The 119,520-nt window shown below is 41.3% G+C and overlaps 1 protein-coding gene, 1 non-coding gene and 2 pseudogenes across 2 annotated transcripts; 2 read left to right on the top strand and 2 right to left on the bottom strand.

Moving 5' to 3' along the window:
* Positions 1 to 6,316: 6,316 nt before the first annotated feature.
* On the bottom strand, positions 6,317 to 11,994 carry LOC101053882 (small ribosomal subunit protein eS24 pseudogene; annotated as a pseudogene).
* Positions 11,995 to 12,729: 735 nt separating this feature from the next.
* Positions 12,730 to 102,496, top strand: RAB10 (RAB10, member RAS oncogene family). Its single transcript, XM_003935270.4, has 6 exons — positions 12,730 to 13,383; positions 68,319 to 68,379; positions 80,198 to 80,336; positions 95,225 to 95,314; positions 95,922 to 96,023; positions 102,204 to 102,496. The coding sequence occupies exons 1-6, from the start codon at positions 13,257 to 13,259 to the stop codon at positions 102,285 to 102,287; spliced, it is 603 nt and encodes a 200-aa protein (XP_003935319.1). The 5' UTR covers positions 12,730 to 13,256; the 3' UTR covers positions 102,288 to 102,496.
* On the top strand, positions 20,399 to 20,505 carry LOC120362052 (U6 spliceosomal RNA). Its single transcript, XR_005578058.1, has one exon. It is a non-coding gene; the product is annotated as a U6 spliceosomal RNA (small nuclear RNA).
* A 7,013-nt stretch (positions 102,497 to 109,509) lies between the features above and the next one.
* On the bottom strand, positions 109,510 to 110,184 carry LOC101046445 (epithelial membrane protein 2 pseudogene; annotated as a pseudogene).
* Positions 110,185 to 119,520: the final 9,336 nt, after the last annotated feature.

The following is a 119,520-nucleotide window of genomic DNA, read 5'->3' as shown; positions in this document are numbered from 1 at the left end:
CTTCTGATTGGTAGAACTCAGGTCATGTTTCCACAGCCTAGAATGAGTTTGGGGTTGGGATGAGGTTGGGAAGTGGTGCCAGGGAAGGGGCTCTGCATACTGAAGGTCATGGTGGAGTGTTTCCCAGTCAAAGACAAGGAGTTTGTTGCTGAACACCCAAAGACCTGACAACTGTCCATTAAAAAAGGAAGTGGGGGTGAATATTGGTAAGGGTAGAGGAATGGCACAGGTAGCAACACAATGACAACAACAACAACAAAAATAGCATCCCTGGCCAGGCTCGGCGGCTCACACTGTAATCCCAGCACTTTGAGAAGCCAAGAAGCGCAGATCACTTGAGGCCAGGAGTTTGAGACCAGCCTGGCCAACATGGTGAAACCCCCTCTCTACTAAAAAATGCAAAAATTAGACAGGCATTGTGGTGTATGCCTGTAATCCCAGCTACTTGGGAGGCTGAGGTAGGAGAATGACTTGAACCTGGGAGGCAGTGGTTGCAGTGAGCTGAGATAGTGTCACTACACTCCAGCCGGGGCTACAGAGCGAGACTCCATCTCAAGGGGGAAAAAAAGAAAAAGAAATGGCATCCCTATTTGGCCTTCAAGGATGCAGGGCATGTTTGCCTTGTGGATACTAGTGCCCTGAGGCAGGGCAAAAGGTAGTGGAACCCTGAATGCATAAGCTACATGGGCAAAAGCCTGCCTTCCTCTTGGGGGTATTTTGCCTTTATTTTTATTTTTAATGATTGTGGCTACCTAGTAGTTGTATATATTTATCAGGTACATGAGATGTTTTGATACAGACATGTGATATGAAAGAAGCACATTGTGGAAAATGGGGTATCCACTCCCCTAACTTTATCCTTTGAGTTACAAACAGTAAAATTATACTCTTTTAAGTTATTGTTTATTTATTTATTTATTTTTTGATACAGAGTCTCACTCTGTCACCCAGGCTGAAGTGCAGTGGTGCGATCTCAGCTCACTGAAACCTCCTCCTCCTGGATTCAGGTGATTCTCTTGCCTCAGCCTCCAGAGTAGCTGGGACTACAGGTACACGCCACCACATCTGGCTAATTTTTTGTATTTTTAGTAGAGACAGGGTTTCACCATGCTGACCATGCTGGTCTCGAACTTCTGACCTCATGATCTGCCTGCCTCAGACTCCTCCCAAAGTGCTAGGATTACAGGCATGAGCCACTGAGCCCAGCCTATTTTTCCTCCTTCTTCCCTCTCATTGCCTTCTTCTTCCATAGGTTCCATGTGTAATATGTTTGATGTGTTATTAAACATGTGTGACACCTCATAAAAGAAAGTATAGTTTTGGTTTTTGTAATTTACTTGAATGGCATTGTTTTATAAATCATTTTCTTTTTCCTTCATTTCAGTTCACCATGTTGCTGAAGGTGCAGTTAGAAGCTTAATAGAGCCTGTGAGATAGTCCATGGGAAGCCTGCTATCCATGCAATAATACAAGAAACTTTCTTTATGGTATGTGGTAGGCCCTTGAATGCTGACCTGACCTCCTCCTGAGCCTAATCCTACCAAAAAAGCTAGTCCCAACTCTGATCTCATTAGACCAGTTTTCTCTCTCTGAGTGTGGGATAGGCCATGGGTAAGGCCTGCACTGATCATCAGAACTTGGGGATGTTTCTGTGAGGAAATAGGAAAGCATTGTTCTTTGCTTAGCTTGTTTGCCAGTTTATAACTTACTTATTTATTTTTGAGAGGGAATTTCCCTCTCTCACCCAGGCTGGAGTGCAGTGGCACTATCTTGGCTCACTGCAACCTCCGCCTTCTGGGTTCAAGCAATTCTCCTGCCTCAGCCTCCCGAGTAGCTGGGATTTACAGGCCTGTGCCACCACACCTAGCTAATTTTCTTTTTCTTTCTTTTTTTTTTTTTTTGTATTTTTAGTAGAGATGGAATTTCACCATGTTGTCCAGGCTGGTCTCGAACCCCTGACCTCAAGTGATCTACCTACTGTGGCCTCCCAATGTGCTGGGATTACAGGTGTGAGCCACCATGACTGGCTGCCAGTTTATTAATAAGCAGAAGTGGCCGGGCGCGGTGGCTCAAGCCTGTAATCCCAGCACTTTGGGAGGCCGAGGTGGGTGGATCACGAGGTCGAGAGATCGAGACCATCCTGGTCAACAAGGTGAAACCCCGTCTCTACTAAAAATACAAAAAGTTAGCTGGGCATGGTGGTGCATGCCTGTAATCCCAGCTACTTAGGAGGCTGAGGCAGGAGAATTGCCTGAGCCCAGGAGGCGGAGGTTGCGGTGAGCCGAGATCGCGCCATTGCACTCCAGCCTGGGTAACAAGAGCGAAACTCCGTCTCAAAAAAAAAAAAAAAAAAAAAAAAAAGCAGAAGTGCTAACTTAGGTCTGAATTGTCATAATAGCCAATTTTCTTTTTTTTTTTTTTTTTTTTTTTTTTTTTTGAGACGGAGTTTCGCTCTTGTTACCCAGGCTGGAGTGCAATGGCGCGATCTCGGCTCACCGCAACCTCCGCCTCCTGGGCTCAGGCAATTCTCCTGCCTCAGCCTCCTAAGTAGCTGGGATTACAGGCACGTGCCACCATGCCCAGCTAATTTTTTGTATTTTTAGTAGAGACGGGGTTTCACCATGTTGACCAGGATGGTCTCGATCTCTCGACCTCGTGATCCACCCGCCTCGGCCTCCCAAAGTGCTGGGATTACAGGCTTGAGCCACCGCGCCCGGCTGTAATAGCCAATTTTCAAACTCAAGACAACCCTTTGTGATCTGGTCTAACTCAGTGAGCATCCATTGTATTTTATTTAGTTATTCTCCTAGTAACAGATGCTTAGATTGTTTCCAATCCAACATCTAACTACCACAAACAAAGCCATGATGAACTTATGGGGGAATTTCTCTTGGACACCCCCAGGAATGGTGCTGTTGAGTCACAGGTATGTACATTTTTTACTAAACATTGCCTGGTTGCTTCCCAGAATGGCTGGACCAGACTGAATTCCCATCAGCTATGCATGAGAGTTCTCACCTCTTCACATCTTTACCAGCACTTGGTATTATTCATCTTTCTAATTTTTGCCATGCTGACAGATGGAAAATATTGTCTTATTAATTTTTAATTTCTCCAGTTACAAATTTGAATGTTTTGTATTAGAATGTTTTTTCATATAGTGATACACTTCTGTGAATTACCTGTTCTTCTGTTAGTTTTATTTTATTTTTTGAAACAAGATCTCCCTTTTTCTCTCAGGTTTGAGTGCAGGGACACTGCCACAGCTCACTGCAACCTTGAACTTGTGAGCTCAAGTGATCCTCCTACCTCAGCCTCCTGAGCAGCTAGGACTACAGGCGTGAGCCACCACGCCCAGCTAATTTTATTTTTTGTAGAGAGAGGGTCTTGCCATGTTGCCTATGCTGATTGTGAATTCCTGGAATCAAGTGATCTTCCTTCCTCGGCCTCCCAAAGTGTTGGGATTACAGGCACAGCCATTGTGCCTAGCCTTCTTGGTCTATTTTAAATTTCTAAATGTGAAATGTAATGTTAATCATAATTTATTTATTTATTTATTTATTTATTTATTTATTTATTTTTTTGAGACGGAGTTTTGCTCTTGTTACCCAGGCTGGAGTGCAATGGCGCGATCTCAGCTCACCGCAACCTCCGCCTCCTGGGTTCAGGCAATTCTCCTGCCTCAGCCTCCCGAGTAGCTGGGATTACAGGCAAGCGCCACCATGCCGAGCTTATTTTTTGTATTTTTAGTAGAGACGGGGTTTCACCATGTTGACCAGGATGGTCTCGATCTCTTGACCTTGTGATCCACCCGCCTCGGCCTCCCAAAGTGCTGGGATTACAGGCTTGAGCCACCGCGCCCGGCAATCATAATTTATTGTATAGCTCTTTAGTTACAATGCAGTTAACCCGCAAGGTGGTTTTCAAACCATCTTAGTCTTAGGCATTTCTATTACCTGCCAGTGGTAGCTTAATCTGGGTATTTCTATGGAATTATGCCGTCAACTCAAGCACAATGTTCAATTATGGGTGTCACACTTTAAGAGACACATAAGCAAAGCAGAATGATGGTGATGGTAGTTTTCTGAGAATCATCTTGTATGAAAAGATTTTCAACACCTCAGAAGAGGAAAAAGAGAGAGAGGGTTAACTTGAAGCAGCCTAGAGGAAAACACCAATACTATCTTCAGATAGTTAAAGTGCTGTCATGTGAAATTGGGGTTTTCTGTGTTGCTCTGGAGCAGGCGTCCCCAAACTATGGCCCCGCATGTGGCCCCCTGAGGCCATTTATCTGGCCCCCTGCCGCACTTCAGGAAGGGGCACCTCTTTCATTGGTGGTCAGTGAGAGGAGCACAGTATGTGGTGGCCCTCCAACGGTCTGAGGGACAGTGAACCGGCCCCCTGTGTAAAAAGTTTGGGGACGCCTGCTCTAGAGGATGGAATTAAAACAAATGGATGATGTTAAAGAAAGCCAGTTACTCTCATTCTATAGAACGCTTTTTTTGTCAGAAATACCCAGCCCTGCAATCGGCTGTCTGCAAGGCAAGCTCACTGGCCATGCTGACATTGAGGCTGGTTGCAGCATTTCTGCATGGAGCAGGAAATTAGTTATGACTTCCAACATCTGTCCCAATACAGATACAATTTTTTTTTTTTTTTTTTGAGACGGAGTTTCGCTCTTGTTACCCAGGCTGGAGCGCAATGGCGTGATCTCGGCTCACCGCAACCTCTGCCTCCTGGGTTCAGGCAATTCTCCTGCCTCAGCTCCTGAGTAGCTGGGATTACAGGCACGAGCCACCATGCCCAGCTAATTTATTGTATTTTTAGTAGAGACGAGGTTTCACCATGTCGACCAGGATGGTCTCGAACTCTCGACCTCGTGATCCACCCGCCTTGGCCTCCCAAAGTGCTGGGATTACAGGCTTGAGCCACCGCGCCCGGCCCAGATACAATTTAATTGTTTATTGAGCCCCTACTATGTGTAAGACACTGGGCTGAGATAGGAGGACTGCTTGAGGCCAGGAGTTCAAGAACAGCCCAGGCAACATAGTGAGAACTTATCTCTACAAAAAAATAAAATACATTAGTCAGGCATTGTGGCACATTCCTGCAGTTCTAGCTACTTGGGAGACTGAGGAAGGAGACTCGATTGAACACAGAAGTTTACTGTGGGAACAGAGAAGATACTGTGGGAAAGAAGACTCATCCACCTTCTCTGGTGGTTAGCATGTAGAAACTAGGGTAGAAAATAAGACTCATTGGCTAGGGCCTGGAGCCCCTCAAATGCCAACTGAGATTAGCATTTCAGAATTAAGGCATCCTTGGCAGTGGACTAGAACGAACACATCCAATGGGCTGGGGAAGACTCCCGGGGCAATCATTTTCTTTTATTCTCTTTTTTTGAGACAGGGTCTTGCTCTGTTGCCCAGTATGGAGTACAGTGGCAGGATCTTGGCTCACTGCAACCTTTACTTCCCAGGCTCAAGCAGTCCTCCTGCATCAGCCCCCTAAGAAGCTGGGACCATAGGCATCTGGCACCATGCCCGGTAGACCAATCATTTTCTAACAAGAGGAGGCCTGAGTCAAGACATGCAGGCAGAGCAGAATACTGACAGGCTGCAAGCCGCTAGGCTATCAGTATTTAGCATCAGGAAAGTCCAACCAAGATCTGTTCTCATGAAGTCCCTGCAGGAAGACTGTGGGTGTGAACACAGGAAACAAGCAGTAATAAATACACAAAGTCCTGGAGACTGGAGGGGACGGTTTTACAACAAGATGATGACGTAGCAGTGGGCTGGTCCTTCCAGGGAAGACTCCATTCTTAGGAAGAACACTGAGAGTAAGTTGGGGAGGGATAAAAGATTAAAAAATCAGGTATAGGGGCTGGGCGCGGTGGCTCATGCCTGTAATCCTAGCACTTTGGGAGGCCGAGGCAGGTGGATCATGAGGTCAGGAGATCAAGACCATCCTGGCTAACACGGTGAAACCCAGTCTCTACTCAAAATACAAAAAACTAGCAAAGTGTGGTGGTGGGTGCCTACAGTCCCAGCTACTTGGAAGGCTAAGGCAGGAGAATCATTTGAACCAGGGAAGCAGAGGTTGTAGTGGGCCGAGATCGCGCCACTGCACTCCAGCCTGGGTGACAGAGCGAGACTCTATCTAAAAAAAAAAAAACAAAAGAAATCATGTATAGAGACTGAACATGAGTGGGAACAGTGGTAAAGATGATCCTGCCTCAATATCTTTGGAGGCAGGCTTTTTTTTTTTTTCACACGAAAGTTTTTAGTTTATTAAGCTTCTCGTGAAAAATCCACAACGGCCATAGATAACATCATTGAGCACCTTTACTCCTTCGGCTGTGATCCAATCTCCAGCTCACTTTTTGCCAGCACCAACATTGGTCTTTGCAGTCCCCCTGACTTTCTTCATTCTGTTCTTGCGTTCCTTTCGTTGCTTTCTTGAGGTCTTTTTCTTCTCATACAGGCCATGTCTTGCAAGTCTATGTTCGGGTTCATTTTTCTTTGCATAATCCAGGGAATCATAAATCATGCCAAAGCCAGTTGTCTTGCCACCACCAAAATGAGTTCTGAATACAAATACAAAGATGACATCCGGTGTGGTCTTGAACATTTTGGCTAGTTTTTCCCGAATTTCTGTCTCAGGCACTGTTGCCTTCCCGGGGTGAAGGACATCCATGACCATTTGTTTCCTCTGAAGCAGTCGGTTGGTCATGAACTTTCTAGTGCAGATAGTTAGTGTGTCATTCGTGATGGCGGCCTATCCCGAGGCAGGCATTTTTTTATAAGGTAGAGGCAGATCTTAAATGCTTAAGTTGAAGACTAGAACCACAAGCTGGTCGGCTGTGCTTTTTCTAGAAAAATATAGAGATAATACCTTAATTAATAGTATAAACATACAAATCTGACTATTTTTTTTTTCTTGGCTTTGCAAATATTTGTACTACTACTTTCTTTCTCTCTTTTTTTTTTTTTTTTTTTTTTGAGACACTGTCTCACTGTTGCCCAGGCTGGAGTGCAGTGGCAGAATCATGGCTCACTGCAACCTCTGCCTCCAGGGCTCTAGCAATCCTCTTACCTCAGCCTTCTAAGCAGCTAGGATCACAGGAGCGCACAGCCATGTCCGGCTAATTTTTTTTCTTAATTTTTAAGAGATGGGGCTTCACTATGTTGCCTAGACTGGTCTGGAACTACTAGACTTAAGCTATTTGCCTACGTTGGCCTCCCAAAGTTCTGGGATTACAGGCATGAGCCTGTGCGCCCAGCCTGGATTACATTTTCTGTTATTGTTGTTGAGACAGAGTCTTGCTCTGTCACCTAGGCAGGAGTGCAGTGATGCAATCTCAACTCACTGTAACCTCAGCTTCCCAGGCTCAAGCGAGTCTTCTGCCTCAGCCTCCCAAGTTGCTGGAATTACAGGCACCTGCCACCATGCCTGGCTAATTTTTGTATTTTTAGTACAGATGAGGTTTCACCAAGTTGGCCAGGCTGGTCTTGAACTCCTGAGCTCAAGTGATCTGCCCGCCTTGGCCTCCCAAAGAACTGGGATTACAGGTATGAGCCATCACACCTGGCCTCTGGACTACATTCTGTATAGAGCAATTTTGAAAAAAAGCATAAGCCCTAAACTAGAACTAGATTGGCATTTTCTTTCACTGTTTCCACTTTTGTGAAAGATTTCTTCATAACTCCAAGTTTATCCTTTAGGCCTATGTAGATCCCCATTTTATTCTTTTTTCTAGAGTCAGAGATCTTCCATCCCTTGATCACTTCTGCTTGCTTCACTGGCATAGATACAGCTTGATGCTTAGGCCTCACTCCAGCAAAACCTTTAATTAACTTTAGAGAATCCAAATGCTAAGTACTGGCTGAGCCTCTCAATCCTCCCAATTCTCACCTTGACATAATATGATGTCTTGTGGAGGTTTTCTTCTCTTTTCCCTTACCCATATAGTCTAAATTCTGCATTAACAGTGTGACCTCTGGGAAGGCTCTGACTTCTCTGAGCCTCAGACTCCTCATCAGTAGGTTGCATTCAGGGCTCGAATTATGGCCTCTGGAAAGGCCCTAATTTCTCTGAGCCTCAGACTGCTCATCAGTGGGTTATGTGCAGGGGTTGAATTATGCCTGGGCACAGTGGTTCACGCCTGTAATTCCAGCACTTTGGGAGGCCAAAGTGCATGGATTGTTTGAGCCCAAGAGTGCAAGACCAGCCTGGGCAACATGGCAAATCCCTATCTCTACAAAAAATATAAAAATTAGCCAGGCGTAATGGTGCGCATCTGTAGACTCAGATGCGGGGGAGGCTAAAGAGGGAGAATTGCTTGAGCCCGAGAGGTTGAGGCTGCAGTGAGCAGTGATTGCTCCACTGCATTGCAGCCTGGGTGACAGAGACCCTATCTCCAAAAAAAAAAAAAAAAAAAAGGTATGTTTCTGGCTGGGTGCAGTGGCTCATGCCTATAATCCCAGCACTTTGGGAGGCTGAGGAGGGCAGATCGCCTGAGGTCAGGAATTTGAGACCATCCTGGTCAGGCATGGTGGCTCGTTTCCTAGTTTAGGGTTTGTGCTTTTTTCAAAATTGCTTTATAAGGAATGTAGTCCAGGGGCCGGGCGCAGTGGCTCATGCCTGTAATTCCAGAACTTTGGGAGGCTGAAGAGAACGGATCACTTGAGGTCAGGGGTTCAAGACCAGCCTTGCCAACATGGTTAAACGCTGTCTCTGCTAAAAATACAAAAATTAGATGGGTGTGGTGGTGCCTGTAATCCCAGCTACTTGGAAGTCTGAGGAAGGAGATTCACTTGAACCCAGGAGGCAAAAGTTGCAGTGAGCTGAGATTGTGCCACTGCACTCCAGCCTGGGTAAAAGAGTCAGACTTCATGTAAGAAAAAAAAAAAATCTGGGGCCGGGTGCGGTGGCTCAAGCCTGTAATCCCAGCACTTTGGGAGGCCGAGGCGGGTGGATCATGAGGTCGAGAGATCGAGACCATCCTGGTCAACATGGTGAAACCCCGTCTCTACTAAAAATGCAAAAAACTAGCTGGGCTTGGTGGCGGGTGCCTGTAATCCCAGCTACTCAGGAGGCTCAGGCAGCAGAATTGCCTGAGCCCAGGAGGTGGAGGTTGCAGTGAGCTGAGATCACGCCATTGCACTCCAGCCTAGGTAACAAGAGTGAAACTCCGTCTCAAAAAAAAAAAAGAAAAGAAAAGAAAAAAAAAATTCTATGATTAATAATTTGTTAATAAATGTAATTACTTCCTAAAGTTTCAGAATATGAGTTCATGGGGAAAAGTTTCTAAGTGATAAAATTGTTGGTTACAGGATAAAAAATAAAGTCAAAAAATCTTTTCTACTGATATATATTTGTACATATTTATGGAAGGACGTGTGATATTTGATACATGCATACAGTGTATAATGATCAAAGCAGGGTAATGGGGGTATCCATCACCTCAAATATTTATCATTTGCATTGGATTTTTCAAATTTTTAAACTGTCCATTATCCCCAAAATTTATGTAGTGGTATTATTCTCCAAATTAGGCTTCTTTGTTTGTTTCTTTGTTTTTTGAGATGGAGTTTTGCTCTTGTTGCCAGGTTGGAGTGCAGTGGCGTGATCTTGGCTCACTGCAACCTCCCAGGTTCAGGTGATTCTCCTGCCACAGTCTCCCATGTAGCTGGGACTACAGGTGCACACCACCACACCCAGCTAATTTTCATATTTTTAGTAGAGACAGCGTTTTACCATTTTGGCCAGGATGGTCTCCATCTCTTGACTTTGTGATCTGCCCGACTCGGCCTCCCAAAGTGCTGCGATTACAGGCATGATCTACCATGCCCAGACCGAATTAGGCTTTCTACACAAAAAAATCTTGGCTGGGTGTGTTGGCTCATGCCTGTAATCCCAGCACCTTGGGGAGCCAAGGTGGATTGCTTGAGGCCAGGAGGTTGAGGTTGCATTGAGGCCTCTGCACTCCAGCCTGTGCAACAAGCAAGACCCTTAAAACCCTCAAAACAAACAAGACCCTCAAAACAAGCACACAAGATCTTTAACACTTCATTTTTTCACAGATGGAGTCCACTCTATTACCCAGCCTGGTGTCAAACTCCTGGGTTCAAGCAATCCTCCCACTTCAGCCTCCTGAATAGCTGGGACTACAGGTTCAGTCATTGTATCCAGCTTAAAAACACTTAAGACTTTTTTTTGAGACCAAGTCTCACTTTGGTCCCCAGGCTGGAGTGTAATGGTACTGTCTCAGCTCACTGCAACCTCCGCCTCCCGGGTTCAAGCGATTCTCCTGCCTCAGCCTCCAAGTAGCTGGGACCATGCCCAGCTAATTTTTGTATTTTTAGTAGAGACGGGGTTTCACCATGTTGACCAGGCTGGCCTCGAACTCCTGACCTCATGATCCGCCTACCTTGGCCTCCCAAAGTGCTGGGATTACAGGCATGAGCCACTGCGCCCAGCAAGACTTTTAAGATACTTTGTAACATTGGGGCTTGAGTTAATCTAACTTATTTTGAAAGGAATAATCAAGGTAAAAAGATTTTCCTTCTGACTCTGAATTGATAACACACCTGTGCTGCACTCAACATCGCTCACTTTGTGATTTGCATAGCTAGTCTATTTTAGAATTATTATCTTAAGGTATTCCCAGCTGAAGTCGGAATGATTCAGAGAGGACAAGAAGGTTTAAGTGAGGCCCGGTGCGGTGGCTCACTCCTGTAATCCCAGCACTTTGGGAGGCTGAGGCGGGTGAATCACCTGAGGTCAGGAGTTTCAGACCAGCCTGGCCAACGTGGTGAAACCCCACGTCTACTAAAAATACAAAAAATTAGCCAGGTGTGTTGGCGCACGCCTGTAATCCCAGCTACAGAGAAGGCTGAGGCAGGAGAGTAACTTGAACCTGGGAGGCGGAGGCTGCAGTGAGCTGAGATCTGCCATTATACTCCAGCCTGGGTGAGAGTGAAACCCTGTCTCACATAAAAAAAAAAAAAAAAAAGGTTTAAGTGACATGACTAGGAGCAATTAGAGAAAATGACTGAAGAGAGATGGATTAGTGAAAACGAGTATCCTTGGCAAGCATGCCTTAGGGGTGGTTGGGAAGAAAGGAAACATGTAAGACTGAAATGTAAGACAGAAATGTAAGACAGAATTGCCTGAAAGTCTATCTTTAATTACACGTCAAATACACATTTTGGTGACTTGGCGATTGTGGGGAGGTGTGTGTAAAAATGTAGTTTTTACTTTTCTATTCCTGTTTCTTACTTTCCACGTCTCAGCGTTTTCCACTTTATCAGGCTGAACCAGCTCACCAGATTCGACTCCTGTGCCAGCACACCTAGGCGTGCTTAAGGGATGGATGACCCTGAGAATGGAAGGTCAGCAGCATACATATTGTAACTACAGAAGGGAAGAAGAGAAAAAGAGCGGTGTAAATAGGACTGATGGGGAGAGAGGTCGGAAGTGGGTAAAACAAATGAAGAGAGGATGTGAGGATGGAGGCTGTGTCGGATTGGGGGTAGGCTTGACCACTTTTCAATTACTTATTTATTTATTTAAATGAGACAAAGTCTCGCTCTGTCGCCAGGCTGGAGTGCAGTGGCAAGATCTCGGCTCACTGCAACCTCTGCCTCCCAGGTTCATGCGATTCTCCTGCCTCAGCCTCCAGAGCAACTGGGACTACAGGCGCGTGCCACCACGCTCGGCTATTTTTTTGTATTTTTTTAAAGCAGATATGGGGTTTCACCGTGTTAGCCAGGATGGTCTCGATCTCCTGAACTCGTGATCCACCCGCCTCGGCCTCCCAAAGTGCTGGGATTACAGGCAAGAGCCACCTCGCCCGGCCCACCTTTCAATTTGCAACCCAGTAGTACGACTCTGGCGGCAGGTAGAGGCTCCGCCTCCTCTGCGGAGAGCTCTCGGGTTCTCCCGGATTCCTAAAGGCCGGCAGAGGCGTAGCGCAGGTTCTCTAAGCATCAGCACATAACCTTCCACTTCGCGGGGTGGTTGTTCCTGCGCCCAGGTGTTCCTCAGCCTTCCTCTCCTCGCCCAGGAAGAGGCTGAGAGGATTACATCATCCCAACAGGAGCAGCATGGCCAGGTTTTCCATCTCAAACTCTTGCTCTAGAAGTGAACCGGGATGGAGCGCTCAAGTTTCCCAGTCAGGGTTGGCCCTGGCGGGGGGGAGGGAAGCGGGTGGCAAGCCGGAAGGAGTCTCGTTCTAGCAGAGAAGCTATTAAATGACCCAGGGCACGACTTTTTCTCGCGTTTACGAGCTCCACCTACACGGGAACACATGGCCACCCAAGCCCGTCGCTGAGCCCAGACCTCCAGCTCCACACACCCGACAAACGCTGTGCGAGAAACCGCAGCGCGGGCCGGAGAGCGACCCCGGGAAGGGATGGCGGTGCGCGGTGCGTAAAGCGTGTCCCCGGGGGCGCTGCGCCTGCGTGGTGGCTAGGCAGCGACTCCCGAGGGGTGTGCTCGTAACGCCGCGCACCCTATCAGGCGGCCGCAGGGAGCGCGCCCGCGGCCTCACCCTCTCTCGCCCCTCCCTTCTCCCCTCTGGGTCCAGCTTCAGACTGAGGCTTGGAGGCCGGAGGGAGCGCTCCACTCTCCACCCAGGCGCGCCCCCACGCTCTCTTGTGCGCGTGCGCAGAGGCGGACCGCAAGGCGAGGGCGCGAGGGAAGGGCGGGCGTACGTCCTTGCGTGCGTCTCAGGCAGCGCGCACGCTGGCGTGAGAGGGCACGGGGGAAAGGTGGCTCTGGCCGGGGTGGCTCGCCTTCCTGAGGCTATGTAGCTGAGCTCGTCGACTTGGAGATCCTTCGCTGTCCTCGCGGCGTGCTAGCGCAGAGGTTCTGCTCCGGGGAGACACTGTACACACGCCCGCCGCGCCTCCTCGACGGCAGAGCAGGCTTGCTCGTCCGTGGGAGCGTCCCGGCCGAGAAGCCCTGAGGGGGGAGGGGAGGCCATTTTGTCCCGACCGACTCCCCGGAACCGGGCGGAGCGGCTGGGAGAGGCTGCGGAGCTGCGGTTGCCGCCTTCGGAGGCACTGGACGCCGCCACTGTCGGGCCTTCCTCGAAGCTGTTCGTAGGTCGCCCGCACCCTCTCGAGCCTTCCTTTTTCCCACGCTTCCCAGTCCTCCGGCCTGAGAACGCCCGAGTGAGGAGTTGGCCGTAGTGAGAGGGACCGATCCCTTGGGGCCGCCGGCGGCGAGAGCCCGAGCCGCTCCTCCCAATGGCGAAGAAGACGTACGACCTGCTTTTCAAGCTGCTCCTGATCGGGGACTCGGGAGTGGGGAAGACCTGCGTCCTTTTCCGTTTTTCGGATGATGCCTTCAATACCACCTTTATTTCCACCATAGGTAAGACCTGTGGGAGGACGGTGTACGGTCTCGGTAGCTGTAAACCGTTTATTTTACTCCAGACATCTTGCTTCCCGTAATATACGCCTTTGTTTCAGTGATTCCGATTCCAAACGACAGACCCAAGTTACGATTTGAATCGGCATCGAGCTTACTGGGGCGGGGTCTTCCATGCTTTCCATCCGGTGTTTTGCTTTCGAGTCTCCCACTATGCTCAGTGCCTTCGGTTACAAAATATGCATCATTTAACCCCGTTCCAGAACCTTATTTCTTCAGGCGACTGGACTGGCTTTTTCCACATTTGCTTGGAATTACTAGATGTGTGGTATATTTAAGGTATTTATTTCAGTGGTTGCGATTGCAACAGTACTAGCTATTTGGGAAAGGCCTGAATTTGTACTCTGGGGCAAAGAGAAGATTCCATATGGTCATAACTTAGAGTAAACTTGAGGGTTTGTGTGGAGAATAATTAAGGCTCATTAGAAGGGAGAAGTGAGTCGCCCTCATTGACATCCGTTGATGTGTCAAACAATCGGAGGCTCTTCGCGCTTGTGGTGGGACTCTGGCATATTTGCCTCGGTGCTTTTCGAGACATCAACAGAAACAGTAATCTGGGGGAGATGATCAGTTTCTGTCCTCAAACCCAACAGAATGAAGTCAAGTTCTCTCTTCTGTTTCGACTGTAGTATTTACAGGAAATTATTTTGCCAGTCATAGCCCTAAGGACTTCTAATGTACTTTCACCACGTTTCAGAATTACTTAGTGTGGAAGTAAGAGCTAAAGAGTGACCTTTTAAATCGAATTTCCCGTCTAGGAAAGGAAAGGGGAAGGCTCTAGGAAAGTCCCTTTTGAATCTGTTTAGAAAATTTAGTGGCGCTGATGCTAATTGTGCTAAATTAATTGTGAAACTCACCCGATCCCCAATAAATTTCTTGAAGACCCATGGCTGCCTCTGTCACTTGGAGCCCAGCACTCAGCATTGTGGCGGTGTAGTTTAACCCATTTTTAATGTCGTTTTCTATTGAGACGATTTAAAAAAGCAACTACAGTTGTCTTTGAACTCTGGGAATTGTTAAAATTAAGCTGATTTGAAACAATTTATAGCGTTACTGAAATAATTTGGTTTGGATTTTTTTGTGTGTGACAAATACTGCTTCATTCTTACAAAAGTAATTATACTGAAATTAAATTGGACAAGTGATTTTTTAAAAACAGATTTTTATTTCGCTCACCCTTTTTGGGTGGAAATTACAGTTCTTATTTCCAGAGTATCTTACTGTTCTCTTGGTCTTTTACAAATTTCATGAAACTTAGAACTTGTTCTCTGACTTCTGGGTTAGAGAACAGTAGCACTTAGCGCTAGCACTTCCCTAGCACTAAGTTTGCTGTTAACACTCCACTTTTGCTGTAGCTGGGTGGGGTTAGGTGATCAGATGGGTCAGCAAATATTTACTGAGCACCTAATGCTGGGCATTGTTCTTAGGCACTGGGAATAAATGGTGAACACAACAGACCCCTTGAGGAGCATTCCAGTGAGATCAGTCATAACTGTGGAAGGTGCTACAGTAGTAACCATAGGGAGGAGCATTGTCTAGCCTAAATCGTGAGGAGTCTGAGTAGGCTTACATAGAGATGATATCTAAAATGATGAAGTCTGAAGGACTAATAGGAATTGGGTCAGAGGGCTGGGATAAGGCCTTTCTGGAAAAGGGAGCATAGAACAAACATATAGTAAGGTTGATGATTTAATTCATGTGGTCAACTTTATTTTGAGACAAAGTTTCGCACTGTCACCTAGGCTGGAGTGCAGTGGCATGAACTCAGCTCACTGCAGCCTCCGCCTCAGGGGTTAAGCAATTCTCCTACTTAAGCCTCCTGAGTAGCTGAGATTAAAGGTGCCCACCACCGTGCCTGTCTAATTTATGTATTTTTAGTAGAGACTGGGTTTCACCATGTTGGTCAGGCTGGTCTTGAACTCCTGACCTCAAGCAGCCCACCTCCTCAGCCTACCAAAGTGCTGGGATTACAGGCGTGAGCCACCATGCCCAGCCATGTGGTCAGCTTTAACCTGTCATTAGGAACAGTGGTGGATGGAGAGAATTGGAAGCAAAACATTAACTTTGTCTACTCCAATCTTTTTGTAAAGGGTACGTGCCCCCATCTAAAACTCAGTCCTCTAAGATAATGGTATAATCTTTTTGTCATCCTTTTACTTGGGAAGATGTGTGATGATTTTGGATCAAGTCTGCTGGGTTGAAATCCTGGTTCCACAGTATTACCTGTGCAACTTTGGTTTCAGGTTCTTTAGAAGTGTTAATAATGGTATCTACCACATAGGATAATTGTGAAGATGTTATGAGTTAGCTAGAGTAAAGCACTTCACACGGTGCTAGGCACTTTGTAGGAGCACAGTCCACATTAACTATATATAGAATATGTGACTCTTCTGCTGTGGAAGTGTGGCAGAACATGTTATTCTGTGGATTGAACGTCCTGCGCATAGTGGTATCCAAGTATTTGTTGGTGCTCCACTAAACGATTACTTTTTTTTTTTTTGAGATGGAGTTTCATTGTTTTTGCCCACGCTGGAGTGCAATGGTCTGATCTTGGCTCACTGCAACCTCCGCCTCCCAGGCTTAAGCAATTCTCCTGCCTCAGTCTCCGGAGTAGCTGGAATTACAGGTGCCCACCAGCACACTCAGCTGATTTTTTGTATTTTTAGTAGAAACAGAGTTTCACCATGTTTGCCTGGCTGATCTTGAACTCCTGACCTCAGGTGATCCACTCGCTTTGGCTCCCAAAGTATTGAGATCACAGACATGAGCCACTGTGTTCACCCTCCCTCTTTTTTTTTTTTTTTTTTGAGATGGAGTTTCTCTCCCGTTGCTCAGCTTGGAGTACAGTGGTGCAATCTTGGATCACTGTAGCCTCTGCCTCCCAGGTTCAAGCGATTCTCCTGCCTCAGTCTCCCGGGTAGCCGGGATTACAGGTGTGCACCACCATGCCCAGCCAATTTAGTGTTTTTAGTAGAGACAGTTTCATCATGTTGGTCAGGCTGCTCTCCAATTCCTGACCTCAGGTGATCCACCCACCTCAGCCTCCCAAAGGTGCTGGGATTACAGGTATGAGCCACTGCATCTAGCCCTACTAAACAATTTTACTTTAGATTTTGCATTTTGATACTTTCATATAAAAATATTTTCATATTTAACATGTTGAATAGTGTAAATTGAGAAAATGAGTGTGATTCTAAGTACAGTTTGAACACATTCATGTATTAGCTCTTTGTGCACAGGTTTAGAAGTCTATCCAAGTGAAATAATGTGAGCCACAAATACTACTTTTAATAGCCTTTTTTTTTTTTTTTTTTTTTTGAGGTGGAGTCTTGTTTTGTTGCCCAGGCTGGAGTTCCGTGGTGCAATCTTGGCTTACTGACTCCCGGGTTCAAGCAATACTCCTGCCTCAGCCTCCCAAATAGCTGGGATTACAGGCATCTGCAACCATGCCCAGCTAATTTTTGAATTTTTTTTAGTAGAGACAGGGTTTCACCATGTTGGTCAGGTTGGTCTTGAATGCCTTACTCAGGTGATCTGCCCACCTGGACCTCCCAAAATTCTGGGATTACAGGTGTGAGCCACCGAGCCCTGCCAAATAGCCACATTTTAAAAAGCAAATTTTAATATTATATTTTAACTCATATCTAAAATGTTACTTTATTGTGTAATCAAGACTTAAAAATTGTTGAGGGCAGCCTCAGTGGCTCACACCTCTAATCCTAGCACTTTGTCAGGCCAAGGTAGGATGATTGCTTGGACTTAAGAGTTTGAGAGCAGACTGGGCAACATAGTGAGACCCTGCCTGTATGAAAAAATAAAATAAAATTGTTGAGATGTTTTGCATTCTTTTTCTCTGGTTTGTAAGCTGTGCTTACAACTCATCTCAATTTAGATTTGGTGTATTTCTACATAGATACATATTTTGGTTTTTTTTTGTTTTGTTTTTTTTTTTTGAGACGGAGTTTCACTCTTGTTACCCAGGGTGGAGTGCAGTGGCACCATCTCGGCTCACTGCAACCTCCGCCTCCTGGGTTCAGGCAATTCTCCTGCCTCAACCTCCTGAGTAGCTGGGATTACAGGCACGCGCCACCATGCCCAACTAATGTTTTGTATTTTTAGTAGAGATGGGGTTTCACCATGTTGACCAGGATGGTCTTGATCTCGACCTTGTGATCCACCCGCCTCGGCCTCCCAAAGTGCTAGGATTACAGGCTTGAGCCACTGCGCCCAGCCTGGATATATATTTTGTAATGAAAAAATAAATTTTAAAAAGGTACATTTCAAGTGATTAATAGCCACATGTGGCTAGTGGCTACCATACTGGGTGGTACTTGTCTAAACAATCTAAAGTAGCCAGATGGCCAATATGCAGATGACTAGAAATGCTTTGAATGCAGACTACTTTTCAGGAATGTGTTAAATTTTATCAAATGACTTGGGTTTGTTGTCTAAAAAATTAAATCTCACTCTCACCCAGGTTGGAGTGCAGTGGTGCAATCGTAGCTCACTGTAGCCTCGAACTCCTGGGCTCAAGCAATCCTTCTTCCTGAGCCTCCAAGTAGCTGGGACTGTAAACGAGCACCATTGCATCTGGCTGGGTTGTTTCTAAAATCTAGAGCATTCTTTAAGTATAAGTGATAATTAAATTTGTGAGTGGTCACTTGGTTGTTAAAGCATCCTGAGGGCTGGTCATGGTGGCTCAAACCTGTAATCCAAGCACTTTGGGAGGCTGAGGTGGAAGGATCATTTGAGGTCAGGAGTTTGAGACCATGTGGGCAATGTAGTGAGACCCCCCCCATCTCTACATAAACAAAAAATTAGAGGGACATGGTAGCATGTTTTCGGTAGTTTTAGCTACAGGGGAGGCTGAGGTTGGAGGATCACTTGAGCCCTGGAGTTCAAGGGTGCAGTGAGTTCTGATCACGCCACTGCACTCCAGCGTGGGTGACAGAGCAAGACTGTGTGAAAAAAACAAAACAAAAAACATCTCAAGGTTTGTATAGTAATGTCTTGCAGGTGTTCAGAAGGACCAGATAGCCAAAATAAGGCAGTCCCTTATTATTTCAGGTACAGTCATTTTAGTTTCTTATTGACTATTGGTTTTTTGAAGAAATAATTTTTATAGATTTATAGGATGGCGTTCACAAAGACTACTGTATTTGAAATTTTTTATGTATTTTTAGCTCTCATACATCGTGTTAGGAATTATGCATTATATTTATGATCAGACTTGTTGCAGACTGCTGCAAAAACAAGTTACTGGTATGTTACACTCAGCCAATCTCAAAACGAATCTGAGGGCACCAGAATATAAGTGCACAAAGGCAGAAATCTTTTGTCTTTCGTTTTTTTCTCATGTGCTAAACACCTGGAAGAGTACCTACACTTAATGGGTGCACCATAAATAATGAATGAAGGCAGACAGGTGGTACAATCAGGATCCTCTTAATGCAAATTGGGACTAGTTCATTTAAAATTTTTCCTTTTTTACCTACTTTCTGATCATTATATGAAGTAGGTTGGGATCGAGCTTAAGAATATTAGCTGTGGTCAGGCCCTGTGGCACATGCCTATAAAATTTCAGCACTTGGGGAGGCTCTGAGGCAGGCAGATTCCCAGAGGCCAGGAAGTCGAGACCAACCTGGCCAATAAGGCAAAACTCTGTCTCTACTAAAAATACCAAAATTAGCTGGGCATGGTGGTGCTCACCTGTCATCCTAGCTGCTCGGGAGGCTGAGGCAGGAGAATTGCTTGAACCCAGGAGGTGGAGGTTGCAGTGAGCCGACATTGTGCCACTGCATTCCAGCCTGGGCGACAAGAGTGAGATTCTGACTCAGAAAAACAAACAAAAAAGATTAATAGCTGTTTGGCTAATAGGGCAAGACTGCTCTTAGAAATTGAAAGGTTGTTTTGAAAGATAGTCTTGAGAGAGTTACTACTTTTGGATGAGCAGATTTCAGTGGTTGATTTGACCATAACCATCTTGGTAGTATGAGCTCAGGAACGCATTTCTCATCAGTTATGTGGGAATTACATAGACTAGTCCCCAAAGCACAAGTTTTTTTTTTTTTTCCTTTTCTGAGACGGAGTTTCGCTCTTGTTACCCAGGCTGGAGTGCAATGGCACGATCTTGGCTCACTGCAACCTCCGCCTCCTGGGTTCAGGCAATTCTCCTGCCTCAGCCTCCTAAGTAGTTGGGATTACAGGCACGCACCACCATGCCCAGCTAATTTTTTGTATTTTTAGTAGAGACGGGGTTTCACCATGTTGACTAGGATGGTCTTGATCTCTTGACCTTGTGATCCACCCGCCTCTGCCTCCCAAAGTGCTGGGATTACAGGCTTGAACCACCGCGCCCGGCCAAAGCACAAGTTTTTAGTGGGCTGCTTCTGTACTGGATATGCTACCTTTTGGTGTCATTAATTCTTTCACCACCATAAGACTTAACTCCTTTTTTTCACAGGGAATATTTTCTGTTGGGAATTGGAGTCTCTGGGCTCCATGTCAGTAATCAAGTTGGTAAAGGCTGTTGTCCTTGAGAGAGGTATAATACATATATTTTGTTGTCAGGATGTTTTTGCTAAGTTTTGGAAGAGTAGGTTGGTTCCACTAACCAGAGTTTAAGAAATGATTGATTAGGCTGGGTGCTATGGTTCACACTTGTATTTCCAACACTTTGGAAGGCTGAGGCAGGAGGATAGCTTGAGCTCAGGAGTTCGAGACCAGCCTGGGCAACTTAGTCAGACCACATCTCTACAAAAAGATCTTTTAAATAAAAAATTAGCTGGGTGTGGTGGTGCATACTGGTAGTTCCAGCTACTCAGGAGGCTGAGATGGGAGGATCACTTGAGCCCAGGATTTTGAAGCTGCAGTGAGCTATGATTGCATCATCACACTCCATTCTGGGTGACAGAGTGAAATTCTATCTTAAACCAAAAACCCCAAAAAACTATCCAGAGTGCTTGCTTTGGCAGCATATATACTAAAATTGGAATGATGTGGAGAAGATTAGCATGGCCCCTGTGCAAAGATGACCTGCAAATTTGTGAAGTGTTTCATAATTATTATTATTTTTTAAAAATCTATCCAGATACACTTCAAAGAAGATAAACAGTTGGCCAATAAGCACATAGAAAGATGTTCAGCATCACTAATAATTAAGGAAATGCAAATCAAAACCACAATGAGATGTTATTTTGCCACTGTTAGAATAGTTATAACAACAACAACAAAAGACAAAAACAAATTGAGGTTGTAGAGAAATTGGAACCTTGGTACATTGCTGGTAGGAATGTGAAATGGTGCAGCCACAGTGGGAAACAATATAATGGTTTCTCAAAAACTTTAAAATGAAATTACCATATGACCTAGTAATCGCACTTCAAGTTATATCTAGAATAATTTAAATCAAAGATTCCAACAGGAGCAGGTGAGGTGGCTCATGCCTGTAAATCCCAGGACTTTGGGAGGCTAGATCACTTGGGCTCAGGCGCTCAAGACTAGCCTGGGCAACATGTTGAGATCCTGTCTCTACCAAGAAACCCCCAAATATTAGCTGGATGTGGTGGCGCATGCCTGTTGTACCAACTGTTTGGAAGTCCGAGGTAAGAAAATCACTTGAACCCGGGAAGCGGAGGTTGAAATGAGCTAAGATCACGCCACTGCGCTCCAGCCTGGGCAACAGAGTAAGACCCTGTCTCAAAACAAAAGACAACAGTAAAAAACTCAAACAGATATTTTTTTCACCAGTGTTCATAACAGCTTTATTCACAATAGCTGAAAGGTAGAAACAACTCAAGGGTTCCTCAGTGGATGAATGGATAAAAAAATGTGGTATATACATAAAATGGAATGTTACTTAGCCTTAAAAGGGAGGGAAATTCTAAAATATGTTACCACATGGAGGAGCCTTGAAAATAGTTTACTAACTAAAATGAATTGGATACAAAAGGACAGATAATGTGTGAAGTACCTGTAATAGACAAATTAGTGGAATGGTGGTTACCAGGGCCTGGGGGATGCGGTAATGGGGAATTAACTGCTTTCTGAGCAGAGTTTTAGTTTGGGGGGATGAAAAAGTTAAAGAGAGGGATAGTGGTGGTAGTTGCATAACAGTATGAATTAATAATGCCACTGAATTGTACACTTGAAAATGTTTGAAATGCATGAAAAGACAAATAGTATGTGATTTCATTTATACGAGGATATCTGAAGTCAAATTCATAAAAAGAGAAAAAATGATGATTACCAGGGGCTGGGGAAGAGGGAAATAGGAAGTTGTTTAATGAGTATAAAATAACGCATTACAGTTTTGCAAAAATGAAAAGGCTCTGGAGAGCTGTTGCACAATGGTGTGATACACTTAACACCTATTGGACTGTACACATTAAAAATGGTTAAGATGGCAAATTTAATGTTATGTTTTATGCCATGTTTTAAAAAATGGTTTAGATGGTGAATGTTTTAGATATATTTTCCCCACCACCTAACAAACCCAAAAAACTGACACTTGACCCAGCTCTCTAAAAGAACATTTGGTTACAGATGGCCCCTCCTGTTCCAGGTGTTAGCTACTGTTAACCAGTGGTTGCGAATCAAGAGGATCCTTTATGGTACTTTCCCATGCTTTAATATCACTGGTCTATACTCTTAGATATTGAAGGCAGATTTGTCTTTTTGTTGTCTGTATCTACATAGACCTTCTTGGAATGTTAGAATCATAAAATATCAGTGCAGGAATAAACCCTAAAATGAATTTTCAAAGTGGGAAAACAGACTGGTGAGGTGAAGTAACTTCCAGAAAGCCACATGGTTAATTAGTGAAGGAGTTTTTTGTTTTTCTTGAGATGGAGTTTTATTCTTGTTGCACAGGCAGCGGCACGATCTTGGCTTATTGCAACCTCCACCTCCCGGATTCAAACGATCCTCCTGCCTCAGCTTCCCCAGTAGCTGGGATTACAGGCACAAGCCACTGCACCCGGCTGATTTTTGTATTTTTAGTAGAAATGAGATTTCACCATGTTGACCAGGCTGGTCTCAAACTCCTGACCTCAGGTGATCCTTCCGCCTCGGCCTCTCAAAATGCTGGGATTACATGCGTGAGCCACTGTGCCCAGCCAGGAGTTTTTATTAGAATCCACAGCCAATCTTGTTCATAACCATATTGCTCACTCTGAGAATTTCATTGTTGTGTTTTTAAAAATCAATGATAGTTGTACTACTCATCAATTTCAGTTTGAAAGGTAGAGTCGCTATGTTTTTTTGTTTTTTTGGGAGAGGCAAGAATAGGGAAATAACAAGTCTTAGCACAAAATATCAAGGATTTTGTTCAGTTTACTTGTCCTTTGCTAACTTAGAGCATAATAGAGAAGAAAGAATTGTATATCATGATGCACAAGCACAGCAAAGGAAATACTGGTATTCTTACTTTGTTTGCAAAAGGGAGGGAACAGTAGGAGAAATTTTGGCAATCTCTTTCAACTATTAACAGTAGAAGGTTGCCCAGGCAGAGCTGTGGTAGCAGTTGTGAAGAACAGAGGAGTAGGAGCTTGTTGAGTGTTTATTTACAAATGAGAGACCATCATTTAGCACAGAATATAAATTGTATAATTGGCTGAAGAGATTTGTGTGAGAAAACTGTTTATTGAGATGGTTAAGTCATAAAGGAAGAGTTTAGTTTTTATTTTATTTGACTTTTGTAGAGACTGGGTCTTGCTATGTTGCCTAGACTGGATTCGAATTCCTGGGCTCAAGTGATCCTCCTGCCTCAGCCTCCCAAAGTGCTGGGATTATAGGTATGAGCCACTGTGCCTGGCCTAGAATGCTGTGTTTCAAATATGACCCAGAAAACAGAGCTTCCAAGGTTGTAAAACATTAGAAAATGGAAAAACTGTTATTCTGGAGACCCAAAAAGTACATCACATCAAAATTAGAACAGAAGACAGTGTTGATTGGTTTCTTTCATATCATTAGTAATGCTTATATACAGTCTTTTTTTTTTGGAGACGGAGTTTTGCTCTTGTTACCCAGGCTGGAGTGCAATGGCGTGATCTCGGCTCACCGCAACCTCCGTCTCCTGGGTTCAAGCAATTCTCCTGCCTCAGCCTCCCGAGTAGCTGGGATTACAGGCATGCGCCACCATGCCCAGCTCGTTTTTGTATTTTTAGTAGAGACAGGGTTTCACCATGTTGACCAGAATGGTCTCGATCTCTTGACCTCGTGATCCACCCGTCTCGGCCTCCCAAAGTGCTAGGATTATAAGCGTGAGCCACCACGCCCGGCCTGTGCAGTCTTTTTAAAATTGAAGTGTTTTTTTTTTTTTTTTTGGAGACAGCATCTTGCTCTGTCGCCAGGCTAGAGTGCAGTGGCGAGATCTCGGCTCACTACAACCTCCGCCTCCGACTCCTGAGTAGCTGGGACTACAGGTGCCTGCCACCATGCTCAGCTAGTTTTTGTATTTTTAGTAGAGACAGGGTTTTACCATGTTGGCTAGGATGGTCTTGACCTCTTGATCTTGTGATCTGCCCGCCTCAGCCTCCCAAAGTGCTGCTGGGATTACAGACGTGAGCCACCACGCCCGGCCTAAATTGAAATCTTTATTAAGATAATTGTAATTTATCATGCAGTTGTGAAAGATAATACAAAATACTTGTACACTTTGCCCAGTTTTTCCCAATGGTAACAGTTTTGGGAAACTGTAGTATAACATCACAACCAGAATATTTACATCCGTTGTAAGACATCAGTCTTACTAAAATTTCCCCAGTTTTATTTTTATTCATTTTTATTTATATATATATATATATATATATATTTTTTTTTTTTTTTTTTTTTTGAGACGGAGTTTCGCACTTGTTACCCAGGCTGGAGTGCAATGGCGCGACCTCGGCTCACCGCAACCTCCGCCTCCTGGGCTCAGGCAATTCTCCTGCCTCAGCCTCCTGAGTAGCTGGGATTACAGGCACGTGCCACCATGCCCAGCTAATTTTTTGCACTTTTAGTAGAGACGGGGTTTCACCATGTTTACCAGGATGGTCTCGATCTCTTGACCTCGTGATCCACCCGCCTCGGCCTCCCAAAGTGCTGGGATTACAGGCTTGAGCCACCGCGCCCGGCTCATTTTTATTTATATTAAATTTGGTACAATTTTATCACTTATGTAGGTTCATGTATCCCCCACCATAGTCAGTACACAACAGTTCCAAGGAGCAAGGATCCTTCATGTTCTTTTATAATCATAGTCCCTGATATTTCTTTTTTTTTTTTTGAGACAGAGTTTCGCTCTTGTTACCGAGGTTGGAGGGCAATGGCACGATCTCGGCTCACCGCAACCTCCACCTCCTGGGTTCAGGCAATTCTCCTGCCTCAGCCTCCTGAGTAGCTGGGATTACAGGCACGTGCCACCATGCCCCGCTAATTTTTTATATTTTTAGTAGAGACGGGGTTTCACCATGTTGACCAGCATGGTCTCGATCTCTTGACCTCGTGATCCACCCGCCTCAGCCTCCCAAAGTGCTGGGATTACAGGCTTGAGCCACCGTGCCGGGCCCGTCCCTGGTATTTCTACAGTCCAAACCTTGGTAACTATGAAACTGTCCTCCATTTCTAAAATTTTGTCACTTTACAAATGTTATATAAATTGAATCATACAGAATGTGCCTTTTGGGATTGGCTCCCCCCCACACACACACTCAGTATAATTTCTTGGAGAGTAATGGAAGTTGTGTGTATCATTAGTTGTTTTTCCTTTTTCTTTCTTTCTTTTTTCTTTTTTTTGAGACAGAGTCTCACTGTTGCTTAGGCTGGAGTGCAGTGGTGCAATCTTGGCTGACTGCAACCTCTGCCTCTGGGGTTCAAGCTATTCTCCTGCCGCAGCCTCCCAAGTAGCTGGGACTACAGGCATGTGCCACCACACTTGGCTAGTTTTTTTGTATTTAGTAGAGACAGGGTTTCACTGTGTTGACCAGACTGGTCTCGAACTCCTGACCTTAGGTGATCTGCCTGCCTTGGCCTCCCAAAGTGCTGGGATTACAGGTATGAGCCACTGTGCTCGGCCCATTAGTTTGTTTTTTTAATTGTTGAGTAGTACTTTATAGTATGTGCCATAGTTTGTTTAACCTTCACCCATTGAGGAACAAACATCTGGGCTGATTCCAGTTTTTAGCTAATAGGAATAAAGCTGCTACGAATATTTGTGTATAGGTTTTTGTGTGATCATAAATTTTCATTTCTCTGGAATAAACACCCAAAACTGCAGTTGTTGGGTCACATAGTAATTGCATGTTTAATTTTTTTTTTTGAGACGGAGTTTCGCTCTTGTTACCCAGGCTGGAGTGCAATGGCGCGATCTCGGCTCACCGCAACCTCCGCCTCCTGGGTTCAGGCAATTCTCCTGCTTCAACCTCCTGAGTAGCTAGGATTACAGGCATGCGCCACCATGCCCAGCTAATTTTTTGTATTTTTAGTAGAGACGGGGTTTCACCATGTTGACCAGGATGGTCTCGATCTCTTGACCTTGTGATCCGCCCGCCTCGACCTCCCAAAGTGTTGGGATTACAGGCTTGAGCCACCGCGCCCGGCCACATGTTTAGTTTTATAAGAAACTACCAGACTGTTTTCAGAATGGCTATAACATTTTACACCCCCATCCTCAACAGTGTATGAGTGCACTTTATCTGCATCCTCACCAGCATTTCATAATGTTAGACTGTTTTGTACTTTAGTCGTTCTGATAAGTGTGTAGTGATAATCTCATTATGGTTTTTAATTTCCATTTCCCTGATTGCCAAAGGTGTTGAAAAGTCTTTTTATGTGCTTATTTGCCATCTTTTGGAAAATGTCTGTTCATATGATTGCCCATTTTCTAATTGGATTGTTTTGAAAGTTCTTTGTGCATTTAAAATTCTAGTCCTGACCAGATTAGTAGCTCATGCCTGTAATTCCAGCACCTTGGGAGGCTGAGGTGGGTGGATCATTTGAGACTAGCTTGGGCAACATGGGGAAACCCTTTCTCTACAAAAAAGAAAAAAAAATTAACTGGATGTGGTGGTGTGCACCTGTAGTCCCAGGTACCTTGGAGACTTAGACAGGAGGATCAGCTGAGGACAGGGAGGTTGAGGCTGCAGTGAGCTGTGATCACTCCAGTCTGGGCGACAGTGAGACTCTTATCTCAAAAGAACAGAAAAATAAATAAAATTCTAGTCCTTTGTTGGATATGTGGTTTGCAAATATTTTCTTCCAGTGGGTAGCTTGTCTTTTCATTCTCTTCATAGTGTGGGGTTCAGGTTGAGGTTAACTTATTTTTTGCTTGTGGAAGAGATGTCTGTTTGCTCCAGTACCATTTATTGAATATGAAGGCCTTTCTCCCCCACCTAATTTCATGTAGTTAATCAGATGATATAGATGTTCTCAAGGTCTCAGAGATTGTGTATGACCTGACAGGAATGAAAATTGACTTAGTGGTTTGCTCTTACCATAATATACAGTGTGCTTTCTGAAATTTTTTCTTTCTTTTCTTTTTTTGCGATGGAGTTTTGCTTTTGTTGCCCAGGCTGGAGTGCAGTGGTGCAATCTCAGCTCGCTGTAACCTCCGCCTCCCAGGTTCAAGCGATTTTCCTGCCTCAGCCTCCCAAGTAGCTGGGATTACAGGCTCCTACCACCACGCCCAGCTAGTTTTTTGTATTTTTAGTAGAGACGGGGTTTAACCATGTTGGCCAGGCTGGTGTTGAATTTCTGACCTCAGGTGATCCTCCTGTCTTAGCCTCCCAGAGTGCTGGGATTACAGACATGAGCCACTGCACCTGGCCTAGATGAGAGTTTTAACTTTTTATATTCTCATTCCACTCTCTGTTTCAATTCTTTCTTAAATTGTTATGCAGCGGTTACATTAATGTGGCTGTGTAAATATTCCGTTTAGTCAAGTAGTCTAGTATATTTCTTCTGAAGTTAAAAATTATCTTGTATGATTAATTTCGATCTTCCTGTGTATTCCAGCAACCTCTCAAAATGAATTTCCACATAGTCAAACCATCAGAGAAATGATCTTTTGGTTTTTATTGTTTTCCTGGACACCCCTCTACTAGGTATTTTCCTCTGTCCTGCTTCAGTAATGGACTGATTATTAATTATGCCTATTTCTCAATTAATTGCCTTGGGAATTTTGTAAGTTTCTCTCCTGTATGTTATACCTTATTATTATTTTTTTTTTTTTGCAGTACCTTTCTTTGTTGGTTTACTGCTTTTGAGTGTATCATTCTGTTGTAGTTTCTTGCTAAAAGGGTATATAGTAAAGGAAATTTTTTGAGGCTTTCTATGTTTAACAATGTTTTAATTCTTTCCTTTACACTCAGTTGAGTGTTTGACAGGGCATAGAGTTCTAGGTTGAAAACAGTTTTCCCTTAGGACTTTGAAAGCATTACTCCATTGTCTTCCAGTTGCTGATAGGTCTGATACTATTCTGATTCTTTATCCTTTATCAGTAGGATAATTATTTGTTTATAGTAGCTTAGTTTGTCTCTGGAAGATTGCTAATTTTTTTTTTTTTTTTTTTTTTTTTTTTTTTTTTTTGAGACGGAGTTTCGCTCTTGTTACCCAGGCTGGAGTGCAATGGCGCGATCTCGGCTCACCGCAACCTCCGCCTCCTGGGTTCAGGCAATTCTCCTGCCTCAGCCTCCTGAGTAGCTGGGATTACAGGCACGTGCCACCATGCCCAGCTAATTTTTTTGTATTTTTAGTAGAGACGGGGTTTCACCATGTTGACCAGGATGGTCTCGATCTCTTGACCTCGTGATCCACCCGCCTCGGCCTCCCAAAGTGCTGGGATTACAGGCTTGAGCCACCGCGCCCGGCCAATTGCTAATTTTTTAAATTCTTAGTTTAAAAAATTCATAATCATGTACCTTGGTGGGTGGGGCTTTTTCTGTTGGTCTGGGTACTTGGTGGGCCTTTCCACTTCCCACTTTGTTAATTATTTTACTGCCTGGGAGATTTCTTTGACTTTATGTTTTTACCTTTATATTGAAAGTTTTCTTTCAGCTGTCTTATTTTTTAATTTCTAGTAGTTTTTTCTTGTCTATTCCTTACTTTTTTTTTTTGAGACAGGATTTCACTCTGTCACCCAGGTTTGTGACAGCCTTACCCTAGTCTCAACCTCCTAGGCCCAAGCAGTCCTCCCACTTCAGCCTCCTGAGTGGTTGGGACCACAGGTGCACACCACCACGCCTGGCTAATTTTTTCTGTTTTGTTTGTTTGTTTGTTTTTGTATACATGGGTCTCATTTTGTCTCCTGGGCTCAAGCAATTGTCCCACATCAGCTTCCCAAAGTGCTGAGATTACAGGTATAGTCCTTGTGCCTGGTCCTTAAATTTTTTTTTTTTTTTGATTTTTGTTTTTAGAGGCAGAATCTTGCTCTGTTGCCCAGGCTAGCGTGCAGTGGCGTGATCATCACTCTCTGCATCCTCAACCTCCTGGACTAAAGTGCTCTTCCTGCCTTGGCCTCCCAAGTAGCTAGGACTATAGGCATGTGCCGCTGCATCTGATTAATTTTCAAATTTTCTGTAGAGACTGAGCCTCACTATGTTGTCCTGCCTGATCTTAACTTCTGGGCTCAGTTGATCTTCCTAACTTGGCTTCCTGAAGTGCTGGGATTTTAAGTGTGAGCCACCATGCCTAGCATAAGGTTGTTTTTTAAAATTCTTGATTTTTGGATATAGTATTTTATCTTCTCGGAGGATAGCTTGTTTGATGTTTTCTTCCCTTTCTTGCTTTATCTTCCCTTCAAGTTTTCCCTTTTTGCCCCCTCCCCCTTGTTTTATTGTATATTTTATTTTGGAACCCTTCTTCAAATGATTGTTGATTTCAGGCTGCACATTCATAATTGAGTCATTAAAAAGATGTTTACAGCAGGACTTGGTGGGTTATGCCTGTAATCCTAGCACTTCGGGAGGCTGAGACAAGAGAATTGCTTGAGCCTAGGAGTTTGAGACCAGCCTGGGCAACACAGGGAAAGCCCCATCTCTACAAAAAAAAATTAAAAAAAAATTAGCTAGTCATGGTACCTGTAGTCCCAGCTACTTGGGAGGCAGACATGGGCCGATTTCTTGAGCCTGGGAGGTTGAGGCTGTAGTAACCCATGATCACACCACTGTACTCAAGGCTGGGCAACAAAGGGAGACCCAGTCTCAAAAAAAAGTAAAGACGTTTTCAAGGTCTATAAACATGGGCAGGACTTTTCACCAGTGGGCTCTACTACAAGATCATGAAATAGTGAGTCTACTTTCTTTTTCACTGAGAGATTCCAAGCATTAATGTCTGTTGGTCTTGTTTCTGGAGCCATTCTGTTTCTCATTTTTTAATATATTTTTAAATTTTTATTTAATTTTTATTTACTTATTTTATTTTGCACAACACACAACAGGAACCATTCTGTTTCTCTAGAGAAAGACTCAGATCACCTGCTTCGGGTGCGGGGAGGAGAATGTCAGTTTGCCTGCCTGCTTTCTTGAATCTGAGCAGCTAAAGGAACTTGGGTGGGCAGGTGTAGGGTTAACTTTAGTTTCATTATACACATTTGTATTTAATCTCCTTATTTTTTCAAATCTCTCTGTTTCTAATCTCATTCCCATACTCCATTTAGACTGGTGTTCCTGAGTGTATCTGTTGCAGATTTTCTAGAGAATGAACCTTTAGATGCCTACTTGACCTTGAGGGATGATAATATCTGGGTATGTGAGATGGAAGCTATGTGTTGGGTGTCCTTAATAAAGAGCCCTCACTTTCTGCCTTGGTGTGTGATATCTCTTATTGCCAAACCCTCCCAAATGAATTGACTTTTCCTCTTTGGTAACTTCTTCAGTAGGTCTTAAAGTCATAAGCTGCTTTGTCTTCATTTACTGTGGTTGCAGTTGAAATGTCTATTCACTGAAATGGAGGAAAAGTTTATATTTCTTGTTTTCTCTATGTTGGTGTGACTTTGGAGAGAAGGGGGCAGAAAGATCTTTCTCTACTCTCTTAACTGGAAGTTGAGATAATTTTTTGACTTCAAATGATTTTTGACTCGATTTTTTTTTTTAAAATTCATAGCATGTAGTAGAGTTAGGGGTGAATGATATTTTGCTACTGTTTTTGTAAACATCCAGCCCTTCAAAATAATGAGATTTTTGTAACATAGTGGAATGTAGTGTTGATTCCAGTGGTTCCACTGCTATCCAGATCACTGACGTTTAAAGGAGACAGCTTTAATTTAGATGGGTAATTCTTAGCTGATTTGCTTTGGGGGAAATGGAGTATTTTTACTTTTTGAACAGAGTAGAACTGTAGGCTTAAATGTCAATCTTATGCTCTTGATGGATACTATTTCATGGAATACTGAACAGCAGGTGATTCAGCAAATTTGTAATCTACTAAAGCATTTCAGTGGGTCCCATATATGATAGCACTTAGCATTGAATAATAAGGTATCATTTTGATTTTTTTGCTCATTTCAAACGTGCTGGTAAATATTTGTGCTTACAAAGTGGGAGTATTGTTAGTCTACCTCTTTATATATTCTTAGTCTTACATAAATACTTTTGCTGTCCTTAAATTAGATATTAATGGATACATTTATTTTTTTAATCCAAGCAAATATTTTTTAAAATAATTTTTTATTTTTCTACTTCAGTTTTCTGTGGAATATATATATATAGAGAGAGAGAGACTATGTCTCACTCTGTCAGCCAGGCTGGAGTGCAGTGGTGTGATCTCAGCTCACTGCAACCTCCACCACCCAGGTTCAAGCAATTCTCCTGTCTCAGCTTCCCGAGTAGCTGGGGATTATAGGCATCTGCCCCAATATTTATTTATTTATTATAAATAGAGTTCATACCCAGATCTTGGTTTCTTTTTTTTTTTTCTTTTTCTTCTTTTTTTGAGAAGTTGTTTCACTCTTGTTGCCCAGGCTGAAGTTCGGTGGTGTGTTCTTGGCTCACTGCAACTTCCGCCTCCTGGGTTCAAGCAATTCTCCTGCCTCAGCTTCCTGAGTTGCTGGGACTACAGGCGTACGCCACCCACACCCGACTAATTTTCGTATTTTTGGTAGAGACGGCGTTTCACCATGTTGGCCAGGATGATCTCGATCTCCTGACCTTGTGATCTGCCCGCCTCAGCCTCCCAAAGTACTGGGATTACAGGCATGAGCCACCATGCCCGGCCCTTTTTTTTTAAGATGTAGAATTTTAAACACCCAGTTTAGTAAGACTACATTTATCTTGAGATAAGTTTTATCAATTTCTGACTACAGTCCAGACTCAAACAAGATGTATTTTCACGTATTCCCTAAATTATTTGTTGTTTTTCTTGAGACAGAGTCTTGGTCTGTCATCCTGGCTAGAGTATGGTGGTGTGATCATATAGCTCACTGTAATCTTGAACTCTTGGGCTCAACTAGTCCTCCCCATCAGCCTCCTGAGTAGCTAGGACTACAGGTTAATGCCACTACACACAGCTACTTTTTTTTATTTTTTGTAGAGGTAAGTTTTGCAGTGTTGCCCAAGTTGGTCTCGAACTCCTGGCCTCAAGCGATCCTCATGTCTCCTAAATTCCTGGCATTACAGGTGTGAGCCACTGAGCCTGGCCCTAAAAACTGTGTGGTACCAACTATGAAGGACTTTGTATGATCTGACAATAAGCTAGTACTTTGGTGTATAGAGGTGTCATGCGTGGTAGCGTTAGGTCTATGCCACATATTTCTGGTACTACCACTGGCTGGGCCAACTGGTAACATTAACTTAGGGAATGAATATGCAAGAAGGAGCAGATCTCAGAGGCATGTTATTCCATGTTGTGACTTGCTTGTAAGATATTTAGGTTGATGTGTCCAGTAGACGTTTGTATGCTATGTCTGGGAGGTAAGGATTCCAGTAAGGACGTCTACTATCCTTACTAGTCTTGAGAAATAAAAGTACTTGAAGTCATAGTGGCTTCAATGAGCATGGAGCGAGAAGACCTCCAAAAACTAGGGAAGCTGGGAGTGCCTGTAGTCCCAGCTACCGGGAGACTGAGGCAGGATTGTTTGAGTCCAGGAGTTTGAGCTAGCATCACACACAGTTGTGCCTATGAATAGCTGTTGGACTCCAGCCTGGGCAACAACAGTCAGACAGTCTCTAAAAAAATAAATAAATAAAAATAAAAAATTAAAAAAAAAAAAAAAAACAACTGTAAGCAATGCCAACATTTAAGGTATAGACAGGATGGAAATCCAGCAAGGAAATTAAGAAGCAGTGGCTAGAGTGGTTGGGGTGATGGTGTAGAGAAAAAGGCCATGGATTAATTGAAATTTGTTTTGTCCCTTGTTTGATTAAAAGCAAGTTTTATTTATTTTTTTTGAGGTGGAGTCTTGCTCTGTCGCCAAGCCTGGAGTGCAGTGGCACAATCTTGGCTCACTGCAACCTCTGCCTCCTGAGTTCAAGCAGCTCCCTCACTTCTGCCTTAGCTTGAATTACAGGCATGCACCACCATGCCCAGCTAATTTTGTGTATTTTTAGTGGAGACGGGGTTTCACCATGTTGACCAGGATGGTTTCTATCTCTTGACCTCATGATCCACCCGCCTCGACCTCCCAAAGTTCTGGGATTACAGGCGTGAGCCACCGTGCCTGGAGTTTTTTTTTTTTTTTTTTTCTGAGGTGAAGTCTCGCTCTGTCGCCAGGCACATTTTTGGCCCACTGCAACCTCTGCCTCCCGGGTTCAGGTGATTCTCCTGTCTCAGCCTCCCGAGTAGCTGGGATTACAGGCATGCACCACCACACCCAGCTAATTTTTTTGTATTTTTATTAGAGAAAGGTTTCACCATGTTGGCCAGGCTGGTCTCGAACTCCTGATCTCAGGTGATCCACTGGCTTCAGCCTTCCAAAGTGCTGGGATTACAGGCGTGAGCCACCACACCCAGCTAAGAACAAAAATTATTTAATACCTGTTTCCAGTGATCTCTAAATCATAGATCACATTTAACAGTTCTGTGTATCTTAAATACAGTTCTTTGTATATAGTAGGTGCTATATAAAGTTCGTGTGTTAGCGTGAAGTATTGTACTAATTGCTTGTTTGCTTTACCATTTTGGAAATCTGTACTTGATCATTAACAATGTTCTTTTTGTTTAGGTGCTCCAACAAACTTAAAGTTCGAGATGCAGTATATTTTCGTTTTACTAATGCCTTCATTCATTTGAATATTTGAATAGCTCAGTATGTGCTAGATATTGGAGATACGACAGCGAAGTTCTCCTATGAAATTTTTTTTTTTTTTTTTTTTTAAGATGGAGTCTTGCTCTGTTGCTCAGGCTAGAGTGCAGTAGCCCGATCTTGGCTTACTGCAATCTCCACCTCCTAGGCTCAAGCGATTCTCCTGCCTCAGCATCCCGGGTAACTGGGATTGCAGGCACCCACCACCACGCCTGGCTAATTTTTGCATTTTTAGTAGAGATGGGGTTTCACAATTTTGGCCAGGCTGGTCTCAAACTCCTGACCTTGTGATCCACCCACTTTGGCCTCGCAAAGTATTCAGATCATAGGCATGAGCCACTGTGCCAGGCCATGAAATTTTGTTCTAGTGGGAGAGACAGGTGTTTCAAATAAACACAAACAACATACTAGAATAGAATTCTAGCATTTAGTAGCATAAGCAAGCATACATTAGAATAAACCCTTAGTTTAGGGATTTTGCTTTTTAACCCAAAATGCAAAATTTGAGGATATAGTAAGTAAGTGTTTCAGAAATTTGTTGGGGTAAAAACTGTGAGTACTTTGATATTAAAATTATCATAAGTACTCAACAAATTAAAAATAGAATTACCTTATGATCCAGCAGTCCCACTGGCAGGTATATATCCCAGAGAACTGAAAGCAAGGTTTTGAGATATTTGCATACCGATGTTTATAACAGCACTATTTATAATAGCCAAGAGGTGGAAACAACTTAGCTGTCCACTGATGGTTATCAGGATCTGGGGGAGGGAAGGGATGAAGGGGTGTTATTAACGCGTATGGAGTTTCAGTTCTGCAAGATGAAAAGTTCTGGAGTTATATTTCAGAAAACTGAAAATTAAACAACACTACTGAAGTGTACAGCTAAAAATTGTTAATGTGGTAAATTTTAACAATTTTGATGTGTTAAAAACAATTTTGATGTGTTTTAAATTATGTGTTTTTTGATTAAATATAAAATAAAATCACAATAAAAATATTGAAAGATTATCATAACTAGGTTGGGATTGCATAGCATAGTTCAGGCCATACCATCATGGTCATGTTCTAAGTATACATAATAATAGCTAGAAGTGGGAGTAGAGGCAGATTACTTATAATGACAGTCTTTTCTAAATCCTCCTTAATTGGCAAGTTTGAAGAAGCTTGTTTGGATTTAGAATTTGAATTCATGTGAATGCTGTGAATTCATATGAAAGAGAAAGATATTATAGAACAACTGCTGTATGCCTGGCACTGTGTGAAGTAACTTTTATATGGATTACTCTTTTTTATTTTGTTCTCACAGTAGTTCTCTGAGGAAAATTGTGTATCCTTATTTTGCCAATGAGAAAATTTTGGATTAGAAACATTAGGTAATTTGTCAAAGAAGGTTATGTAGCTAATACTAAGTGGTAGAACTGTGCACTTGAACATATATACCCTTCATGTGGATTTTCTCATTATTACCATTTTATTGCATTTGCTCACTCACATTCTTTGTGTGTGTGATTTTTCTTTTGCTCAACCATTTGAAAATTTGAAAAGCTACAGATGTCATGACACTTCGTCTCTAAATACTTCAGCATGTACCTCTTCAAAACAAGAATATTTTCTTACATAAGAACAGTATCATTACATGCAAAAAGTTTAATATTAGGAAGTAATATTACATACTTTATAATCTTTATTCAAGCTTCCTCAACTTTTTTGCATTTTGGGAAATGGTGGTGGTAGTGGTAAGGTGTCTAGAGTCCAATTCAGGATCATGCATTGAATTTAATTGCGTTGTCTCTTCATATTCCTTAATCTAGAACAAATCCAATCATGACATTGACATTTTTGGATGAGTCTTAATAGAACATTTCACAATTTTTCACCATTAGATTCAAATTCAACATTTTGGCAAAAATAACTGCATAGGTTTTTTTGTTTGTTTTTTTGAGAGGCAGAGTCTCACTCTGTCGCCCAGGCTGGAGTGCAGTAGGGGCGATCTCAGCTTGCTGCAACCTCTGTTTTCCAGGTTGAAGCGATTCTCCTGCTTTAGCTTCCGAAGTAGCCAGGACTACAGGCATGAGCCACTATGCCCAGCTAATTTTTGTATTTTTTAGTAGACACGGGATTTCACTATGTGTTGGCCAGGCTAGTCTCGAGCTCCTGACCTTAGCTGATCCGCCCTCCTTGGCGGTAATGTCTTTCTCAGTTAATCCCAGTAGTAGGTGCTTAATGTCATTTTGTTCAATTTTTGGAGATAGTAAATTTGAGCCTTCTGGTAGGATATGGTCTGCCGTATTTCTTCATTGAAGATACTCTTCCCCTTTGTAATTAATAAATAATAAGGAGGGCCAAATCCTATGATAAAGCCAAGGATGTAGGCCAGCCATGGTGGCTCACGCCTGTAATACCAGCACTTTGGGAGGCCGAGGCAGGTGGATCATGAGGTCAGGAGTTCAAGACCAGCCTGGCCAAGATGGTGAAACCCTGTCTGTACTAAAACTACGAAAATTAGCCAGGCGTGGTGACAGGCACCTGTAATCCCAGCTACTCAGGAGGCTGAGGCAGGAAAATCACTTGAACCTGGTGGCAGAGGTTGCAGTGAGCTGAGATTGTGCTGCTGCACTCCAGCCTGGGTGATAGAGGGAGTCTCTGTCTCAAAAAAAAAAAAAAAAAAAAAAAAGCTTGTAGGACACTTTGTAGGACAACTTAAGTTGATTTATGAAGTAGTTCTGCAAAGGCTCAAACATTTCCAAAAATACTGATACATGTAACAAAAATCACATGCTGCTATTCATATGTATTTAATATGTAAATCATCTTGATCACAGATTTTATAGTTCAGTTACTATTTATATCTATACGTTTCCACATCTACAGCATATCTTTCAGTTGGTAAAATATTATAGTCATTTTGCATGTAGTTATGAGTAATGTACTCCGTAATCATTTCAAGTTTTTTTTTTTTTAATCATTTTTTTTTGGCTTAGTGGGAATATTGTTTTTACCATGACAGTGTACTTAACTAATATTTGTATTCTCATTGTCACTGAAACAAAATTTTATCTTCATTGTTACATATTTTTAAACAGAATTCACAACATACACAGTAATATGTTTTACTTTTAATGGAGTTAACTTTCAAAAGCTTTATTTTGATCCCATGAATTGGATGAAGGAAATCAAGCAGTTAATGTAATGATGTTTTCGTGATGGTGATAAACTTACATCGGCTCTCTCTGGGAATTTCTGCTAGTGAAGCCAACATGAACAGTTACTGATTTTTTTTTTCCAGTGGACAAGAAAACTTGGACTTGAAAAAAAAATTAATTTAGAAGAACAGCCATCGGATCTAATTACAAGTTCTGTTTCACAGAATGTTTTTTAAAAGCATCTGCATGTATTTTCATTTTCAGACACAGTCTTAACAATAACTGCTTATTGCCTTTGAATTAAATGTTGATCGTGTTAATCTTTTCTCATGCTGCTATAAAGAAATACCAGAGAATGGGTAATTTATAAAAGAATTTTAATTGACTCAAATCCACATGGTGGGGAGGCCTCAGGAAACTTACAGTCATGGTGGAAGGCACCTCTTCACAGGCTGGCAGGAGAGAGAGTGAGAGATGAGTAAAGGGGGAATCCCCTTATAAAACCCGTCAGATCTTGTGAGAACTCCCTATCACGAGAACAGCATGGAGGTAACCGCCCCTATGCTTCAATTACCTCCCTTCGGGTTCCTCCCATGACACGTGGGGTTTATGGGAACTACAATTCAAGATAAGATTTGGGTGGAGACACAGCCAAACCATATCATCAATTTTTTTTTTTTTTTTTGAGACAGGGTCTTGCTCTCTTGCTCAGGCTGGAGTACAGGGGCATGATCATGGCTCACTGCTGCCTCAACTTCCCAGGCCCAAAGGATCATCCCAGCTCAGCCTCCCAAATAGCTGGGACTACAGGTGCATGCCACCACACCTGTCTAGTTTTTGTATTTTTAGTAGAGAAGGGGTTTCTCCATGTTGATCAGGCTGGTCTCAAACTCCTGACCTCAGGTGATTCGCCTGCCTTGGCCTCCCAAACTGCTGGGATTATAGGTGTGAGCCACCTCTTGGGGCTAATTTTTGTATTTTTTGTAGAGATGGGGGTCTTCCTGTGTTGCCCAAGCTCGTCTTAAACTCCTGGGTTCAAGTGATCTTCCTGTCTCAGCCTTCCAGAGTGCCGGGTTTACAAGTGTGGACCACTTCACCTGGACAAATGTTGATGCGAAGTCATTGTTACCACTTTATGCTTGAGTGCATTGCTATCTAAAGAGCTTATTTCAAAATACATAGATTAGTTTTAGATATATACTGTGTAACAATGAAAAGGTCATTGTAGCAAAAGGTTTTTAAACCAGATCTGTATTCTCTATGAAAGGACCACTCATACACATTTCCCATGTATATATTTTTTCCATGTTTTCTAGTTAATCTCACTGAAAGTGTTCTGATGCTTCTTGTTGGTTGAGGAATTGGCCATTGCACAGATGATGGGTGAGGCAGCAGCATCAAACATTCTCCTCCTAGCAACTCTCAAGACCAGAGGGAGGGAGTTAGCTGCCTGTTACCATACTTGATACTGACTTGCTGTCCTAAAAAGGAAAATGTTAGTTTTTTCAAATTTGTAAAGAGTTGAGAAAAGAGGCAGACTACCACTACTCATCTTTTTAGATTTAATCATGTTAAAAAATGATAGCTGTTTACAGTGTACATCTCACATGACTACTGTTTAAGACCTTGTCAGAAGTTAGGAATACCACTTCAGTGTCTGTGAAACCATCAGTACTTATTTTAATGCAACTCTCTCGAAAATGTAAAGTCTAAGACAGTAGATTTATACATGATGTTGGGAAACACCAATCAAATGAAGACTTGTAGTCAAATAGACTTATAAGCACCATACCTGCAGCAGAGTTTGATGGGGGGTGATATGTTCATCAAATAAAAAGAACCACCAAACCAGAGTAGTTCTCTACTTAGTGAAATCAGAACAAACAGGTTATTAATCTATTTCAGGGGATGGTCAGGTGGCTTAGAGAATGCTGTCCTGGGGAAATGACATTTGTACTGCTATATGAGATATGATTAGAAGTTAGGTAGAAGAACAACATTCCAGGCAGAGGAAGTGGGCATGAAAAGGTCCTTAGTAAAGGAGCTTATTGAGTTCAAAGAACTGAAAAATGATCTGTGTTGCAAATGTGACTTGTGAGGCTACCAGGTGAGCCAGATCCTGCAGAGCCTGGTGGTCCATGCTAAGGATTTGAATTCCATGGAAGGTTTGAGGAGGGATGTGACAGGGTAGGATTCAATTTTTAAAAGATGATTGGCCCAGAAAATGTGGAAAATGGATTGGAGTTGGAATTTTCTAATTAAAGACTTAACAAAGATATATTTGAACTCTTATTGTCCATTATTTAATGTTTAAGGATTATGAGTGATTAAATGTGAAAATACTCGTCAGTGACTGTGACAATGAGCCTTTAATTTTTTTTTTAGGTGATCATTTTAGTGCTAATTACATCAGACAGAATTTTGAGCTAGGAGACAGAGTTCTAACCATAGTTATTTGGTTTGTGAGCTTGAGCAAGTCATAAACTCTGAGCCTTTTTCTTTATCTATAAATTGAGCATGTTTGAGAAATGTTTGCTTAACTTTAATTGTGTTAATCGCTCAACTTTAGTTAACATATGGGCTGAGTGTTGCTGAGTCATTTTCCCTGACGTTGTGGGCAAGGCTTAATTAAAACCAACTAAGCAAACTTAGTGACACCTTGTGCCTCTTCTGTAGAAGTCAGAGGAAAGAGTTGTTTCAAAAATGTTTCATTTATTGTTTTCATGCAGATGATCTCTTCATGGAGGAGAGAATACAGTACATGATAGCTCACGCATGAGCTCAGTGCATTCTAGCTGATGCACTGCCTTCCATTTTAGTGGCAGTTTGAATTTAAGAATTTCTAATTTTCCTTAAGCCTCTTTGTAATCTCTCACATATAAATGTGTTTTTAATTTCAACCAATAATTACTTTTTAAATATCTAATATAGCCTCTTTGCCTTCTGAACAGCACTGAGATGCTTTAAAATTTTTATGCCCAAAAGGTTGGCTTTAGTAAGGTGGTATTATTCATTTCTGCAGTAGAACCATTGTTGAGGCTAATGGTCTCATCAGCATTAGCAGGCCCTTGGCTAGTTGCACAATAAAACTACCTGTTTACCTCTAGTAAAAGAGATAACCCCAACTGTTTTAGGATTAATGTTGAATCGTTGAGTTCTTTGGGATTTACAGATTTCTGTTTTTCTATAGTTTATACTTTTTGAGGCATATCTTGAGGATAATAGAAGGGCATTTAAAAAACTTCAACTGCTCAGATACTTTTTTTTTTGAGACAGAGTCTCACTCTGTTGCCCAGGCTGGAGTGCAGTAGCACGATCTCGGCTCACTGCAACCTCTGCCGCCCAGGTTTAAGTGATTCTTCTGCCTCAGCCTCCCGAGTAGCTGGTACTACAGGCATGTGCCACCATACCTGGCTAATTTTTGTATTTTTAGTAGAGATGAGGTTTCACAATGTTGGGCAAGCTGGTCTCAAACTCTTGACCTCAAGTGATCTGCCCTGCTTGGCTTCCCAAAGTTCTGGGATTACAGGCGTGAGCCACCATACCTGGCCTCAGATACTTTTGATAATAATCTTGGTTTTGGCAGAGCTGTGTGTGTGTCAGTCTTAGGTTTATATTCACTCTGCATTGTGTATTGTATTGATGTAAATGGATGTACAGCTACACAGATGCTTCTAGAGGTCCTTGGACTCGAAGTTATGCATCCTTGGCTTTATCACAGGATTTGGCTTTCTTGGCCTCAGTTTTTCAAAGTAGAGAATTTGCTTTTGGCTCTTCTAGGAAGTGCACAAATCAGAATTTGCTGAAGGAGGATAGGCTTGGGAGCTCAAAAGGAAATGGTGGGAAAAGACTAAAGTAAATCAAGTAATTGTGTGATTTTAGTGAAGTAGTGAGCCGAGATCGCGCCATTGCACTCCAGCCTGGGCAACAAGAGCAAAACTTCATTTCAAAAAAAGGAAAAGAAAAGAAATGAGAAGAGTGAGTACAGTGCTAAGAGAATCAGGTAGTAGATAGTTAATAGTTGGCTATGAACACTGCATAAATAAGAAGGGACTCCACAGTTACCTTCCAATTCCTAGTCTGGTTGCCATATTACATAGTAAAGGGAGGGGAACGTTCGGAAGGGAATGAGTCGAACTAAAGTGTTATGAAAGCTAAAAATGGATGTAGGTAAGATTTGATCAAATAGAAAGAATTGGAGGGTTTCTAGGCAGTTGATAAATATGAATAAAGGGAGATTACAGTGGGTAAATTGATTACAGTTTAGAGGAGGTTATATATTTTAGAGCAATGAGAAATCAGGTTGAATATGCAGACCAGGGGCAGTTTATGTTGAGTGCTGTGAAAAACTGGCAAAGGAATTCGGAATTTGTCTAGTAGAAGCTTCAGCAAGATTGACGTGATGAAAGGTGTCTTATATTAGGAAGATCAGCATGGTGAGAAAATGTAGGATGATACAGAAGAGGCGACAGTATCAGGAAGATTGCCTCGGGAGGTCACTGGTAATCTAAGCATGAGATGATGGTTTGGTAGTGGAGAAAAGACCCTTAAAGGAGTATTTTGAATGAAACAGATTCGAAGGACTGTCTAGATTATAAATGGTGGACTGAAGGCAAATTAGAGATGACTTAAAAGATTTTAAACTGCTTATCTCTAATCAAAGTGTGTAGTTAGGATTGGAAGCAAGTGATTGTGAAATTAAGGGCCTAGAAACGGTCAGAAGTATACTTTTTATTTATTTGTTTATTTTTAGAGATGGAGTTTCACTCTTGTCACCTCAGGCTGTGTGCAATGGCGTGATCTTGGCTCACTGCAACTTCCACCTCCTGGGTTCAAGCAATTATCCTTCCTCAGCCTCCTGAGTAGCTGGGATTACAGACACCCACCACCACGCCCAGCTAATTTTTGTATATTTAGTGGAGACGGGGTTTCACCCTTGGCCAGGGTGGTCTCTGACTCCAACCTCAGGTGATCCACCCGCCTCAGCTTCCCAAAGTACTGGGATCACATGCATGAGCCACTGTGCCCAGCCTTTAGATGTTGAAAAAAGTGAGAAGGAGCATTCATAGTTAAAATTTTGAGCATGGGATCTGGAGTCAAACTCGAGTACTAGCCTCGTGTGCTTGAGTAAGTTACTTAACTTCCTTCTGCCTTAGTTTTTCTCATCCATAACACTCTAAGAGCTGTTAGGAGCATCAGATGAGTAAATGTTTGTAAAATGCTTGGAACATGTCTGGCCTGTAGTAAGCTCTATAAATGTTAATAAAACAAAAACAGTAATAAGAACCAAGGACTTTTGGGAGGGACAAAAATTTGGGAAAAGGTCGAAGTTCTTCTCTCATATCTCTTGAGAGTAGAGAATGAGATTAATTGGTAGCTCTTGGAGAGACTGGACTGATTCTAATTTTGAAGCAGCTGGATGGACGATTATGAAAGTACAGGCTTCCTGGAGAGCAAACTACAAAAGATGGCAAGATGAGATAAATTGAAGGTAGAACATTGGTAAGGGATTAGAGAACATTGTGCTCAATTTTTACCAAGATGAGATGAATTGAAGGTAGAATATTGGTAAGGAATTAGAGAACATTGTGTTCAGTTTTTACTAGTACCTTTCTGTCTCTTTTGTCGCAGTCATACTTTTTTAGCAAATCATTGTGCACTAAATTATTTAGTACCAAAAGTAGAGCTATTCTTTATTTCTTCAACAGGGAGAACAGTCCTGATCTCCTCCATTAAGTCATTTATTGCCTGATACTATTTGAAGATACTTCCCACCACCTCCTGCCTCTTTGTTGCAATGAACTGTTTTTGTGCTTTGACTGCAGGGGTCCTGAATGGATAAGCACAGGTTTAATTTGTTTAAGCAGATGTTTTGTTTCTCTGATACAAAAGCTCAAGAACAGATTGCTTGAAAGATTTTACAGAATTTTTTAAAAGGAAAACATAAACCCTGAACTGAAAGCTAGAAGGGGAGAAGGGAGGTAAACAGATAAGCAAGAATTTAAAGTGGTTATGTTTATTCTAATACAGAATAATCATGACCAAGGGACAAGTTGTCATGACATTATGTGGGGAGTAAGCATTATGCACTAATACATATGAAACAGTTAATCAACAAGTCTTGGAATCTTTTGGTGGCCTTTAGAGATAATATCTGAATTCATTTTTCAGTGACGTAGAAAAATAGGAAAACTTGTAAATGTCCTTAAAAGGTGGGGGATTGGGTGTCGAAGACAAGTAGGGGGTTAGGAGATCAGTAAGCAAGTTCTAAGAAAATTAAGAATAGAGTTGCCAACCTGAAAGTCATGCTGTTTGGGATATAGTTTGAGCTAGATCAGGGAGTTATATCAGGAGAAAATGATAAGGGTAGGCCAAAAAGAAGATAGACATTTGGTTCACTGGTGGCAAAGGATTGGATTGGGAGAAGGTTGAAATTCAGTAGCTAGAGTAGTAGTACCCAGAAGCAAGAGAACTTAATAGCTTAATTGAGGGCTGTTTATCTACCCAGGCCTTGACCTAGGCTTTCTACACATGATCTCATTTAATCCTCATAGCATTGGAGACTGTAGGTGGGGAAACAGGCCTGGAGAAGTTAAAATTTTACCTGATACCACAAAGCTAGAATGTTGCAGAGCCCAAGACCATGCTTGTCTGAATTCTCTTAATTACTATGCTATACACTGCTTCCCCCACCCCCAAACAAGAGTCTCACTCTGTCACCCAGGCTGGAGTGCAGTGGTGCGGTCTCGGCTCACTACAACCTCTGCCTCCTAGGCTCAAGCGATTTTCCTGCCTCAGCCTCCTGAGTAGCTGGGACTACAGGCACGTACCACCACGCCTGGCTAATTTTTTTGTATTTTTAGTAGAGACGGGGTTTCACCATGTTAGCCAGGATGGTCTCGATTTCCTGACTTCATGATTTGCCCACCTCGGTCTCCCAAATTGCTGGGATTACAGGTGTGAGCCACCGTGCCTGGCCTGTATTGCTTTTCTTAATTCTGAACGTGAATCTACTGTCAACATTATACTTGTATTTTCTTATTAGCCTGTAGTTTATAACCTGACATCATCAAAATTTGTTGGGAGTAGCTTTGTAGGAATCAAGGTAGTTATTTGAGGCAGGATTACTCTTGATGCTCTTCAACTGAAAAGGACATAAGATACTGCCATGTTCTGGAGAACACCTTCTTTTGGAAGGTGTCCCCAAAGTTTTAGATAGTAGAGGTGACAGTAAAAGCAGCAAAATGGGATTTCATCACAGATTCTACTTTCTCAGTTCTTTTACACAAAAAATTTCTCCTCTTTATAGAAAAGTGTCAAAAGAACGCTGTAAAGAGAACTCCGAAATTAAAGAAATGAAGGAATTCATTAGGAACTCATTAACTGCACATGCCAAATTTAAAACTACCTCTGAGGCCGGGCACGGTGGCTCAAGCCTGTAATCCCAGCACTTTGGGAGGCCGGGGCGGGTGGATCACGAGGTCAAGAGATCGAGACCAACCTGGTAAACATGGTGAAACCCCGTCTCTACTAAAAACACAAAAAATTAGCTGGGCATGGTGGCGCATGCCTGTAATCTCAGCTACTCAGGAGGCTGAGGCAGGAGAATTGCCTGAACCCAGGAGGCGGAGGTTGTGGTGAGCCAAGATCGCGCCATTGCACTCCAGCCTGGGTAACAAGAGTGAAACTCCGTCTCAAAAAAAAAAAAAAAAACTACCTCTGGATATAAATCTTAGGACTTTTGTGAAATAAATCTGCATTAATTTCACTGTACTAATTTTGAATTCAAAGTAATTCAGACATGATTGTGTTTTACTTTTTCAGAGCTTTTGATTTTTTAAAAATCTTGTGAAATCAAATGCAAATTATTTTTTAAGTAGTACATGTATATTACAAATACAGATATTAAAGGAAATTTTAAATTGTCAAATGAGAAAATTTCTTATTCTGATGGCACATCTTTTGCCTGTAGAGAAACATATTAATTTTGTGGTGGTGTTTCTCTTGCTTTTATATTATTGTCCATTAGCTGATACTATGGAATTCATCAGATTTCTGAGAATCTTAATGACTTTATGAATTGTTCTAAAATTAGTGCATAAAAAACAAGACTTTTGTTATTCTAACTTAGATCTATGGATTCAGCAGTTCTTGGGCATTAAGAATTTGATACATTACTGTGTAATGTCATCTTCTTTTGTTTACTCGAGTGACTTTTTTATTAGAATGACTTTTGTTTTAATTTGTAATATAATTTTAATGTCATATAATGTGCAGGAACTTCAGAGCAGAATTGCTACCTTGCTTTTTAAAAGTCTGTAGATAGGATATAAAAAAATCAGTTGTGTTTCTGTACACTAGCAATGAATCATCCAAAAATTAAATTAAGACAATTCCATTTACAGTAGCATCAAAAAGAATACCTAGGAGTAGATTTAACAAAAGAAGTGTAAAACTTGCACAATGAAAACTAGAAAACATTGTTGAAATGAATTTTAAAAGATCTAAATAAATGGAAGGGCATCCAATGTCTGTAGACCAGAAGACTTAATATCGTGAAGATGGCCATACTACCCAAAGTGCTCTATAGAGTCAGTGCAGTTCCTCTCAAAATTTTAGCTAGGTTGATTGCAGAAATTGACATATGGCTCCTAAAATTCATATGGAAAGCGGCGGGAGGGAAGAAAAATTCGTATGGAAATACAGAGGACTCTGAATAATGAAAACAGTCTTGAAAAAGAAGTAAAAAGTTGGAAGCCTCACATTTCCTGATTTCAGTACTTAAAAGAAAGCTGTGGTAATTAAGGCAATGTGGTGCTAGCCTAAGAGCAGATGTACAGTTCAATGGAATAGAATTGAGAATCCAGAAATAAAACTTTAGATATCTGATCAGTTGATTTTTTTTTTTTAATAATAAATATCCAAGCACCCTAAAATGCTGTCCTCTCCTATTTACTATTTGTCTCTATCCTCTTTCTTCCTTTACTTAAATTGACAAGTATTTGCTGGTTAGTAGGTAGGATTAGGTTGATTTCTGAGGTGATACATGTAATTGGCGTGTAGGAAAAGAGGGGAGGGGTTGTGGAAAAAGCATTTGAAGAAATAATGGCTAGAGTTTCCACCTATGATGAAGGCTGTAGGCCTGATGGACCTAGGTAGGATAGATACAAAGAAAATCACTGAGGCACATCCTAATCAAGTTACTAAAAGCCAGAGTAAAAAAATAACATATTATATATAGGAACAAAGATAGGAACAGTTGACTTTTTTTCTCAGAAACCTTGCAAGTCAACAAATGAAAATAACTGTATTACAAGTGAATGGTATAATCACACCAAGGAAGAGTAAAAGAAACTTTGGAAAATATTTTGACTTGGCCAGGAGTGGTGGCTTACACCTGCAATCCCAGCACTCTGGGAGGCCGAGGTGGGTGGATCACTTGAGGTCAGGAATTAGAGACCAGTCTGGTGACACGGTGAAATCCAATTATAAATACAAAAATTAGCTTGGTATGGTGATGCATGCCTGTAGTCCCAGCTACTCTGGAGGCTGAGGCATGAGAATCACTTGAACCTAGGAGGCAGAGGTTGTAGTGAGCTGAGATTGTGCCATTGCACTTCAGCCTGGGCAACAGAGCAAGACTCTGTCAAAAGAAGAATTTTTTATGGACTAGATAATATATGGCTAAAGATAAAAAGAACCATATACACATATTTTATTCTACTTAGTAAATCTTGTTCCTTATGGGGTGGGAATAGGAGCTAGCAACTTTGAAACATATATACACACTGGAATTAAATACATAAGTAAAAATTTATAGATAATGACAGCTGAGTTTCTTATTGTTGAAGAAAGAAGTTATGAGTAAGGAAAGGAAGAAGGCTAGAATGAACTGTGGTATTGGATTGGAATTGGAGGTATCAGTTTGAACTCATGGTTCCATATACCATATAGATATGTAAATGTAAATATGTATGTATGCGTGGGTTAGTGTATAAAAATCATTTCCTCATTCTATTCACTGGGAAGTCATAGAAGAAATGATGCTGAAGTAGCAGTAAAGATGCCCAGCTTTTGGACTATAAATACAGTCCCTCCCTCCCTCCCTTCCTCTCTCCCTTTTCTCCCTTTCTGTCTCCCTTTCTTTTCTCCTTCCCTTTTTCTCCCCTTTCTTTCCTTTTTTTTTTGACAGAGTCTCTGTCACCCAGACTGGAGTGCAGTGGTGCAATCACAGCTTACTAAAGCCTCAACTTCTGGGCTCAAGTGATCCTCCTGCCTCAGCCTCCCTAGTAGCTGTGACTACAGGCATGTGCCACCATGCTTGGCTAATTTTCATATTTTTTGTAGAGATGAGGTCTCACTATCTTGTCCAGGCTGGTCTTGAATTCCTGGGCTCAAGTGAACCATCTGCCTCAGCCTCCCAAAGTGCTAAGATACAGATGTGAGCCACTTATCTTGGCTTAAATATAATTTCTTTTTTTTTTTTTTTTTTTTGAGACGGAGTTTCACTCTTGTTATCCAGGCTGGAGTGCAATGGCGCGATCTCGGCTCACCGCAACCTCCGTCTCCTGGGTTCAAGCAATTCTCCTGCCTCAGCCTCCCGAGTAGCTGGGACTACAGGCGTGCACCACCATGCCCAGCTAATTTTTGTATTTTTAGTAGAGACGGGGTTTCACCATGTTGACCAGGATGGTCTCGATCTCTCGACCTCGTGATCCACCCGCCTCGGCCTCCCAAAGTGCTGGGATTACAGGCTTGAGCCACCGCGCCCGGCTTAAATATAATTTCTTAATAAAAAGAACTCGTTTATTTTTTAGCTGGGATAGGAGAAATACAGAATGATCCTGGAACATCTTGTGATTCTAGAAAACAACGAAGTGCTCAGAAAAGGATGGGACATGTTAGAAGTACACAGGAACTGGCCTGAAGGAGCTTATTGGCCAGAGCTGGAATGAAATAATGGTAGTGTTGAATTATAACCAATAGAATAAAATATCTATTAGTCCATACTAGCAAAAATAAATAATTGAATAAATAGAATGGAAGAAACAACTCTCAAAAGCAGAATTTCACCTAACGACTGTAAAAAGAATGCGAGAAACACAGAATCACTGTTAGGGAAATACTACACTAACAATTGCTGCAGGCAAGTGCCAGTAATGGAATGTAAAAATCACTGGGCAAAAATATGATGAGAAACATGATATTTATATAGTCTGAAAGTATCTTCTCCAATAAATTTTTTTATCAAAATACAGTCCTGACTTCACCCCCAAATGCAAACCTAAATTGAGGGAAATTTTATGGAATACCTGACCATTGTTTGTCAATAATGTATGCAGGAGTACAGTGACACAATCATGGTTTACTATAACCTAGAACTCAGGCTCAAGTGATCTTCCTGCTCATCCCGAATAGTTGTGACCTCAGGCACACACTACCACACTTGGCTAAGGTTGGGTTTGGTCTGGTTTTGTGTTGTGTTGTTTGTAGAGATGGGATCTTACAATGTGTTGCCCAGGCTGGTCTCTCTCCTGCCTTGGCCACCCAAAACAATGAGATTACAGGTGCTTGGCTCCCAAGAAATTTATTAATTACCAAGTGGAAAACAGTAAGTTTACAACAGAGAGAAGCTGTGTAGCTGTTACCTTTTAACCAAGTATCGGAAGTGTATTCAGGGTTAATATTGCTAGTAATAAGACCTGTTGATATGGTTTGGCTGTATCCCCACACAAATCTAGAATTGTAACTGCCACAATTCCCACGTGTTGTGGGAGGAACCTGGTGGGAAGTAATTGAATCATGGGGACACATCTTTCCTGTGATAGTGAATAAGCCTCACAAGATTTGATGGTTTTGAAAACGGAAGTTTTCCTGCACAAGCTCTCTCTTTGCTTACTGCCATCCATGTAAGATGTGACTTGCTCCTCCTTGCCTTCCACCGTGATTGTGAGGCCTCCCCACCCATGTGAACTGTAAGTCCATTAAACCTCTTTCAACAATAAATTGCCCAGTCTTGGGTATGTCTTTATTAACAGTGTGAAAACAGAGTAATACACCTGTTCATAATTTGTACTCCTGGATTTGATGAAGTGAGAAAGGTAAAACATCCTATCTGTGATATTCTGTGACATTTCTCTACCCCGAAATGGAAACAGACCTAAATTGAAGGAAATTCTGTGGATTATCTGACCATTATTTGTTAAAAGAATAAAGGTTATGAAAGGGAAAGACTGAGGGACTGTCTTAAGTTAGAGGAGACTAAGGAGACATACAGCTAAATGCAATGTGGGAACCTGAATTGGATCCTGAAACAGAAAAAAAAAAAGTTAAAAAAAAATCTGGGGAATTAGATTTGTAGTTTAGTTCATTTCAGTGTACCAGTGTTATTTTCCTGCTTCTGATGTACTTTGGTTATATAAGTTGTTAATATCAGGAGAAGCTGAATGAAAGGTATTTGTGAACTGTGTACTATTTTTGCGGGTTCTCTGGAAAGTTATTTCAAAATAAAAAGTTTCTTAAATTTTTCTTCCTAAAAAGGAAAAAAAAAATGCAAGCCACAAGACAGTGGAATAATATTTAAATTCAGAAAGGAAAAACAATTTAGAATTCAGCCCTGACAAACTTATCATTAATAAAGGCAAAACAAAGATACTTTTCAGACAGACAAAAGTTGAGATAATTTTTTACCTGTGCTTTTAAGAAATGTTAAAGGAAGATTTTCAGCCTGAAAAGAAATTATTCTAGATGGAAATTGAAACTTAACACAAAAGGAATGAAAAGGACAGGAAATGGTAAAAATGTGGGGAAATAGAAAGTATTTCTTCTCAAATTTTAATTTATTTATAAGATAATCAGTTACAGTAAAATATTTTGATGTTTTATAGGATTTATAGTACTTAGCAGTAAAATGTCGAAGTGTAACAAAGAAATTTTTAAAAACAATAATAGCCCAGTGATGAGAAGGGGGAAGAATGGAAGAGGTTCTTATGTTAAAAGTGGTATAATACCATTTGGAGGTAGACTGTACTAGTTAGGATGTATATTATGAACCTTAGAGAAACCACTAAGAAATATATTGGGCATATCTAATCAGCTACTAAATCTTAAAGCTGGAGTGCTATGTTAATATTAGACAAGGTAGATTTTAGAGCAAGGAGTATATTTCCAGAAATAAAGAGGATCTTTTTATAACGATAAAGGGGTCAGTTTATCATATATACCTAATAACAGAATATCAAAATACTTGAAGCAAAAACTGACAGAATTGGAAGAAGTAGAAATGCACAATTATGAGTTGGATATTTCAACAGTTCTCTCTTAGTAATTGATAGAGTAAGTAGATACATACTTAAGAAATGGAATCTTAATTGAAAAATCTTTCTGAAAGAGACCTTGGGGCCAAAATGGCTTCATTGATGAATTATATCAAATGTTTAAAGAAGAAATAATATGAATCTTAAGCTCTTTCAATAAATGCAAGAGGGTATGCTTTCGAAGTCATTTTATGGGATCAGCCTTGTCTTTGATACTAAAACCAAAGATATGACCTATCCCTAATGAACACAGAGATTTTTTTCAAGAACATAAGAATTATTAACTAAACAATTACAAATCAAATCCAGGAATTTATAAAAAGAATGATAATACATCGTGACTCACATGAACTTTATTCCAGGAATGCAGGATTGGTTTCACATTCAAAATCAAAGTAATTAGCTGCCTTAATGGAGTAAAGAAGAAAAATCATGTCATCGTGATAGACACAGAAGAAATATTTGATGAAACACACCTCATGATAACTCAGGAATCTAGGAACAGAGGGATGTTTCTTCGGTGTGCTAAATTTTGTACAGATAACATACTTTAATGGCAAAGCTTTTAGTCTAAAGCTTTCTAAGATCAAGTACAGAACAACAGAATATTAGAGGTTGTAGATAATAAAATAAAGCAAGAGAAATAAGTTGGAAGATGTAAAAGTGACTTTATTTAGACTGTGTTGTTACATGCATGGAAAATCCTAACTAATCTACCTTCCCTACAAAAAAAGAGCAACTAGAATTAATAAGCAAATGTAACAGGTTGCAAATACAAGGACAGTATACAAAAAACAATTGTATTGTTTTTCTTTTTTCTCTCGCCTCCTCTACCTCTCCTCTTCTCCCCTTCCTTTCTTTCCCTCCCCTCCCTTTCCTCCCCTCCCCTTTCTCTGCTCCTCCCCTCCTCTTCCTCCCCTCCCCTCCCTCTCCTCCCCTCCCTCTCTTCCCCTCCTCTCCCTCTCCTCCTCTCGCTCTCCTCTACCTCCCTTCTCCTTCCTTCCCTCCCCTCCTTCTTCTCCCCTCCTCTCCCTTCCCCTTCCTTCCATCCCCTCCTTCTTCTCCCCTCCTCTCCCTCCCCTTCCTTCCCCTTTCCTCCCCTTCCCTCTTCTCCCTCCCCTTCTCTCCCCTCCCCTTCTTTCCCTCTCCTCTCCCCTCCCCTTCTTTCCCTCTCCTCTCCTTCCTCTTCTCCCCTCCTCTCCCCTCCCCTTCCTTCCTTCCCTCCCCTTCCTCTCCTCTCCTTCCTCTCGTCCCCTCCCCTCCCCTTCCTTCCCTTTCCTCCTCTTCCTCTCCTCCCCTCCCTCTCCTTCCCTCCACTCCCCTGCTTCTCCCCCCCTTCTCTCCCCTTCCTACCCTCTCTTTCCCTCTGCCTCCTTTCCTTCCTTCCCCTCCACCTCCCTCCCCTACTTTAGCAGCCGGAGATACAGGTGTGCATCACCAAACACACCTAATTTTTTGTACCTTTAGTACAGATTGACTTTACTATGTTGGCCAGGCTGGTCTCAAACTCCTGGTCTCAAGTGATCTGCCTGTGCTGGCCCCACAAAGTGCTGGGATTATAGGCGTGAACCACTGCACCCAGCCTAATCAATTGTACTTCTGTGTTGAACAGTGAACAATCAGAAAATGTAAAAAAAAAAATTATTTACAATAACATCCAACAAATGAAAATGAAATGGGTGTACATTTTAAAAATATACACAAGGCTTAGACATGGAAAACTACAAAATATTGCTTAAAGAACTAAAGACAACCCAAATAGAGCTATACCATATTCATGGATTAGAAGGCTCATCCCTCTGCTCAAAATGCTTCTTGTGTTTCTTGAACATTCCAAGCATATATCACGTCAAACCCTTCGTACTTGCTATTTTCTCTGCCTGGAACACTCTCCCTAAATAGTCACATGGCCTGTTCTCTTATCTTAAGATCTTTGCTCAAATGTCTCATTGAGTCATTCTTTGACCACCTCATATAAGGTAGCTCTTATTTCTGTTCTGTTCATAGGATTTATTGTTACTAACATTAGAGATTTGAAATTGGGAATGGGTAAATTGGGAACTTCCCTTTCCTGAGTTCCCTCAGCAGAAGGACTTTGTCTGTCTTACTTATTGCCAAGTGTGTATAAATGTCGTTTACCCTGCTGAAACTTGTTACTATAATGTGAATTAGCTTATACCCAATTATTAAAAAGTGAGTATCAGAATAATAAGGAAGTCATGTTGGCTTGGCTCATATGTGCTTTCCACTAGTGTGTGATGTTTTTGGTACATGGTACACCATATTTTGGTACATGGTGCATGTTTTTAGTACTTAGTACACTAAGTACATTATTATTTTTTTTTTTTTGGAGACGGAGTTTCGCTCTTGTTACCCAGGCTGGAGTGCAATGGCACGATCTCGGCTCACCGCAACCTCCACCTCCTGGGTTCAGGCAATTCTCCTGCCTCAGCCTCCTGAGTAGCTGGGATTACAGGCACACGCCACCATGCCCAGCTAATTTTTTGTATTTTTAGTAGAGATGGGGTTTCACCATGTTGACCAGGATGGTCTCGATCTCTTTTTTTTTTTTTTTTTTTTTTTTTTTTGAGACGGAGTTTCGCTCTTGTTACCCAGGCTGGAGTGCAATGGCGCGATCTCGGCTCACGGCAACCTCCGCCTCCTGGCTTCAGGCAATTCTCCTGCCTCAGCCTCCTGAGTAGCTCAGATTATAGGCACGTGCCACCATGCCCAGCTACTTTTTTTGTGTGTGTTTTTAGTAGAGACGGGGTTTCACCATGTTGACCAGGACGGTCTCGATCTCTTGACCTCGTGATCCACCCGCCTCGGCCTCCCAAAGTGCTGGGATTACAGGCTTGAGCCACCGCGCCTGGCCGGTCTCGATCTCTTGACCTCGTGATCCACCTTCCTCGGCCTCCCAAAGTGCTGGGATTACAGGCTTGAGCCACCGTGCCCGGCGCTAAGTACATTATTACAGTTGATTGCAGCAGTGTGTCCCAGAGGAATACAGAAGTGTGCATATACCAACTCATCCCTCAGCCTTGCTATTGGCACAGTTTGGCCAAGGGAAGTTTATAAGGTTCTGTGTAATTTTTATACATTTTACCCCTTCTTTCATAATTCTGCAGTTTTAGTCCTTCTTTATATTCCTTTTCATCAAGTTACCTCTGCCTCCCAGGTTCAAGCAATTTTCATACCTCAGCCTCTGAGTAGTTGGGATTACAGGTGTGCACCACCACACCCGGGTAAATTTGTAGTTTTAGTAGAGATGGGGTTTTGCCATTTTGGCTAGGCTGGTTTCAAACTCCTGACCTCAAGTGATCGGCCTCCCAAAGTGTTGGGATTACAGGCATGAGCCACCGTGCCTGGCCATCTTTATCATTTTTAAGGGTAAAATTTGATACTTACAGTCGCTTCATTATTAAGAAGTCAACATTTTTAATAGTGCTAGTATTTTTAGTTTTCTTAACAAAGTTGCTTATGAGTGTCTACCTTAACCCTTTTCTTATAAGCCTGATTATTTTATTATTATTATTATTATTATTTATTTTATTTATTTTTTTAAAGACGGGGTTTCACCATGTTGGTCAGGCTGGTCTTGAACTCCCGACCTCAGGTGATCCATCTGCCTTAGCCTCCCAGAGTGCTAGGATTACAGGCGTGAGCCACCCCGCCTAACCTAGCCTGATTATTTTTAATTTGTGATTTTTTAGAAGTAAAGGGTTATTTAGGAATGTGTACATTACATTGTAGTAGAAATGCTTGTGTTATCCCCAGTTACAACTGGTTTCTTAGTTGTAGTTGGCAGAAGTTGAATTTAGCTTTGATTCTGTCACCTAGGATTTTTCAGTATCCAGGAACTGCTCTATCTCAGCTATTTCACAAATCAAAATGAGTGGAGCCATGGCATGCAGCAAAAGGAAGAATGGCTAAAATAATTGGACTTCATCAAAATGAACTCTTGTGCATGAAAGGACATAGAAAGTAAAACAACATGCCGGGCTTGGTGACTCATGCACATAATCCTAGCACTTTGGGAGGCCGAGGCAGGCAGATCACTTGAGGCCAGGATTTTGAGACCAGCCTGGCTAGCATGATAAAAACCCCATCTCTACTAAAAATAATAATAATAATAATTTAAAAAAAAAATAGCCCAGTGTGGTGATGTGCATCTGTAATGTCGGCTACACTGGAGGTTGAGGCAGGAGAATGGCTTGAACCCAGGAGGCAGAGGTTGCAATTAGCCGAGATTGGACCGCTGCACCCTAGCCTGGGCAACAGAGCAGGACTCTGTCTCAAAAAAAAAAAAAAAAAAAAAAAAAACAAAACAAAAAAAAAAAAAACTCGAAAAGACACTTTGAAGTTACCGACTTGATCCTCTTCCAAGTGTATTTTCCTTCCCTATGTTTCTGCCCTAAAGCTTTTTAATAAACTTTCACTTGAGCTTTGAAAAAGTAAAGAAGTGAAAAGACAGCATACGGAATGGAAGAAAACATTTGCAAATAATGCATCTGATCAAGATTAAGATTGTAAAATATATAAAGAGGGTAGGTGCAGTGGCTCATGCCTGTAATCCCAGCACTTTGGGAGGCTGAGGTGGGTAGATACCTGAGGCTCAGTGTTCGAGACCAACTTGACCAACATGGAAAACCCTGTCTCAACTAAAAATACAAAAAAATTAGCCGGGCATGATGGTGCATGCCTGTAATCCTAGCTACTCAGGAGGCTGAGGCAGGAGAGTCGTTTGAACTTGGGAGGCGGAGCTTGTGGTGAGCTGAGATTGTTCCATTGCAGCCATTGCAATCCAGCTTGGTCAACAAAAGCGAAACTCTGCCCTAAGAAGTAAATTTTAAAAAGGCAAAGGGGCAGGCATGGTACCTCACGCCTGTAATCCCAGCACTTTGGGAGGCTGAGGCGGGTAGATCACCTGAGGCCAGGAGCTCAAGATCAGCCTGGCTAACGTGATGAAACCTCGTCTCTACTAAAAATACAAAAAAAATTAACCAGACGTGGTGGCAATTGCCTGTAACCCCAGCTACTCAGGAGGCTCAGGCAGTAGAATCACTTGAACCCAGAAGGCAGAGCCTGCAGTGAGCCAAGATCACACTGTTACACTCCTGCCTGGGCAACAAGAGCAAAACTCCATCTCAAAAAAAAAAAGGGCAGAGGACTTGAGTAGACTTCAAAGATATACAAGTAATCAACAAAGACATGGGAAGTTCTCAACATCATTAGTCATTAAAGAAATGCACATAAAAAAACCACAGTGAAGTATCATTTCATACTTACTAGGATGGCTATTTAAAAACAGAAGGAAAGTAACAGGTATGAGTGAGGATGTGGAGAAATTGGAGCCCTCATACATTGCTCATGTCAGTGTAAAATGGTACAGCCACTGTGGCAGTTCCTTAAAAAGTTAAACATAAATTTCCTGTATGACTCAGCAGTTCCACCCGTTGTATATACCCCAAAAGAATTGAAAGCAGATTCAAATACATGTATATGCATATTCATAACAACTCTATTCATAAAAGCTGAAAGGTGGAAACAGTTTAGATTTCCATCAGGAGATGATTCGATAGACAAATTACGGTGTATACATACAATGGAATATTATTCAGTCATAAAAAGAGACAGAATGCTAATACATGCTGCATAATATGGATGGACCTTAAACATGCTAAGTAAAAGAAGCCAGACAAAAGCTGACATGTTCTTGGCTTCTATTTCATGAAATATCAAAAAAACATAAATCCATGGAGACAGAATGTAGATTGGTGGTTTCCAGGGACTGGAGGAGAGGGGAGAATGGGAAGCAACTGCTGAATGGGTATGGGATCATTTTGAGGTGATGAAAACATTTTGCAACTAGGTAGAGGTGGTGGTTACACAGCATTATGAATTGTTTATTTTTTCTTTTTTCCTTTTTATTTTTTTTATTTTTTTTATTTGAGACAAGTCTCACCCTGTTGCCCAGGCTGGAGTGCGATGGCATGATCTCGGCTCACTGCAACCTCTGACTCCCGAGTTCAAGCAGTTCTTCTGCCTCCACCTCCCAAGTAGCTGGGATTACAGGTGTGTGCTAGCACACCTGGTGAATTTTTGTATTTTTAGTGGAGATGGGATTTCACCATGTTGACCAACCTGGTCTTGAACACCTAACCTCAGGTGATCCACCTGCCTTGGCCTCCCAAAGTGCTGGGATTACAGGCGTGAGTTATCACGCCCAGCCTTTTTCTTCTTTTTTTGTTTTTATTTTATTTTTAAAATTACTCACTTTAAACTCGTCAATTTTCTGTGAATTTTAACTCAAAAAAAAAAACAAAACAAAACAGAACTTAGTATAGGTTGAAAGCACGTATGGTATGAATCAAATAGACATGTTATTGAATCCTGGTTCTGCCATCTGTTAATTCTGCACCTTTAAGTAAATTACCTTGGACTTCCTGTTTTATAAAATAGGCATATTGGTACTGTCTCAGGATTTTTGCGAATATTAAGTGAGATAGTATATGTGAAATGCTTAGCACTCTTAGTAGTTATTTACTAAACACGAGTGTTATTGCTGTTATTGCTGCTGCTCTTATTATTGAGATGGAGTTTTGCTCTTGTAACCCAGGCTGGATTGCAATGGCATAATCTCAGTTAACTATAACCTCCATCTCCTGGGTTCAAATGATTCTCTTGCCTCAGTCTCCCAAGTAGCTGGGATTACAGGCGCCTGCTACCATGTCTAGCTAATTTTTGTGTTTTTAGTAGAGACAGGGTTTTTATCATTTTGGCCAGGTCGGTCTTGAACTCCTGACCTTAGGTGATCTGCCTGCCTTGGTCTCCCAAAGTGTTGGGATTACAAGGCATGCGCTACCATGCCCAGTCTTGCTGCTATTGACTTTTTATTTTCTTTCTCATTTGCAGAAAGGAAATAAAACTATGAACTAGGATTAGGATTGTTCTGAGATTTTAATGAGTTAATCTGTGCAAAGATCTTTTTTTTTTTTTTTTTTTGAAACAGAGTATCGCTCTATAGCCCAGGCTGGAGTACAGTGGCATGATCTCTGCTCACTGCAGCCTCTGCTTCCTGGGTCCTGGTTCAAGCAATTATTCTGCCTCGGTCTCCCTAGTAGCTGAAATTACAGGCACACGCCACCACACCTGGCTAATTTTTGTATTTTTAGTAGAGACGGGGTTTCACGTTGTCGGCCAGGATGGTCTCAGACTCCTGACCTTGTGGTCTGCCTGCCTCAGCCTTCCAAAGTGTTGGGATTACAGGTGTGAGCCACCATGCCCAGCCCATGCAAAGATTTTCTAACAGTGCCAGGCAAATTGTGCCTGGCACTGTTAACGGGAGTGTTAAGTATGCTGTTATTTATTATCATTACACGAAAGGATCTTTAGAGGAAACTTACAAACACCCATATTAGAAAATGACCTTTTCAAAATGTATACTGTTAATGACAAAGCTAGGACCTGGTCTCAAAACGATATAGGTATGTGATTATTTCCTCTCCAGGTATGTGGAAGGATTTGGACACTTGCTTTTTACTTGTTAAAAACTCCCAAAATTGATCATTTAGCTATAAATGATGCTTTGGTTATTTGGTTGGTTATTTCTACCTGCATTAATTACTATATTGATGTGTTATCAGAAGCCAAGCTCTGGAAAACGGGTATTTTTAGTGGCTAGAGGTTGCAGTTACTTCTCTTGCCACTGGATGGTGCTTCTGCAACATCATTAAGGTAAATAAGGTAGCTGATACTGTTTTTCTCTTGACCAGCTAAAAATTGAAATACTCTTGAGCTGGGCCCTAAGAATCTGTAAAAAGTGAGAATTTCCTTTAGTGTGTTTTTATGTAAGCAAAACCAAAAAAGGAATCACTGGATCAAACTCTGTAATTTCTGTGCTAATTTAGCAATTTATAATGTTGCAGGAGAGTCTGATTATTTCTTCTGGCAGAATTTCAGAGGGTGATAGATTTTTCTAGCATCTCTTGTTAGAGGAACTGTTGACTTTCCTCTCATCTCTAAATTTTATCATAAGCTTTTTCACTCTGTTTATCTTCAGTTTTACTCTCCGCCACTCCTCCCAAGAGCAAGTCTTGCTCTGTCACCCAGGCTGGAGTGCAGTGGCGTGATCTCAGCTCACTGCAACCTCCGCCTCCGGGGTTTAAGTGATCCTCCTGTTTCAGCCTCCCGAGTAGCTGGGATTACAGGTAACCACCACCATGCCTAGCTAATTTTTGTATTTTTAGTAGAGACGGGGTTTTACCATGTTGGCTAGGCTGAACTCCTGACGTCGTGATCTGCCTGCCTTGGCCTCCCAAAGTGCTGGGATTACAGGTGTGAACCACCTCGCTTGGCCTGTCTTCAGTTTTTCTTAGGTGTTTGCATGTGGTTATATATGGCGGAGGAGGGTGGAAAGTACCTGCTAATATAACAATGGTATATACTTGGAAAAAGTTTAGCATTTTAAAAATTGTGTTTGAATGTGACTACAGGAGAAAGACTGAAGGGAATAAGAATGGAGAGGGGGCTTGGGGCCATGCTCAGAAATATATTTATTTGTAGAGAGTGATGATTGAGGCTGGACTCCATGGGTCATGCCTGTAATCCCAGCATGTTGGGAGGCCAAGGCTGGCAGATCATTTGAAGTCAGGAGTTTGAGACCAGTCTGGCCAAAATGGTGAAACTCAGTCTTTATCAACAACACAAAAATTAGCTGGGCATAGTGGTGGGTACCTGTAATCCCAGCTACTCGGGAGGCTGAGGCAGGAGAATCTCTTGAACCCAGGAGGTGGAGGTTGCAGTGAGCAGAGATTGTGCCACTGCATTCCAGCCTGGGAGACAAAGCCCATCTCAAAAAAAAAAAAGAAGTGATGGATTGAGTTCAAGTTGTTAAGTAGTGGAGAGAATGCATTTGTAAACATACCCCCTTCTCTGTTAACCTAATTTTTATTTCTATGAATAGGTACATATTTTTAAAAGTCATACTACTTTCAGGGCTGTGACAGTGAAGCAGCAACTGCCACAACAAATCCTAGCCCCGTATGCACCTGTGCCTTACCTTTCTCAAACATTTTTGGCTTTTTCTTTTGTTATTCAATTCCTATTCTCTAGTCATATGTTTCTAAACTTTAAAAAAACCTAGTCTTAAAAGCACTCTTTTTGTTATGGAAGATGAGAATTTAATAATCTTACACCACCAGATATTCCTGGTACCTCTTCCTTCATCATTTCAGTTAGTAATAACAAATATTTTGTTTAACTGCTAAGCCAAGTAGTGTACTATAATTGCATTTCCCTTTTTGTACAACTTTTAAATTTTATTTTAGTTTACAGTTATTTGTTACATTTGCCTAGGTTTCAAGACACTGTCTTTTCTTTATCTCATGTGGAATTGTTAGATCCTTTTGTTTTTCAAACAGATTCTGCTAATATTATTTCCTCCTTCTCACCCTCAGGAAACATACCTCCTGGAACTTTTCTGTTCTGAACTAGTTGCCCTCTAGGCCAGTGTGGTCTGCCCTTTACTTCACACTGTTGAATGGATTTCATTTCTTCTTTGTTGGTTTGGTAAAGCTATCTCTTAGCATTATCTTAGAAAAGATGCTTGGGAGCTAAATATTTTGAGATCTTTTGTGTCTGGGGATGCCTTTCATTCAGTTTTGGCTGGATATAGGTTGAAAGTATTTTTAAAAGATACTGTGCTTTTCCCTTCTGGATTCTAGTGTTGTTATTGAGAAGTTGAGAGTTGCTTGATCTTTTAATGTGGCCTAGTTTGTTTCTGTGTGTGCTTTTAGAAACTTTCTGGTATTCGAAATTTCACTGTGATGTACTTTGGTGTAACTTTTACGCTTATTGTTCGTCATGCTAGGTTCTTGGAGGGTCTTTGAGTTTAAAAGTAGATTCTTTTGGTTCTGCATTCTTGCATAATTTTTTTGATTATTTTCTATATGTTACTTTTTCTATTCTTTTTCAAACTTCTGTTAGATGTCAGACCTGGTTTGCTTTTCTAATTTGTTATGTCTTATATTGCTTCTGTTAATTTTTTTTGTTAATTGTTTTGATATCTGGCTGGACACAGTGGCTTGTGCCTGTAATAGCACTTTGAGAGGCCAAGGAGGGTGAATCACATAAGTCCGGGAGTTCGAGACTACCTCCTCAGCATGATGAAACCTCATCTCTACTAAAAATACAAGTTAGCTGGGCGTGGTGGCGTCCACTGTAGTCCCAGCTACTCTGGAGGCTGAAGTAGGAGAATGGTTTGAACCTGAGAGGTAGAGGTTGCAGTGAGCCGAAATCACACTACTGCACTCCAGCTTGGGCGACAGAGTAAGACCCTGTCTCTAAAAAAAAAAAAAGTTTTGCTATCTCATTGGAGCCTTTGGTCTGAGGCTCTAAAAAGCTGATTGAAAGCAGAGTAGAAAAGGGTGGGGCTTATCAAGTGATGTTTCAACTAAAGGGTGAAACATTTTTCTCAGGGAGTCTTTAATTTCTCCAGAAAACATCATTTATCTGTTTATTTGACAGATAACTTCTTTGAATGCCTGCTAAATATCAGGTATTGTTCTGGGTGCAGGGAATTTAACTCAGTTAAACAGATTAAAATCTCCCCTTCTGGGTCTCACAATTTGGTACCCTGAGACAGGTAACACAGAAGGTCAGGAAGAAGATTAGGAAGTGTTAAAAGACAGTGGATGGGGAACATGGAGAAATATTGCAGCTTAGGATAGTGTAGCTAGGGGAAAGAGCCATGATGGACAAGAAGGATAGTCAGAGGTTAGGGGAATAGTACCTTTGTGGAAAGGCAATGAGAAGCGAACCTGCCTGTTGTGTGCGTAGAGCCACAATAAGGAAGTCAATATAGTTAGCTAGATCAGAGTGATACCATGTAGAAAATGTTGAGGGCGGGGTAGAAAAGGGGAGGTAGGAGAATATATAGGGCCTTATTTATGGATTTAAAGAGTTTTCCTTTTAGTCTTTATGAGAGATGGGTTTTGGAGATAACTAATAAGCAGTTGGGTATCTTGGGTTTGGAGTTCAGGTGAGAGACCATCGGTGTATGTGGAATTTAAAGCCGTAAAACTAGGGAATGTGTCAAGATAGAAAAGAGAAGTCCACCTCAGTTTTTAGGGGTTAGTGAGATGAAGAGAAACCAGGCGTGAAGATTGATGAGTGGCTAGAAAGATAGGAAAGTCAGGAGTTTTCATGAAGAAAATAATGAAGAACTCCTTCAGCTACAGCTAGTAAGATCACATGAGGACCAGGCACGGTGGCTCATGCCTGTAATCCCAGAACTTTGGGAGGCCGAGGTGAGTGGATCACCTAAGGTCAGGAGTACGAGACCAGCCTAGCCAACATGGCTACTAAAAATATAAAAATTAGCCAGATGTGGTGTGCGCACAAGTAATCCCAGCTTCTCGGGAGGCTGAGACAGGAGAATCACTTGAACTTGGAAGGCAGAGGTTGCAGTGAGCTGAAGATGGTGCCACTGCATAAGACTCTGTCTCTGAAAAAAAAGGAAAAAAAAGATCAGATGAGGACATTGACTGTAGTGAGGGATTTGTGTGTGTGTGTGTGTGTGATTAACAACATCAAAGCCTGTTTGGAAAGGATTCAAGACGTGGGAGGAGAAAAAGTGGAGACAACATGTATAGGTAACTTTCAAGAAGTTTGATAAAAAGTGAAATGGAGAGGAAACTCGGTGAGGAAGGATCCTTAACCTCCAAATTAAAGAGGTTTAGTAGCAGAGCCTAGTAGTTGTGATTATTGACAAGATGAAGTTGTGAGGAAAACTCATGGAGTCCAAAATGAGGCTTCTATGTTGACCAGTTGGATTAAGTAGGTGCCTCGGCCACATGCGGTGGCTCACGCCTGTAATCTCAGCACTTTGGGAGGCCAAGGCACGTAGATCACCTGAGGTCAGGAGTTCGAGACCAGCCTGGCCAAACATGGTGAAACCCTGTCTCTTAAAAAAAAAATTAAAATAAAAAATAAAAAAATATTAAGTAGGTGCCTTAAAACAGCCCAAATTCTTAGACATTTTCCAGTGATGCCTGGAAAATGCCTTGGTTTTCATCCCAAGGGGGATTGTATCTTTATTTCATCTTTCTTCAGGCTAGTTTCCTGAAATAATATCAGTTGTCAGGCTCATCATTAAGATTAATGAATAAATTGTATGTGTGGCTAAAGTTGTTGGTCATGTTCCAAGTTAGTCTTGACAACCGGGTCATATTAGGATGATTTTCCGAGAAATTCTTAAAGGAAAACAAAATATGTTCAGACATAGACTCATGCCTGTTTATTAAAAAAATAATAATTTTTTAAAAAAGAAAAAGAAAATATGAGCTGTAGAAATAGGGTTAGGTTAATGGTGGGTAAATGGCCCTTTTTTCTTTTGTAAGAAACAATAGGGGCAAGCTGAAAGATTTCGACTGATTAAAAAGCAGACTGGCTCAAATTAAGAGGAGCAATAAGGTAAACCCAAGAGTTTGAAGGGGTAGGTGTATTATTGTAGGTTCTGGGGAATAACAAGTTTTGTTGAAGGTTGGTTTTAGACCATTTCTTGATGAGAGATTAGTTATGAAAAAGGAGATGCAGAGAAGAGGGAAGGTGTGGGCAAGAAACTCATTGAATCATTTTGTTTCTTGTTTTTACATGGTGGGCATTTCCCTTTCCCAGAACCTTTTCACAGAAGTTTATAGGCAAGGACTTTGTTTTCTTCTTTCTTCCCTGGATGCCCAGAATATTTGTATCAAAAATAATTCCTTCCCTAGAAAAATTTTTGAAGTCTTTATAAAGTTTTAATTATCAGTATATACTCTGATCATGGAAAGATGATGTCAGCAGTACACATCAAACCAATATTCGTTAGAAATACATAACAGGTTTTCATGATCTCATATATATATTTATATATATTTATGATTGTAGCACATATTTTCTTCTAAAGTTTGATTTACCTTTAGGTCTGTTTATGTGTTTTAGACAGATTGCATCATTAAATGTTCATTATCAGTTGAGGCTTACATAGATACCTCTTTAGTGTTTGTTCCACAGGCACAAAACTGAGTCTTGAAAGTTAAATGGAAGTTTACCAGGAAAAGAAAACTGCAATGAGGAGAGGATTTGGGAAGTAGCATATGCTAAGTGAGAGACATGAGAAAACATGATGAACAGGGATGTCATGTAGACTGAAGACTTTGATACTGAGATGCATTTTCACGATCTTATCCTGAAAGCCTAGAGAAAACAAATCAGCTTGTCATTTTCAAAACTTACTCTGGCTGTAATCTCAGTAAAAGGACAGCTTTTAAAGTCAAGCTTTATGAAAAATTTACTACCTTGTTTCCGTTTTTCTCATGTTTATTATTTTATTTTGAGACAGGGTGTTACTGTGTTGCCCAGGCTGGAGTGCAGTTGCATGATCACAGCTCACTGGAGCCTCAACCTCCTAGACTCAGGTGATCCTCCCATCGCAGCCTCCCAAGTACCTGGCAATACAGGTGTGCACCACCATATATGACTACTTTTTTGTAGAGATGAGGTTTTGCCATGTTGCTCAGGCTGGTCTTGAACTCCTAGACAAAAACGATTCTCCTACCTTGGCCTCCCAAAGTGCTAGGATTATAGGCATGAGCCACCACACCCAGCCTTTTCCCTTACTTAAAAAAAAAAAAAAAAAAAAAGCCCCCTTAATTATTTTATGTTATTTATTTTATTTTAATTTTTTGAGAGGGAGTTTCACTCTTGTCACCCAGGCTGGAGTGCAGTGGCATGGTCTTGACCTAGTGCAACTTCCGCCCTCCAAGTGAAAGTGATTCTCCTGTCTCAGCCTTCTGAGTAGCTGGGATTATGGGCACCCACCACCACGCCTGGCTGATTTTTGTATTTTTAATAGAAATGGAGGTTTCACCATGTTGGCCAGGCTGGTTTCAAACTCTTGACCTCACCCTCCTGCCTCTGCCTCCGAAAGTGCTGGCATTAGAGGCATGAGCCACTGCGCCTGGCCTTATTTTTAAATTTATTTTATATATATATATATATATTTTTTTGGGACGGAGTCTCGCTTTCTTGCCCAGGCTGGAGTGCAGTGGTGCGATTTTGGCTTATTGCAGCCTCAGCCTCCCGAGTACCAGGGATTACAGGCACATGCCACCATGCCTGGCTAATTTTTGTATTTTTAGTAGAGATGGAGTTTCACCCCATTGGCCAGGCTAGTCTTGAACTCCTGACCTCAAATGATATGCCCACCTCGACCTCCCAAAGTGCTGGGATTACAGGTGTGAGCCACTGTGCCTGGCCACACCCTGTTAGTAATTTTAATCATGTTAAGTAATTATTTTATCATCTGAAAATTTGGGAGTTCAGTGGTCTTTGTTGATTAGTCAAAGTGGGTAAGTTTTATGTGGTATTTAATGTTTCTTAATTTTGTATTGTTAGCTAGTATTCAATAGAGTTTTATTTGTGGGAATCCTGTAGGGTCTGATGAAAGGATTTTTACCTTCAGACAGTTTTTACATTTGTTGTTAATAGCCAAGGATTATTTTTTATATATTTGGATTGTCAAATCTGAACCATGAGGCCTGATATCAGACGCTTCCTTATGATCTCCCTTTGCCAGTGAATAGTTGTGTTTTGTTTTTTTCCCCAGGCAGCTGTCACTAAGATTGTAGTTCTTTTCTAGGTTTCAGGCAAGGATCTTGGTTCCAGCTGCTTAAAGGCTCCAGACCTGGACCTTCTGTTGTGTTCTCAGTATGATTGTTAAAAATGCAAACTCAGGTTGGACACAGTGGCTCACACCTGTAATCCCAGCACCTTGGGAGGCTAGGGCAGGAGGATCACTTGAGCCCAGGAGTTGGAGCAACAACCTGGTCAACACAGCAAGGTGTTGTCTCTACAAAAAATACAAGAATTAGCTGGACAGAATGGCACACACCTGTAGTCCCAGCTACTTAGGAGGCTGCGGTGGGAGGATCACCTGGGTGCAGAAGGTTGAGGCTGCAGTGAACCATGACTGTGCCACTGCACTCCATCCTGGGTGACAGAGGGACAGCCTGCCTCCAAAAAACAAAACAAAGCAAAAAGCAAGCTCTTTGGTTAATGTTCTCCACAGCCCTGCCACCACCAAAGTGCAAGTAAAGCCTGTTTATCTGCTCTGGTTTTCAGTTTTGTCTTTATTTTGGGCGTATAGCAGTTTCTCTTGGAAAAATTTAATGACAGTGTGCTTGATACATGAAACATTTCTGGATGTTTTGTAGTGAAATAAATTTCAGTTTATTGGGACTGCTCTATTACTGGGATTTGATAACACAGATTTGTCTGCAGATTTACTTAGTATTCATTTTATAAACAGACGTTAGCCCTTTCTTTCACTTTGCTTTTTGCTTTTTACTCTACTTACTGCCTTCAAGTCAAATGGACTATTCCTGTCATTCATAAGATGATGCAGTCACAGAGCAGCTTCAGAATACTCATGTAGAAAATACAAGGATGTATGCCAGAACTTGAGTATGTTTGTGGAGTCCTTGCCATAGTGATGAATAAATGAAGAATGAATCTTCTAGTAATGTTTAGTTTGCAGCTTATGCCTTTTTCAGGATTGACTTTGTTTTGAAGGTACCTTTTTCTAGTAACTTTTTTCTACTCTGTCAAATAAGCCCCATGGGGACTGCTTTTTAAAACTTGGCTTTTTTGATCTTTGGAACATAGTTTAAGAATTACTGACTTAGGCCAGGCGCTGTGGCTCACACCTGTAATCCCAGCACTTTGGGAGGCCAAGGCGGGAGGTTCACGAGGTCCGGAGATCGAGACCATCCTGGCTAACACAGTGAAACCCCGTCTCTACTAAAAATACAAAAAATTAGCTGGGTGTGGTGGTGGGCACCTGTAGTTCCAGCTACTGAGGAGGCTGAGGCAGGAGAGTTGCTTGAACCTGGGAGGCAGAGGTTGCTGTGAGCCAAAATCACACCACTGCACTCCAGGCTGGGCGACAGAGCAAGACTTCATCTCAAAAAAAAAAAAGACACTGACTTAACCTATTCTTTTGGCATTTGTCTCCTTCTGAAACAATGCTTGCATTTTGTTATAGTTTTATTTCCTAATGTGAAATTTTAGTGTAATACTAGGAATTTCTCTCTAAAACACTGCTTTAGCTGTATCCTACAAATTTTGAAATTATGTTCTCATTTTAATTCATTTCAGAAATTTTCTAATTTTCACTATAATTTCTTTTTGACCCATGAATTTTCAAATATTTGACAATTTTCCAAGATGTCTTTCTGTTACTTGATTTCCAGTTCAGTTTTGGTGTGGACAGAAAACATACTTTGGGTAGGTGCAGTGGCTTATACCTGTAATACTAGGGCCTTGGGAAGCCAAGGCCAGTGGCTCACTTTGAGCTCAGGAGTTCGAGACCAGTCTGGGCAACATGGCGAGATCCTGTCCTACAAAAAAATACAAAAGTTAGCTAGGCATGGTGGCTCGCCCCGGTGTTCCCAGCTGCTTGGGAGGCTGAGATAGGAGAATCACTTAAGCTGGGACGTGGAGGTTGCAGTGAGCTGAGATCATGCCACTTTACTCTGGGTGACAGAGTGAGACCTTGTCTCAAAAAAAAAAAAAAACCAGAAAATGAAAATGTACTTTGTATGACTTCAATACTCTTTGTTTGTTTTTGAGATGGAGTCTGGCTTTGTCGACCAGGCTGGTGTGCAGTGGCATGATCTCAGCTCACTTCACCTCTGCCTCCCGGGTTCAAGCAATTCTCCTGCTTCAGCCTCCTGAGTAGCTTGGATGACTAGCATGCACCACCACCATGCTCAATTAATTTTTTAATTTTTCTTTTTTTTTTTTGGAGACAGAATTTTGATCTTGTTGCCCAGGCTGGAGTGCAATGGCTTGATCTCAGCCCACCACAACCTCTGCTTCCCAGGTTCAAGCAGTTCTCCTGCCTCAATCTCCCAAGTAGCTGGGATTACAGGCATGTGCCACCATGCCTGGCTAATTTTGTATTTCTTTAGTAGAGATGGGGTTTCTCCATGTTGGCCAGGCTGGTCTTGAATTCCTAACCTCAGGTGATCCTCCTGCCTCGACCTCCCAAAGTGCTCGGATTACAGGCGTGACCCTACTGTGCCTGGCGACTTCAATACTTTAAAATGTGTTGAAACTTTTTTTGCGACTCTTATGTTTTATCTTGGTACATGTTCAGTCTGCACTTGAAAAGGGTATATATTTTGTTGCTGTTGGGTGGAAATTTCTGTATATGTCAGTTATGCCAAATTGGTTAATATAGTGTGGTTTAAGTCTTATGTATCATTGATTTTTCTGTCTACTTTAAAAAATCTGTTTTTGAGGGAAGGGATGTTAAAGTCTCCACCTATAATTGTAAGTTTATCTATTTTCTTTTTGCAGCTCTATTAATTTTTGCTTCATGCTAAACATTTGTATTTTTATCCCTTCCTAAAGAATATACTGTTTAAAAAAAAAAAAAAAAAAAAAACTTTTATCATTGTGAAATGACTATCCTGCTAGTTTTCTTTTATTCTACAAGTTAGTGAAGGCAATATTTTTTTCCCCACTAGGAAACATGTTTTTATTCTTTTGCATTAGAATGTTAGGTATTTAAAATTTTACTTTATTTCCTAATTTGTCAGAACTCTTTCTTTTTTCTTTTTTCTTTTTTTCTTTCTTTTTTTTTTTTTTTTTGAGACAGGGTCTCGTTCTGTTGCCCAGGCTAAAGTGCAGTGGCGCAGTTAAAGGCTCGCTGCACCCTCTACCCCCTGGGTTCAAGGGGTTCTTCCACCTCAGCCTCCTCAGTAGCTAGGACTACAGGCATGTGCCACTATGCCTGGCTAATTTTTGTATTTTTAGTAGAGATGGGGTTTCACCATGTGCCCAGGCTGGTCTTGAACTCCTGGGCTCATGCCATCTGCCTGCCTCAGCCTCTCAAAGTGCTGGGATTAGAGACATGAGCCACCACGCCCAGCCCAAAACTTGGTCTTTCTGTATCTGTTTTTCTTACTATCCTGGATCTTGTATTTCTCAGGTTTAAAATTGGATATATTTGCTCAGTGTTGCATACTTGGTGAATATCTGGAATCAAACACAGACAAGTTTAAAAGGTGTGAGCCTTTTTACTGTGATTAATTTTAGTATAGCCAAATGTAAAGCCACAGTTAAACAGTTTACCTTTTTTCTGCATTGTAGGAATAGACTTCAAGATTAAAACAGTTGAGTTACAAGGAAAGAAGATCAAGCTACAGATATGGTAAGTGATGCTAATTTACTTTACATAGCAGAATGCTAAGTTCCTTAAGGTTTCATAGTGAAATTCTTTTTTGTCACAGGTTTAGATTCTACGAGACTTTCCTTTTTAAAGGAGGCAAGCAGGTGACCTTTTTGTGCAGTGAAAACCATTGCATGAACTTAAGTCCATCAGATCTAATAATCTTTTCTACTTACTGTATGAACTTTTGTAAGTTACATACTCATTGTTAGGTTTTTATCTTTCATATGTAAAGGGGGATAGTAACACTTATCTCAGTGGATTGTTATAAGGGTTACATGAAATAATCTTTGTAAAGTTTTTAGTGACATGCTTTGTGAAAATATTTGTTTAATAGGTTTTTAACTTTTTATGGGCATTATTTTTATTAGTTTGTATTAGGTTTGCCTGAAGAAGTACAAAAAATTATTTGAATTTGTATTTGTCTGACTCATAGAATTTTGAATTATAACAATATTTTCCAACAAATATTGTGTTTTATTTGTATTATGTATATTAACCCATTAATTATTAACAAGGGCCCTGTGAAATCTGTCTTATATCTTTTGAGAAAACAGCTTTATTGAGGTATAACTGACAGAAAAAGTGCACATAAAGTGTACAATTTGATAAGTTTTGACATGTTTAAACCTCTAAAACCATCACCACAGTCAAGATAATGAACAGATTTGTCACTTCAAAAGTTTCCTCAAGCCTCTTTGTGATCCTTTGTAATCCCTTCTTCCCTACTACCCCTGGGTCCCCAGGCAGCTACTGTGCTTTCTTGTCACTATATTTCTAATACTAGATATAAACGGATGGTTTGTTTTCCCTTTGTCTTTTTGAGGGGAGTAGAGTCAGCCTTCTTTCACTCATCATAATTATTTTGGAAATGATCCATATGTTTATTACTTTTTATTGCTTAGTACTATTTCATTAAGATACACAACTTGTTTGTTCAGCATAAAGCTGCTCTGAGTCTTTGTATAGGCATATACTTTCTTTTCTCTTGGATTATTCCTATTTTACAGATAATCAAACAGACGTACTTTGAGATAATTTAACCAAGGTCTTAGAGCATATTCGTGGCAGAGCTGGGATGCATACTTGCTGGGATTACAGACGTGAGCCACTGCTCCGGGCCCATTTTTTGTTCTTCATTGCCTGTCAGCAATTGTGCTGAGCCAAATGTGGTGACTCAATTGTGGAGGCAGGAGGATCTCTTGAGACCAGCCCGAAACATAGTGAGACCCCTATCTATATTAAAAAAAAAAAAAAAAAAAATGAATTTTCATGTTTTCTCAATGGGGTTTTTTGTTTTGTTTTTTTCTGTGATAGGACCTGTTATATGATAGTTAGAATGAGTGATACATATAGAGTACTTTAGAACAGTGTCTGACACATTATTAACGTTCAGTAAATCATAGCTACTGTTATTTTGGGGTCTCCCATTATGAGGTTAGAATGCTAAGTATATTATTTTAGGGTATGAGCAGAGGAGGCAGTTAGCAAAGGACATTGCAAAGCCATAACTGGAGACTTAGAATGAGAATGAGGAGAACTCTGTCCCAGAATCTAATAGAAGACCGTTCTGAACATTAGGTATTCCCTTTTAAAGGAAGCTAATAGTTAGAAATTGAATATGTTTAACCAAAATGTCTCTGTTACCTGATGTTGCAATTAGAAATTCCTTTATGTGTAACATTCTTTTAATATAAATTTAAATAGAATTTAGATATCTTTAAGTGTTTTCCTAAAACTAGTAGTTCTCTTTGAAACAAAACCCACTTGATGATCATTGATTTTTGTTTACTTTAGCTGAGAAATAACTCAGCAAATGACCTGTGGCTCATACTGTTTCATTATAATTAAAGTTGATCTCAGAGGAAGGATGTCAACTATTTATTCTGAATTTCAAATAGGTGCCCCCCTCATCCATGTCTGACCTTCGTTCTAAGTGGTGACCTTAGTTCCAAGCCCTGACTAGCTCTGCCATGCTGATTGGCTCTCTTAACTGTGTTCCTTTGTATGTATACTTCAAGCTACCGATTTTCAAGCTTTTTGACAGTAAGAGATACATTGTGGCTGGGTATACATATACATGTATATGTGAGTGTATATATAACAAACAATATTTTCTTAAAATATATTTTACATAAGGCCTTTGACCTACAAATTTATCCTGTTCCTCCATCTGTTCTTCCTCTTCCACAAACTTTCTCTTATTCTGTTCCTTGACCTTGTAGATTTATATATTTCCCCCTTATCATTTTAGTCTGGTGGTGTTTTTTTTTTTTTTTTTTTTAAGATAGAATCTTGCTTTGTCACTCAGGTTGGAGTGCAGTGGCATGATCTCAGCTCATTACAACCTCTGCCTTCCGGGTTCAAGTGATTCTTGTGCCTCAGTCTCCCAGGTAGCTCGGATTAGGGCGTGCATCACCACACCCAGCTAATTTTTATTTATTTATTTTTTTTGAGACAGAGTCTCACTCAAGCACCAGGCTGGAGTGCAGTGGTGCAACCTCCACCTCCCAGGTTCAAGCAATTCTCCTGCCTTTGCCTCCCAAGTAGCTGGGACTACAGGCGTGTACCACCATGCCCAGCTAATTTTTTTTGTATTTTTAGTAGAGATGGGATTTTACCATGTTGACCAGGATGATCTCGATCTCTTGACCTCATGATCCACCCGCTTCAGCCCCCCAAAGTGCTGGGATTACAGGTGTGAGCCACCATACCTGCCCTAAGTTTTATATTTTTAATAGAGATGGTGTTCACCATTTTGGCCAGGCTGGTCTTAAACTCCTGACCTCCAGTGATCTGCCAGCCTCAGCCTCCCAAAATGCTGAGATTACAGGCATGCGCTACTACACCCGGACCCATTTTAATTTTTAGCTAGCTTTTAGACTTTTAGAAGTAAAGAGTAACAGACCAGAGTTGGTGGCTCACACCTGTAACCCCAACACTTTGGGAGGGCAAGGCAAGTGGATCATTTAAGACCAGCCTGAGCATTGTGTTGAAATCTCATCTCTACAAAAAATACAGAAATTAGCTGGGTATGGTGGCATGTGCCCCTGAAGTCCCAGCTATTTGAGGACTGAGGCAAGAGGATCGCTTGAGCCCAGGAGGTTGAGACTGTGATGAGACATGTTGACACCACTGTACAGCCTGGGTGACAAAGTGAGATCCTGTCTCCAAAAAGAAAAGAAATAAATAAACAGTAATGATTGATGCTTGTTTTTAAAGAGAGCCTTTCCTAAAAGATGCTCTAGTGTGACCTTCAAGATTAATCTGTAAAAGATTTCTATTGTACCTATGAAACTCAAGAATAGTACAGAAACAGTAACATTTCCAATTTAAAGTTGTTTAATTTTTAGACATTATTTATAAATAGAACCTCTGTGAGATAAAACACTTTTCTACATGCTAACATGCCAGGAAGAAAGAAGCCATGCAGCTCAAGGTTAAGAGATCTGAGATATCTGGAGTAATTTAAGAAGGCTTTTAGCATGAAAAAGCTCATTACCCATAACTTATGTTACACTGAAATTCAAAACATCATCCTCAGCTTTAATGCTTTGCCTCCAGTTGTTACTGAAAAGTACAGTGATTTTTTAAATCTCACTAGTTCAAATAAATACATTAAGATTCTCTTTTGTAGCATGAAAATTCCTATTCTGTCATTAAATATTAGTTTTGGAAACTTTCTTAAATTTGTGCTTAAGCTTTTCCTCTTTTTCTTTATTTTAATGATCTTCATGTCTTGCTTTCATTCCAGGAAATCCATGGTATACAACACCCTCTGTTCTTTAATGTTTTAATTCGTTCATCTTCCAGAATCACTAATACCCAATTATCCTCCCTATTTTTATATGATCTCCCATTTGATTTTTTTTTTTTAACATTCTAGATCCCATTTTTATTTATATGTTTCAAACTTTTTTGTTTTGTTTTTTTGAGATGGAGTCTTGCTCTGTCACCGAGGCTGGAGTGCAGTGGCGAGATTTCAGCTCGCTGCAACCTCCTCCTCCTGGGTTCTTGGAATTCTCCTGCCTCAGCCTCCTGAGTAGCTGGGCCTATAGGCACACAACCCCACGCCTGGCTAATTTTTTGTATTTTAGTAGAGATGGGGTTTCACCATGTTGTCCAGGCTGGTCTCGAACTCCTGAGCTCAGGCAATCCGGTCACCTTGGCCTCCCAAAGTGCTAGGATTATAGGTGTGAGCCACCGCGCCCGGCCTGTTGCAAACTTTTTTACTTTTTAGTGTGACTGTATCTATCCCACAAAATAGCCGGGCTTATTGATTTTAAATTATCCTGCCAGACTCTCATTATACCAGCCCCTACCAGTTGTTAAGGCAATCAACAATTTATTTCCAACAAGGGAACAGGGTCCTTGCCTCACTATTTCTAGGCTACATGATGCTCCTCTGCCCAGGGCTAAAAATAGCCACAGCTGCTTGTTTATTGGTCACATTATTTTTAGGTTTGCATATACACATATGCCTAAATCTAATCCAGCCCAGCAGGTCAAATCCAATAAACAAAAGGAAGTGGTAAATATCTGAAGGGACAGTTAAACATTGTACATCTTCACAGTATCTTTTTATGTCACTATAATACAGGTTTCTAAGCCTGTTTTCAAAACTACTCTCTTCTGTTTTTAAATTTTTTTCCCTGCCAGTCTACTTAGATCAAGTTTCTGAAATTACAAAACAATGACAGTAGAATTTTCCTCACTTAAAGTAATAAATAGCCGAGAATTGCTGTGAAATCCTACTTTTCCCACTGACATACTATAAAAAAGAAGTGATATGTTCCTAGGAGTTAAAAAGATATGTTTCCTTAACTGTTAATACCACACTTGGGGTCAGGTAAGCTGTGTACTCTGGCTGTTATTATGACAGTTATTTTTGGTCTGGGCACTGACAAAACCAGGAGAGGCCAGAGGCGAAATCAATCTGCTTTGCAAGACAGAGATCCCAAATTTCATAACTCTGTGTTTTTTGGTAAAATAATGAAGTTAGACTGGGCGTGGTGGTTCATGCCTGTAATCCAAGCACTTTGGAGGCCAAGGCGGGCGGATCACCTGAGGTCGAGAGTTCAAGACCAGCCTGACCAACATGGTGAAACCCCGTCTGGGAAAAAAAAAAAATGAAGTTATTCCTTACTTTATAAATTAGGATGTTAAATTTCTCATGTTGAGTTTTATTTTAAGCAGACCTGGATTTCTTCAGAGATACACAATTTGTCTATACCCAAAATACCATGAACTTGTTATGTTTTTTTCAAGAAAATGGTTTTTGTTTGTTTGTTTGTTTTTCCAAAAATAGCCTGGCACCTGCCCTGTCAGAGCTTATACCCATGGGGACAGGAACAAACAAGTAAATAAATATATAATCACAAATTGTGATAAATGCTGGCAAGGTGAATAGGACAAAGTGATGTAGAATGGGGGTAAGGATGAGGGAGGAAGTGATTTAGATAGAATGATCAGGGAGGTCCTCTCTATAGAAGTGAAATTTAAGATAAGAAGTTGAGAGATGAACAGAAAGCAACCAAAGTCATTTAGTCAATAAATGTTTATTGAGTATGTATTTGTCAGATGTTATTTGGTGGTAGGAATATAAGCATAAATCAGACATACAGGAGCCCTGCCTGCAAAAGCTTACATTTCAGTGAGTTAAGTCTAGATCTTACTATACTTTTTACCATGTTGCCCAGGCCGGATCTGCTTCCTTTTTCAAAGAGTCTGAATTAATTAACTTTATTTTTCTTTTTTTTTTTTTTTTTTTTTTTTGTTTTGTTTTGTTTTGTTTTTGAGACGGAGTTTCACTCTTGCTACCCAGGCTGGAGTGCAATGGCGCGATCTCGGCTCACCGCAACCTCCGCCTCCTGGGTTCAGGCAATTCTCCTGCCTCAGCCTCCTGAGTAGCTGGGATTACAGGCACGTGCCACCATGCCCAGCTAATGTTTTGTATTTTTAGTAGAGACGGGGTTTCAGCATGTTGACCAGGATGGTCTCGATCTCTCGACCTCGTGATCCACCCGCCTCGGCCTCCCAAAGTGCTGGGATTACAAGCTTGAGCCACCGCGCCCGGCCAATTAACTTTATTTTTCTTGTATAAAAGCACTACATAACAGCCACAGCTGGAGCCTGTGCCTTCTTCATGGAGATTCTGGTATGGGTCTTACAAGATGGTCAGTGAATTACTGATAGGGAGACTCATTGAACATGTTGTCTTTCTTGAGGTATTGGGAATGAGATAGCTGTAGGTCTTGAAGATTCTATTAAAGGTGACCTTGGCAAAGGTGCCTAGGGTAGCAGTGCAGCTCCTGGTGGAGGTGTAGCAGTCATTGATACGGGCCATCAGCAGCAGCTTCTTGGGCTTAGGGGCTGACAGTGCCTCTAGGGGACTGGGATGAGGCCACCAGCACAGTGCTGCAGTGGTTACCTTGCAAGAGACTGTGGGTCTTGCTGATCTTGATCCCCAGGTAGCTTCGCTGCACACGGGAAATGGAGAGGTTGGCCCATATATGGTGACCCTGGAGATGGCAGGGACTACTTCCTTGAAACACCTAACATAGACACTGATGTGACTCTTGTCCCTGACTGTGACAGATGCCTTGACCCTGATCCACTGGCCAGCACAGGTCTCTTTTTGCATGGGCATAATCTTCAAAACCTCATCTTTGAGTACTTTTTTAGGAAAAAATGAGCAATCTCAGGCTCACTGATAGGCAGGGAGAAGAGAGAGATTTCCTCCAGGAACTTGATTGTTATGTCTATCAGGTGGCCCACCTTGGTGACAGGGAGCTATCCCTTGTCCTTGTCTCCTTGAGCTCCCAGACCTTGGTGACATCCTGGCCCAGTCACCACTCCTGAAGCTTCCCAGTCCAGGGCCCCTAGCAGTGGCAGGATCTTAATCTCTTTTCTTGCTCTACTTTTTGTTTCCTTGACACTTATAATCCTCTGATATTCCATAATGTTTCACTTATTTGTTGTCTATCTTCAGTAAAATATAAACTTTGTTACAGCAGGACTTTTTATTTCATTTATGGCTTTATCTCCAGTGCCTAGAATAATGTCTAGCATGTAGTACTTGCTTAATAATATTAATAGAATGAAAGAGTGGGATATTGTCTTATTTTCTTATTTTAAAGGGTGGATTCATGTACTTTGAGATGAAATGAGCAAATCATAGGGCTGTGATTTTCATAAGGAGATTAAAAAGTCTAAGTCTTTCACTTAGCTAAAAACCATTTTATTTTACTTATATAGAAGTAGGCTACAGGCAAAGCCAGTGTTTTCCTTGTGAGGCAGCTGTAAGTACTGCTTAAGCACAGATAAATATTAACTTGAGAGCTCTTAATACCATAGAGCATCTATCTGCAAAGATGGTCTTGACTTAGAGCATTGTTAGGACATCTTAAAAACATAGAATTAAATTTTGAGTTTCATGGTGACATTATTGTAGCTCTGCATATTTTTCTGGAAAATATTTCTTATTGTTTGTTATCCCTCCTTATTGTTTATAAGTGAAAAAAAAAAAAAAAAAAAAAAAAACCAAGAGCAACAGCTAAGGTCCAAGGAAGTTAAGTACATTCATGATCACTAAGCCGGGAGAGGTAGAACCTGACGATAAACTTAGGCCAAACCCCAAACCTATGTTCTGTGTATGTTCTTGTATAATGCCCAACATATAGTAGACATTCAGTTAATATTTGGATTGATGGATAAATGAGTAGATGGCAAATGTGTGAACATTCTAAGAGCATTTAAGATATGAAAAGATCGAGAATCCAATCATATTCAGGGAATGGGAACAGATCTTGCAGAAGTTCTCAGTAGTAACAAACTTAAGAATTTAAAAATGGTTTCTAGTGATTAGCGAAAAGAGTACTTCAAAATGATAGAGGCTAGAGAAAGGTTTAAAATACTGTAAGGCTTTGTAATCCTCAGAATAAAGAGTCTGGAATTGATTCTGGTTATAATGAGTTTTTATTGGACATTTTCTGTTTTTACTTTTATTTTTGTGGAAAGCCTAGTCATATTTTCAGTTTGTTTTGTAGTTAACTTTTTGATCATAATTCACATACCATACAATATACCCATTTAAAACAATTTAATAGTTTTTAGAATATTCACAAATTTGTACAGTTGTTATTACCATTTGAGAACATTTTTATCTCCCCTGAAAAGAAACCCCATCCCTGTCACTCTTTATCCTCCCAACCTCCTGGCCAGGAAAACCACTAATCAGTTTTTTCCCTATTACATTTCTTATTCTGGACATTTCAAATATATGGAATCATGTAATATATGGTCTTTTGTGACTAGTTTCTTTCACTTAGCATGAAGTTATTGGGGTTTGTCTGTATTGTACATTAATCAGTACTTCATTCTTTTTTTATAGCTGAATAATATTCCATTGTACAGATATACCACATTTTATTTATTCATTGATTAGTTGATAGACCTTTCAGTTGTTTCTACTTTTTGGCTATTATGAATAATGTTCTGTGAACATTCACATCTGTGTTTCTGTGTGGACGTACAAGTTTTCATTTATTTTGGGTATATACCTAGAATTGTTGTATCATACGGTAGCTCCATGTTGAACATTTTGAGGAACTACCTGACTGTTTTCTAACATGACTGCATCATTTTACATTGTCACCAGCAGCATATGAGGGTTCCAGTTTCTCTACATCCTTACCAATGTGTATTATTGTCTTTTGGGTCATAGCCATCCTGTGGTGGTGGGGAGCTAGGTTTGTATCTTACTGTGGTTTTTATTTGCATTTCACTAATGACTAAGGATGTTGAATAGCTTAAATGTTTATTGGCCATTTGTGTATCTTTAAATAAATGTCTGTTTAGATCTTTTGTCCATTTTTAAGTTTGATCATTTATCCTTTTATTGTTGAGTTGCAAGTTCTTTGAATATTCTGCATACACAAGTCCCATATCGGACAGTTTGCAAATAATTTCTTCCATTCTGTGAGTTGTCTTTTCACTTTGTTGGTAGTGTCCACTGAAATACAAGTTTTTAATTTTTCGTGTCCCAGTTACCTGTTTTTTCTTGCTTTGGCTACATGTTTAATAAACAATTGTCAAATCGACGATTTGAAGATGACCCCATATGTTTTCTTCTAAGAGTTTTTATAGTTCAGCTCTTGGATTTAGGTCTTGATCTATTTTGAGTTAATTTTTATATATGGTATGGGGTAGAAGGTCCAGCTTCATCCTTTGACATGGATATATTCAGTTGTTTCAGCACCATTTGTTGGAAAGCCTGTTTTTTCTCAATGAAAGTATTAGAAGTTTTAAGCAGAAAAATAGGATCAAATGTATGTTTAAAGAAGATCACTCTGGCCGCTGTGTGGAGAATGGCAGTCCATCATCTTTGAATCTTAGAATGCCAACAAAAGGTTCTGTGAACAAGCAACCAGTGACTTAGAATGAAGACCACCAGGAACTTATCCAAAGACGCGTGATAATAAAGTGTTAAAAGAAGAAAATGCAGTAGGCCGAGCACAGTGGCTCACAGCTGAAATCCCAGCCCTTTGGAAGGCTGAGTCAGGCAAATCACCTGTGGTCAGGAGTTCAAGAGCAGCCTGGTCAACATGGTGAAATCTCGTCTCTACTAAAAATATAAAAATTAGCTGGGCGTGGTGACACACACTTGGGATCCCAGCTACTTGGGAGGCTAAGTCACGAGCATAACTTGAACCCGGGAGGTGAAGACTACAGTAAGCCGAGATTGTGCTACTGCACTCCCTGAGACTCTGTCTTAGGAAAAAAGAGAGAGAGAGAATGTAGTCAACTGTGTAGCATCCTGCTTAGTGATTAAGATGCAGTCATTCAGTGCATAATGATATTTCAACACAATGGTTGTCCCATTGATATTACATTACATTTTTACTGTACCTTTTCAAGATATATTTAGATGTTTAGATACACAAATACTTATTGTGTTACAGTTGCCTACTGTATTCAGTATAGTCACATACTCTACACGTTTATAGCCTAGGAGCAATATACTATACCATATACTATACGTATATTGTAGGCTATAATAATTTAGGTTTGTATAAGTACACTCTATGATGTGTGCACAATGATTACATTGTCTAATGATGCATTTCTCAGAACATATCCCTGTCATTAATAGGCACATAATATATAAAAAGGAAGTAGCTATTGGATTTAGTATCCAGGTTATTGGATGGAGACCTTCTGAAAAGGAGTTTTGGTAGAGTAATCAGTATTAACAATCCTATTAGAATTAGTTAAGGACTGAAAATGGGAAAACAGCAACTAGAGAAAACTCTTTAAAGAAATTTGCTGGGAAGATTTTTGTGTAAATATAGACAAGCTTCTCCTAATATTTATATGGGAAGGCTAGGATAGCTAAAACAATTTTGACGAAGTAAAGTAAGTGGAAAAAATCAGTCTATCTGGTTATTTAGCCTCAGTAATGAAGACAGTATGGTAATAGAGGAGGCCTAGACACATAGGAGATTAGAAGAGAAAAAGAACCCAGACATAGATTGAACTGTGGTATGGCCTGCAGATTTTTAACAGAGGTATGAAAGCAATTCAGTAGGGGAAGGTTATTACTTCGGTATTACCAGCAAATGGTACTAGAGCAGTGGACATTCATAGGCAAAACTGTAAACCCCTACTTAAAATTCACAGTTTGTGCTGAAATTAACTCAAAATAAACCATCAGTTTAATAAAACCATAAGGCGGCTGGGCACAGTGGCTCATGCTCGTAACCCCAACAGTTTGGGAGGCTGAGGCAGGCAGATCATCTGAGGTCAAGAGTTCAAGATCAGCCTGGCCAACATGGCAAAACCCCGTCTCTACTAAAAATACAAAAATTATCCAGTATGGTGGCTTGTGCCTGTAATCTCAGCTACTCAGGAGGCTGAGGCAGGAGAATCTCTTGAACCCAGAAGGCAGAGGTTGGAAGAGCTGAGATCATGCCACTGCACTTCAACCTGGGCGACAGAGGAAGACTCCATCTAAAAAAAAAAAAAAAAAAATATATATATATATATATATATATATATATATATATATATATAGAAGAAAAATCCTTGGAACATAAGACTAGGTGAAGAGGCTGGGCACAGTGGATCACTTGAGGTCAGGAGTTCGAGACCAGCCTGGCCAACATGGCAAAAACCCATCTCTGCCAAAAATAAAAAATTAGCTGGGTGTTGTGGTAAGTGCCTGTAATCTCAGCTACTCGGGAGGCTGAGGCAGGAGAATCACTTGAACCCAGTAGATGGAGGTTGCAGTGAGATGAGATCTAGCCTGGGAGACAGAGTGAGACCCTATTTAAAAAAAAAAAAAAACTAGGTGAAGATTTCTTAGACAAAGCACTAAACACATTAAATAATGAGAAAAATAGTATTATTTACATTTCTGTCTTATAAGTGAGGTTATCTTTACAACATTTTGTAAATGATTCTAAACGTAAATGTGGAGTATGGTATAGTTCTCTAATGTTCTAAAAATTCTTCCTGATTTTGTATTGCATTATGAAACTAAATTATTAAATAAAATTGAATTTCAAGAGTTTTTATGGTGTTTGCTAGTGCTTATTCAATAACCTTGAGTTTTATGTGTCACTTCCTACTGTTTTCCCTTTCGGATTTTTATCCAATATTGGTAGGTTATTAATTTCCTTCAACTAAAAAGTTTTTATATATACTTAGGAAAAACTAATTATTTATTCTTGTTTTGTTCTTTATGTGTAATGTGGTAATATCAAAATGCTTAATAGAAATTATTGGCTGTTTATTTCAGGGATACAGCAGGCCAGGAGCGATTTCACACCATCACAACCTCCTACTACAGAGGAGCAATGGGTATCATGCTAGTATATGACATCACCAATGGTAAAAGTTTTGAAAACATCAGCAAATGGCTTAGAAACATAGATGAGGTAAGACTAGAAATTGTATAAACCCTTCATGAACACACATTTGTGTGCTTGGTTAGGAAGAATAAATATTCCAGTTGATCTTCATGATATAATGTACTGTTGAAGTCATTATTATTGAAGTATTTTTACTTTCTAAAAGTTAATATTGACTGGGTGCAGTGGTTCACACCAGTAATTCCAGCACTTTGGGAGGCTCATGCAGGAGGATCACCTGAGGTCAGGAGATTGAGGTCAGCCTGGCCAACATGGTGAAACCCTGTCCCTACTAAAAATTACAAAAATTAGCTGGACATGGTGGCATGTGCCTGTAGTCCCAGCTTCTGGAGAGGCTGAAGTAGGAGAATCGCTTTAACCTGGGAGGCAGACACTTGCAGTGAGCTGAGATTGCACCACTGCGTTCTAGCCTGGGCAACAGAGCAAGACTCCGTCTCACACACACAAAAAAAGTTAATGTTATTATTTGCCTACCTTTTTCTTAAGTTTTTGGGAGGTCTATCTAGAGCCCCATTAAAGACATTACTAAATTACTTCAAAACTCTATATATCCATCTTATTAGATGACCCCAGGCCGGGCGCGGTGGCTCAAGCCTGTAATCCCAGCACTTTGGGAGGCCGAGGTGGGTAGATCACAAGGTCAAGAGATCGAGACCATCCTGGTCAACGTGGTGAAACCCTGTCTCTACTAAAAATATGAAAAAATTAGCTGGGCATGGTGGCGTGTGCCTGTAATCCCAGCTACTCAGGAGGCTGAGGCAGGAGAATTGCCTGAACCCAGGAGGTGGAGGTTGCGGTGAGCCAAGATCGCGCCATTGCACTCCAGCCTGGGTAACAAGAGCGAAACTCCGTCTCAACAAAAAAAAAGATGACCCCAAATAGATGCTACCAGTGGGTTTACAGTGACTTTCTGGAAATGACTTTTCTTTTCTTTTTTTTCCCTCTCCTTACCACTAGACCACCAGGAAGAATTTTTTCTTAATAAATTTTTATTGAATGAATGAAATGTTCAGCAATTTTTTAAGACTTTATTTTTCATGTTATAGGAATAAAATACTGTTTCTAGGCATTTTGAAATATGTGGATTACTAATACAGTAAAAACCTAACTAAGAAAATAGTTCCATTGCATGTGAAGATGTTGGGGTTTTTTTGTTTTTTGATTTTTGGTGTTTTTTTTGAGGTAATCTTACTTCATCACCCAGGCTGAAGTACAGTGGCATGATCTTGGCTCACTGCAACCTCTGCCTCCTGGGTTCAAGTGATTCTGTGTCTCCCTGTTCTGAGTAGCTGGAATTACAGGTGTGTGTCACCACACCCAGCTAAGTTTTATATTTGTAGTAGAGACGGAGTCTTGCCACCTTGGCCAGTCTGGTCTTGAACTCCTGGCTTCGAGTGATCTGCTCAAAGTGCTGGGATTGCAGGGGCACCCAGCCTGATGTTGCTTTTTATAAGTTAAAACTATGTATCGAAGGATGTTTGTTTCTTTGCTACAGCATAGGGGGCTTCTTGTTAAAGAGTTTTTTTCCATGCCTATTGCTACCTTCTAGGCTTTGAATTTCATTAAGAGTAACTCTTTGAAGCAAGTTTTGGCCAAACACACCAAGTCTTAAACCAATATTAGACCCAAGATAATACCCTTAATGGTAGCAGTCTTAAGGACTCATTACTACTTTTTTTGTTGCTACAATAAATCTTTAGGAAAAGCCTATTATTGTGTAATAATTATTTAAAGATACACAAATCTTACAAAAAGCTTTATTTTGATTTCCTTATTCTTTATTATTCAGGTAAGTAGTCTGTAGTAAGAGCAGTTTAAAGAGTTTGCAGTGCATTTCCAACAACCATCGATTCTCTGATTCTACCACATGAACTGGTCCTCCTTTTTAATTCTATTCTGACACTAACCACTCTGACTTACTGTCAGACTCCACAAGTTTGAGGACTCAGTCCACAAGACTGCCCTCACTTGCAACACCATTTGCTAGTCCTGGGTCCCCAGGCTTACCCACATTTCTGTCTTCTGTCCAAGTTGGCTATAGATTTTGGAAATGCCACTCCAAGTGATCATTTGCTAGAGCGAGTCTTAGAACTCAGGAATATACTATGCTTAGCATTACCATTTTATTATAAAATATACAACTTGTGAACAGATAAATGGAAGAAGGGCATATGCAGGGAGTTGGGGCAGGGCTCCAGAGCTTCCATGCCCTCTCCGGATACGCTACCTCTCCCAACACCTTGATGTATTCACCAAATTGGAATATTCCTTACCTCAGTTTTTCAGATTTTGAATTGAAATTCCATCACTTAGGCATGAATGATTAAATCATTGACCTCTGGTGATTGAGTGTAATGTCTGTCTCCCTTCCCCTCCTAAGAGGTCAGGAAGTGGGACTGAAAGTTTCAGCTCTCTAATCACTTGGTTGATTCCTCTGGAGACCAGCCCCCATTCTGAAGCTAGATGGAAGCCTTGTCATCAGTCACCTCATTAGCATAAACTCATTATCGTTAAAAGAATCTTGTTATGAATAGCAAAAGACAACCCTGTCACTCAGGAAATTGGGAGGTCAGTGACAGGAACTGGGAGCAAAGACTCAATATATGTTTTTATTATACCACAGACTTAAAGACCTGACATGGTAGACTGAATGGTTTGTTTCCCACTATAAACTGAGAAACATAAAACCTAGGTGTTAAAAAGGAAAATTGTGAGTGTGGTGATAACACACCTGTGGTCCCAGTTACTTGCAAGGCTGAGGCAGGAAGATTGCTTGAACCCAGGAATTTGAGGCTGTGGTGAGCTATTATCATACCACTGTACTTCAACCTGGGTGACAGAGTGAGACCCTGTCTCTAAAAAAGAAATAAATAAATAAGTTATTTAAAAAAAAATCTTGGCTGGCTACAGTGGCTCATGCCTATAATCCTAGCACTTCGGGAGGCCGAAGCAGGCGGATCACCTGAGGTCAGGAGTTTGAAACCAGTCTGGTCAACATGGTGAAATCCTGTCTTTATGAAAAACACAAAAAATTATCTGGGTGTGGTGATGGGCACCTGTAGTCCCAGCTACTTGGGAGGCTGAGTCAGGAGAATTGCTTGAACCCAGGACACAGAGGAGGCTGTGGTGAGCCAGGATCACACCACTGCACTCCAGTCTGGGTGGCAGAGTGCAACTCCGTCTCAGAAAAAAAGAAAAAGAAAATCTTGTTTCTTTGACACATTAAAGGATTATATAACATGATCAAGAGGAACTTACCCCAGAAATGAAAGGGTAGTTCAACATACAGAACCTATCAATATAATATACCATATTAATAAAGGACAAAACTATACAATCATCTCAGTTCACTCAAAAAGTAACATTTGACAAAAACCCAGCATTCTTTTATGATTAGAACAGTCGGCTGGGCACGGTGTCTCACACCTGTAATCCCAGCACTTTGGGAGGCTGAGGTGAATGGATCACCTGAGGTCAGGAGTTTGAGACCAGCCTGGCCAACATGGTGACACCACATCTCTACTAAAAATACAAAAATCAGCTGGATGTGGTGGCGCAAGCCTGTAATCCCAGCTACTCAGGAGGCTGAGGCAGGAGAATTACTTGAACGAGGAGGCGGAGGTTGGAGAGAGCCAAAATCATGCCATTGCACTCCAGCCTGAGCAACAGAGCAAGACTGTCTCAACCAAAAAAAAAAAAAGGGGGGGGGGGGGGCAACAAACTAGGAATAGCAAATAACTTCCTTAATCCTATAAGTGACATCTACAAAACTGCCACATCCCGTAAGATCAAGAACATGGCAAGAATATCTGCTCTGGCCACTTCTGTTCAATATTATGCCGAGATTCCAGTCAGAGGAGAAAAAAAAAAAAGCCATCCAGATTGAAAAAACTATTTGTAAATGGTGGAATCTTTTATATAGAAAATCCTTAAGAATCCAAATATATATATCCGAAAACTCTTAACTATGAACAAGTTCAGCAAGGTTGCAGGAAATGAGATCAAGATACAAAAATCAGTTTTATTTCTGTACACTAGCAATAACCTAAAAATTACATTGAGAATAAAATTCCATTTGTAGTAATATCAAAAAGGAAAAAATAATTAGGAGTAAATTTAACCAAGAGTGTAAGACTTGTACACAGAAAACCACAAAATAGTATTGAAAGATATTAAAGATCTAAATAATTAGAAAGATACCCAGTATTCATGAATTGGAAGACAATATTGTTCAGGTGGCTTTACTACTCAAAAGTGATCTACAGATTCAGTGAATCTCAGTCGCTTTAAAAAAAAAAAAAAAAAAGGACAAACTGCAGAAATGGACAAACTGACCCTAAAACTAATATAGACAGGCAAGGGACCCAGAATAGCCAAAATAATCTTGAAAAGGAAGTACAAAGTTGTAAGACTCACACTTTGTGTTTTTGTTTGTTTTTTTGAGAAGGACACTTGCTCTGTCACCAGGCTGGTGTGCAGTGGCGCAGTCTCGATTCCCTGCAACCTCCACCTCCGAGGTTCAAGTGATTCTCCTCCCTCAGCCTCCTGAGTAGCTGGGACTACAAATGCACACCACCACACCCAGCTAATTTTTGTATTTCTTTAATAGAGATGGGGTTTCACCATGTTGGCCAGGGTGTTCTCAATCTCTTGACCTCGTGGTCCACCCACCTTTGCCTCCCAAAGTACTGGGATTGTGCTCGGCCACACTTTGTGGTTTTAAAATTTACTGCAAAGCCATAATAATCAAGACATTGTGTTACTAACACAAAGATAGTCATAAAGATCAATGGAATAGTACTGAGAGTCTGAAAATAAACTCTTAACATATATGGTCAGTTGACTTTTAACAAGATTGCTGGACAGTCCACTCGGCAAAACAGCAGTCTTTCCAGCAAATGGTACGGGGAAAACTGGCTATCCTCATGTGGAAGAATGAAAGATACCCACTTCATACCATAAAGAAAAGTTAACTCAAAATGCATCTTGGCGGCTGGGCATTGTGTCCCACACTTGCAATCCCAACACTTTGGGAGGCCAAGGTGGGCCAGTTGCTGGAGCCCAGGAGTCTGAGACCAGCCTGGGCAACATGGTGAAACCCTATCTCTAGGAAAAAAAAAATTAGCCAGGTATAGTGGCATCCACCTGTAGTTCAAACTAGCTGGGAGGCTGAGGTGGGAGGATCACTTGAGCCCAGGAGATCAAGACTGCAGTGAACCGTAATTGCACTACTACATTCCAGCCTGGGCGACAGAGTGAGAGTCTATCTTTAAAAAAAAAAAAAAAAAATGGCCGTGGACTTACATGTAAGATCTAAAGCCATGAAGTGGCAAAAGAAAAGAAATGGATAAATTGGGCTACATCAGATTTAAAACCTTTGTGCTTTGAAGGTTCTACCATTAAGAAAGTGAAAAGCCAACCCACAGAATGGAAGAAAAGAGGACAGACTATAACAAATGTTGACAACGATGTAGAGAAATCGTATATTGCTGGTAGAATTGTAGAATGATGCAGCTGCTTTGGAAGATATTTTGGCAGTTCTCAAAATGTTAAACACACAGTTACCTTATGACCAACAATTCCACTCCTAGGTATTTACTCAAGAGAATTAACAACATATATCAACACAAAAGGTGTATGCAAGTATTTATAGCAGCATTATTCACAGTAGCCAAAAAATAGAAACAACCCGAACATCCATCAACTGATGAATTAATAAATAAAATGTGTATATTCATATAATGGAATATCACTCGGCCATTAAAAGGTATGAAGTACTGATATGTGGTACAATGTGGGTGAACCTTGAAAACCTGATGAAAGAAGCCAGACATGAAGGGCCATATGTGATTCCCTTTAAATGAAATGCCCCAAATTGACAAAAACATAGAGACAGAAAGTACATTCATGGTTGTCAAGGGCTGGGGATGATGTGTGGAGAGAAAAGAGTGATTGCTATGAATATACGTTTATTGGGGAGTGATAAAAATATTCTAAAGTTAGTAGTGGTGATAGTTGAACTGTCTCATACATATACTAAAAAACACTGAATTGTCTATTTTTTACAGAGTGAATTTTATGATGTGTGAATTATAAACTCAATAAAACTTATTTTTTTTTAAACTTGAATTGAGCTTTAATACCTTGCTTTACAATTACAGCTGACCTTTGAACAATTGGGTTTGAACTACACAGGTACAGTTGTTGTTACTATTTTTTAATTAAAAAAAATATTTTTGAGATGGGTGTCTCACTGTATTGCCCAGGCTGGTCTCGAATCCCTGAACTCTAGTGATTCTCCCATCTCAGCCTTCCTAGTAGCTAGGACCATAGGCATGTGCCACCATGCCTGACTCACAGATCCACTTAATATACATATTTTTCAACCAAAGTCAGATTGAAAATAAGAATTTGACACTCACATGTAATATAGGGTGGTTTGGGGCCATCTTTGCACGTATGTCTGTTTCATAGGGCTGGCTGCAGGACTTGAGTGTGCTTGGATTTTGGTAAAGGAAGTAGAGTCCTGGAACCAACCAACCATCCCCCATGGTTACTGAGGGGACTGTATTTCTTCTCCCTCCTCTCCCCTCTCCTCTTCTCCCCTCCCCTCTCCTCTCCTCTTTCGGTTTCTGAATGGTTTCATTATTAATTATTAAACGTCAACATCCTTTTAAAGTATTTGTTGTTTCTATTTAATTATAGACTGATCTCTCTGTGATACATTTATCAATGTGTGGAGATATTTTGGTTATCACAGCTTGGGTACAAGAAAAATGCTGACCCAAAATGTCAGTAGGGCCAAAGTTGAGAAACATTGGTCTAAATACACCTCTCTGTATTAGTACCTTGGGAAGATTAATCATATTTTAAGCTAGTTACAGTTTGCATGTGTAGTTCATATAGATAGAGATATGTGTCCTCCTGCATAAACATGTCTCTTTTTGGATACGTCTGTGTGGTGTAACTACCAGTCTTACTTTGGGTGTTTTTGCCTTACATGGTTGTAAGCAATATGTATCTGACTGGAAAAAGATTAATGTGCATGTTGGCATAAGACAATGTATGAGAGAAGTTCTCTATATACTGAGTGCTACCCTGGCTCAGCAGTGAAGTCTTTAACATCATCATGCTTGCTTCTTATTGTTAGTAAGGATCATCCAAATAAGGATGATCTTAGCTGTGAAGATATGTATTGGGCTTTGCACAGCGGCTCACACCTGTGATCCCAGCACTTTGGGAATCTGAGGTGGGAGGATTGCTTGAGCTTAGGAGTTCAGGACCAGCCTGAGCAATATAGCAAGACCTCATCTCTACTAAAAATATTTTTTTAAAGCTGGGCATGGTGACGAGTACCTGTATTTCCACCTATTTGGGAGGCTGAGATGGGAGGATCACCTGAGCCCAGGAGATCAAGGCTACAGTGAACTATGACTGTAGCAGTATTGTAGCACTCCAACCTGGGTGACATAGCAAGACCCTGTCTCAAAAAAATAAATAAGTTTTAAAAAAGACTTGTATAATACTATTTTGACCTTTTTTTCTTAGTTTTTATGTTTTGTTATTCAGAGAAGCATATCCTAGCTCTTTTTCAGATCTTAGCTTTGTTTTTTTTTAAAGACAGTGTCTCACTCTATCACTCAGGCTAGAGTGCAGTGGCACAATCACAGCTTACTGCAGCCTCTACCTCCTGAGCTCAAGCAGTCCTCCCACCCCCGCCTCCCAAGTACCTAGAACCACTAGCATGCTCTATCATGTTTGGCTAATTTTTATGTTTGTAGAAATGGGGTCTCACTGTGTTACCCTGGCTGGCCTCAAATTCTTGGGCTCAAGCAGTCTTCCTCTGTTGGCTTCCCAAAGTATTGGGATTACACGCATGAGCCACTATGCACAGCAGGCTTACTGTCAAATATGTTTTTGAGCTAAAGTTATATTTATGCTCTGAAATGCCACACATGTTTAAGGAATTATACCTGTTTCCTCACTAGCCCCAGAATACTGATTCGAGTTGGCATGGAGGTGTGTAGTAGGTTGTAAATTGGTGGTCAGAATGCTAAAGCTTTTTTTAAAAACAGGCTGAAAATACCTTAACATTTGTAAATTTGTATATAAGGTAATTTTACCTTTTTTATGCTTCATTGATCGATCACTTATTTATTGGCTTTCTTCCATCGGCCTGCTTGCACATAACTTACCAGGTATTCTTAATAGAAGAGTAGCTTCTGAAGCTACAGATAATTTGTCTTCTGTTTGAGTGGAGGTTCATGTTAGTGTCTCTGGTAACTTGCAGTGTCTGGTAGTGATCAGGACGTGGGTAGATCATTACAGGTCACTGTGATAATTTGTCCATTTAGCCGCTAGGAACCTTTTAAAACCATACTTCTGTACTTTTTTAAGGTCATGGACCGCTTTGAGAAATTAGAATCTTACCAGAATGATGTACTTCTACAACTTGCAAAGTTTTTTTTTTTTTTGAAACGGAGTTTCACTCTTGTTACCCAGGCTGGACTGCAGTGGTGCGATCTCAGCTCACCGCAACCTCCGCCTCCTGGGTTCAGGCAATTCTCCTGCCTCAACCTCCTGAGTAGCTGGGATTACAGGCACACACCACCATGCCCAGCTAATGTTTTGTATTTTTAGTAGAGATGGGGTTTCACCATGTTGACCAGGATGGTCTCGATCTCTTGACCTCGTGATCCACCCGCCTGAGCCTGCCAAAGTGCTGGGATTACAGGCTTGAGCCACCGCGCCCGGCACTTGCAAAGTTTTATATGTGGTTCTTGGAATTACTGATGTCCCTGAAGTCCATCCATAGATTCTAAGATCAAAATGCCTCTTACTTTTACTGACCCTTAATTAGCACATGGCAGAATTTTAGGAACATCTGATACATTGCTGCTAATTACTGGATATTTGCCAAGTTTCCTTTCTTTTAGCAGTAACATAAATTAAGAGGCACTAAATTCAGATAAGACTATGGAATCCTCAAATAGGGAGTTTCTTCATAATACATTATATGTAATTTTTCTTTTTTTTTTTTGTTAGTAGGGAGTGGGGGGCAGAGTCTTAACTTACTCTGTCTCCCAGGCTGGAGTGCAAGGGCATAATCTTGTCTCACTGCAACCTCCACCTCCTGAATTCAAGCTATTCTCCTGTCCCAGCCCCCCAAGTAGCTGGGACTACAGGCACCCACCACCACACCTAGATAATTTTTGTATTTGTAGTAGAGACAGGGTTTCACCAGGTTGGCCAGGCTGGTCTCAAATGCCTGACCTCAGGTGGTCCACCCTCCTCGGCCTCCCAAAGTGCTGGGATTACAGGTTTGAGCCACCACACCCGGCATAATTTTTCTTTTTTAAGCTTGTGATTCTACTAAGGATATCTTCCCCCCAACTAAAGAATTTCCTCCCTAATCCCACCTTTGTTTGCCGCCTTTAAAACTATAATTAACCCTTGAACAATGGGGGCGTGAATCGCACAGGTCCACTTACACAAGGATTTTTTTGTTTAAAGAGATGGGGACTTGCAGTGTTAACCCAGGCTGGTCTCAAACTCCAGGTGTCAAGTGATCTTTCCTCCTCAGCCTCCCAAGAAGCTGAGTTTACAGGTGTGTGCCACCCAGCTCTATACACAAGTTTTTAAAAAACAAATCTTTTAGAAAAAAATTTAGAGACTTAACAGTTTGAAAAACTTATAGGCAAACCATATAGCCTAGAAATATGGGGGGCAGGAATTAAGCAAAAGTTAAGTGTATCATGAATGTATAAAGTATACATAGATACTAGTCTATTTTATTACTTACTACCATAAAATGTACACAGATCTATTATTAAAAGTTTAAATTTATCAGAACTCAAATCATACAAGCAGCGTTCATACATGGCATCTTTTGCAGTCAAGAGAAATGTAAACAAGATACAGTGTTAAATCAACTGCATAAAAATAACCATAATACATACTGTACTACTGTGATAATTTTGCATCTCCTGTTGCTATTTTGGTGAGCTCATATGTTGCAAGTGTCTGCTTAAAACACCATGTGATGCGGATCATCTCCCCATGAACAGTCTGTGTCTTCAGTAAATCCCATATTGTAATCAAAAGTGATCTCTTGTGGTTCTTGCTTGTTTTCATTGTGCTAGTGCCATACCATAAACCTTGAATAACACCATCCGACCTATACAAACTGCTGCTAGTGATGCCAGAAGCACTCCTGAGAAGCAGAGAAAAGTCATGACATTACAAGAAACAGTTGAATTGCTTGATATGTGCTGTAGAGTGAGGTCTGCAGCTGTGGTTGCCCGTTATTTCAAGATAAATTAATCCAGCATAAGGACCATTTTAAATAAAAGAAAATCTTGAAGCCATCACTGCAACTACAGCAGGAGGTGTAAAAACCTTGCATGTTTTATGAAATACCTTTTTATCTCATGTTGAAAATGCAGCTTTTATGTGGGTACAGGATTGCTATAAGAAAGGCATACTTGTAGACTTTTCTTGAATGTAATATTCAAGAAAATGTGAAGTCGTTAAATGACAAAGCAAAACAAAAGTGAAGCTGTAGGATTTAAAGCCAGCAGAGGATGGTTTGATAATTTTAGAAAGAGATTTGGCCTAAAAATGGCAGGATAAGAGGAGAAGCAGCTTCTGCTGACTAAGAGACAGCAGACGAGTTCCTGGGCACCATTAAGAAAATCATTCAGGAAAAAGAATATCTGCCCAAACAGATCTTTAATGCAGTCAAAAGTGTCCTATTCTTGGGTGGTAGAGGAGGACACAAAGGACATGTGTCAGGAAAAGAAAGCACAGGGAAGAATTAAGGCAGGAAGGGATAGGCTAACTACTATTTTACGCAAATGCTGTTGGGTTTATGATCAGGACTGACTGCCCTTATGTATACATAAGTTGCTAACTCCCAAGACTTGAAGGGAAAAGCTGCCAGGTTTTTGATCATTCAACAAGGAAGACCTGAACACTGAGAATCCTTTTTCTGGATTGGTTCCATCAATACTTTGTCCCTGAAATCAGGAAATACCTTGCCATTATGAGACTGCCTTTTAAGTTCTTTTGATACTGGAGAGTACCCCTGGCCACCCAGAACCCCATGAGTTTAACACCAAAAGCATCGAAGTGGTCTTTTTGCCTCCAAACACAGTATCTGTAATTCAACATCTAGATCACGGGGTTCATGAGGACCTTTAAGGTTAATAACACATGGTACTCTAACCTCAATAGAACGTGAAAATCTGGAGGGATTACACCACTTAAGATGCCATCGTTATAGAAAAAGCCATGAAGGCCATCAAGCACAAAACAATAGCTTCCTCCTGGAGAAAGCCGTGTCCCGATGTTGAGCATGATTTCACAGGATTTGTAGCAGAGCCAGTCAAGGAATTTATGAAAGAGACTATCTATGGATAAGAAAAAAAATAATAGACACCAACCAGAGGAATCAACAGAAGATGACTTAATGAAGATGCCTGTGTTTCCAAACCAATGCTAGACAATAAGGAAGAAGATAACAGAAGTAGTGCCAGAAAACAAATTGACTTTAGGCAATCTGGCAGAAGGGTTCTGATTATTCAAGACTGCTTGAGACTTACTGTACAACATGGACCGTTACGTGATACAGGCACTGAAACTGAAGCAAATCATGGAAGAAGGATTGGTTTTGTATAGAAATATTTTTAAAGAAATGAAAAAGCAAAAAATACAGAAATTACAATGTTTTTCCGTAAAGTTACACTGAGTGTGCCTGCCTCCCCTTCTACCTTCTCTACCTCTGCTTCCCCTGAGACTGCAAGACCAACCCCCTCCTCTTTCTCCTCCTCAGCCTACTCAATTTGAAGACATTTGAGGATGAAGACCTTTATGATGATCCACTTCCACTTAATGAATAGTAAATATATTTTTCTTCCTTACGATTTTCTTAGTAACATTTTCTTTTCTCTAATTTTGTGGTAAGAATACAGTGCAGATATATGTTAATCGACTATGTTATTGATAATGCTTCTGGTTAGCAGTAGGCTGTTAGTAGTAAAGTTTTGGGGGAGTCAAAAGTTATACATGGCATCCCCTTACCCCCATTGTTCAAGGGTCAACTGTATGTTGTTTTAAATTAGCATATTTTATAACTTGTAACTGCAGCCACTTGGCAGTTTTATTGTTGTTTTTCTTTTTGTTGTTGGTTTTTTGGTGGTTTTCTTTGAGACGGTCTTGCTTTGTTTCCCAGGCTGGAGTGCAGTGGCAGTGATAATAGTTCACTCCAGCCTTGAGCTCCTGGGTTCAAGTGATCCTCCTGCTTCGCTCGGCCCCTTAAAGTGTTGGGATTATAGGCATGAGCCACCGTGCTCAGCCTGTTGTTTTCAAATATGTTTTAAAATTGTGGTAAAATACATACAAAATTTTCGTTTGATCCATTATTTTGGTGTATAGTTCAGTGGAGTTAAGTACATTCTCCTGTTGTGCAATCATCACCACCATCCATCTCCAAAACTTTTCATCTTTCTGAACTGAAGCTTTGCGTCCATTAAACAATATTGCTGTCTTCCCCCTTTCCCCAGCTCCTGGCAACTGTCACCGTTGTATTTTCTATGAATTTGACTGTTACAGGTACCTCATATTAAGTGGAATCATATGGTATTTGTTCATTTGTAAGTAATTTATTTCATTTAAGTTTTCAAGGTTCATCTACATTGTGGCATGTGTCAGACCTTTATTTTTTAAGACTAAATAATATTCCATTGTTTTTATATGCCATGTTCTGTTTATTCATTCACTCATTGTTGGATATGTGGGTTGTTTTCTCCCTTTTACATTGTGAATAATGTCGCTGTGAATGCTGGTGTACAAATATCTGAGTCCTTGCTTTAAATTCTTTTGTGTGTATACCCATAAGTGGAATTGCTGGAGCATATGATAATCCTGTGTTTAACCTTTTGAGGAATCACCAGATTTTTCCACAGTGATTGCACCATTATACATTCCTACCAACAGTACACAAAGGTTTTGGTTTGTCCACATCCTCACCAACATGTGTTTTCTGTTTTGTTTTGTTTTGTTTTAATAGCAGCCATACTAATGGGTATGTAGTGGTATCTCGTGGTTTTGATTTACATTTCCTGATGTTACTGATACTGAGCATCTTTTCATGTACATATTGTTTGTTTGTATATCTTGTTTGGAGAAATGTCTATTCAAATCCTTAGCTTGCTTTTGAGATGGGGTCTTGCTCTATTCCCCAGGCTGGAGTATAGTGACATGATCATGGCTCACTGTAGCTTCGACTTCCCAGGCTCAAGTGATTCTCCTACCTCAGCCTCCTAAGTGGCTGGGACTACAGGCACACACCACCATGCCTGGCTAATTTTTTAAATTTTTTGTAGAGTTGAGGTCTCACAGTGTTACTCAGGCTAGTCTCAAACTCCTGGGCTCAGGTGATTTTCCTGCCTCAGCCTCCCAAAGTGCTGTCATTTTTTGTGGTTGTTAAGAGTTTTGGGTGTTCTTTATATATTCTAGGTATTATTCCCTTTCAAATACATGATTTGCAAATATTTTCTCCTTTTCATTGGTTGCCTTTTCATTCTCTTGAGAGTGTCCTTTATTGCACAATAGTTTTTAACTTTGATGATGTATAATTTATCTGCTCCTTTTTATTTCCTGTGCTTTTGATATCATATCAAAGAAACCATTGCCAAATCCAGTGTCCTAAAGCCTTTCTCTGTGTTTTCTTCTAAGAGTTTTATAGTTTGAGGTCTTTGATCTATTTTGAGTTAATTTTTATATATGGTTTGAAATAAATATCTGGCTTCACTCTTTTGCATGTGGATATCTGGTTTTCCTAGTGCTGTTTATTGAAAAGACTGTCTTTTCCTTATTGACTTGATTTTGGCATCCTTGTTGAGGATCACTTGACTAAGTATGTGAGGGTTCATTTCTGGGCTCTCTATTCCATTCCATTAGTCTGTGTATCTGTCTTTATGCCAGTTCCACACTTTTTGATTTGCAGTAAGTTCTGAAATTTGACTCCCCCAACTAATGTTATTTTGGCTGGGCTTAGTGGCTCACACCTGAAATCCCAACTCTTTGGGAGGCTGAGGTGGGCGGATCTCTTGAGGCCAGGAGTTCGAGATCAGCCTGGCCAACATGGCGAATCTCCCTGTCTCTACAAAAAATATAGAAATTTGCTGGCGTGGTGGTATTCGCCTGTAGTCCCAGCTACTCACATCTACTCAGGAGGCTAAGGCAGGAGAATCGCTTGAACTCGGGAGGCGGAAGTTGCATAAGCCGAGATCATGCCATTACACTCCAGCCTGGGCAACAGATGAATTTCTGTCTCAAAAAAAAAAAAAAAAAAAAAAAATTATTTTGATGTTAGATTCCATATGAATTTTTGGATAGATCTATTTCTGCAAAGATTGTCTTTGGAATTTTAAGGGGATAACTACTTGTTTTTAACTGATTTTTTTCTGCATGGACCTCCTTGTGCCATAGCAGTGCAGCTACTTGAGACTTTAAGGGCTCTGTAAAACTTTTAATTAAGACTCCTGTAGGGTAGTATGCATTATAAAATCTGAAATCATCCAACCTGGTTTTAGATTATGCAAGTTTCTTTGCCTGTATCGTCTCTTTTGCTGTATCTAGAAAGAATACACCTAGAAAGCAGACAGCCTCCTTCAGGGAGGAAATAGTATTTGACACGGATATGTCTTGGGAATTGTGTCTCTTTTGCTAGGTAATCTAATAATTTGTGTAGGCTTTTAGCATGGGGTGGTTTTAGGGTGACTGCTTTCTATAGAAATGACACTCTAAATTGAGAGAATAAAATCACTTTTGAAGACTGTTACACCATAATTCATGGTAGTGTGTAAAAGTAAAATTGTGTTTCATTTTAGCATGCCAATGAAGATGTGGAAAGAATGTTACTAGGAAACAAATGTGACATGGATGACAAAAGAGTTGTACCTAAAGGAAAAGGAGAACAGGTAAAAATCTGAATGAAACTAATATTCTGCTCTTTCTTTGTAATGATAATGATACTTTTGGTTATTTTTATAGTAATAGTGATGGAATGCACTGAGGTAATTACATAGTTTTTAAAATGCTTGTTGGAAATGATATTTTGTCATTTGAGTGAACTTTTTTCAGTGCCTATTTAACATGTATGGGAGAATAAAATGTGTCCATAATATTTTCAGCCTTATTTAAACTACAAAGAAAAACATAAGTCAGTAATCCTCAGTTTTTAAACGTAGGACTTTAAGGAATTGTATCAATTAGTATGGTTCTAAAATGTGACAATCTAGAGCCTGTGATGAGCAGAAATTAGACCCTGGGAAGTCATGTTGAGCTTCTCTTAAGTTTGCCCCCAGAGTAAAATACCTAATTTAGAATATCTGAAATAAACTTTTGGGATAAGGAGAGGATTATTTTCATTACTTTTGTATGTTTTATGAAAGAGCTTGACTCGCTGAAATAATCTGTGTTACGTATTCTAGTTGGGATCACTGCCTTCAGAATAAGATTAATATTTAAAGTCAGCAGTTGGCAACCCATGCTTGATAATTATATGATATTTTGTTTCTGTTTTAGATTGCAAGGGAGCATGGTATTAGGTTTTTTGAGACTAGTGCAAAAGCAAATATAAACATCGAAAAGGCGTTCCTCACGTTAGCTGAAGATATCCTTCGAAAGGTAAGTTCCTACTTTTATTTCCTGCCCGGGTACCTGAGTGTCTCTGTTGAATATTTTGTCTGTTCTGAGGTACTGAATTTATATACAGATTTGAGTTTGGGTGGTATTGTTTCTGTAGGGCAGCAGTCCCCAACCTTGTTGGCACCAAGGACTGGTTTCATGGAAGATAATTTTTCCACGGACTGTACTGGAGGGTACTTTCATCCAGAAACTACCCCACCTCAGATCACCATGGGGACTTCTGCTGTAAGGAACTGGGGAAACAGAAAGCCATGTGGATCTAGTCAGTGGTAACAATATTCTTAGCTCCACAGTCACTGTCTAGTCCCTAGTTCCCTTATTTTTTCTAGCCTTTTATCTTCCCTAGCATTTTTTAACTCTTGGACTCATTTCTCTTAATGAGTCTTTTGCATTCTCATAGATAATTTAGGAAATTTTAAGTTAAGAAATGACTCTGTTAGGTAAGTATTGCCACAGAATTGCTCTTCTGCCATACAGTCACTTCTCAGGCAAATAAAGGGCATGTACATATTCCGTATGGACGGAATAAAACCTATTATGTAAGAAAATATATAATGTTGAAAATGTGATCTTGAGGAATTTTCATTTTACCTCAGGTTTATTTTTGGGTTTAAGATTTGTGACTCGATATTTGTTAATATAAGTAACATATAGCCAAATTAGGAAATCTGATTTTCATATTTTCCCTAAAGTGTCTAGATATAATGCATGGATTTGGTTATGAGTCCTAGTTATGAGTCTGTCAATCTGTTATAGTTTTAAATGGTCTTCGGGGTTTCTGCTTACTGTTTGTTTTTTGAGATAGAGTCTTGCTCTGTTGCCCAGGCTAGAGTGCAGCAGCACGATCTTGGCTTACTGCAACCTTCGCCTCCCAGGTTTAAGTGATTCTCGCCTCAGCCTCCCAAGTAGCTGGGATCACAGGCACCCACCACCACGACCTGGCTAATTTTTGTATTTTGAGTAGAGACAGGGTTTCACCATATTGGCCAGGCTGGTCTTGAACTCCTTACCTCATGATCCGCCTGCCTCGGCCTCCGAAAGTGATGGGATTGCAGGTGTGAGCCACTGGGCCCAGCTCTGCTTACTTTGTGTTTATACTGTGTCCTTTGATCTTCTCACCAGTCTTGGCTCTTTTTTTTTTTTTAATAGTGCTATATAGTCGTTATATATATAATTTCATGCCCCAGTAAGGTAGAGCTTTCCTTGTCATTAAAGCTTAAAGTATGAATATACTAATAAAGATCTCAGTCTAGACTCACAGGGGTATCCAATCTTTTGGCTTCCCTGGGCCACACTGGAAGAATTGTCTTAGACCACACATAAAATACACTAACACTAACCACAACTCATTAAAAAAAAAAACACACACACACACACGCAAAAATCTTAATAATGTTTTAACAGAGTTTACAAATTTGTTGTGTTGGGCCACATGCAGGCTGCAGGTTGGACCAGCTTGGTCTGGAGCAGGCGTCCCCAAACTACGGCCTGTGGGCTGCATGCGGCCCCCTGAGGCCATTTATCCGGCGCACTTCAGGAAGGGGCACCTCTTTCACTGGTGGTCAGTGAGAGGAGCACAGTATGTGGCGGCCCTCCAACGGTCTGAGGGACAGTGAACTGGGCCCCTGTGTAAAAAGTTTGGGGACGCCTGCTCTAGAGTTTTCCCCAAGTAAGCAGGCCCAAATACTAGGTAGCAGTTTTTTTCATACACTTTAATGTGGTGAAGTTACAAGTTAAAACAGCAAATGTAAACTTGGTTCATGTTAGAATTAACTTAGAATGAAAGCAATTTTTTTTTTTTTTTTTTGAGACGGAGTTTCACTCTTGTTACCCAGGCTGGAGTGCAATGGCGCGATCTCGGCTCACCGCAACCTCCGCCTCCTGGGTTCAGGCAATTCTCCTGCCTCAGCCTCCTGAGTAGCTGGGATTACAGGCACGCGTCACCATGCCCAGCTAATTTTTTTGTATTTTTGGTAGAGACGGGGTTTCACTATGTTGACCAGTATGGTCTTGATCTCTTGACCTCGTGATCCACCTGCCTCGGCGTCCCAAAGTGCTGGGATTACAGGCTTGAGCCACCGCGCCCGGCAGAATGAAAGCAATTTAAAACATTTTTTAACGTAATTATTTGGCTACATAATTCATTCTCTTGCTTCAGACATTTAAAATAGAAAAAAAATAATACACAGATTTCCCAGCATGTTCTCTTTAATTCCCTCAGTAGCAGCTGCCAGTTCCTCGTTTCCCCTTAACATTAATTAGTCTGTTACTCGCCTGATAACAGATGTAATTAATTTCTCAGTTAGTACTCTGAGTAAATATGAGTATGTTTTTAGCCCACTTCCCTGTCCATAACCTTTTACTTTTAACAGATAACACACTCCACTGATTGTCACTTTGCTTTTTTCACTTACTGTAAGTAAAATAATTTTACTTTAAAAATAATTATATGCTATTCTGTTGAATATTATATCATAATTGAACTAGTCTCCCAGTGAGGGACATTTAGATTATTTTCAAACTTATTTACACATAAGCTGTGTTTGTGGTACGTAATCTTAAATTATTTCCCACATGCACATACATTTGAAGGACAGATTCTGAGAACTGGCCAAAGAGTGTATATGTACGTACATTTGCAATTTTGATAGATGCTGTCAAAGTCTGTCCTGAGGGTTATACCCATTTACACACCCATTTGCAGTATATGAGAATGTTACACACATCCTGGCCAGCACAGTGGATTTACAAGACTCAGATCTTTCCTAGTCTAACAGGTTAAAAAATGTAGATTTAATTTGCAGGTAGTATCTGAGTAAGGCTGAACATTTAAAAACATAGGTAGGTAGGTGGGTCTGCTTGTTTTGAGATGGAATTTCGCTCTTGTTGCCTAGGCTGGAGTGCCATGAGATGATCTCGGCTCACTGCAATCTCTGCCTCCTGGGTTCAAGAGATTCTCCCGCCTCAACCTCCCAAGTAGCTGGGATTACAGGTGCCTGCCACCATACCTAGCTAATTTTTGTATTTTTAGTAGACGCAGGGTTTCACCATGTTGGCGGCTGGTCTCGAAGTCCTGACCTCAGGTGATCCACCTGCCTTGGCCTCCCAAAGTGCTGGGATTACAGGTGTGATCCACTGTGCCTGGCTTAAAAACATAGGTTTAAGAATCACTTTTACATTTCCTTTTCTGTAAATATTTTTGTTTATTCCTTTGCCCAGTTTTTCTGTTGTTGATTGGCCTTTTCTTATTCTTAGCTAGGAGCCAGCTTAAAACTTTTAATAAACTTAATTAAAACTCAACTTCAACTTAATAAGTTAATATTTTGACTCTAAAATATTTTGCTCTGCAAGAGATACCCTTTTTTAGAGTCTGTTTCAAGGATCTAAGTTAAATTCTAAAAAGACAGTGAGATGCTAAGAAAATCAATATAGGGGCCTTCCTGGTTACCCATGTGTCTTGAACCTGACCCATACGTAGAAGTTCCCAGAGAGAGTATTTCCAATGCAACTCTACTTTTTTTCTTGCTGGGTGCTAGTCTCCTCTTATTCTTCTTTACATTTTTCTCAAAGATGTGTATTAGGAGCAAAGTCACTTATACAGGAAACCCCACAAAGGTCTTTTTAATGCATAATTTGCTGCTTTAACATACATGGAGGAGAAGAATCCAGAGTAGGTAGGTGAGAGCTAAGGGCAAGTAGCAATGTCACCCATGAATTAGGTAGGCTTCTCTAGGCTACTTGAGATTGTAAAATATTTTAATTTTTTCCCCCTTGGGCTGCACAAGCCCTTAACTTTATATTGTTTACATGAGAGAATAAGTTCTCAGATACATCCTAGCTTTCAAAATGTTGTGATGAACTACTGTTTTATAGAACAGCATAGGTAAATCTCAGAGACTTGATACTGCGTGAAAGAAGTCAGATGCAAAAGAATGTATTTAGCTATGGTTCCATGTATGTAAAGGTTAGGAACAGAAAAAAACTCATCTTAGATGCTAGAAATCAGAATATTGGGTAGCTTGAAGAGAGCAGTACTGGCAGGAAAGGGAGCCTTATTGGGAATATTATGTTCTGTATCCTGATCCGGTAGTTTGCCAATATATACTAAAAATACATCAGGCTTATACTTCAGCTTTATGTACTTTCCTGTAAGTTATCACTTTAAAAATATTTTTTATATATAAAGTATGGGCCTACCCTTTTAAAATACTGTATTCTTCTGATTTTCTTTTTTCTTTCTTTCTTTCTTTTTTTTTTTGAGTTGGAATCTCACTCTGTCGCTGAGGGTGGAGTGCAGTGGCACAGTCTCTGCTCACTGCAGCCTCCTCCACCTCTTGGGTTCAAGTGATTCTCCTGCGTCAGCCTCCTGAGTAGCTGGGATTGCAGACGTGCACCACCACACTTGGCTAATTTTAGTAGAGACAGGGTTTTACCATATTGGCCAGGCTGGTCTTAAACTCTTGACCTCAGGTGATCCACCCACCTCAGCCTCCCAAGGTGCTGGGATTATAGGCATGAACCACCAGACACAGCTCTTCTGATTTTCAAACTAATATTTAATGTTAGGAAAAAACAGAATTATACTAAGGATAACATAAAATCAGCCAGGTGTAGTGGCTCATGCCTGTTATTCTTTTTTTTTTTTTTTTTTTTTTTTTTTTTTTTTTTGAGACAGAGTTTTCGCTCTTGTTATCCAGGCTGGAGTGCAATGGCACAATCTTGGCTCATCGCAACCTCTGCCTCCTGGGTTCAGGCAATTCTCCTGCCTCAAGCTGGGATTACAGGCACGTGCCACCATGCCCAGCTATTTTTTTTTTTTTTTTTTTTTTTTAGTAGAGACGGGGTTTCACCATGTTGACCAGGATGGTCTCGATCTCTTGATCTTGTGATCCACCTGCCTCGGTCTCCCAAAGTGCTGGGATTACAGGCGTGAGCCACCGCACCCGGCTTATGCCTGTTATTCTACTAGCACTTTGGGAGGCTGAGGCAGGTGGATTGCCAGAGCTCAGGAGTTCAGGACCAGCCTGGGCAACACAGGTGAAACTCCATTTCTACTAAAATACAAAACATTAGCCAGGTGTGGTGGCATGCATCTGTAGTCCCAGATACCCAGGAGGCTGAGGCAGGAGAATTGCTAGAATCTGGGAGGCAAAGGTTGCAGTGAGCCAAGATCATGCTGCTGCACTCCAGCCTGGGTGGCAGAGGGAGACTCTTATCTCAAAAAACAAAAACAAAAAAAGAATCAAATCAACCATAATTTTACCACCTAAGGGTTGCTACTGTTAGTGTTTTGTTGTATCTCCTTTGGGATTTTTCTGTGTCTTTTTTGAGGGGTTGGGAGGAGTCTTAGTCTCTTGCTCTGTTGCACAGGCTGAAGTGCAATGGAGTGATCATCATAGCTCACTGCAGCCTTGAACTCCTGGGCTCAAGTGATCCTCTTGCCTCAGCCTCCTAAGTAGCTGGACTACAGGCTTGAGCCAGTGCGTCCAGCTAATTTAAAAATTTTTTTATACGGATGGGAGTCTCGCCATGTTGCCCAAGCTGGTTTTAGCTCCTGGCGCATCAAGCGATCCTCCCACCTGGACCTCTCAAAAGTGCTGGGATTACAGGCATGAGCCATTGTGCTTAGCCATCTGTAACCATTTTTAACATGAATTAGATAACTACATCTTGCTCCACCCCTTTTTACCTAATCATAGTTGAGAGTGCCTTTTTAAAACTATGGTACAATAACAAAATTAGTCTAAAAAGGCAGATAACTGAACAGAAAAGAACCGTTTTGTTTCTGTGACATTACGCATACCCAATATTGGTTTTATACAACTTGCTTCACAATACCTTTTAAGTACTAAACATATTCAGAGGTCAGGGCTAGAAGATAACAAAATCTATTTAAGAGTTAGAGCAGAGATTTCAGAAGCTTTATAAAGGGATGCCAGGAGATGTGTACAATATTTCACAGCTTGGAGGAAGCAGGCAAAATGAAGATCAAAACAAAGCTTTCAGATTTTTGCTTTGCCTGGAGGGGAACCTATCTCATGTGATTGTAATTGTATTTTGTTGCATAAATTGACATTTATGAGAATATTTCTGTTCAATCTTTATTTTATCCACGGCAGTGTCTTTTCATGGGTTATTTTCCTTGTGTGTTTGTTGCAGACCCCTGTAAAAGAGCCCAACAGTGAAAATGTAGATATCAGCAGTGGAGGAGGCGTGACAGGCTGGAAGAGCAAATGTTGCTGAGCATTCTCCTGTCCATCAGTTGCCATCCACCACCCGGTTTTTTCTTCTTGCTGCAAAATAAACCACTCTGTCCATTTTTAACTCTAAACAGATATTTTTGTTTCTCATCTTAACTATCCAAGCCACCTATTTTATTTGTTCTTTCATCTGTGACTGCTTGCTGACTTTATCATAATTTTCTTCAAACAAAAAAAAAATGTATAGAAAAATCATGTCTGTGACTTCATTTTTAAATGTACTTGCTTAGCTCACCACTGCATTTCAGTTGTATTATAGTCCAGTTCTTACCAACATTAAAACCTATAGCAATCATTTCAACTCTATTCTGCAAATTGTATAAGAATAAAGGTAGAATTAACAATTTTATTTTGTACAACAGTGGAATTTTCTGTCATGGATAATGTGCTTGAGTCCCTATAATCTATAGACATGTGATAGCAAAAGAAACAAACAAAAGCCAGGAAAACACTCATTTTCGCCTTGACTATGTAAATGGGATTAATTTTGTCCTGTGCCTTATGTGGAAAGGAACTTCTTTGGTTTTCCTTTTTTGTTCTGGTAGAAGCATGTGCAGGAGACATATCATCCAAACATAAACCATTAAAATGTTTGTGGTTTGCTTGGCTGTAATTTTCAAAGTAGTTAATTGAGGACAAAGGGTAATGCAGAAATGATAGCTTTGGTTTGCTGAGTCTTGTTTTAAGTGGCCTTGATATTTAAAACTACTCCTGCCACCATTTCTTCTCCTTGGCCACTTTTTCCTTACGTCTCCCTCCTGCATGCTGCTTTATTTGCTTCTCCCTCCCCCACGACCTCATGGTATGAGTTATTTAAGAGTGAAAGGGACAAACTAGTAGGTTCGTCAAGTTTAATATAAAGCACTGATGTAACTTGGTAGGTAAACGGGAAGATACGTTCTAACTGCCTACTCTTCTATGTCAGCTAATTGGTGTCTTCCCCCTCATTTGCTCTCTGCCCTAAAACCTGCCCCAGATTCCTTCATTCGCTGTTTTACTTCTATGTTCTGCTTTTCCTCTCTTTCTTCCCTTCCTGTGTATCCACTGAGTTTATGAAATGGAAGAGTTAACTGCATGCACTAGTGTTTGGAGGGTGTTGTGGTTTGTCTTTCTAATTAGGTGTATAGCCTATTCACTTTCCTAGAATGAACCTCTTAACCTAAATTTGAGTAGTCTTCATTTTGGCAACTCCTCTAGCAGTTTGGTAGCCCAGTACAGGTTGTTTTTTTAAAAAAAGAAAAAGGAGGAGTGAATTTTATTGACATGTTTGCCAAATGTGTTGAGATTTGGCCTCTGAAGAACACTTTTTCAGTGTTAAGTTGTCTTTACCTTAAGATTTAGAAATACTTTAGAACATTATTAATTCTAAGTCCTATCTTCACATCCTTTTGGGAAACTTGTATTACCATGGATTTGGGAAAAGGACAACAAAAGGCTTTTCATGTAAAGAGAAGATCTCTAGCTGTCTCTAACCCTGCCCTTTTTTCACTGCATTTTTTCTAATGTTGCTTCATTGCTTATCATTAGGATAGGGTAAATTAAGTTTGCTATGCTGCTGGCTTCCTAAGATGATACCTTTGTTGAAAGAATTGTGAATAGCATGATTCATTTCTATCAGAGGCTGAGTTTAGGACAGCAGCTTCCATTGAGAAGTCCTTCTGTGTCGTGAATAGCATTTTAATGACCTCTTGGCTCATAAGCAAACAACATAGGGACGTATCTGCTATGAAAATCCACAAATTTTTCAGATAGTGCCCTAAAAACAATTTTATATGCCTCACTGGTTGTTATTCTTAGGTTGTTCCCACACTTGACTTTATCATTGTTTACTACTAGTAAAAAGCAGCATTGCCAAATAATCCCTAATTTTCCACTAAAAAACATAATGAAATGATGTTAAGCTTTTTGAAAAGTTTAGGTTAAACCTACTGTTGTTAGATTAGTGTATTTGTTGCTTCCCTTTATCTGGAATGTGGCATTAGCTTTTTTTATTTTAACCCTCTTTAATTCTTATTCAATTCCATGACTTAAGGTTTGAGAGCTAAACACTGGGATTTTTGGATAACAGACTGACAGTTTTGTTTGCATAATTATAATCGGCATTGTACATAGAAAGGATATGGCTACCTTTTGTTAAATCTGCACTTTCTAAATATCAAAAAAGGGAAATGAAGTATAAATCAATTTTTGTATAATCTGTTTGAAACATGAGTTTTATTTGCTTAATATTAGGGCTTTGCCCCTTTTCTGTAAGTCTCTTGGGATCCTGTGTAGAAGCTGTTCTCATTAAACACCAAACAGTTAAGTCCATTCTCTGGTACTAGCTACAAATTCGGTTTCATATTCTACTTAACAATTTAAATAAACTGAAATATTTCTAGATGGTCTACTTCTGTTCATATAAAAACAAAACTTGATTTCCAACTGTGTGGTTTGGTTTTCATTTATTTATGGAGTTGGAGGATTACTTCTGAAAAAAATGTATAGACTAAAAGAGTGACAAAAATGGGACATCACTGTCAACCTATGGAAAACTGGAAAGGCAATTTCAAGAAATGTCTTTGCTAAGAAACTACATAAAAAATAGAATTAGCTGAGATCCTAAAGCAGAATTATCCTAGTACCAAAATAGGAGATGCCACGATCCTAATCATACTTGGTTTACACTAGTTGGATGTGCCAAAGGCCACTACAACTGAGGTCACTTGATTCATCAGGGGGACCAAGCTGGGGTCCTCATACTGGAGGGTGAATCCCTGTTTTAGCAGCAGCTGTCCTTATTTAAGATACAAAGTATTGGCTGGGCATGTGGCTCATGCCTGTAATCCCAGCACTTTGGGAGGCCAAGGCAGGTGGATCACCAAGGTCAGGAGTTTGAGACCAGTCTGGTCAACGTGGTGAAACCTTGTCTGTACTAAAAATAAAAATTAGCCAGGCATGGTGGCACACATCTGTAATCCCAGCTACTTGGGAAGCTGAGGCAGAATTGTTTGAACCTGGGAGATGGGTTGGAGTGAGCCGAGATCATGCCACTGCACTGCAGCCTGGGCAACAGTGAGATTGAAATTCGCCAGGCATGGTGGCACATGCCTGTAATTGCAGCTACTCAGGAGGCTGAGGTGGGACAATTGCTTGAACCTGGGAGGCAGAGGTTGCAATGAGCTGAGATCGTGCTCCTGCACTGCAGCCTGGGTGACAGAGCGAGGTTGTCTTAAGAAGACAGGTGTAGGGAAGTAGGATATGGTCTCCCCCTCTTAATTGATGATCTAGTTTAGAAAACAAAAGTAATTCTTTAAGTTAAGCATATACAAGAGCCAAATAGTTGTAATCTGGATATTAATTGCTGTATTAACAGATCAGGTTCAGTTGGTGAAAGTAGTTGGAATCGCTTTTTGAGGGAGGAGGGACATTAATTGGTTCTTAGAAATGTCAATTCACTGGCTGGAGCAGAGGGGAGGTCATTATAAGAGATCGCAGAGTGGCAGGCCCTGAGGAGTCATGGTAAACAGAGAGCAGTGTGTTTGTGGAGAGCAAGTCTAGATGGGTTTGAATAGGAAAAACAGATTCTAGAGGTCACATGGGAAGTCGTGTTAATCGAGGTTTCAGTAAGACCTGGGTAAAATGGCAGAGGGCAATGCAGGGTTGAAGGCAAAGGTAGTGTGTGAAGGGCAAGAGTATTTCTAGTCAGCCTGTGAGGTGCATTTTTGGCACTGCTCTGGGTTCTTTGGGTTGGGTCTTGAATTAGTACCCATTTTCCAGAAGAAGAAACGGTCTCAGATAAGGACTTTGCTTCAGGTTGCACAGCCCGTTGGTGCTGGAGTTGGATTTTGAATCCAGGCTAACACCACTGTCCCTCCTACGTTCACTTCACTGTATCAGTTCTCCAGAAGGGCCCGGGGTAGTGAACAGGTGCCAAAGTCAGCACAAAGAGTCTGGAGCGGTCCTGTGACCACTTAGCCCAACCTTGGCACCTTCTAACAAAGAGTAATACCCTCGAAAAATACTTTGTTTCCTACTGTTTTTCCTTTAAATCTGTATTACCCCCATCACCTCGCTAATTTTATTTTGTTCTAGTCCACACCATCTTTTGGCCAAAAATAAGCAGTCAGGTAGTGGCTTTTCACAGTTCTACTTGGCTTTCTGGGGCTATACTTTGAGGAGGATTTTTGTGGCTTAATCATAGCTACAACAGTAACAATGGTACAATAACTCAAAATAGAGGAAAGGGGCAAGAAGGCAGTTGGATACAGTTTATGCCAGCTTCCTAGGTGGATTGGAGATAGTCTATAATAAATGAGCACAGTTTGACTTAAGATAGGAGCCACACACGGGAGGTGAGGGTGCAAGTGAAGGTGCTTTGCTGGTTGGTCCACTGAATTTAGGTCTGAGATTTCCTGCACCAAGGTTAAAAGAGGGGCATGTATTCCTGTTGCATCTCATTAAAAAGTGCAAAGCAATTGCCAAGGAAAGAAAATCTCTGGCACAAAACAGGAATTTTTATCATTAAGGGTCATTGAACTATAAAATGGAAGTGTCTTCAGTGCAGTTTATCAGATGCATAAATTTGCTTCTATTCCTAATCATCTGTTGAGTACCAGTGAGTAAATAGCAAATGAATGGTGACGTTTCTTCAGGGAGCCCAAGTAATAATGTCTAGGTTTGTAGCTTGATGGCGATCTTTCTATAGACATAATGTATTGCTTAAAAAGGGACAACTGGCATTTTTGTTAGATTCTGAGATAGTCCCTATTGGTCTTTTGATGAGCAAGAGAGCAGGCAATTCAATATTAAAGTCTTGTGAGTGCTTGAAGTGCAGATTTTTAGTGTGAAATTAGGAAGATCCAGGTCGGGTGTGGTGGCTCACACTCGTAATCCCAGCACTTTGGGATGCCAAGACAGGTGGATCACCTGAGGTCAGGAGTTCGAGACCAGCCTGGCCAAACATGAAAACTGCCTCTACTAAAAATAAGCCAGGTGTGGTGGTGCACACCTGTAATCCCAGCTACTTGGGAGGCTGAGGCAAGAGAATCGCTTGAACCAAGGAGGCAGAGGTTACAGTGAGCCGAGATCGTGCCACTGCACTCCAGCCTGGGCAACAAGAGTGAAACTTCGTCTCAAAAAAAGAAAAAGGTCCATTTGTAGACACCAGATGTACTGGTAGCAGAGTGGATGTTGCTTTGAAAATGATAGGAGGGCATTTTACTGGAATACCTCAGAACAGGCTTTATAGAGAATGTTCCAGGCCTGTTCTGAGGTATTCCAGTAAAGCCTCTTAAGTTTCACATTGTAAATCACATAAATGACAGAGGCCTGGAAGACTGTGAAGGTAGACATGGTAGTGAAGCTTCCTGTGTGGTGAACATGCAAACTGAGCAGGCCTCCTCCAAGCGAGCTTCCTGGGATGAGTTGAGAAATCAAGGGGCCCGGGGCTGCTGATCTGTGGCTTTCCATGTTGTGTGCTCTTCGTTGCTGCAGCTGTGAGAACACTGCAGTGTGAGCTCTTACTTGCTCTCTCTCAACCCTGGCTAAGCTCTATTTTTTCTAACAAGCCAGTTAAGTATTACCTGGGAAACATTTGATGGAATAGTGTAAGGAATACATTCCTGAGATAGGGTCCCCTTTTCAGTTTAAACTCCAGGTCTTTTGTGTGTGTGGTCACATTAACTTTTTTTTTTTTTTCCTGAGATGGAGTCTTATTCTGTCACCCAGGTGCAGGAGCACGATCGTGGCTCACTGCAACCTCTGCCTCCCAAGTTCAAGCAATTCTCTTCAGCCTCCCAAGTAGCTGGGACTAGGGGCATGCCACCACACCCAGCTAATTTATTTTATTTTTAGTAGAGATGGTGTTTGCACCATGTTGGCCAGGCTGGTCTCGAACTCAGGACCTTAGGTGATCTGCCCACATCAGTCCCCCAAAGTGCTGGGATGACAGGCGTAAGCCACAGTGCCCTGCTAACTTTCTTTTAATTGGCTTATTTTCTGATCAGCTTTGAGACCTGAGCTGCTAACTCCTCCCTCGCAATTCCTGGTACTGTGGAGAGGTCTTGCATTATCTCAGGTCTCTTTTCTTTGCATTCCTGCCGCTCGACTTTTGGCACCTCTCTCTGGCCCAATGTGTTCGTTTCCACTCATCCCCCGGCGTTGCTTTCGCTCACACCCCTAGTCTGTCCTGTATAGATCAGGTTAATCCTGTGCCCCACTTTCCTGCTCAGTCTACAGTGGCCCCATTGCCGACTGCAAGGATCTGTCATGGTTCAGTCCTAGTTTGTCACTGCAGGGGAATGAAGAGGTGACCCCATCTGACAGCTGGGGGTCCTTCACCAGCCCCGAAAACTTGAAACAAAGAGTTGCACAAATCCACTCAGCTATTGCTAGACGTCAAAATAGATCAGGTCACAAATTTTTGCTTCTACCACCCCTTTTGCCTAGTTTTGGTTCATTATCAGTTTGGGTTCTTAGCTGCAGGCAGTAAACACCAACTTTGGATAAGTTAAGCAGTGGAGAACATTTCTGAAAAGGATATTAAGATAGCAGCAGTGGCATGATTTTTCATTTCCCACAAATTCCTCCATAAAATCCCAGCAGCTAGGACAGCAAAACCCATGAGCAACATGTACAGCAAAAGTAGTTGACAAGCCGTTTCCACAAACCCCTCACAGAAACAAGCTGAGTAATAGCATCTGCGCAGAAGAAAGCAAAGGGACGCAATCGGGCATCTGATTGGTCTGGGAGCTCCCGAGAGCCGGCAGGTACTTGAAGGCTGCAAGCCAGCTTGAAAGCAGTGACTGGAGCTGGAAGGGGTGTGCACACTCCAACAGCAAGTGAGAGAGAGAGAGAGAGAGAGAGAGAGAGAGAGAGAGAGAGAGAGAGAGAGAGACCCACAATAAACTGAAGGGTATTACAGTACTACGGTTGGCTCTAAGAAATTCCCTTCTCCCACTCTAAGAAACCAGGGCTTCCTTGCTTGCTTTCTTCCTTTATTTTCTTTGGTTTCTTTCTTTTTCTTTCTTTCTCTCTTTCTTTCTCTCTTTCTTCCTTTTATTCCTTCCTTTTTTCTTTTTTTTTTTTTTGCCCCGAGTCAGAATCCATCTTTTATTCCTTCCTTTCTTCCCTCCCTCTCTTTTCTTTTCTTCCTTTCTTTCTCTTTCTCTCTTTCCTTTTAAAGGAAATAATATGTTTGCTACAAAACCCACAAAAAATAATGATTATATACAAAATGGTTCTCTGAATGTGGATTCTGTACTACAGCAAAAGCAGCCCAGCTCTGGAACTCTATTTGGCTTCCTCAGTATTGGGTACATCATTGCCACTGATGAAGATGAAGGCAAAGGCCACCCTCACCAGGATGTAGGAGTAGCCATAGCTGCCTTCTTTGGTCAGGTAATAGAATTCTGTGTTTTTATCACGAATGTCTTCAAGCCTGACTGTATAAATGGAGGCTGCAATCATGACACACAGACAGGACATTAGCTGGATGACGGAAGTTAGGACAAACCTCTCTCCCTGCTTCAGGTGGAAGAGCTGGAACACAAAGACGAAGAAGGCGATGCAGCAGAGAATGATGGATGGAGAGAGTCATAGTGGCCTGGGTCACCTGCAGCATGGAGTACCCTTTAAAGCTGTCACTGATTACTGTGCAATTCATGTGGTTGCTACATATTCTCCAGACATCTGCAAAAAAACTCATCTCCTACCCACCAGCCATTGTCGATGGTAGTGATGAACAGCAAGGCAGCAGAGGTGATGTGGAAGGCGATGATGAAAGCAAGAAGCACCAACATTTTCACAGGGAAGGGCAGGGTGAGGCGAGGGGTGACTTTTTTGTTGTTGTTGTTTGTTTGTTTTGTTATGAGATGGAGTCTCCCTCTGCCACACAGGCTGGAGTGCAGTGGCGTGATCTCGGCTCACTGCAACCTCCGCCTCCCAGGTTCAAGCAATTCCCCTGCCTCAGCCTCCTGAGTAGCTGGGATTACAGGTGCCCACCACCATACCCAGCTAAGTTCTGTATTTTCAGTAGCCATGGGGTTTCACCATGTTGGTCAGGTTGGCCTTGAACTCCTGACCTTGTGATCCACTTGCCTTGGTCTCTCAAAGTGCTGGGATTACAGGCATGAGCCATTGCACCTGGCTGAAACCAGGGCTTCTTGAAATGGTGGATTCCAAATTGTGGCAGGTAAGGCATAAGATGGGCCTGAAATAGCTGATCATATCAGATATAAAACTCAAAATTTAGGGATATTATCAAGATGGCTTGGGAGTCAACTTGAAGATGCTCATGCTGGCCAAAGATGGGACAGTTTGAACCCACTGAATATGTGTAAATCCATGAGTTCATGATGATACCAAACACACACATGCACACATCCCTAATTGGTCACTTTTGGAGAATACCAGGGAACTCTCTCCCCTCGCACTACAACTCTTCTCTGGTGATAAGTAAAAGAATCAATAATTAATCTTGCCTTCCTTATATGAACTGTGCCACTGGGTAACTGAATAGCCAACAAGATGAAGTTTCTCTGTCAAGAGAAGTATTCCAACAAAAAAAGAAGTGATAGAATCTTACTGTCTCACAACCTCTAATGAATTCACGGATCTAGGCAATGATCAATGGCTACTAACATCACAAAAAGATGCAACGAAACAGATACTTATGTTCCTACTGATGAAGAACACAATGCTTATGAGGAGGCCATGCCTGATCAAAAGATCAGATTCGTGGTCTAGACCCAGCTGCCAATTTATAGGAAGTATGACTGAACATGTTAAACTAAATCCATCAACAAAATCCTGACTGTAAACTTTACAGGGCAATTGCTTCAGCCTCTTCAACAATTCAGTTTTAATGGGTAGACAGAGAAAAGCAGACAAAACTAAACTATAGTGTGTTTAGGAAAGTACAGGGTAATATACTAAAGTAATTAAGGAAATAATAGGGATATTATTATTATTATTATTATTTTTTTTTTTTTTGAGGCAGAGTCTCACTCTGTCACCCAGGCTGGAGTGCAATGGTGTGATCTCGGTTCACTGCACCTTCTGCCTCCTGGGTTCAAGTGATTCTCATGCCTCAACCTCCCGAGTAGCTGGGATTACAGGTGCCCACCACCACACCCGGCTAATTTTTGTATTTTTAGTAGAGATGGGGTTTCACCATGTTGGCCAAACTGGTCTTGAACTCCTGACCTCAGGTGATCTGCCCTCTTCCACCTTCTAAAGTGCTGGTAATACAGTTGTGAACCACTGCCCTGGACAGGATAGGGATATTCTTAGCAGAGAAGGGGGATTATGACTGGTAGGGGAGCATACAGAGGGTCCTAGGATAGCAAAATCTTATCTTTTCACATGGATATTGGTTGCAAGGGGGTTTGCCTTATAACAATTCACTAATCTACAATTTTGTTTTATGTAAGTTTTAAAATTTGTTATAAGGGCTGGGTGTGGTGGCTCACACCTGTAATCCCAGCACTTTGGGAGGCTGAGGTGGGAGGATTGCCTGAGCTCAGGAGTTCAAGACCAGCCTGGGCAACATTGTCTCTACAAAAAGTAACAAAAAATTAGCTAGGCATGGTGGTGTGCACCTGTAGTCTCTGCTACTTGGGGGACTGAGGTGGGAGGATCAGTTGAGCCCTGGAGGTTGAGGCTGTAGCGAGCCAAGTTCACACCACTGCGCTCCTCTCAACACTCCAGACTAGCGGACAAAGTGAGACCCCCATCTCGAAAAATAAAGTGCTATAAGTTTAACCCTAAAGGGCTGTGAATGTATGTGTCTATGATTATACTGGGTAGCTCCCAATCTCCAAGACCACAGAACCAGTCCTAAAGGCTGTGCGCCAAGATCCAGTGCACCCTCCAAAACACAAAAAAAGTTGTGCATCAAGACCAGTGCTCAAAATTAGACTTAACAGAATTGGTCAGCTAAGGCCCCAAAGCCACTGCTGATCAACACAGGCATCATGCCCCAGAAATTGTCCCTGCTGCTTCTGAAAAATGGCTGCCACCAGTGCCGAAACTCTTGCAAAGGTGGATGGATACTGCGTGGATTCCACTCGTTTCGGTGGCTTCTTGTTCAGAGTCTGGGTGGTTATTGGTTGGTGAAGCCCAAAATACATGCCCCTGCCCCAAGTGCCAGGGAAGTGGGGAAAAGGGAGAATTTCTTGTTTTCAGCTTCAATAGTGGGAGGTGGCCTCTGACTCTAAGATGGGGATTTAGGTAACTGGATGGACAAAAAGAGTGACAAATAGCTACTATTACCAGTGGTGTGCAAACTTTACTGCACATTAGTGGAGTGCTTTTAAAAATATCAACGCTTGGCCAGGCGTGGTGCCTCACGCCTGTAATCCCAGCACTTTGGGAGGCTGAGGTGGGTGGATCATCAGTTCTGAGACCATCCTGGCTAACATGGTGAAACCTGTCTCTGCTAAAAATACAAAAAAATTAGCTGGGCATGGTGGCACATGCCTGTAGTCCCAGCTACTCAGGGAGACTGGGGCAGGAGAATCACTTGAACCTGGGAGGTGGAGGTTGCAGTGAGCCAAGATGGCACCACTGCACTCCAGCCTGGTGACAGAATGAGATTGTCTCAAAACAAAAAAAACCAAACAAACAAAAAAAACAAAACAAAAAAAAACAGCCCAACCCTGGTCTGTGCAGTGGCTCATGCCTGGAGTCCCAGCACTTTGGGAAACCAAGTTGGGAGGACTGCTTGAAGCCAGGGGTTCAAGACCAGCCTGAGCATGCAGTGAGACCCTATCTGTACACAACAAACAAAACCAATGCCGAGGTTGCATCCCAAAATTCCTGGGATGATAGTGGCTTTTTGTTCGTTTTTAACTTCCTGTGTGATTCCCATGTGCAGCCAAGTTCACGAACCAGTTCCCACGCCCTGGCTACTCAAAGTGTGTTCTTCAGATCACCTGCATGGGGATCACCGGGGAGCTTGTGAGAACTGTGGCTGCTCCACACAACGAGCAGAGCAGGGGAGTCTCACACGAATCACAATGAGAGGAAGGTGGCCCCGTGCTGTTCTCCCAAGGCCGGCCCAAATCCCACCAGCAGGTACTTTTCCCACTCCTGAGCAAAAAAGTTGCCTCTCCCTTCTAAATCCTGAGAACACATTTGGCCTGCTTTTCCACTGGGCGTTGATTGCCTGCTTCCATGGTTGCAGTTAATTGGCTTCTCTCTTTAATGGATTGTGAGTAGGTGGCAGGCAGGGGCTCCGTCTAGTCCTCTTTGTGTCTCCACAGATCTTCGTGCATTGCTGTCCACAGAGTCGTTGCTCAGGACACGCGGTGAGTGAACCAGTGACGTTCCTTCAGCTTCCCTCTCCCACCACTTTCAAGCAGGGGATGCGTCGGGTTCCTTTTCCCCACCCCGACTTCCATACATTCACAATTGCATCTTGATTTAAAGGCAACTTCGATTATAACTTTTAGGCTGGGCTCGGTGGCTCATGCCTGTAATCCCAGGACTTCGGGAGGCCAAGGCGGGTGGATCACATGAGGTCAGGAGTTGGAGACTAGCCTGACCAACGTCTACTAAAAATATAAAAATTAGCTTTACGTGGTGGCAGGCGTCTGTAATCCAGCTACTTCGGAAGCTGAGGCAGAAGAATCGCTTGAACCCAGGAAGCGGAGGTTGTAATGAGCCAAGATCATGCCACTGCACTCCAGCCTGAGTGACAGAGCAAAACTGTTGCCAAAAAAACAAAAAACAAAAAAACCTTCAAATCTACTCTTACTACTTCCGGGTATTGGATAAATTACTTGACTCCTGTGAATCATTTCCTTGTCTCTAAAGGAGATGGACTAGAAAGCCCTGGGACACTCAGTCCAATGGAAATATTCTGCAATTCTGTGGTTCACCTTGCTGGATTAGCCAGGTCTCCAATACCCCAACTCTCGCGGGGTTGGCAGCGGGGCTTGGAGCAACTATAAATTAAACGTAGGGTCGCTACGCCACCATGTGACCAATCCTGGAAACTGCATTTTCTCAGTGTGCCCTGAGAGATTTCTCATAAACCCATTAAGATTTTAGGGTAATATAGCCACACAAAATTAAATCATCTCTCCCCACCACCACCAGCATGGCAGTAACGGAATTTTAAAAGTATAAACCTGGCCGGGCACAGTGGCTCACACCTGTAATCCCAGCACTTTAGGAGGTCAAAGCAGGTAGATCACCTGAGGTAGGGACCAACCTGACCAACATGGAGAAATCCCGTCTCTACTAAAAATACAAAAGTAGCCGGGCGTCGTGGTGCATGCCTGTAATCCCAGCTACTTGGGAGGCTGAAGCAGGAGAATCGCTTGAATCTGGGAGGCAGAGGTTGCAGTGAGCTGAGATCATGCCATTGCAATGCAGCCTGGGTAGGAAGAGAAAAACTCCTTCTCAAAAAATTTTTAAAAACCATCAGAAAGTTGCTTTAATTTTAAGAGAATTAAAATTTTTATGTATGCAAACATTAGTCTTTAAAAAATGGAAGATGGAAAACAGCTAAGTGACATGGAGCATAAGTTACAACCTAAATGTTTACAAAGGGAGATGCTGATAAGAAGTGAGCAGATTTTCTCTGATGGAATACCAAGAGTTCCAGGATTTGCAGGTACCAGGTACCATGGACAAGTCAGGCATATGGCAATGGGCTGCAAGTGGGGCAAGGAAATAATGGAATCCCAAGTGTCTGTTCCCGCCCCTCGCAGCCAGGATTTGCTGTCACCCCTCATTGAGGTTTATTATTTGCAGAAATGAAACAATAGAGGCTCCAGACTTGAGGACACCAGGCCCAGAGAGAGGTGGCAGTGAGTCATAGTATCCAAAGCCAGGAATGAAGTGGACACCTGCGTCTTGAATGAGGGACTCCTACGCTTCTTTTCTTCACCCTTCCTTCTTTTTCCCCGAATTTTAGCAGCCAAATACATGTACCAAGGCAGAATTAGGAAACCCTTCTGTCACATGGGAGTTCACCGAGGAGAAGACCCCTCATTGCAGATTCCTTTAGTCATGAGGACATATGAACACATATAAAGTTCCCAATCTACCAAAACCATATATATAAAATCATTCAACATAAAGTATAGGAAAATTAATAACAATTCACATACCTGACACCCAGATTCGGTCAGATATTCAGTTCTTCATGTTGACATAAGAGGCAGTAAAACAACTAGCAAAGAGGAAAGGAAACTTCAGGGAGGGAAAGTACAGAAAACAAAATAAAAACCCCAAACACGGCCGGGCACGGTGGCTCAAGCCTGTAATCCCAGCACTTTGGGAGGCCGAGGCGGGTGGATCACAAGGTCGAGAGATCGAGACCATCCTGGTCAACATGGTGAAACCCCGTCTCTACTAAAAATACAAAAAACTAGCTGGGCGTGGTGGTGCATGCCCGTAATCCCAGCTACTTAGGAAGCTGAGGCAGGAGAATTGCCTGAGCCCAGGAGGCGGAGGTTGCGGTGAGCCGAGATCGCGCCATTGCACTCCAGCCTGGGTAACGAGAGCGAAACTCCGTCTCAAAAAAAAAAAAAAAAAAAAAAAAACCAAACACACTTTAAGTAATATTTTTTAATGACAAGGAATCCATAAATCAAGAATAGGATGCTATAAAAAAGGAACAAAGAATGAGAAAATGATCTCTAAAATAAAAACTATCCACTGAAATAAAATGATTCAAGAGAAGAATAGGCTGGATGAGGTCACTTACATCTGTAATTCCAGAACTTTGGGAGGCTGAGGTAGGAGGATCACTTGAACCCAGGGGTTTCAGACCAGCCTGGGCAACATAGTAAGATCTTGTCTCTCTTTTTAAAAATTTAAATAAAAACAGAGAAAAGGCTGAGTGTGGTGGGTCACACCTGTAATCCTAACACTTTGGGAGGCCGAGGCAGGCAGATCACTTGAGAACAGGAGTTTGAACCAGCCTGGCCAACGTGGTGAAACCCCATCTCTACTGAAAATACAAAAATTAGCCAGGCTGGTGGCACACACCTGTAGTCATAGCTACTCAGGTGGCTGAAGCATGAACCTGGGAGGTGAAGGTTGCAGTGAGCTGAGGTCATGCCACTGAACTCCAGCCTGGGCAACAGAGTGAGACTCTGTCTCAAAAAAATGAAATGAAATGAAATAAAGTTTCCACTTTAAAAAAAAAAGTAGAGAAGAATTAGAATATGAAAGTCAAGGCCAAGCATGGTGGCTCACCCCTGTAATCCCAGTGCTTTGGGAGGCTGAAGCAGGAGAATTGCTTGAGCCCAGGAGTTTGAGAACAGACTTGGTAACATAGTGAGACTCTTTCTTTCTCTATTTTTTTTTTTTTTTTTTTTTTGAGACAGAGTTTCGCTCTTGTTGCCCAGGCTTGCTACCTGCAACTTCCGCCTCCCTGGTTCAGTCAATTCTCCTGCCTCGACCTCCAGACTAGCTGGGACTACAGGTGCATTGCCACCATGGCTGGCTAATTTTTTTGTATTTTTAGTAGACAAGATTTCACTGTATCAGCCAAGATGGGCAAGACCCTGTCTCAATCAAAAAAAAAAAAAAAAGGCAAAAAGGAATAAAAGGTTAAAAGTAGGGGAAATAGGCCAGGCAAGGTGGCTCACACCTGTAATCCCAGCACTTTGGGAGGCCAAGGCAGACAGATCACAAGGTCAGGAGATCAAGACCATCCTGGCCAATATAATGAAACCCCATCTCTACTAAAAATAAAAATATTAGTCAGGCATAGTGGCTGTAATCCCAGGTACTTGGGAAGTTGAGACAGAAGAATCGCTTGAACCTGGGAGGCGCAGTTTACAGTGAGCTGAGATCGTGCCACTGCACTCCAGCCTGGGCGACAGAGCCAGAGTCCATCTCAAAAAAATAAAACAGTGGAAGAAATAAATTTCTGTTTTTTATAAATTAGTCAGTCTATGGTGTTTTGTCACAGCAGCACAAAACAGACTAAGATATAAAATAATTATCAGAGAGAAAATACAAAAATACAAAAAAAACTTACTTGTCAAATGTAAAAGCATCATAAATGACATATTCAGATATTCAAACAGGTAAGTTTTTTCTTCCCTTGCTCTCCTTCTCAGGAATCTACTCCAGCAAAAGGAAAGAGTACACCAAAGAAAAGAAAGGCTTGAGACTCAGAAAACAGGGACTCAAGTGTGGGCCAGTCCTGGAGGGGCTATGTAGTTGGACTTGGAAGCAACCTATCCAGAGGGGAGCAGGCAGACAGTCTCCAGGAAAACCAGTGGGAGAAATAATATTGCTAGGTGTGGGATATAGCTGAGGGAAAGTGCAAAAATTGTGAGGATAAGAAACAGAAAACTTTCTATCTGCTGGGAGCAGCTCTCTGAGAGCTAGAATAAAAATCTGTCCTGTCTCGCACTGGATCTCCAGTGCCTGACTATTTCTGGCACATAGTAGGTGGCCAAGAAATATTGTTAAATGAGGCCAGGCATGGTAGCTCATACTGGTAATCCCAGCCCTTTGGGAGGCCAAAGCAGAAGGATTGCTTGAGCCCCTGAGTTTGAGACCAGCCTAGGGAACATAGGGAGATTCCATCTCCACAAAAAATTAAAAATCAGCTGGGTGTGGTGCTATGTGCCTGTGGTCCCAGTGACCTGGGGTGCTGAGGTGGGAGGATCACTTGAGTCTGGAGGTCAAGGCTGCAGTGAGCCATGATTGCACCACTGCATTCCAGCCTGAGCAACAGAGTGCAGACCCTAGCTCAAAAATACATATATACATAATATAGTTAGATGAGTGAATGAATGCAGGAGAGTTGATGAAGCTTCCCATTTGTGCTTTAAGCCAGGTGCTAAAGCAATCAGCTAACCTGAGCACCTGAGCTCCCCTCCTCCACTACAGATACCTTTGAAATACAACATCAATATAATTTTGAATGCATAATCAAGTTCTCAAGAAAGCAAGGATAATCTGAAGCAGAAACAGGTCGCTTATGAATCGTTTTTTTGCTGTTGACATATAAAAAGCCATACATATATGTACACATCTTTATGTATACAGACCCTAATAGGTCTACCTTGCCCACAGGATTTTTTTTTTTTTTTTTTTTTTTTGTAATGGAGTCTCGCTCTGTCACCCAGGCTGGAGTACAGTGGCGTGATCTCAGCCCACTGCAACTTCTGCCTCCCAGGTTAAAGCGATTTTCCTTCCTCAGCCTCCTGAGTAGCTGAGACTATAGGCACACACTACCATGCCCGGCTAATTTTTGTATTTTTTTGGTAGAGATGAGGTTTCACCGTGTTTGCCAGGCTGGTCTCAAACTCCTGAGCTCAGGTGATCTGCCCACCTCCGCCTCCGAAAGTACTGAGATTACAAACACCTCCTTGTGATCTCTGCTCAAATGTCCCCTTATCATTGAGACCTTCCCTGGGCACACTGCATAGGATAGGAACAACACCTCCCTCAGTCCTGAATTCCCTATCGTTTTCACTTGGCTTTCTTTTTTCCTCTATGGCTCTTACCACCATCTGACATATTAAAATTTACTATTCATTTGTTTTTTGCCTGTCTCTGCTAGGATAGAAGCTCCAAGTGGGCAGGGGCTCTTTCTGCCTTATTCACAGCTGTGTCTTCAGCACCTAGAACAGCACCCACCGCATGGAAGATGCTGACTTTTTGTTGAATGAATACACCTGATCTCTTGTGCCCCTACTTCCACTGGGAAATCTACAATAAAGAGAGGAGAACAAAGCCAAAAATTTTGCAGCATTTTTTTTTAGGGTCATGGGGGATTCCAATTCCTAGTGTCCCAAAGGTGCTTGTCTGAGTCCTGAAAGTGAAGGGGCTATTTGTAGTAAAACAAACAAACAAACAAACAAACAAACAAACAAAAAGTCCCTTTAGGACATAACACAGGACATGGTCTGGGCTCAGTGGCTCACACCTGTAATCCAGCACTTCCAGAGGCCGAAATGGGAGAATCACTTGAGCCCAGGAGTTCAAGACCAGCTGAGGCAACAGTGAAGCCGCGTCTCTACCAAAAAAAAAAAAAAAAAAAAAAAAAAAAAAAGGCCGGGCGCGGTGGCTCAAGCCTGTAATCCCAGCACTTTGGGAGGCCGAGGTGGGTGGATCACAAGAGGTCAAGAGATCGAGACCATCCTAGTCAACATGGTGAAACCCCATCTCTACTAAATACAAAAAAAATTAGCTGGGCATGGTGGTGCGTCCCTGTAATCCCAGCTTCTTGGGAGGCTGAGGCAGGAGAATTG

The sequence above is a fragment of the Saimiri boliviensis genome, chromosome 1 (assembly GCF_048565385.1).
Source record: "Saimiri boliviensis isolate mSaiBol1 chromosome 1, mSaiBol1.pri, whole genome shotgun sequence".
Taxonomy (NCBI): Eukaryota; Metazoa; Chordata; class Mammalia; order Primates; family Cebidae; genus Saimiri; species Saimiri boliviensis.
The sequence above is the reverse complement of the archived record's forward strand: the minus strand, read 5'-3'. Positions and strand labels throughout refer to the sequence as shown.

Bases quoted from the DNA above. Each gene is read 5' to 3' on its own strand.
- RAB10 (XM_003935270.4), top strand. From the start codon at position 13,257: ATGGCGAAGAAGACGTACGACCTGCTTTTCAAGCTGCTCCTGATCGGG. The intron at 80,337-95,224 runs GTAAGACTAGAA...GTTTCATTTTAG, and splicing joins GGCTTAGAAACATAGATGAG to CATGCCAATGAAGATGTGGA. The intron at 96,024-102,203 runs GTAAGTTCCTAC...TGTTTGTTGCAG, and splicing joins CTGAAGATATCCTTCGAAAG to ACCCCTGTAAAAGAGCCCAA.